At 40.8% G+C, this 116707-nt stretch overlaps 1 protein-coding gene across 3 annotated transcripts; it reads left to right on the forward strand.

Annotated features, from left to right (window-relative positions):
* The first annotated feature begins 7967 nt into the window (after positions 1-7967).
* On the forward strand, positions 7968-116483 carry dnmbp (dynamin binding protein). 3 transcript variants are annotated; one of them, XM_088324201.1, is made up of 17 exons: positions 7968-8236; positions 25079-25233; positions 26768-26890; positions 34981-36897; positions 77075-77289; positions 79213-79312; positions 81902-82049; positions 84729-84746; positions 86284-86483; positions 88151-88281; positions 88357-88461; positions 91173-91301; positions 92652-92987; positions 95039-95236; positions 100064-100262; positions 105194-105663; positions 115413-116483. In XM_088324201.1, exons 2-17 carry the CDS (start codon positions 25089-25091, stop codon positions 115596-115598), a joined length of 4620 nt encoding a protein of 1539 aa, XP_088180327.1. In that variant the 5' UTR covers positions 7968-8236; positions 25079-25088; the 3' UTR covers positions 115599-116483. The 3 variants fall into 3 exon arrangements, with proteins under 3 accessions (XP_088180327.1, XP_088180328.1, XP_088180329.1); XM_088324202.1 differs by lacking the exon at positions 84729-84746; XM_088324203.1 differs by lacking the exons at positions 7968-8236; positions 25079-25233; positions 26768-26890; positions 34981-36897 and adding an exon at positions 49762-51567.
* Positions 116484-116707: the final 224 nt, after the last annotated feature.

Below are 116707 nucleotides of genomic sequence, written 5' to 3' on the forward strand. Positions count from 1 at the left end.
CAAGCACCACAACAATGACGTCATCTTGAAACAAGATCGGCGAAAACTCGAACCGCGAGACCAAGAAAACAATGGCGGATCTGCCTGAGGAAAAGTTTGGAGTGCGGTAAATCTTTGTTAAAAAAAAGTACCGTATTTTCCGCACTATAGGGCGCACCGGGTTAAAGGGCGCACCCCGAAAAAATAGTTTTTGGTCCTATATCTTCCATAGATAAGGCGCACCGGATTATAAGGCGCTACAATGGGAACGTCGAAAAAACAGTCAGATGATTAAAATTCTCAAAGCTTGCAAAGACGCAAATACGTGTCGAGAACACGTGCGGATGCGGTGTCCGTACTATGTCACTTAAATGCGTCATTTCAAATATCATTCGGAAGGTTAAAGTCTTGGAATTCAAGATATGCCAACCATTCCTTAGTTTCTGTTTTCTTTTTCGCTCGCAACTTTACTGTGCATATGACAATAAACACTTGGAATTGAGTTGAATTCACTCAACTCGTCACAGCAACATCAAGATCGTTCTAAAACAAGATACCGGGAAAATATAAAGCCGCATAGCTCACCTAAGTTCTCACGTTCAATAATGATACGCAGTCATGGTCTTACAACCGTGAGTGTAGGAAATCCAGGAGAGTCAAATATTTACAAATACAGACTAATGAAACATGTTTCTTTATGGCGAAGTTTAGCAAGCTTGCTATTCAGTCATCTTTTTCGGCCAATTGCAGGGTTTGTTTGGCCCTCTAGCCTATCCGAGGCTCCGAATAACTTTAGCCAATAGCGATCGATTCAAATAATGATTGACACATTGGTTAGCCAATGAAACGCCGGTAAATAAATCCCAGCATACACTGCAGACTACTCCACGTTTGGGGGGAAATCGAGTCGGCGGCTGCTTGCCTTAGTTGCAAGACTTTGCCACTTAATATTGATCCATATATAAGGCGCACTGTATTATAAGGCGCATGGTCAGCTTTTGAAAAAAATTAAGACTTTTAGGTGCGCCTTATAGTGCGGAAAATACGGTAATAATGACAATTTTGTGTCCAAAAAGTTGCGTCCCGGGGACACACGTTGATTCGAGACGATGCGTCCCCAGCAAAAATGATGCGTCTAGGACGCGGGCAAACACTGAAACCCTGTTTCTCCTTTCCCCCACTGGAAAGTCTAGTCACAGCATCTCCACAACAGGATGATTGTGTCCTCCTACAGTGCATAAAATGACAAGAGCAAATATTCAAAAGACAACAATGGCCCTCCAAAGCGCTGTTGAATGAAAGTGGTCGATGCCAGTAGAGACACAAAGCAGCGTTTTATGTAGACCAACCACTCTGGAGTATTCTCATTGCAATGTGTGATTGTTACGCTAGTGAACAAAGAGTGGCATTACATTTGCCCTAATGTACACTGTTGGGCATCTCCCACACTTTTCACGAGCACGTCTTTTGACTGCCATGAACCAGAACAGGATCAGGACCAATGTTCCCTGGAATTTTCCTTACGGGTCTGAGCGTTCACACAAAGTGGGTGAGCAACGCTTGAAACAACAGTGAGCAACGGCAATCCCAAGTGTGGCAACTAATCCATTATCAAACATGTCCAAAACTTGACATTTTGCTGAGTTTCCGGCAATGCAAAATGATTTTTCTCTTTTGAATGAATTGACTCATGTACGATGGCCTACAAACGTCATTTGTTTTTATAATTCTTTCACAAGATTTCCATTTCTTTTTATTTCCTGATAGATTTTGTCACATAATATTAACATTTTTGGGGGCTTATTGAGTCGGTCACAAAATACAGAACTGTACTTAATCACATTTTGAGTGAAAGTACAATGTTGGCAACAAGATTCACTTGATATCATTGGAAATTATTTGAATGCAACACAAACTTTTTCTTCTTTTTTCCGTGGTTTTTTTTCAATTTTTTTTTTAATTCCTTTAAAAAAAATCTCATCGTGTTTATTTTTTCTAAGATGTTACTTTTTTCTTTTTGTTCTCTATTTAATTTTATCCTACATTTCTTTCTTATCTTTTTTCTGGCTTTTTTTCTAAAAAAATTGTCTTTTTTTTCTTCCTTTTGTTTCTTTTTTTCTCAGCTTTTCACTACTTTTTCATTTTGGTATTTTTTTCTTTTTTGTTCTACTCCCCCCTTCCTTTAAGTCATTTTGTGCATCAATTTACATCATATTTGGTCATGTTGGGATTAAAGAAGTAAAAACAATCTGAAAAGCCGTTGAGGACCCGAAAGAGCCGGTTCCTTTTAGTGAGCCGAGGAAGCCGGTTCTCGACAAACTTTACTCAACTTCGTTCTACTTCGACTCGACTTCAAAATAGCGCATTTAGGACACAACGTCAGGGGAACCCGTGTGTTTTTACCCTCATGCACTGTAACTTTGACCTAATTCGCTTCTTAATTAGTAATTTTGAGCCCTGATTTTTGTGCGCTGGTTAGATTTTCTTGTGCGCTGAGAATGAGCGGGCAGTGCGCGATTGCACACGCGCGCAGATTAGGGGGGGGACACTGATCAGGACCCAAATGCGTGACGTTACTGACACAAGCCTTTTATTTTACGGGACATGGGGAGTCATGCACAAGAGGCAGCAGTCTGGCATGGAATGACAGGAAGCCAGAGGCCGACGAGATCGATAACAATTGCCCGAGTTGTTATCGGACGGATGGGGTCGATACCGGACAGGACGGGACAGATAGGATAGATAATGAAACAGGATATCGAAAATAAACAGCAAAAACTAGATGGGAACGAAAACTGTAGAAAATAATAAACAGGACAAAACTAGACGGAAACAAAACTGGAAACCGAAATTAAACATGACAAAAATAAACGGGAACAACACCGGACAGGAAATACCAACAGGCAACAGGACGGAGTCAGAACCCACGTCTTGCGGGGCAGAGGTTCGTTGACAGACTGACAAACAAAGAGTGAGAGCACTGAGCTTAAAAAGACGGAAAGACAATCTGTCAATGAGCTGCAACTGGCTCCACACGTATTCTTCAAATACTTTCTTATACACTGCTGTCAAAAGCGTGCACACGTACTGCTCCAATGTTTGCAGGTCAAACACGCTCACATACACTATTATAGTGACAGGACGGGACAGACAGGATAGAGAATGAAACAGGATATTGGAAATAAACAGGACAAACTAGAAGGGAACGAAAACTGGAGAAAATAAAGAAAAGAAAAAACTAGACGGAAACAAAACTGGAAACCGATATTAAAACAGGACAAAATAAACGGGAACAATACCGGACAGGAAATACCAACAGGTAACAGGACCGGGTCAGAACCCACGTCTTGCGGGGCAGAGGTTCGTTGACGGACTGACAAAGGAAGAGTGAGAGCATGGGCGGGGCCAACTGGGCGCCATGGCAAACGTGACATTACCAGAAGAACACTATTTAAAAAAATAAAATGTATTTTTGTCCAGAAAAGTAAAGAAAATAATCCATGAATTTAAATGTGGACTATTTATTGCGGAAAGGCCAGACAGGATCAGGCTACACAATAAAAGGCTGGATAAATTCAGTATTATTTTGTATTGTATTTCTCTATCCATTATTGAAAAGTGTTACTTGTACACATTTGTGAAGGGAAAGGCGGTAAATATATTTTTGTGCTGATTTTGCATGACAGCTTCCTCTTATGATGTCTCGTATGTGCAAAAACAATTGCAGGAAACTGAACCTAATCTCAAGTGTGAACAGGGAAAAGGAAGGGATTGAAATGACTCTGAAATGAATGAGTGGAATAACACAAAGCTATACACAGGGTTGGGTAGGGTTACTTTTACTGGATTACTTTCAATGACTTTTGGATTATTCCAATACCAAATATGCTAATAAAAGACAAAAGAAACTAAATATGAATCGAATGACTCAATTTTGTGCAGGCTTGGGGAGTAACGGAATACACGGAACGGCAAAAATGATGTTGGCAAGCTGTTTGGATTGATTTTCATTTTGTTTTTGTCACATTTTGTGTTAATTTTGCCGGAGATCAAAGCCAGGAGAGAAAGCTTACCACGTGTTGTGAGTCATCATTTTATTCGTATTGAGTTTCTTTTTCTCCTTTCATACTTCATAGTAGTTAGTGTCTTTGTTGGAGGCACCTGGCTTTGGCAACATCAAGTGGACATATTTCAACCTTTAGCTTGTTTTTCTCTTGCGCTTCTCTGAGTGTTGTCTCGCGGGCCGGATTCAATCCCTTAGCGGGCCTGATCTGGCCCGCGGGCCGCCTGTTTGACACCCGTGGCTTAGGAAGTAGCACTGCTGGTGAATGAAACGTTTTAACTAATTTTATTGAAACGATTACATTTGTTAAAGTAACCCTACCCAACCCTGGTTGGTGAACAGTGTTGGGCGCCAAAACTGGAAACAAAATACTTAGTTTGTAGGTAGTTCATTTAAAAAGTACTTTATTGACCACCTGGATTACTTAGTAACCAATTCCAGGGTTCATACACCTTGTTTATAGCCAAGTTTTAATATTTTTCCCAAAAGAAATCCAGTGTGATCGTGAAAAATCAAGCAAAAAAATCGAGGGTAACATTTGGTTATGTTTTGGTCACTTTGAGTCTCCATAGTTTGTATTCTTCCTTGTGCATTTAGCACTCGTTTTGGGTTGAAAAGCAGCCTACATAGATAGAATAGAATATACCTTTATTGTAATTGTTACCAGAATTGGGTAGGGTTACTTGAACTGGATTACTTTCAATGACTTTTGGATTACTCCGATACCAAATATGCTAATAAAAGACAAAAGGAACTAAATAGGAATACAATTACTAAATTCTGTGCAAGCTTGGGGAGTAACGGAATACACAGAACGGCAAAAATTATGTTGGATTTATTTTCATTTTGTTTCTGTCCGATTTTGTTCGTTTTGCCGGAGATCAAAGAGATCAAAGCCAGGAGAGAAAGCTTACCATGTGTTGTGAGTCATCATTTGATTGCGGGCCCGATCAAGACGGACAGGTTTGATATCAAAACAGGATATCAAAATTAAACAGGACAAACTAGACGGGAATGAACTGGAAGCTGGAAACCGATATCAAACAACGGGACAGACAGGTAGGATATCAAAACAGGGTATTGATCTTAAACAGGACAAACTAGACGGGAACGAAACTGGAAACCAATATTAAACAATGGGAAAGACAGGATTGATATCAAAACAGGATATCGAAATTAAACAGGACAAACTAGACGGGAACGGAACTGGAAACCGATATTAAACAACAAGACAGGATTGATATCAAAACAAGATATCGAAATTAAACAGGACGAACTAGACGGGAACGAAACTGGAAACCAATATCAAACAATGGGAAAGACAGGATTGATATCAAAACAGGATATCGAAATCAAACAGGACAAACTATGCGGGAACAAAACTGGAAACCGATATTAAACAACAAGACAGACAGGATTGATATTAAAACAAGATATCGAAATTAAACAGGACAAACTAGACGAGAACGAAACTGGAAACCAATATCAAACAATGGGAAAGACAGGATTGATATCAAAACAGGATATCGAAATCCAACAGGACAAACTAGACGGGAACAAAACTGGGAACCGATATTAAACAACGGGACAGATGGGGTCGATACCGGACAGGACGGGACAGAGAGGAATGATATCAAAACAGGATATCGAAATTAAACAGGACAAACTAGACGAGAACGAAAACTGGAGATAATAATAAACAGGACAAAAATAGACGGGAACGATACCGGACAGGAAAGGCAGGTAGCAAACCGGACAGAGTCAAGACCCACGTCTTGCAGGAAATGACAGGAAGCCGGAGGCCGAAGGGATTGATACCAATTGCCTGAGCAGATATTGAACAAATGGAACGGACAGGATTGATATCAAAAGAGGATATCGAAAAAAACGGACTAACTAGACGGGAACGAAACTGGAAACCGAAATTAAACAACGAGGCAGACAGGATTGATATCAAAACAAGATATCAAAATTAAACAGGACAAACTAGATGGGAACGAAACTGGAAACTGATATTAAGCAGGACAAAATAAACAGGAACAATACCGGACAGGAAATACCAGGCAGGAAACAGGACCCAGTCAAAATCTACGTCTTGTGGGGCAGAGGTTCGCTGACGATTGACAAAGGAAGAGTGAGAGCACTGAGCTTAAATAGAAGGAAAGCTATTTTATTTGAAATAAAAACGATTGGTTTCAAATTTGGTAGGCACTCAAAATAAGGAGCAAAAACATAGATGGATATCAACAAGCCGCAGCTGGCGCCACACGGGCAGGGCCAATTGGGCGCCATGACAACCGTGACAAAAGGGAGCTGAAATAATTGTCCACCATCTTGCTGTATGGCTACGCAAAATGGTCACTTTGTATTATTCCTTGTTGACCCTCATTTGCACTACAATGAGGGTCCACAACCTGTGGCTCTGGAGCCACTTGTGGCTCTTTAGCACTGTTCTGGTAGCTACCTGGAGCTGTTGGAATTTTTGGGGGGAAAATGGAAACAAATAGAGGGGCTTATATGTATGTTTTTGGTCATTTTGTGGTTTTCAGTACGATAATTAGGACAAATTCTTCAAGTTTTTAAAAGCTTTAAACATATACGAAATAAATAAATACATAAATGTGAAATGACTCACTTTTAACAGGTTTATTCTATGTATAATATTGTTTTGGTCCAGACATAGTTGTGTTTTTGTTTTCTCGGTTCATTGTGGCTCTTTCAGCATTTTTGATTGACGATCCCTGCTCGACACCATACAGCGACATCTAGTGGTGAAATAACACGCTTTCCCTGTAAGGAAAATTACACATGTAGACCACTAGGTGGCAATGCATTGTCTAATGTGAAAAACATTACCAAATGAGCCCAGCCTATCAGCAAGATGCCAGAAAAACTGACTACTAGGTATGGATTCAAATTTTTCTATGAAAATCTATAAAAATAACATTGGTATGAAACCTCATGTACTTTTACCTAGTATTCAAATTATATTATGTATATAAGTCAGAAGTATATATATCCTACATCAATTTATAGATATTATCGTTCATAAAATTAAAATTTATAAATCGAATTCAGAATATTTCAAATGGGTAAAAAAATGTTAGCCGCTTATACTGAATAAAGGTTTTTTTGTTTGCACCACTAGGAACCACTAAATATTACACACTGTCCCTTTAAAGAAATAAGATAATTAAGGTCTGGAACTGCTCTGGTGCAGTTTTAGAAAAAAATTATACTGTATATATAAGTCAGAAGTATATATATCCTACATCAATTCATAGATATTATTGTTCATAAAATTAAAATTTATAAATCGAATTCAGAATATTTCAAATGGATAAAAAATGTTAGCCGCTTATACTGAATAAAGTTTTTTTTTTTACACCACTAAATATTACACACTGTCCCTTTAAGAAATAAGATAATTAAGGTCTGGAACTGCTATGGTGCAGTTTTAGAAAAAAAAATATATATATAAGTCAGAAGTATATATACCCTACATCAATTTATAGATATTATCGTTCATAAAATTAAAAATTATAAATCGAATTCAGAATATTTCAAATGGATATAAAATGTTAGCCGCTTATTAGCATTAGCATTGTTTAGCATTAAAAAATGTTATAATATGTATTTTTTTTTTTAAACTCACCCTGCATAGTTTAATCTTACTCCATGAACGTAAACATCGTCTTTATAAATAAAACAAAATTAGATTCTAAACTCTTCATAAAAAGGATACCTTTCAAACGGCGTTCTTTTAAAACGAGTGGTTTGACGCTTTCCGACAGGCATCACGTCGGACAGCTACGCTAAACTGCGTGGAAAAGTCCACTTTCCCTTTCTTTTCAGTCAGGCATCAACGCGAGCCACCTAAGGCGAGGCATTAGGAAAAAGTGGGTGGTCTGCGTTTGGAAGTGAAGGGAGGCATGGAGGAGAGCAGCCACGCTCAAAGACAAGCTCGTCTTGCAGAAAGACAAGCTCCTCTGACGTGCTATCACATGACAGCTGATCGAAAAGGAACAACCCCTCCGAAAGCTTAGCGAAACCCCTTGCTTTATGAGGATTTTATTACCGCTACGCGATGTGCTGTGGCTAAAGTTGCGCCTGGAGAGTGCCAACACATCATCTTGCAGCCGAGGAAAAGTTCCTTTTTTGGGGGGAATCTAGAAAAGAAATTGCTTCGATTAGGTAAGATTTCTTTTCCGTTATTCGATCAAAATGTGACGTGCATGCCCCTATGGTTCGTACAATTAACACACGCTGCCACGCTGATTATTTTAGAAATTTTTTGTTTATACACACTTTCTCTATTGTATTGTATTTATTTATTCAGCCAGTATAAACCATAAACATAATATATACAAGAAATCATTTGACACGTGAACACTCAATAATGATCAAATAATAGATTTAAAGGAATAAAAAGAATATAGTAAAAAAGATATTGTAGTGTATAATCAGGGTTGGGTAGGGTTACTTTAACTGGATTACTTTCAATTACTTTTGGATTACTCCAACACCAAATATAATAATAATAATAATAATTTCCTTTGTATTGTCATTCTTTGTAACAATGTACACAGAACGAAATGTCGATACACCTGACCCGTTGTAGCGAGCCGATGCAGCCAACAGAGGGCGCCGCCATTTTACCAATGTTATAAGTCTTAGGTATGACTAAAAGACAAAAGAAACTAAATATGAATAAAATGACTTAATTTTGTGCAGGCTCGGGGCGTAACGGAATGCATGGAACGGCAAAAATGATGTTGGCAAGCTGTTTTGATTGGTTTTCATTTTGTTTCTGTCGCATTTGATGTTCGTTTTGCCGGAGATCAAAGACATCAAAGCCAGGAGAGAAAGCTTACCACGTGTTGTGAGTCATCATTTGATTGCGGGCCCGATCAAGACGGACAGGATTGAACAATGGGAAAGACAGATTTGATATCAAAACAGGATATCGAAATCAAACAGGACAAACTATACGGGAACAAAACTGGAAACCGATATTAAACAATGGGAAGACAGGATTGATATCAAAACAGGATATCGAAATCAAACAGGTCAAACTAGACGGGAACGAAACTGGGAACCGATATTAAACACTGGGACAAATGGGGTCGATACCGGACAGGACGGGACAGATAGGGTTGATATCAAAACAGGATATCGAAATTAAACAGGACAAACTAGACAAGAACGAAAACTGGCGATAATAATAAACAGGACAAAAATAGACGGGAACGATACCGGACAGGAAACGCAGGCAGCAAACCGGACAGAATTTTATTGTGCAGGGAAACGGGGCTCTTTACTGTGCATATGACAATAAACACTTTGAATTGAATTTGGTTTAAAAATCACAGAAACATCAAGATCGTTCTAAAACAAGAAACCGGGAAAATATAAAGCCGCATAGCTCACCTAAGTTCTCTTGCAGCCATCACGTTCAATAATGATACGTAACCATGGTCTTCTTACAACCGTGAGTGTAGTAAATCCAGGAGAGTCAAATATTTACAAATATAGACTAGTAAAAAATGTTTTCTCTATGCCGTAGTGCAACCCAACCAACGCGTGATTCACATTCATCTTTTTCGGCCAATTGCAGGCTTTGTTTCGCCCCTTTAGCCTATGCGAGCCTGTGAATGATAAAAAGGATCCGCCCCCTTTACCTCCGATTAACTTTAGCCAATAGTGACTGATTCGAATGATGATTGACACATTGGTTAGGAAATGAAACGCCGGTATGTCAATCCCAGCATACACCGCGTACTACTTTACCTTCGGGGGAAAATCGAGTCGGCGGCTGCTTGCCTTAGTTGCGAGACTTTGCGACTTAATATTGATCCATACATAAGGCGCGCTGCTTTTGAAAAAAATAAAGGCTTTTAGTGCAAAAAATACGGTAACTGAACTGAGCTACTAATGACTTATTATTCCTTAAGCTGTCTCTCACTTGGTACTATACTTGGGGCATGAAGCTCTCACAGTCCGATAACTGCTCCAAAATGACAAGAAATATATATTTTTCTTCAAAAGTTATTGTGCGCACAATTGCCCTTTTACCTGTGAGGTTCAGGGTTTAAAACTCTAAACCAGTGTCTGAAACTCAGGACAAAAAGTTAGTGGACACCAGGGCAGACAACTCTGAAAAGCTGCCTGCTACAAGCCACGTGTACTCCTCTTTCCACGATGCTCTTAATGTACGTTTACGTTTTGTAGCGTCATAAATTATGTTAGCTTCTTTTGAATATTTCTTCTAGGCTGAGGTTTTGGCTCGATTCCGAACCACTTCTTCATTTTTCTTGTGTTCTCTGCGCGTCTACTTAAGAAAATGATCTTATAACGCTCGGGAAAGACCGGAAGTTATTCGACGCAGGCTTCTGATTGGCTGTCGAGTATGCAAATCGCCAAACGAATTGAAATTTCCAAACCGAACGAAGATTTCGAAATCGGAATAAAGCAAACGTTTGATTTGAGAAATAATCCTTCGTTTTTTTTCTTTTTTTTTTGAAAAAGTGGTCGGCCACCCGGGCGGAGACTCTTTGTAAGTTGTACGCCGGGCAGACGTTTTTTCAAACACCGGCTAAACCTAACTCTTGTTTATACGGTTTAGTTCTGTGGAGTTGTCAGCCTGCAGTATTTAGTGCCAGGTTTAAATTATTCAACCACACCAACCAACTCGAGATGCATGAAATTAAAGTTCTTTTCTATGGGCTTTACACGTTTCTATAAATCCTGCGTCAACCTGTCATTACTTGCAGTTGGACAAGGTAATCAAAGGCTATAAATGGATATTTTGTGGGGATTGAAAGCATTCGAACTTCTTGCTTTCTTTTTAGACAGGCTGACTTTTGAGGAGGACGTAAAACAGTTACCGTAAATTCCGGACTATAGAGCGCTCCTGATTATAAGCCGCACCCACCACATTTTAAGAGGATAACCGCTTTTTTACTTACACAAGCCGCACCTGTATATAAGCCGCATACGCCCACATTACAACATGTAACACAAAAATTAACCCAAACCCGACTTTGAGTCCCGCGATTGTAACTGAATATAAAGTACACAGTCCAAAATCCACAGCCGTAAAAATGAACGGAAAATGATACAGGTAGTTAAGGTTTGATGCAGACCGGCAGAGTCCGGGTCCCGTTGAAAATAATCCAAGGGAAAAAAAATGTATATTTCCAAAGATAAGGGTTGGAAAAATATATATCCACTATTGTCCGCTGCGTCCACAAACACGTCTCACCTTTACTGCACTTCCCGTCAGACCCCGTTGTTTTCGCCCCTTCTTTTTGATTCGCCTGTGGAAAACACATCAGAATAAGTCTAAAATAAATACATTACAAAAATATACAGTTGCAAATACATATTTTACATGGTTACACATATTTACTAAGAAAGACGGTACATCGAGAGAGTTTTCAAAGCTTTAATAACAATATTATAACTTTCATCCCAAACCGTGCCTGTGAAGGGTAGCAAAACGCTACTAGCAACACGCTCGCAACACAGTAAACATACCGAACATGTAGAAATCACGGTAAACCGTCCCCATCTTCCTCCTTATAACTGACGTCATCAAAGTCGTCTTCCTTCAGTATGGGAAAGAGACTTTGTCATATAGACGTCGTCCCACGCTCCCTTATTCATAAACACGCTAGCAACACGCTCGCAAAGTAAAGTTTACGTGCAGTAGCTCGGTTTCCTTCTTTATCGGACTGCTCGATTGCGTTTAGCTTGAAAGCTGCGTCATGTGCCTTTCTTTTTGCAATTTGCATGATGAGTTTACGCTAATTTAATTTGTGCACAAGCTAAGAAGTTGCAGTCTTCCTCGGCGCATATATTCCAGCGGTCTAAATCTTACCTTTTGTACTCGAGCGCTGATGCCGGCCGTTAGAAAAATGACATAAATTGGCCGCATCACTGAATAAGCCGCAGGGTTGAACGTTTAGGAAAAAAGTAGGGGCTTATAGTCCGGAATTTACGGTATGTCAAGACTGCATTCCCTAATGTGATTCATGTGTTTGGGAAAAGGTCTTCTTCCTTGCTGTTGGTGGAGCTGGTTTCTAGGTTCAACTTCAATAATTTCACGTTTACAGCAGCACGGCGGCGCAGTGGTTAGCGCGTGTGCAGCACAGTTGTAAGGTCTTGGGAACCTCCTGTGTCGGTTCAAATCCAGCTACTGGACTTCCTGTGCGGAGTTTGTATGTTCTCCCCGTGCTTGCGTGGGTTTCCTCCGGGCATTCCGGTTTCCTCACACTTTCCAAAGACAGTGGCAGTGGTTAGCACGTGTGCGGCACAGTTCTGAGGTCATGGGTTCAAATCCAGCTACCGGACTTCCTGTGGGGAGTTTGTATGTTCTCCCCGTACTTGCGTGGGTTTGCTCCGGGCACTCTGGTTTCCTCCCACATTCCAAAAACATGCATTTCAGGTGAATTGGCCGGTCCAAATTGTCCCTAGGTGTGAATCAGCCGTCAGTTGTTTACCAACTGTAAGCAAGCTTGTCAGAGTTTGCATGTTCTCCCCGTGCTTGCGTGGGTTTCCTCCGGGCACTCCGGTTTCCTCCCACATTCCAAAAACATGCATTTTAGGTGGATTGGCCGGTCCAAATTGTCCCTAGGTGTGAATGAGCGAGCGAGTTGTCTGTCCCTGTGTGCCCTGCGATTGGCTGGCAACCAGTTCAGGGTGTCCCCTGCCCACTGCTTGGTGATTCTGGGATGGGCTCCAGCACCCCCGTAACCCTACTGAGGATAAGCGGTGCAGCTAATGAGATGAGATGAGCAATTTGCTTGCTAGGTGGTCAAGCCTTTTACTGCCTTCAGAATTTTGGAAAACGTCACTATATGGACTAGTTTTACTGACTTATTGCAATTTAAGTCTTCAATTGTAGTCTATTAATTGTGGTAATAGTTTTTTACAAGTCGTTTGAAAATACGCCACGATTTAACAGGCGGGCAGCACAGCGGCGCAGTGGTTAGCGCGTGTGCGGCACAGTTTTTTATTTTTTATTTTTTATTTTTATTTTTTATTTGTATTCTTTTATTTTATTATTATTTTTCTTTTAGACCCGTGAACGTGGAACCGCCAAGTAGCGAGGTCCCACTGTATTGCACATCTCTATGTGGCGTTCCAAAGTCAAGTGATTTCATCCCGATTTTGGTCCATAGAAAGCCGAAGACACTTCATGCAGAAGTTTGATAAGAAACCATTTCAACTGATAAATAAAAACGCTGACTTTGATTGGGTGAGCAGTACAGGTGGGCGGATCCCTGCACACAACGCAAGGCACTTCCTTCTCTCGCTCAGTGCAGTCTACACCGAAAGGGAATAGGACGATATGCTTATTGTTTGCAGTCATTTGTGACATTTTTACAAAAGAACTTTGCATGCACATTGTTTTGAAACCGTTATTAAGGACAAATTTCATGGAAAAAAAATGGCCTCAACACTCTTAACTGAAGGTGGAAGACAAAATGTAAAGGGCATATTTACATCGATTTGGGACACGGGATTTGGCATTATTATTATTATTTCATACATTTGATGAAATCATCAAATGACACACAGTGAAATCAAATGTGCTCAAGAATTAGCTTTTGTCTAGAGAGCGTGTTTGGCAGTTTTTTCAATTTTGTCTGAAAATATAGGATGTGGCTCTCTCAATTTCTTTTTAAAACATTTTTTGCTTTTATGGGTCTTTGGGTCAAAAAGGTTCCTAACCCCTGCTATAGCATATGAATAACCTAGATTTTATGTTGACAATATCCGTGTATTATTTGCCCTCATGTCGGTTTTAGATCAGGGGATGGTGTGATAATAGTCAGTGGTTTGCAATCATCTGTGGTCTGAGCAGCCCTTTGAGACTCTTTGTGATCAAGGGCGTCACAAATAAACATGACTTGACTTGAGGTTTTTGAGTTTTTACTTGCCCTCATGTAGGTTTTAGATCAGGGGATGGTGTCATAATAGTCAGTGGTTTGCAATAATCTGTGCAGCCCTTTGAGACTCTTTGTGATCAAGGGCGTCACAAATAAACATGACTTGACTTGAGGTTTTTGAGTTTTTCCTTGTCCTCATGTAGGTTTTAGACCAGGGGACGGTGTCATAATAGTCTGTGGTTTGTAATTATCTGGTCTGTGCAGCCCTTTGAGACTCCTTATGATTAGGGATCACAAATAAACATGACTTGAGGTTTTTGAGCTTTTCCTTGCCCTCATGTAGGTTTTAGATCAGGGGATGGTGTCATAATAGTCAGTGGTTTGCAATCATCTGTGGTCTGAGCAGCCCTTTGAGACTCTTTGTGATTAAGGGCGTCACAAATAAACATGACTTGACTTTAGGTTTTTGAGTTTTTCCTTGCCCTCATGTAGGTTTTAGATCAGGGGATGGTGTCATAATAGTCAGTGGTTTGCAATAATCTGTGCAGCCCTTTGAGACTCTTTGTGTAAGGGCGTCACACATAAACATGACTTGACTTGTCTTGACTTGGCATACATAAATTACAGATGTATTTTTGAGAGTGCAAAATACATGATTCACACCAGATTTTTAATGGTAATGGAAAAAAAACGGCTTTGAACGTCCTTGTGCTCGAATTTGGTCACGGACAAAGTTTACAAGCCCTGCAAAACAGAACTAAGCTGCGATCTATTTTCTCCTCCCGGCTGCATCGATTCTCCGCCCGTCTTCCTATGATCACCCCCGCCCACCCGACGCGAAGATGAGTTGCATAATAGCTCATATGCAAAGCATTAGGGCCTCCGCCATGTTTTATCGGGGGGCCACTTCTCCAGGAAGGCCCCGTTTCTGAGGCAATGGAAGCCCAAACATCCGAGCGCTTCTCCTGTTTATGCAAATTAGTCCTTCCCCTTCAATGTGCATGTCGTTTATATGCAACACGTGCTGGGGAGAAGAAGAGGAGGAGGGCAGTGTTCTGGCTTGCCCGCGTCCCTGCGTCCTAGACGCATCATTTTTGCTGGGGACGCATCGTGTCAAATCAACGTGCGTCCCTGGGACGCAACCTTTTTGACACGAAATTGTCATTATTACCCGATTACTTTTTTTTTTTTTAAAAAGATTTACCGCACTCCAAACCTTTCGTCAGGCAGATCCGCCATTGTTGTTTTGGTCTCGCGCTGATCTCTGCAAACGAGATCTCGTTGCTTCGAGATGGCGTCATGGTTGTGGTGCTTGTCGTCGAGGGAAGGTGAAAATCAACACAAAATTAGTAATTTCTTCGGTCACCGTAATAAGTTGAAACATAATGCAGAAAGTGATAACAACGGCATTGATTCTGGATTGAAAAAACTGCGGAGAAATTCTTCAGAAGATTGCGGAGGCAAGGAAAACACGCGTGTTAAAGTGAACGATTCGACGAAAGAAAATAAAAGAATACTAGCAAGAAAAGGACTTTTCTGCCAAAATGGACTTAATTATATTCCTGGTGATGCTATGAGGAGGATGATAATGGATTAGACCATGAGAAAGCATTACAACGGTGGCGGGACAGCAAACCACAAAGAATATATGAACTGCAAATTCAGAAGTGATAACTTATAGCTTTGTATTCCCAATTAACTGTGACGATTAAAACTACATCAATATATAGATTAATATTTCAGCAATATTATTTTGTATAGTGTACAATATTGTGAACTGAAAAATCTGAAGTGATAATTGATTTGTATTACCAATAAACTGTGATGATTAAAACTGAATGAAAATATAAATTAATATAATTATTTCAGCGATATTATTTTGTATAATGTACAATATTGTGAACTGAAAAATCTGAAGTGATAATTGATTTGTATTACCAATAAACTGTGTTGCATAAAACTGAATGAATATATGGATTTATATTATATATTTGTCGGAGATTTACAATTTCAACCTGGATAAGACTAAATTTTGGGGAGCCATAGATCTCTGTTGGGACCCATAGATTTTTGAGATGCGAGTCCCCGGGACCCATCGCTTTTCACAGCTCAAATGAACACTGGGAGGGTCTTGCAAGATTCTGGCAGTCTCCCGTGGAATGCGATGACGTTTCTTCAACTGTTTGACGGAGCTCTGTGTAAAAAGTCGTTTCTTTCCGTGGGGCGCACCCAGAATTTCCTCCTACGTCCTTGGAGTCTCCCTGACGCGTCCTTTAGCTGTTATTTCCAACTGAATGATTCATCATGGTGGGAGAAAAGTTGCTTTTTGGGCTGGCACTCATGATTATTTTGGTCATCAGATAAACCATCCATCCATGGAACCATTATCTGCACCGCTTATCCTCAGTAGGGTCGCGGGGGTGCTGGAGCCCATTCCATCTATCTTCGATCACTCGCTCATTCCCACCTAGGGACAATTTGGACCGGCCAATCCACCTGACATGCATGTTTTTGGAATGTGGGAGGAAACCCACGCCAGCACGGGGAGAACATGCAAACTCCACACAGGAGGTTCGATCTCGTGGCCTCAGAACTGTGCCGCACACGCGCTAACCACTGCGCCTGTGCATCAGATAAACCTTTTTTTTTTAATTTGAGCTTGTATTCTAAAATAGATTTTTTGGGGGGGAATGAGCTTTGCAGAAATCTTAAATTATATTTTGAGTTTGGACCAAGAAAATAAGATATAAGGATCAGCATTCTCCAATGAAATTAGCAGCATGCCTCTACTCGTCTAAGTCAAAGATCAGGATTTGCAGAATTTAATTCTAAAAATATGAATAAAATGAAATAAATGAAATAAAATAAAATAAATGAAACAAAAAAATAAATACAATTTAAAAAAATAAAATAAAAATAAAATAAGGATGAAAAAATTAAACAAAATAGATAAAATAGACAAAAAATATATATATATATATATATATATATATATACCACAGCCATGAAATGAATGAAATAAAATGAAATTAATGAACTAAATGAACCAAATACAATTTAAAAATAAAATAAAAATGAAATAAAAATAAAAAAATCAAACGAATTAAAATAGATAAAATAGACAAAAAAAAAAAAAAATAAAAAATAAAAAAAAAATATATATATATATACCACAGCTATATATACCACAGCCATGAAATAAATGAAATAAAAGAAATAAAAAAATAAAAAAAAATAAAAATAAATACAATTTAAAAAATAAAATAAAATGAAAATAAAAAAACTAAACGAATTAAAATAGATGAAATAGATAAAATAGACAAAAAAAAAAAAAATATATATATATATATATATATATATATATATATATATATATATACCACAGCTATATATACCACAGCCATGAAATAAATGAAATAAAATAAAATAAATGAAATAAAAAAATAAATACAATTTAAAAAACAAAATAAAAATAAAATAAGAATAAAAAAATCAAACGAATTAAAATAGATAAAATAGACAAAATAGATATATATATATACCACAGCCATGAAATAAATGAAAAAAAATGAAATAAATGAAATAAATGAAATAAATGAAATAAATGAAATAAATGAAATAAATGAAATAAATAAAATAAAATAAAATAAAAAATAAATACAATTTAAAAAATAAAATAAAATAAAAATTAAAAAAAGAGACGAATTAAAATAGATAAAATAGACAAAATAGATAAAATATAAAAATAATAAAAATAAAAGATTGAATTTAAAAAAAAGGTATCAGTTTGTTGCCTGTGTGGTAAGCTGTATGGAAGAGTCTTGATCAAGAGAGTGAGAGGAAGATCGGATGAGGTGGTGACGGAGGAGCAGAGTGGTTTCAGGAAAGGAAGAGGTGTTTGCAGTACGACCGGTGCGCGAGAAATACTTTACAAAAAGTGTTGTACGGTGCAGAGACTCGGAACCTGAACGCAGATTTGAGAAGGAAATTCAATGTTTTTGAGCAGAAGCGTTTGAGGAGTATGTTAGGAGTGACGAGATCGGATAGATTGAGAAACGAAATTGTGAGAGACAGAACTGGAGTAGTAGTGGAACTGAGGGTGCGGATAAGAGAGTACTCGGTTGGTTGGGACACATGGAGAGGATGGATGAAGAGCTGATGTTGAAGAAGATCTACAGAGCAGGAGTCAATGGAAGGAGACCGAGAAGAAGGGCGCCATTGATGTGGATGGATGGTGTTATGAGTGCTCTGCAGGAAAGAGATGGAAATCTAGTGGAAGCTCGAGCTCTTGTCGGTGATAGAAAGGATAGTGGGATGTTTGGACGTGTTGAGATGATCCTGCCCTTCTTTTGTTGCTTTCATATCCAGAATGATCCAACGCCGTCCGACTGTTTGGGTACTGTGTTTTTGGCTGACTCGGGAGTTTGAATGAGAGAGCAGTCAAAAACCGGGACCAAAACATATCCAGCCCTCTCCAGAAGCGTCCCCGTTGGTGCACAAAATCTGAGATGAATTGTCTGCATTGTTACCTACATATAATGGTCATCACTCCTTAAAGTGACCGTGTGTATTCTTTGACTGCTAGATGTTGTTCTATGGCTTAGTGCGGGGGTGTCAAACTTATTTAAGCTCGGGGGCCACGCGATAGAACAAACATTCTTTCAGGGGGCGGTTTAGTAGATTAGAGAGAAAGAAAGAAAAAGAGAGAAAGATAGGGAGAGAAAGGTAAAGAGGGTGGGATAAAGAAAGACAGAGAGATAGAGGGAGAGAGAGAGAGAGCATGAGAAGCAAGAGATAAAAACAGAAAGTGAGAGAGGGGGAAAGAAAGAGAAAGAATGAAATCCAAAGAGAAATGGAAAGAGAGAAAAAGAGGAGAGAATAGAGAAAGAGGAAGACAGAAGGGGGAAAGCATAAGAGAAAGAGAGTAAAGGAAAAATGAAGAGAGCGCAAAAGAAAGTAAAAAGACAGAGAGAGAATGAGACAAAAAAGAACAAAGAAAGAGAAAAAGAGACAGAGGGAGTGAAAGAGAGAGATAAAGAAATATGGAGAGAAAGAGAGACACAGAGAGAAAGAGAGGGAGAGAGAGAGAGCATGAGAAACAATAGATAAAAACAGAAATAGTGAGAGAGGGGGGGAAAGAAAGAAAAATAATGAAATCCAAATAGAAAGAGAGAAAAAGAGGAGAGAAGAGAGAAAGGGGAAAGACAGAGGAGGAAAGCAAGAGAGAGAGAAAAAGAGAGTAAAGGAATAAAGAAGAGAGAGCAAAAGAAGGTAAAAAGACAGAGAGGAAGAGACAAAAAGGAACAAAGAAAGAGAAAAAGAGACAGGGGGAGTGAAAGAGAGAGTGAGAGAAATGGAGGAAGAGAGGGAGATCGAGAGAGCATGAGAAACAAGAGATAAAAACAGAAATAGTGAGAGAGGGGGGAGAGAAAGAAAGAATGAAATCCAAAGAGAAATAGAAAGATAGAAAAAGAGGAGAGAAGAGAGAAAGGGGAAAGACACAAGGGGAAAGGAAGAGAGAAAGAGAAAAAGAGTAAAGGAAAAAATAGCAAAAGAAGGTAAAAAGACATGGAGAGAAAGAGACAAAAATGAGACAGAGGGAGTGAAAGAGATAGAGGGAGAGAAAAATTGAGGAAGAGAGAGAGAAAGAGATTAGTGAGAGAGAAAAATACAAGTGCAGTGTTTGTGAGAGGCACCTGGCTTTGGCAACATCAAATGGACCTATTTCAACCTACAGCTCTCTTTCTCTTGCGCTTCTCTGAGCGTTGTCTCGCGGGCCGGATCCCATCCCCTAGCAGGCCTGATCCGGCCCGCGGGCCGCCTATTTGACACCAGTGGCTTAGTGCAACCGTAAACAAGTGCTAAAAAGCGGCCGGCTGTTACCCATTTTGATGAGCCTCCCTTACGTTCATTTTCCTCACATTTGTTTTTTATTTTTTTATTTAAACTATACGGGCACAGTTCTGAAGTCATGAGATTGAACCTTCCTGTGTGGAGTTTGCATGTTCTCCCCGTGCTTGCGTGGGTTTCCTCCGGGCACTCCGGTTTCCTCCCACATTCCAAAAACATGTCAGGTTCATTTGCCAGTCCAAATTGTCCCTAGTTGGGAGTGAGTGAGCGAGTTGTCTGTCCTTGTGTCCCCTGCAGGATTGGGTAAGGTTACTTTAACTTGATTACTTTCAATGACTTTTGGATTACTCCAATTCCAATTATGACCAACCCTGCTCACGTCACTGTGCTAGTTTTGAAATGTTTCCTCCAAGGATTTTAAAAGGTGCGAAGTTCATCCCGTTATCAGGTCCTTGGTGGGGACACGCCCGTTATATAGACTAACTTTCGATGTTCATAACAAAGTCATCGTGCCAAGTTTGCTGGATTGTCTTGTCTTTTTTTTTTTTGCCTTGAAATCCAAACATAGTGGTCCAATGCTGTTATTTTCCTTACGGGTCCGAGCGTTCACACAAAGTGGGTGAGCAGTGCTTGAAACGACAGTGAGCAACGGTAATCCCAAGTGTGGCAACTAAGTCATTGTCAATCATGTCCAAAACTTGACATCAAGTTACATTTTTCTGAGTTTCCGGCAATGCAAAATGATTTTTATCTTTTGAATCAATTGACTCATGTACGATTGCCTACAAATGTTGTTTTTTCTTACAATTCTTTCACAAGATTTCCATTTCTTTTTATTTCCTGATAGATTTTGTCGCATAATATTAACATTTTTGGTTGTAAGATACAGAACTGTACTTAATCCCATTTTTGAGTGGAAGTACAATGTTGGCAACAAGATTGACTTGATATAATTGGAAATGATTTGAATGCAACACAAACTTTTTCTTCTTTTTTCCGTGGTTTTTTTTCTACTTTAAAAAAAAAAAATCCTTTAAAAAAATGTGTTTATTTTTTCCGAGCTGTTACTTTTTTCTTTTTGTACTCTATTTCCTTTTTCTTCTTTGTTTCTTTCTTTTCTTTTTCTTATTTGATTTTTTTCCTTCTTTTTTCTCTTACTTTTGTTTCTTTTGTTCTTCTAAGATTTTCACTACTTTTTAATTTTGGTATTTTTTTCTTTTTTGTTCTATTCCCCCCTTCCTTTAAGTCCTTTTGTGCATCATCTTACATCATATTTGGTCATGTTGGGTTTAAAGAAGCAAAAACAACCTGAAGAGTCGCTTAGGACCCAAAAGAGCCGGTTCCTTTGAGTGAGCCGAGCCGAAGAAGCCGGTTCTCGACAAACACTACTAACTTTACTCAACTTCGTTCTACATCGACTCGACTTCAAAATACCGCATTTAGGACACAACCTCAGGGGAACCCGTGTATTTTGACCTTCATGCACTGTAACTTTGGCTTAAATCGCTTCTTAATTAGTAATTTTGAGCCCTCATTTCATGTTGGGATGAAAGAAGCAAAAACAACCTGAAAAGCCGTTTAGGACCCGAAAGAGCCGGTTCCTTTTCGTGAGCCGAGGAAGCCGGTTCTCAAAAAACTCACACACGCAGCTTAGAGGGAACATTGCGCTGGCTGGCTAGATTTTCTAGTGCACGTGTGCAGCTTAGAGGGAACGCTGGTTGTAACCCTGCTTTAAAAACTGCTAACCAGGACTCCGAATGTCTGGCAAGGTAAGCGCGTCGCCATGGCGCCCGACCCGTTGCCGTCATGTTTTTTTTTTTTCGGCCCGTGCGTTAAAAAACGTCACCAGGCAACGGCGAGACACACAAGCTCCGCCCATAAATAACAATAAGGAGCTTGTCCGGCCGCATGCAGATCGGCGGATTAGCCGACAGAAGGCGGCTGCAGCAAAACTGATTTGTGTCGGGGACCGGTGTTCATTTTACCTGTGAAAAGTGATGGGTCCCGGGGACTCGCATGCTCAAAAATCTATGGGTCCCAACCAGTGTTCCCTCTAAGCTGCGCACAAGAAAAATCTTGCCAGCTCACAAAAATCAGGGCTCGAAATTGCTAATAAAGAAGCCAATTAAGTCAAAGTTACAGTGCATGAAGGTGAAAATACACGTGTACCCCTGACGCTGTGTCCTAAATGCGGTATTTTGAAGTCTAATCGAAGTAGAACGAAGTTGAGTAAAGTTAGTAGAGTTTGTCGAGAACCGGCTTATTTGGCTCGGCTCACTAAAAGGATTCGGCTCTTTCGGGCCCTAAACGGCTCTTCAGGTTGTTTTTGCTTCTTTAATCCCAACATGACCAAATATGATGTAAAATTGTGCACAAAATGACTTTAAGGAAGGGGAGAATAGAACAGAAAAGAAAAAAAAATACCAAAATGAAAAAGTAGTGAAAAGCTGAGAAAAAAAGAAACAAAAGGAAGAGAATAAAAGAAGGAAAAGTCTAGAAAAAAGAAAAAGAAATGTAAGAAAAAAGTAACCGCTCGGAAAAAATAAACAGAGATTTTTTTTAAAGGAATTTGATAAAAATAGAAAAAAACAGGGAAAAATAAGAAAAGGTTTGTGTTGCATTCAAATCATTTCCAATGGTATCAAGTCAATCTTGTTGCCAACATTGTACTTCAACAAAAAAATGTGATTAAGTACAGTTCTGTATTTTAAGACCGACTCAATAAGCCCCCAAAAATGTTAATATTATGCGACAAAATATATCAGGAAATAAAAAGAAATGGAAATCTTGTGGAAGAATTGTAAAAACAAATGACGTTTGTAGGCCATCGTACATGAGTCAATTCATTCAAAAGAGAAAAATCATTTTGCATTGCCGGAAACTCCGCAAAATGTAACGTGATGTCAAGTTTTGGACACGTTTGACAATGACTTAGTTGCCACACTTGGGATTGCCGTTGCTCACTGTCGTTTCAAGCGTCGCTCACCGACTTTGTGTGAACGCTCAGACCCGTAAGGAAAATTACAGGGAACATTGCTCCCAGCAGATATCTATGGGTCCCCAAAATTGAGTGTTATGGAGGTTTCCCCCTTTTTAAGTAGCCACTAGGGGGCATCTAAAACAAGTTTTGAGTTCTCGCCGCGTTAAAATATTCTTTGTTGTCTTAAAACCTCCACCCGAACAAAACTGTTTTCACTTTACCTGCTCACATCTGGTTCTATTTTCGAAGCACCGCCAGGAGAACCCGATCCCCCAGTGAGGTTAGCACTTATTGGATCCTGAAGGCTTTTCCCTCTCCATTCTCTCTACTCCATTACTGCTAACAGAGGCTTCATTGATTCCACGGGAAGCTCTTCTCTCATTTCCCATTAGAGATTTCCACCTGGATTTAAACAGTGGCTCTGATGCCATTTGCCAGCTACCATAATTCCTGGACTATAGGCGCACCTAAAAACCCCAAAGTGGCCAGAAATTGGCCTTATAACCCGGTGCGAATTTATTATTATTATTTTATTATATTTTATATTTTGCCGATTAAACAGTGGCTCTGATGCCATTTGCCAGCTACCATAATTCCTGGACTATAGGCGCACCTAAAAACCCCAAAGTGGCCAGAAATTGGCCTTATAACCCGGTGCGAATTTATTATTATTATTTTATTATATTTTGCCGATTAAACAGTGGCTCTGATGCCATTTGCCAGCTCGTCTTTTACCATAATTTCTGGACTATAAGGCGCACCTAAAAAACCCAAAGTTACCAGAAATTGGCCTTATAACCCGGTGCGAATTTATTATTATTATTTTATAATATTTCATATTTTGCCAATCTGATAAGTAATATCGGCTCGATAACTACAATTTATAAAAGTTTAAATTTTCTTTCTTTCCTGATGTGAAGTGTGCGCCGCAAACCCCATCATTTTTTGATGATCGCCTCGGTCCAATCTTTTCGCTTTTTTGGATTTGACTAAGGCAGCACGGCGGCGCAGTGGTTAGCGCGTGTGCGGCACAGTTCTGAGGTCGTGGGAACCTCCTGCGTGGGTTCAAATCCAGCTACCGGCCTTCCTGTGCGGAGTTTGTATGTTCTCCCCGTGCTTGCGTGGGTTTCCTCCCACATCCCAAAAACATGCATTTCAGGTGAATTGGCCGGTTCAAATTGTCCCTAGGTGTGACTGAGCGAGTGAGTTGTCTGTCCCCTTGTGCCCTGCAATTGGCTGGCAATCAGTTCAGGGTGTCCCCTGCCCACTGCCCAGAGATAGCTGGGATGGGCTCCAGTGCCCCCGCGACCCTACTGAGGATAAGCGGTAGCGCTAATGGATGGATGGATGTATTTGACCACAACTCTCTTCTTCTTCTTTGATCAGTTGTGTCTGCCGGGATGCTTTCATTCTTTTATTTGCGATCACAAATGATTTTTCTCCGATTCTGGCACCCAAACACGAAAAATGGACGACCTTTCAACATCCAACTAGCAGCAAACACAATTTTATTTTCCTCGGTTTTCTGACCAGCGCAGTGTGTTGTTTTGCTTTCATTTTCGGCTGTAACGTCACGGATATTACAATCTACGTGAAAGCCATCTATTTTCCCACCCTAGCCTTTTGCTGTTGTGGATTAACTGCAAGTCAGCTTGATAACAAACATCTGGATGTTATGAAACAATGTTGATACAAGAAATACCAAGATGTTGACTGAGCCGAGTCGGGGCGGGAAATGTTGCTGAACGTATGCTGAATAAAGGGCGTTCCCTTTCCGCCATATCTCGTCTCTGCGTATATTTTGGGGCGACGCCCAATGATGTCCTCTCCAAAATTGCCTCCAGGCTCAGCTGGATAAGTTGCAATTCGTACTAACAAAATAAGGGGCTATACCGCAGGACACCACCAGGCTGTACTTGCCCAGGACACACCACAGGAAATGGTGCCCCGAGAATCCAAGTGGTCAAGGAAACCAACCAACCATACATATTAAGCCATGAATCCCTCATCATATGTCATCCGTACCACTGGTGGTTTCCTGGTAAAATGTCGGTGCCCACATTACCGTGAACCGGGTTTGATTCCCGTTCCAAACAGTGTATTGCAACTTTAATCAGCGATACTCGCTAATCCTATGTACCTTAGAAAGTTTTGGGGACTGCGCCTTATATCCAGTGTTCCTTATAAAGCGGAAAATTGGCTATATTCCTATTTGTGCTCCATTGTTTTTCTCAATTCCGTCTCGAGGATCGCATTTCTGCACGCGGATGTTCTTCAAAATAGCCCCACGAGTTCCTTCCTGTCTTGCAGGCTATGAGTAATGGAAGCCGGGTCGCTGGTTCGCGCCGTCTTCGAATTCCTCCCGAGCGTTTCCGAGGAGCTTCCCCTTTTCGCCGGAGATGTCATTGAAGTACTCGGCGTGGTGGATGAGTTCTGGTTGCTGGGCAACAAAGATGGCGTCACCGGTAAGGTTGCCGTCAACCAGGGGTGGGCAAACTACCGCCCGCGGGCCAGAGGGGTCCCGCAAGTTTTTTTTACATCCGACCCGCTAAACGAAAATGGTCAAAATACCGTATAATGATAATCTATGGTAAATAGTCTGCATTCATATAGCGCTTTTCAAGTCATTGAAGAGCTCCCAAAGCGCTTTACAATGTGCTTCACACTTACCCACCCGCACACACACTCACACACCAATAGGGAATCAGCCTCCAAACGTTTTGAGGATAATCAAGATGCTAAATGGTAAATGGTCTGCATTTCTATAGCGCTTTTCAAGTCAATGAAGAGCTCCCAAAGCGCTTTACAATGTACTTCACACTTACCCATTCACACACACACACACTCACACACCAATAGGGAGTCAGCCTCCAAACGTTTTGAGGATAATCAAGATGCTAAATGCAGAATGGTCTGCATTTCTATAGCGCTTTTCAAGTCACTGAAGAGCTCCCAAAGCGCTTTACAATGTACTTCACACTTACCCATCCGCACCCACACTCACACACCAATAGCGGCGACAGCCCTACCTGGGTAACGCGGGCATTACTACAGGTTCCTTAGCCCAATCCTTTAACCCAAAGCGTAGCGGGACTCACTAAGAGTTGCCCTAGGCTACAGGTGCCAAACAGGTGGCTCGCGGGCCAGATCAGGGTCGCTTAGGGATTGAATCTGGCCCGCGAGACAACACGCAGAGAAGCGCAAGAGAAAAACAAGCTGCAGGTTGAAATATGTCAACTTGATGTTGCCAAAGCCAGGTGCTTCAAACAAAGACACTCTACTTGTATTTATTTCTCTCTCTCTCTTTGTTTCTCTTTCGCTTTCTCTCTCTCTCTTTCTTTCTCTTTCTCTTTCTCTTTCTCTTTCTCTTTTTCTTTCTCTTTCTCTTTCTCTCTCTCTTTCTTGCTCTCTTTCTCTCTCTTCCACCCCTTTCTCTCTCTTCCACCTCTTTCTCCCACTCTCTGTCTCTTTCACTCTCTGTGTCTCTTTTTCTCTTCCTTTGTTGCTCTTTGTCTTTCTCTCTCTGTATTTTAATCCCTTTTGCTCTAACTTTCTCTTTTCCTTTTCTCTCTTCTCTCTTCATACCCTTCTCGCTTTCTTTTCTCTTTTCTCTCCTTCTGTCTTTTATATTTCTCTTTGGATTTCTTTCTTCCGCTCCCTTTCTTTCCCCCCTCTCTCACGACTTTTTATCTTTTGTTTCTCAAGCTCTCTCCCTCTTTTTCTTTCTTTGTCCCGCCCTCTCTCCTTTTCCCTCCCTCTTTCTTTTATTTCTTTCTCTCTCTTTTTCTTTCTCTTGAATCTACTCGTCCGGCCCCCGACAGAATGTCTGTTCTATGGTGTGGCCCCCCGAGTTCAAATGAGTTTGACACCCCTGCCCTAGGCGGAGCTTCTAGCTTTTCAAGGGCAGGGGGATTTTTCGACGTGAACTAGCTTAAAATAGAAGGAGAATGACTAAAGATCACGAAGACTGAGGAAGCTAGGTTTTCCCCCTGTTTCCAGGTCAGTTTCCGAGCTCCTTCGTGGAAGAAGTTCTCATCCCCAGGTCCAAACCAGGAGACCAACTCTTGGTGTGCGTCAACGATTTCAGCTCCGGGAAAGCGGGCTGTCTTCCCCTCATGAAAGGTAGGAAATGGGATTATTTCAGGAAATTGTTTTATGGTGTGCTTGAAACAACAGTGAGCAACGGCAATCCCAAGTGTGGCAACTAAGTCATTAGCAAAAATGTCCAAAACGTGACATTTTGCTGAGTTTCCGGCAATGCAAAATGATTTTTCTCTTTTGAATGAATTGACTCATGTACGATGGCCTACAAATGTCGTTTGTTCTTACAATTCTTTCACAAGATATCCATTTCTTTTGATTTCCTCATATATTTTGTCGCATAATATTAACATTTCTGGGGGCTTATTGAGTCGGTTGCACGATACAGAACTGTACTTAATCACATTTTTTTTAGTGGAAGTACAATGTTGGCAACAAGATTGACTTGATACCATTGGAAATGATTTGAATGCAACACAAACTTTTTTATCCAGCTCCAGACTTCCTGTGCGGAGTTTGTATGTTCTCCCCGTGCTTGCGTGGGTTTCCTCCGGGCACTCCGGTTTCCTCCCACGTTCCAAAAACATGCATTTCAGGTGACTCGGCCGGTCAAAATTGTCCCTAGGTGGGAATGAGCGAATGAGTTGTCTGTCCCCGTGTGCCCTGCGATTGGCTGGCAACCAGTTCAGGGTGTCCCCTGCCCACTGCCCGATGATTGCTGGGATGGGCTCCAGCCCCCCCGCGACCCTAATGAGGATAAGCGGTGCAGCTGATGAGATGAGACAAACTTTTTCTTCTTTTTCCCTGTTTTTTTTCCCATGTTTTTAAAATTCCTTTAAACAAAATCTCATTGTGTTTATTTTTTCCGAGCTGTTACTTTTTTCTTTTTGTCCTCTATTTACTTTTTTTCCTTTGTTTCTTTCTTTTCTTTTTTACTGGATTTTTTTTCTGAATTTTTCCTTTTTGCTCTTCTTTTTGTTTCTTTTTTTTCTCAGCTTTTCACTACTTTTTCATTTTGGTATTTTTCTGGCTCTTTCCCCCCTTCCTTTAAGTCATTTTGTGCATCATTTTACATCGGCCGGAGGTCGGTGGTTCGCGCCCCGGCCGAGTCATTCCTAAGACTTAAAAAGTGGTCGGCGGCGCCCTCTGTTGGCTGCGGCTGCATCGGCTCGCTACAACGGGTCAGGTGCAATCGACATTTCGTTCTGTGTACATTGTTACACAGAATGACAATACAAGGAAATTATTATTATTATTATTATTATTATCATATTTGCTCATGTTGGGATGAAAAAAGCAAAAACAACCCGAAGAGCCGTTTAGCACCCAAAAGAGCCGGTTCCTTTTAGTGAGCCGAGCCGAAGAAGCCGGTTCTCGAAAAACTGCCGGCTAGATTTTCTTGTGCGCTGAGAATGTACGGGCAGTGCAACGATTGCGCACGCGCGCAGTTTAGAGGGAACATTGACTAGTCCCGTGGTGCATGACTCTCCACAGAATGTGCTGCATCGAAATTAGTCATTTTGATATGAGGCTTATTTTTAGTTTCTTTTTTCTCAGCTTTACACTACTTTTTCATTTTGGTATTTTTTTTCTTTTTTGTTCTATTCCCCTCTTTTTATTCTGGAATTCGTCTTTTGTACCTCATTGCGACAATATTATGGCCACGTTTTCTATGATTTCACGTTTTAATATCACAGTAAATGGAAAGAGGAACTTCTTAAGACTACTTCCCCAAACTCCCCACTAGATGGCCCCAAATGCTAAACTGACAACAGTAGTGAGCCCAAAGAACTCATCTTTTTTGTGTGTGTTTATATTCTTTGGAATAGTTCTATTTCTGTCATTTATTTATTGAATGTTTTGGCCAGGGGTCGCCATATTGGAATACAAACAAAACACAATTCATTCGTCTGAAGCTGCTAAATATTAAAATTCCTATATAAGCCTCGTATTGAATGCAACACATACTGTATGTGTATTAGCGACTGTATATAAGCCTCCAATCAAAATGACTAACTTTGATGCAGCACATTCTGGACTACCAATGTTCCCTCTAAGCTGCTCGCATGCGCAATCGCGAACTGCCCACACATTCTCGGCGCACAAGAAAATCTATCCAGCGCAGTTTTTCGAGAACCGGCTTCTTCGGCTCGGCTCACTAAAAGGAACCGACTCTTTCGGGTCCTAAACGGCTCTTTAGGTTGTTTATGCTTCTTTCATCCCAACATGACCAAATATCATGTAAAATGATGCACAAAATGACTTAAAGGAAGGGGGGAATAGATCAAAAAAGAAAAAAAATACCAAAATGGAAAAAGGAGTGAAAAGCTGAGAAAAAAAAAGAAACAAAGGGAAGAGAAAAAAGAAGGAAAAATTCAGAAAAAAGCCAGAAAAAAAAAAAGGAAAAAAAGTAACAGCTCGGAAAAAATAAACACAATGAGATTTTTTTTAAAGGAATTAAAAAAATGGAAAAAACAGGGAAAAAGAAGAAAAAGTTTGTGTTGCATTCAAATAATTTCCAATTATACCGAGTCAATCTTGTTGCCAACATTGTACTTGCCACTAAAAAATTTGGATTAAATACAGTTGTGTATCGTGCAACCGACTAATTCTTTTGAATTACCGGAAACTCAGCAAAATCTTTACAATGTGGTGGGTGCGGCTTATAATCAGGTGCGCTCTATAGTCCGGAATTTACGGTAGTTGCCACACTTGGGATTATGGTTGCTCACTGTTGTTTCAAGCGTTGCTCATTGACTTAGTGTGAACACTCAGACCCGTAAGGAAAATTACAGGGAACATTGGGGACTACTCCGTTTTAGAGTACTTCAAGTTTAATTTCATGACATCATTCGAAAATTAAAGTATGTTTCAATACTTTGATCAAATTCAACAAATGCCAAAAAAAGTGGGGTAAACCGCTATTAAGATCTTATTGTATTAGTGACCTAGAAAAATAAGTTTTGTACCGTAAATTCCGGACTATAGAGCGCACCTGATTATAAGCCGCACCCACCACATTTTAAGAGGTAAACCGATTTTGTACATACACAAGCCGCACCTGTATATAAACCGCATGCGCCCACATTTAAACATGTAGCACAAAATTAACCCAAACCCGACATCAAGTCCAGCGATTGAAACTAATTGTCCTTCATTAAAGTCCGCAGTCCAAAAATCACAGCCGGCAAAATGAACGGAAAATGATACCGGTACTTAATGTTTGATGCAGACCTGCAGAGTCCGGGTCCCGTTGAAAGTAATCCAAGGAAAAAAGTGTATATTTCCAAAGGTAAGGGTTTTTACCCCCTCTTCTTTCCTTGTCTGTCCCTCACCTTTAGCGGTTCCCACTCAAACTCGGCACCCCGCGTTTGTTCCGCCCCTCCTTTTTCGTTCACACGTGCAAAACATATCAGAATAAGTGTCTAAAATAAATACATTACAAAAAAATACAGTTGCAAATACATATTATACATGGGTTACACATATTTACAAAGAAAGACGGTACACCGAGAGAGTTTTCAAAGCTTTAATAATAATAATAATGTAGCTTTGACAGGGCAGTTAATGGTAGCAACACTCGAGCGCCGCTAGCGGCCGCTAGGAAAATGACATAAATTGGCCGCATCACTGAATAAGCCGCAGGGTTGAAAGTTAGGGAAAAAAGTAGCGGCTTATAGTCCGGAATTTACGGTATTTTGTTCTCCAAAATGAGATTTCCTGTATAATAAAAAGTCATCCTCACACAGTGCCTGTCTGTGGCACGTTTAGAGCCAGTAGGAATTTCCACGCTCCTCTTGTCCCAGTTTTACCCTCGGACACAATGGGAGGCGGAGTTGGCAGGACCTTCGGAATGTGGCCCCCGTAACTTCTCGCTGTAAATCAACAATGAAGTGGATAAATAGGCTTTGTAAATGAAATTTGTGTTTTTCTGATACCAAGTAATCGAGTAAAAGTTACTTTACTGTTTTAGCTGTTTCTAAATATTATTTCTCGCGAGTAAAAATGTAAATGTTTCATAAAGAATCTTGGTTTTACTTGATGCCATTGACAGATCCAGGCTTTTAATTACCGTAAATTCTGGACTATAAGCCGCTACTTTTTTCCCAAACGTTCAACCCTGCGGCTTATTCAGTGATGCGGCCGATTTATGTCATTTTTATAAAGAGGAAAATGAAGACGGTTTACCGTGATTTCTACTTGTACGGTATGTTTTTTTAACAGACCCGTTAACTGTTGTGCGAGCGTGTTGCTAATAGCGTGTTGCTACCTGTCACAGTCACGGTTTGGGATGAAAGTTATAATATTATTATTAAAGCTTTGAAAACTCTCTCGGCGTACCGTCTTTCTTTGTAAACATGTGTAACCATGTATAATATGTATTTGCAACTGTATATTTTTGTAACATTTTTTTTCCTTGGATTACTTTCAACGGGACCCGGACTCTGCCGGTCTGCATCAGACCTTAAGTACCGGTATCATTTTCCGTTCATTGTGCCGGCTGTGGTTTTTGGACTGTGTACTTTATATTCAGTTACAATCGCGGGACTCAAAGTCGGGTTTGGGTTACTTTTGTGATTGAGTTACATGTTGTAATGTGGGCGCATGCGGCTTATATACAGGTGCGGCTCGTGTATGTACAAAATCGGTTTTCCCCCTAAAATGTGGTGTGTGCGGCTTATAATCAGGTGCGCTCTATAGTCCGGAATTTAAGGTAAATGAGTCATTACAGCAGGGGTTTCAAACTCGATTTACCTGGGAGCCGTCCAAGCTAGGGTCCGGATGAGGTTAGGGCCCAATCGGGTCTTTCACCAGAAAACCTCTAAAATGAAATTTGGCTCTAATGGACTTTTAACAAAAAATGCTAATTCTAAAAAAAAAAAAAATAATCTAAAATTAATATGAAAATCAATCGTAATGAACCCAGAATTTGGCTGGGTAGTACCTGACCACTAGATGTCACTGTATTGTGTAGTGCATCGAAAAAAGTGCTAAAAAGCACAAGGAAGAACAACGGAGACTCCAAGTGACTACAAAACACCATTTTCTTTCTATTATTTTCAAAAAGAAAGAAGATATACAAGAAAAATAATGAGGAAAAGAAGGATGAGGAGACAGGAAAATAGACGTAAAAAAAGGAAAGTGTGGAAAAAAAATAAAACGGTTCTGGGTTTTGTATTGGTACTTTTTTAGCAGTACGATTGCATACAATTAGCCCATCTTATGGAAATTAAATGCATACAATGATTATTCCTTCAATTACCGTAAACTCCGGACTATAGAGCGCACCTGATTATAAGCCGCACCCACCACATTTTGAGAGGATGACCGCTTTTGCACCTACATAAGCCGCACATGTACATAAGCCGCATGCGCCCACATTAATAGAAAGCAACACAATCCCAAAATTAACCCTAACCCGATCCACGACTGTAACTGATTATAAAGTATACAGTCCAAAAACCACAGCCGGCCAAATGAACGGAAAATGATACCGGTACTTGACGTTTGATACAGACCTGCAGAGTCCGGGTCCTGTTGAAAATAATCCAAGGAAAAAAAAGTATATTTCCAAAGGTAAGGGTGGGAAAAATATATATCCACTATTGTCCGCTGCGTCCACAAACACGTCTCACCTTTACTCCACTTCCCATCAGCCCCCGTTTTTGATTCACCCGTGGATAACCAGAATAAGTTTCTAAAATAAATACATTACAAAAATATACATTGCAAATACATATTATACATGGTGACACATATTTACAAAGAAAGACGGTACACCGAGAGAGTTTTTTAAAACTTTCATAATAATATTATAACTTTGATCTCAAACTGTGCCTGTGAAGGGTAGCAAAACGCTACTAGGAACACGCTCGCAACACAGCAAACGAGTCTGTTAAAAAAATTATGCGGTACTTGTAGAAATCGCGATAAACCATCCTCATCTTCCTCCTTATAACTGACGTCGTCAAAGTCGTCTTCCTTCAGTATGGGAAAGAGACTTTGTCATATAGACGTCGTCCCACGCTCCCTTATTCAGAAACACGCTAGCAACACACTTGCATTTAGCTCGAAAGCTACGTCATGTGCCTTTTTAATTGCAATTTGCATGGTGAGGATATGTCTACGCTAATTTAATCTGTGCACAAGCTAAGAAGTTGCAGTCTTCCTCGGCGCATATATTCCACCGGTCTAAATTTTACCTTTGGTACTCGAGCGCCGCTGGCGGCTGTTAGAAAAATGACATAAATTGGCCGCATCACTGAATAAGCCGCAGGGTTGAACGTTTGGGAAAAAAGTAGGGGCTTATAGTCCGGAATTTACGGTAATCTATTTATTTTACCACTGGAAGACTCTTTATACTACACGGTCCTTTCAAAATGTCTCCCTGCGGGCTGCGATTGGCCCCTGGGCCGCAAGTTCGAGACCCCTTGTATTACATGGTTCGTACGGGTGCTTGAAATCCTCGAAGACGCTTGAATTGTAAAGATTTGTTCTAAAGGTTAGGAAAGTGCTTCAAATTTGGGTGAAGTTCTCGTAAATGCTTAAAATTGTTACCATGTTTTCTCAACAAGTCTGCTGAAAAACGACGCTGGCACGGCTCTCTGGTGTCCTCACTTGCAATTTTTCCCTCGTTATTAACGTCAGCTGACTTTAGTTTATATGGCATTGTCCTATTGAAGCTTCAACACCCCGTAAGACAGGGGTGTCAAACTCATTTTAATTCGGGGGCCACACGATAGAACAAACATTCTGTCGGGGGCCGGACGAGTAGATTCAAGAGAAAGAGAGATAAAGAAAGAAGAGAAAGAGGGAGGCAAAAGGAGAGAGGGCGGGACAAAAAGAAAAACAGAGAGGGAGAGAGCGTGAGAAACAATGGAGATAAAAAGTCATGAGAGAGGGGGACAAGAAAGGGAGAGGAAGAAAGAAATCCAGAGAGAAATAGAAAGACAGAGGGAGGGAAAAGAGAAAATAAAGGGCAAAGGGTAGGAAGAGAGAAAGAGAAAAGAGAGAAAAGGAAAAAAGGAAGTTAGAGTAAAAGAAGTTAAGAAGAGACAGAGAGAGAAAGAAACAAAGTGCAACAAAGGAAGAGAGACAAAGAGAATGAAAGAGACAGAGACAGAGAGTGGGAGAAAAGGGGTAGAAAAGAGAGAGGGAGAGAGAGAGAGAGATGTAGAGACAGATGCAGAGAGTGAAAGAGATGCGGAGAGAGGTAAACAGAGAGACAAGGCAGAAATGTAGAGAGAGAGAGACGGAGAAAGACAGAGATGTAGAGACAGATGCAGAGAGAGAGAGAGATGTAGAGACAGATGCAGAGAGAGAGAGAGAGATGTAGAGACGGATGCAGAGAGAGAGAGAGAGATGTAGCGACAGATGCAGAGAGAGAGAGAGATGTAGAGACAGATGCAGAGAGAGAGAGAGAGAGAGCTCTAGAGACAGATGCAGAGAGAGAGAGAGAGATGTGAAGATAGATGCAGAGAGAGAGAGAGAGAGAGGAGACAAGAGAGAGAGGAGACAAGAGAGAGAGAGAGAGAGAGGAGACAAGAGAGAGAGAGAGAGAAGACAAGAGAGAGAGAGGAGACAAAAAGAAAGAGAGAGAGGAGAAAGAGAGAGAGAGGAGACAAGAGAGAAAGAGAGAGAGGAGACAAGAGAGAAAGAGAGAGAGAGAGGAGACAAGAGAGAAAGAGAAAGAGAGAGGAGACAAGAGAGAGAGAGAGAGAGAGAGAATAAATAAATAAATAAATACAGTTTCTTTGTTCGAAGCACCTGGCTTTGGCAACATTAAGTTGACATATTTCAACCTGCAGCTTGTTTTTCTCTTGCGCTTCTCTGAGTGTTGTCTCGCGGGCCGGACTCAATCCATTAGCGGGCCTGATTTGGCCCGCGGGCCGCCTGTTTGACACCTGTGCCCTAAGTGGATTATATAGGATATTATTATATATTATTGATGATATTTTACATTTATATTCAAGTGTGTTTTTAGTGATCAGGAACATTTGTTTTCTAGCTTTTTAGGGTTAACTTTTAAGATTTTGGGAGGCTGGGAACCAATTAGTTGTATTTACATTATTTTCTATGAGGTCAATTTACTCAAGATACAAGCAATTCCAGATACAAGACTCTGGATTAGAAAGTGCTTAAGTTTTGCCATTTTTTTGGTGTTTCGACAGGCGATGTGGTGGTAGGAGAGAGGGGGGAGTCCATGGACCTCGGGGAATCCTGGCTTGGCGGCTGGAACGCCCGAGGAATTCGGGGGGTCTTCCCCAGGTCCTGCGTGAAGGAACTGAACTTATCAAGCCGGTCCCGTCAGCTTTCCGAGCGCTCCGCCCTGGCTCAGGCCTCAGAGCTCCCGGCGCATGGTCTGGGCCAGGCCCGGGCTCTCATGAGTCTTCACGCCCAGCTCAACGAGGAGCTGGACTTCCGCCAGGGGGACTTGATCGTCATCACCGGGCTGCCCGAGCCGGGCTGGTTCGAGGGCGAACTGAACGGCCGCAGGGGCATCTTCCCGGAGGGGTTTGTGGAGCTCCTGAATCCTTTACGATCCCCTCAGGAGGATTCGACAAAGGAAGATGGGGCGGAGACGGAGTCAGTCCAAGAAGATGAAGAAAGGGTGGAAGGGGCTGCGTATGGTGTGGCGGTCTATGAATTCCGAGCCATTGAGCCTGGAGAGTTGGACTTTGATGTGGGCGACCGGATACGTATCTTAAACACATTGGAGGACGGTTGGCTGGAGGGGGAACTGAAAGGACGGCGTGGAATCTTCCCGTATCGGTTTGTCAAGATGGAAGACGATGGCGCGGAAACGCGAGGGGAGGGAAATCGCAATGAACCAGATGCACAACACACCACCAGTCCTTTGTTTTCCAACGGGAAAGATCATGTAACTTCTTACGAAGATCGGACAGTATGGGATTTGGACTACTTTGAGAGAAATGAGGACCGTAAAAGTAAGATGAACATGGATCAGAACGGAATCGAGATTGACTCCGAAAGACCTCCTGGTTCAGGACATCAAAAACCTGAAAGACCCAGATCAATGCCACCTGTTCGACCTAGACTCCCTCCTCCGAGACCAAGCCTACCGGCACGTAGCCAAATCAACCGTAGCGATGCAAAATTGACCAACCACACGAACGGGATCAACCGACCTCAACAAAAGTTATCTCATAGCTTAACTCTTCCAAGCACTCGTTCTGGTTGGTCAAACGACCCTCAAAGCTGCCAGTGGCCCTCAGGGAATTGCGTCCAAGCGTTGTTAAACCTGGTGGAGAACCACAAAAGCAAGCTGAGCGTCGGTGACGCTGAGAGCCTTTCGCATGGTCCCCAGCAGAACCCGCGCTCCGGCTCCAACGGCTTCATTCCGTCGTCCTTCACTTTGGACGCTTTGCTGACCTCAGCTGGCGATTTAGAGGCCAAACTGTCCCAACAGCTGTGGGAATTTGAGAAGAGCCTCACAGGCAGCGACAACAGCCCTTTGGCGGAGCCGAACCGGCAACCTCACTCCAGACACTTTTCCATCTTGGGCTTCAAGGACGAGAAGGACATCATCCGAGGGTCCTCGCATTCTCTGGGGTTCAACTCGGCTCCTTCCTCTTTGGAAAGACGCAGAACCCTTCGTCCTCCGCCCCCTCGGCCGCAAGTCGCTCGTCCCGCGGACAGACCGGCCCGCCCGGCTTTACGTCCACCTCCACCGACTCCGAGGCCGACGCCAAACCCTTCTCACGACGACAACCCGATTTTCTTTGCCCCCGATGAACCGATCGTCAACCTTTCTGACCACGAGCAAACAATCGAAGGGCAAGAAGATCCCTTCGGCCTGGCGAGCACCCAGGACCCTGACCTCCAATTCCAGCCGGAATCCAAGAAGGATCCTGAGACGGAGCTGGACCGAGAAGAGAATTACCAGCTGTTGCTACGTCTCCAAGAGGTGGAGAGCGCCATGGACGCGTATGCTCGCACCGCCGAGGAGCTCCGAGCCATGCTTGAAGAAGAAGAGGACGAGACGGCTCGCGTGCAGGTCATGGAGAACCTGGAGTTCTGTAATTACACGTTGGAGACTCTGGCCTTGGAGCAGCAGCAACTGCTAGGTAAGTAAGATTTTGAATGTTCTCATTATACATCATATTTCGGAATGATTCGCTCGCAAAAGTTTGTGGTGACCAAAAAACCAATAGGTCATCTTCGGGTACCATGTTCAAAAAACTTTTCGAGGTAGGGCTTGTGGGAGTCGGTATTTGGCTAGTCTCGGAGCCTGGCCGATTCTTTCTTGATTCGATGTACCATTTTGTATTTGTATCCGTGGAGCCGTGATGATGGATAGATACTTTACTTTGTTTTGAAATATATTATATATATATACCGGAGCCATATCCCCCTAGTGGGAGGTAGCTAGAGTCATTTCTGACTCTTTTTGGGAAATTGATTAACAGGAGGGGATTCCCAGCCCCATCGCTCAACCCAACTGAGGTGTTGGGAGTCATTAGGTGAGCAAACCCCCCAATTCCAACCCCTAATGCTGAACGCCAAGCAGGGAGGCAACTGGTACGAATGTTTAGGTCTTAGGTATGACTCGGCCGAGGATTGAACCACAACCTCCCAGTCTCAGGGCAGGCGCCATACCCCCAAGCCACCGAGCTGGTTTTGAAAAATAAAATCATAAAATAAAAGATATAGAATACAAAAATACCCAATATAACGTGTTGATATAGAGTATTTAAATAGTGCTACGGAAAATACACGGTAACATGCAAATGTGGGGTTAAATGTGGGCTTTTACTCCCCCGGGTGGAGTTAAAGAGCCTCAGGTCATTAGCAAGAAATGATCTCCTCAGTCTGTCCGTGGAACAAGACTGTGACAGCAGTCTGTCGCTGAAGCTGCTCTTCTGTTTGGAGATGATGCTGTGTAGTGGATGTGATGGATCGTCCATAATTGACCGCAGCTTGTTCAGTGCCAGTCTCTCCGCCACAGTTGTCAGTCTGTCCGTCTCTCTGCCCACAACAGAGCTCGCGTTCCTCACCAGTTTATTAAGACGAGAGGCATCCTTCTTCTTAGCGCTGCCTCATAGAAGAGGGCGCTTGCCACAACAGTCTCATGGAGCATTTGTAGGAGCTTTTTGCAGATGTTGAAGGACGCCAGCCTTCTGAGGAAGTACAGTCGGCTTTGTCAAGTCAAGTTTATTTATGACGCCCTTAATCACAAAAATGTCTCAAAGGACTGCACAGGATTACAATGACACAATGACCTGATCTTAAACCAACATGCGGGCAAGGAACAACTCAAAACCTCAGCGTGAGGAAAAAGAGAAACCCCGAGAAGGGACCCCAGAAGTGTCATCCCCCTCTCAGGATGACCAGGGTGAATTACATTTAGCATTACAGTACTCAAACATAGTAAACACTAGGTAACTAGTTGAAAATTTGTCCGGAAAGTCCATGACAGCAGCGAAGCTCCCAGCCTGTAAACTAGTCCAGAAAGTCTTAGATGGCCACGACGCAGCTTCCCATCTCTGCCAGCTGGTCCATGCAGGCGTTCACATGCTTCAGGTCAAACGCTGACTCATCTCAAATCGTCCTTCTCCTTCGTATCACCACCAGGCAGGCAGTCAAAAAAAGACAGGACAATACAGAATATGAGGTGGGCATCAATCATAAGCTTTGGAATAGAAGTGTGTCTTAAGCCTTGTCCTTTAGTTTTCGGGTTGGCAGTCCATGAGGCAGCTCCACGTGTTGTCACCTAGGTACCAAATTCACATAGTGTGAGTCTGGGCCCCTGTTGCCCAACTCCCCTCATCTCTACTCACTGTATAAGTGGACTAAAAACAGATACTGGAAGACTCGCATGAGGTTTGTTAAGAGCAGAACATGACCCGTATCGGCAAGGGACCCAAAGTGTGGTTGTGGGGGACCATAACGCGGCCCCTGGCATTTCTCTTTGGACCCTCATCCAGCGGATTGGAAGGTAGGAAGTATTTTAGACAATCAGTTTTTGATAGTTACTGCTATTGAGCCTCCTATGGTGCATTATTAGAACACGGCTTTCCAAACATATACAGTGTTCATTTGAGCTGTGAAAAGTGATGGGTCATAAATCTCTGGGTCCCAACAGAGATCTATGGCTCCCCAAAATTGAGTGTTTTCGAGGTTGAAATCGTAAATCGGCGACAAATATATCATATAAATCTATATATTCATTCAGTTTTAATCATCAAATTCTTAATTCCTTTTCTCCTTTTCATTTTCATTTTCCTCATGTTGAGGTTTTTTGAGTTTTTCCTTGCCCTCATGTTGGTTCCAGATCAGGGGATGGTGTCATAATAGTCTGAAAAAATAGTCTGTGTAATAACCTGTGAAGCCCTTTGAGACTCTTTGTGATTAAGGGCGTCACAAATAAAAATGACTCGACTTGACCTGACTTAACTTCTTTATACAACATAATTCGTTATATCAATCATCAAAGCAAGTGAGCCGTTTGAGAGCCGGCTCTTTTTAATGAGTTGAGCCAAAAAAGCCGGTTCTCTAAAGAAAGACGGACTTCCTTTCACTACACAACGAGATCTCGTTGGCCGAGTTTGGCGTGCGGACAAAAACTCGAACCTGGATAAGTAAACTAACAAAAATTATGAAAGGAACGTTGTGTTGTAAAATGATTTTTCAATTTCTATGACTTCATCAATCTCTGACCGATATATGCAACGTGTCAGTCGGAAAATCCAGATTTCTGCGACTATTGTGTTGTGGTCAGGGTTGGGTAGGGTTACTTTAACTGGATTACTTTCAATTACTTTTGGATTACTCCAATGCCAAATATGCTAATCAAAGACAAAAGAAACTACCGTAGATTCCGGACTATAGAGCGCACCTGATTATAAGCCGCACCCACCACATTTAAAAATGTAACACAAACACAAAATTAACCCAAACCCGACTTCAAGTCCCGCGATTAAAACTAAATGTCTTTCATTAAAGTCCACAGTCCAAAAATCACAGCCGGGAAAATGATACCGGTACTTAAGGTTTGATGCAGACCTGCAGAGTCCGGGTCCCGTTGAAAGTAATCCAAGGAAAAAAGTGTATATTTTCAAAGGGTGGGAAAAATATATCAGATGAACACATTTACTCACGCAACTCCTTTTTCTTTCACCAACTTTTTACCCCCTCTTCTTTCCTTGTCTGTCCCTCACCTTTAGCGGTCCCCACTTAAACTCGGCACACCGCGTTTGTTCCGCCCCTCATTTTTCGTTCACCCGTTCAAAACATATCAGAATGAGTGTCTAAAATAAATACAAATAAATACATGACAAAAATATACAGTTGCAAATACATATTATACACGGGTTACACATATTTATAAAGAAAGACGGTACACCCAGAGAGTTTTCAAAGCTTTAATAATAATAATATAGCTTTGACAGGGCAGTTAATGGTAGCAACACGCGAGCGCTGCTAGCGGCCGTTAGAAAAATGACATAAATTGGCCGCATCACTGAATAAGCCGCAGGGTTGATAGTCAGGGAAAAAAGTAGCGGCTTATAGTCCGGAATTTACGGTAAATCTGAATGAAATGATGACTCACAACACGTGGTAAGCTTTCTCTCCTGGCTTTGATCTCCGGCAAAATTAACATAAATTGCAACAAAAACCAAATGAAAATGAATCCAAACAGCTTGCCAACATCATTTTTGCTGTTCCGTGTATTCCATTACTCCCCAAGTCTGCACAAAATTTTGTCATTTGATTCCTATTTAGTTTCTTTTGTCTTTTATTAGCATATTAGATATTGGAGTAATCCAAAAGTCATTGAAAGTAATCCAGTTCAAGTAACCCTACCCAACCACAACTTGTGGTTGATTGATTTAAAGCATAACTGAGTTGAAGCCGTACCAGGGAACGAGTGGGTGGGGTTGCCCAATTTCCTCCCACATTCTAAAAACATGTATTTTTACGTGTTTTTTGTTTTTTTTGTTCACTGAATGAAACGGTTTTTGTACCACGAGCAAGCAGGCACTAAACAGACATTGAGAATTAGATTTAGCTAAAATGTTATAGCAGGGGTGTCAAACTCATTTTAACTAGGGGGCCACACGATAGGCCCCCGACAGAATGTTTGTTCTGACTAGTAGATTCAAGAGAAAGAAAAAGAGAGATAAATAAGAGAAAGAGGGAGGGAAAAGGAGAGAGGGCAAGACAAAGAAAGAAATAGAGAGGGAGGGAGAGAGCGTGAGAAACAAAAGAGATAAAAAGTCGTGAGAGAGAGGAAAAAGAAAGGAAGAGGAGGAAAGCAATCCAAAGAGAAATAGAAAGACAGAAGGAGAGAAAAGAGAAAAGAAAGCGCGAAAGGTAAGAAGAGAGAAAAAGAGAGAAAAGGAAAAAAGGAAGTTAGAGCAAAGTAAATTAAAAACACAGAGAGAAAGAAACAAAGAGCAACAAAGGGAGAGAGAGAGAGAGAGAGAGAGAGAGAGAGAGAGAGAGAGAGAGAGAGAGAGAGAGAGAGAGAGAGAGAGAGAGAGAGAGAGAGAGAGAGAGAGAGAGAGAGAGAGAGAGAGAGAGAGAGAGAGAGAGAGAGAGAGAGAGAGAGCGCATGAACAGTTTCTTTGTTCGAGGCAGCTGGCTTTGGCAACATCAAGTTGACATATTTCAACCTGCAACTTGTTTTTTTCTTGTGCTTCTCTAAGTGTTGTCTCGCGGTCCGGATTCAATCCCTTAGCGGGCCTGATTTGGCCCGCGGGCCGCCTGTTTAACACCTGTGTGTTATAGGATATGAAATGAGTTTATGGAGCATACTTGTCCCTTTTTTAAATCAACAAAACTTTTCAAAGATATATTAGACACTGTACCTTTAAGAATGATAATTGCATCGTTCAGATCTGTCATAGCACGCTAGGTAATTAAAAGTGAGATTGAGAAACATTTCGCAGGATGCATTTCATTCTTGGGTTTGGCATTGACGAGTGAGGATATAAGGAAAACAAAGAAGATGTTTGTACTGTCCTTGTTGTATAGGCTTTGTTTTCCTCTGGAGGGGGGGTGTATGAGGTGGTGAGGGACAGACGGAGATGGCCGGATCCAACTAGATGTTTGATCTAACTGTACACACGGTCCAGTGTTGTTTCCTCTAATTGCTCAGTCCACGTATTGAATGGATTTGGGAAGTACAGTCCTTAAACATGCCCGATTAAAGTCGCCGGCGACGATAAAAGCTCCCTTGGGGTGTGCAAGCTGCTGTTTATTGATAGCAGGTAGGAAGATAGGAGATTTAGCGCTATGCTAATGTTAGCATCTGGTGGAATGTAAACAGCAAGCACAATGACCACAGTTAGCTCTCTCGCTAGATAGAAGGGTCTACACGATACTGCTAGAAACTCGATATCGAGTGAGCGGTGTGTGTCAATGATTCGGCTGTTATTTTAGCGCATAGAGATTACGATAACGCAAACGTACGATTAGCCTGGGTTAGCTTTATGTTTACGTTGAACATTCAAGGTAAACGTTTAGGGTGTTGGAACGGAGCCCAACATTGAGGGTGTTGGATCGCAGCCCCCTTTCCAATGAACCGCTCACCACTTGTTGCGGAGACCCGGGTGCAAAATGACTTGTAAACGACCTGATTTTTTTATTTTTACACGTTTATGTTAGCGTAATCTTTCGTACGATTAGCCTGGGTTAGCTTTATGTGTACGTTGAACATTCAAGAAAAACATTCAGGGTGTTGGAACGGATTAAAACGATATACATTATTTTTAATGGGAAAAATGATTTCAGTGATCGAACAAATCGGTTTTCGAACAGGGTTCTGGAACCGATTATGGTCGAAATGAGCCATTCTGGACTGCTACTGTTCAATGCTATTCCTTAATACCAGGAATCCGCCCACAGGCGAGAACCTGTTAAAGTGTCATCATAGTTTCCATTCCTCGTTCTTCTCACACCTTCCTGCAAAACAATATCCTCCGATATCGACTCCCCACATCCGCTTTGTTAAAACGCGCATATAACGTTTCACTTTTCGGACTCGGTTCACAGCAAAGCAAATGTCATTCACACAAACACTGTGTTTTGGCGTGCTTCGGCAGGGAGTGGAGCATTCCACATTTTCAAGCGCTAAAAGCAACTTATTGTTTGGTTGAAGTTACTCCACCACTCACAGCCAGTGTTCCCTCTAAGCTGCACGAGTGCCCAATTGCGCACTGCTCGCACATTCTCAGCACACAAGAAAATTTAGCCGGCGCACAAAAATCAGGGCTCGAAATGACTCATTAAGAAGCCAATTAAGTCAAAGTTACAGTGCATGAAGGTCAAAATACACGGGTTCCCCTGATGTTGTGTCCTAAATGCGGTATTTTTGAAGTCGAGTAAAGTTAGTAGAATTTGTCCAGAACCGGCTTCTTCGGCTCGGCTCACTAAAAGGAACCGGCTCTTTCGGGTCCTAAACGGCTCTTCGGGTTGTTTTTTTCTTCTTTAATCCCAACATGACCAAATATGATGTAAAATTCTGCACAAAATGACTTAAAGGAATGGGGGAATAGAACCAAAAAAAAATTTAAAAAAAAAATTAAAAAGTAGTGAAAAGCTGAGGAAAAAAAGAAACAAAAGGAAGAAAAAAAAAGAAGGAAAAATTTAGAAAAAAAGCCAGAAAAAGGAAAAGAAAGAAATGTAGGAAAAAAGTACATAGAGAACAAAAAGAATAATGCAACCGCTCGGAAAAAATAAACACAATGGGATTTTGTTTAAAGGAATTTAAAAAAGAGTAGAAAAAAAAAAGAAGAAAAAGTTTGTGTTGCATTCAAATCATTTCCAATGATATCAAGTGAATCTTGTTGCCAACATTTTACTTCCACTCAAAAATGTGATTAAGTACAGTTCTGTATCGTACAACCGACTCAATAAGCCCCCAAAAATGTTAACATGTGACAAAATATATCAGGAAATAAAGAATTATGCTTGAAGCTGCCTCAATGATGCTAGCTGCTACTATTCAGTAGCCTATAGTTTCTATTTTAGCAAAAGTAGGCCTAAAACTTAATAGCAGTTTTGTATATATATATATTTTTTAATAGAATTGGTTTGAAATACAATAAAGCACACATATCTATTAATCATAAACAACACTTTCTACAAGAAGTATTGTACGGTAAAAACAAAAACAAAACAATTCCTGGGATACGATACAGTAATGTATCAAGATTATCTCAGAGGCTGTAGAAAAACACAGATCTTGCCCCCTTGCCTTCATTTTGATCAGGTTTGTAAAAACAAATGACGTTTGTAGGCCATCGTACATGAGTCCATTCATTCAAAAGAGAAAAATAATTTTGCATTGCTGGAAACTCAGCAAAATGTAACTTGATGTCAAGTTTTGGACATGTTTGACAATGACTTAGTTGCCACGCTTGGGATTGCCGTTGCTCACTGTTGTTTCAAGCGCTCAGACCCGTAAGGAAAGTTCCAGGGAACATTGCTCACCGCAGTGTGTTTTTTCCAATATTTTGCAGCTCGGTTGTGAAATGGGACGACTGTAAACGGGCCCAGTTCTGCAAAGGTCTTTGTTCTCTTTAACGTATGTCGAAGTCCCATGACCTTAACCCTGGTTGCATTCTTGAAACCGCCCCCTCCCGGCTTTCCATAACTCTGTCGTATTTAAGTCTTTTGGCAACTCGGGCGAGCTGAAAACGCGGGACAGCGGACAGTGTGATACACGAGCTAATTACACGGGCATCGCTACTTCTTTTTATCACGCAATCTGTAACACATGAATTTGCATAAGTTGACACGCCCGTAGGAATGCTGTGAGTTTCGGTTGTGATTTGGATCTTAGACTGATAGTTGGAACTGTCTTGCCCATTAAAGGAAGGGTGTTTATCACAGGTTTTATATTCTGTGAAAATGGATGCTCTGGGGAGAGTGATGAGCATTAAGAGTGTGGTTGTTAAGAGGGGACTGTATGAGAGTGTGATTGTGCCGACTGTGTTGTATGGTGCAGAGATTTGGAGCCTAAATGCAGATTTAAGAAGGAAATTGAATGTTTTTGAGATGAAGTGTTTGAGGAGTATGTTAGGAGCAATGTTCCCTGTAATTTTCCGTACGGGTCTGAGCGTTCACACAAAGTGGGTGAGCAACGCTTGAAACGACAGTGAGCAACGGCAATCCCAAGTGTGGCAACTAAATCATTATCAAACATGTCCAAAACATGACATGAAGTTACATTTTGCTGAGTTTCCGGCAAGCAAAATTATTTTTCTCTTTTGAATGAATTGACTCATGTACGATTGCCTACAAACGTCATTTGTTTTTTCAATTCTTTCACAGGATCTCCATTTCTTTTTTTTCCTGATATATTTTGTCGCATAATATTAACATTTTAGGTTGTAAGATACAGAACTGTACTTAATGACATTTTTTAGTGGAAGTACAATGTTCACTTGATATCATTGGAAATGATTTGAATGCAACACAAACTTTTTCTTCTTTTTTCTGTGTTTTTTTTCCTACCTTTTTTTAAATTCCCTTTAAAAAAATCACATTGTGTTTATTTTTTCCGAGCTGTTACTTTTTTCTTATTCTTCTCTATTTACTTTTTTTCCTTTGTTTCTTTCTTCTTTTTTTCTGACTTTTTTCTAAATGTTTCCTTCTTTTTTTCTCTTTTGTTTTTTTTTCCCTCAGCTTTATACTACTTTTTCATTTTGGTATTTTTTTCTTTTATGTTCTATTCCCCCCTTCCTTTAAGTCATTTTGTGCATCATTTTACATGATATTTGGTCATGTTGGGATGAGAGAAGCAAAAACAACCCGAAGAGCCGTTTAGGACCCGAAAGAGCCGGTTCTTTTTAGTGAGCCGAGCCGAAGAAGCCGGTTCCCCGACAAACTCTACTAACTTTACTCAACTTCGTTCTCCTTCGACTCGACTTCAAATTACCACATTTAGGACACAACGTCAGGGGAACCCGTGTATTTTGACCTTCATGCACTGTAACTTTGACTTGAGTCGCTTCTTAATTAGTAATTTTGAGCCCTGATTTTTGTGAGCCGGCTAGATTTTCTTGTGCGCTGAGAATGTGCGCACGTGCGCGATTGCGCACGCGTGCAGCTTAGAGGGAACACTGGTTAGGAGTGACAAGATTGGATAGATTGAGAAATGAAATTGTGAGAAACAGAACAGGGATAGTAGTGGAACTGAGCAAGCGTGTGGATAAGAGGGTACTCGGTTGGTTTGGACACAGGATGGATGAGGAGCGAATGTTGAAGAAGATCTACAGAGCAGAAGTCAATGGTAGGAGACCAAGAGGAAGGCGGCCATTGACGTGGATGGATGGTGTTATGGGTTCACTGCAGGAAAGAGGTCGAAATCTAGTGGAAGCTCGAGCTCTTGTTGGTGATAGGAACGAGTGGAGAGGTGTTTTGAAAGGATAGTGGGATGTTTGGACGCGTTCTAAGGGATGGGCAGGGCACCCTGTATGATACGGCAGGGGTAAACCAGTGAAAGCTGTCGGGCCCTGCTGTTGAACAAAAGAGTGTGTTGTGTCACCATGACCCGAGTGCAGGGTTGGGTAGGGTTACTTGAACTGGATTACTTTTAATGACTTTTGGATTACTCCAATACCAAATATCCTAATAAAAGACTGTTAAAGTCAATCATTATTAAGACTATTTCGTGGCCATATTTACACAAATAAAATACATATATATTGTTAAAATCTAATCATACCCAAGAGCAGATTTTACTCACGTCCTCCATGTGATGTTGATACAAGGGAAAGAGACCCCGCCCACAACGTGGGCGTGATTTATTATACTTCAGGGAGAAACAGCACACATGAGCACTTTCACAATAAAAGAATATAAGATTGATAAACGTACAAGAGATGCAATTAGACTGATTATTGAAACGTTACTTCGTGTGTGTGTGTGTGTGTGTGTGTGTGTGTGTGTGTGTGTGTGTGTGTGTGTGTGTGTGTGTGTGTGTGTGTGTGTGTGTGTGTGTGTGTGAAAGATTTTTATATTTTGGAATATAAAAACAAGTTATATTCACACAGTGAATTCTGAGAAATATTACAACCAAAACGACCAACCTATCAAAGACGAGAGAAACTAAATATGAATAAAATTACAAAATTTTGTGCAGGCTTGGGGAGTAACGGGTCACCCCTCTTGTTTTCCTTATAAAATGTGGAACTGGAGTGCCACGTCCAATTTCGTTGTCACAATATATCCCATGTTGTAACAATGACAATAAAGGTCTATTCTATTCTATTCTTGAGGGATATTACCAAGGTAGATAGATAGAAAATGCCACGGTGACTTTTGGTGTCATGGCGATAGAAAACGTACTACCGTATTTTCCGCACTATAAGGCGCACCTAAAAGTCTTAATTTTTTTCAAAAGCTGACCATGCGCCTTATAATACAGTGCGCCTTATTTATGGATCAATATTAAGTCGCAAAGTCTTGCAACTAAAGCAAGCAGCCGCCGACTCGATTTTCCCCCAAACGCCAAATAGTCCGCGGTGTATGCTGGGATTTATTTACCGGCGTTTCATTGGCTAACCAATGTGTCAATCATCAGTTGAATCGATCACTATTGGCTAAAGTTATTCGGAGGTCAAGGGGCGGATCCTTTTTATCATTTACAGGCTGGCATTGGCTTAAACGGCAAAACAAAGCCTGCAATTGGCCGAAAAAGATGAATGCGTATAGCACGTGGCTGACGGCATACAGAAAGCATTTTTTTACTATTTTGTATTTGTAAATATTTTATTCTCCTGGATTTACTAAATTTATGGATATTAGAGGACATTGGCTGTGCATTATTATGAACACAACGACTTCGGTGAGCTACTCTGGCTATATATATTATCCCTGTATCATGTTTCAGACTGAACTCAATGTTTCAGTGATAAGCGGTGCAGATAATGGATGGAATGGAGTGTTTATTTTTATATTAAACTCAATTCCAAGTGTTTATTGTCATATATACAGTAAAGTTGCGAGCGAAAAAGAAAATAGAAACTAAGGAATGGTTGGCATTTCTTGAATCCCAAGACTTGAACCTTCCGAATGATGGAACGATGCATTTGAGTGACATCGTACGGACACCGCATCCGCACGTGTTCTCGACACGTATTTGCGTCTTTGCAAGCTTTGGGAATGTTAAGGGGGTAATCAGTTGGACTGAACCATCTGACTGTTTTGTCCACGTTCCCATTGTAGCGCCTTATCATCCGGTGTGTCTTATGTATGTCAAATATAGGACCAAAAACTATTTTTTCAGGGTGCGCCCTATAACCCGGTGCACCTTATAGTGCGGAAAATACGGTACTTTTAAAATGTATTTAAATTGCTGGGAAATTGACACGTCCCACGGGGACGCCTTTAATTCCCATCTATTTGAGTTAAACCAGTCCTGGAGTGCACGTCTCTTTCAAAGATGAGATTGAGAGCACACGGGGAGGTACGTATAATACCCAAGCTCTATGAATAGGCTTCAGTTTGGTCCCACACATAAAAGTTGGAGGTCGCCCCCGAGAATGTGGACAATTGTCTACAATAGCTCATTGTGAGCCCTTGATGTGGGCCATGAGCAATGTTCCCTGTCATTTTCCTTACGGGTCTGAGCGTTCACACAAAGTCGGTGAGCGACGCTTGAAACAACAGTGAGCAACGGCAATCCCAAGTGTGGCAACTAAATCATGATCAAACATGTCCAAAACTTGACATTTTGCTAAGTTTCAGGCAATGCAAAATGATTTTTCTCTTTTGAAGGAATTGACGAATGTACGATGGCCTACAAATGTCGTTTCTTCTTACAATTCTTTCACAAGATATCCATTTCTTTTTATTTCCTGATATATTTTGTCGCATAATATCAACATTTTCGGGGGGCTTATTTCGTCGGTTGCAAGATACAGAACTGTATTTAATGACATTTTTTTAGTGGAAGTACAATGTTGGCCACAAGATTCACTTCATATAATTGGAAATTATCTGAATGCAACACAAACTTTTTCTTCTTTTTCCCTGTCTTTTTTCTATTTTCTTTTTAATTCCTTTAAAAAATATAATTGTGTTTATTTTTTCCTAGCTGTTTCTTTTTGTTCAATATTTACTTTTTTCTTTTGTTTCTTTCTTTTCTTTTTTTCTGGCTTTTTTCTGAATTTTTCCTTCTTTTTTTCTCTTCGATTTGTTTCTTTTTTCTCAGCTTTTCACTCCTTTTTCATTTTGGTATTTTTTTCTTTTTTGTTCTATTTCCCCCTTCTTTTAAGTCATTTTGTGCATAATTTTACTTAATATTTGGTCATGTTGGGATTAAAGAAGCAAAAACAACCTGAAGAGTTGTTTAGGACCCGAAAGAGCCGATTCCTTTTTAGTGAGCCGAGCCGAAGAAGCCGGTTCTCGACATACTCTACTAACTTTACTCAACTTCGTTCGACTTCAAAATACGGCATTTAGGACACAACGTCAAGGGAACCCGTGTATTTTGACCTTCATGCACTGTAACTTTGACCTAAGTCCCTTCTTAATAAGTCATTTTGAGCCCTCATGTTTGTGCGCTGGCTAGATTTGTGCGCAGCTTAGAGGGAACACTGGCCACGAGGTCCCTACTTTTTGTTTATAGTAACTACTCTCCACACGGGTTCAGGGCTTTGCTGCAAGTTCTACTAGATACAACGTCGAAGACCAAATGGACAGGAAATTGCACAACAAAGCTAACAGGGTGGAATGAGGATCGGAGGAAGGTATTCGGTTTTACGCAGTAATACTGTGGAATTTTCTCCTCATCAAAGTAGTGTCCTCAGGAACAATGTTTTCCTGTAGTAGCAGATCGAAACGATGGGAGTGGCTACTGGGATAATCCTCCACTCATGTGATTCGGCTGAATCATTAACCCGACCCGGCCCCTCCCATGGTCCCTCCTCCCTCTGCCTCTAACAATTCGCTTAGATGACAGAAGGGTGGGGGTGATTCAGTTTCGCCGAGTACTGGGAGGTGCTGAGGCCGTGCAGGGGAGACCGAAAAAACAAGTTGGAGACAGTCGCTCCACAAAATGCCGGGCAGGTGGAGTTTCCTACGGCGCTTTGTAAAGGAATGCCAGACTCCGGAGCCGGGGATTACGCATCATTTTCGACAGATCGGCCGCGGGAGGCTGATTTAATCATCGAGGAGCATGAAGAGTCCAGTGGTTTACGGAAACCCTGTCACGTTTGCTCCCGTGGACTGGAACTTTGCTCCCCAGGCGCCGGTAAGAAGGGGCAAGAGCGTGGAAGAGCTGGGCGATGCCGGCTGGGCTAAGGAACGAGAGAGAGTCGCACATCTTCAATATTTACAGCAACTTCACCAACTTCAGCTTCAGCAGCAACAAGGTGTATACCCTGGTTATGGAGTACCTCTTCCCGGCCAGCTGCAGCAATTGCCGGGTAACCCGGTTCCAGTTCCGGGTTGCCCGTTGCCGATGATGCCTGTGCTGGGACCCCCGATAGCCGTAGGGTCGGCGGAGCCTCCCCCTGCGCATGCGGCCGCTTCTTGGCCTGTTCAATGGGATACCCAAGGCCACGGCAATCCAACGGACTGGGATTATAACCAACAGCAACAGAAATCTCCAGGAAGGAATGTTTACTACCATCCAGGGTCACAGGACGGTCATCTTGATGTGAGGATATCTGAATGGAAGGGCAAACATTGCTTCTACCAAGGCCCGGAGGATTACGACCAAGCGTCTCAGGAAAGGGACAGACGTTGCCGTGAAGGCTATGCCAAGCTGGATAAGGACGAAAGACGTGACAATGGTGACAAATCTCGTAGCTATGAGTATCGGGAAAAACACCGGTACAGAGACGATGACCAAAGACAAAACGACCGCTACGAATACTACGGGGAGAGGCGATATCGCCAACGAGACAAGGAACCAGACAGGTACGATGATTACTACTACGAAGACGCTGGCAGAGACAACTCGCGTAAACATAACACTGAACGGGACAGGTCCAGGTACAAAGACTATGACGACTACTGCGACGATCCTCGCAGAGATGAACCTCGAGACCGTTATTATGACACTAAAGGGAGTAAACGCTCAAGAGACAAAGACCCGTATGGAGAGGAAGACTACTATAGGGAGAGAAAATACAAGGAGAAGTACTACGACCGGCGTTTGGAGGATGAATATGACCGCGAAGAACATTGTTCCAGGAACCTGGAGGCCCATACCAGAAGACGTGACGAAAAGTACGCCGATAGAGGCCGGTATGACTCTGAATTGGAGGAACGTGGAAGTGATAAGCAAAGGGACCGCTACTATAGGTACAAAGATGGATTTGAAGACAGGAGAGAAGAACATTCCGAACACAGACGAAGGGACTTTGAGCGTCAGGACTCCTACGGGCACAACAGGACAGAACCCTATGACTTGAAAGATGACCGCCCCTACCACAGACCGAGAGAGAAATTCAGGGATTTGCGTTCCTTATCGGTGGACTCCCACGAAGAGGAATATCCCAAGAAACCGCGAAAGACTCATTGCGAGGAGTGGGTGGAAGAGCAGAACAAGAAGTTGGCCCTCAGGAAGATGCGCTCTTTTGAGGACCCCGTGGTATACGACCGCGGCCAAGAGCAGGAAAAAGGATACGACTCCGGCGCGGGGAACGGGGGACCTAAACGTGGACGGAAGCCTGTTTATGTGGGTTCCTTAGATCGTAACAGCTTCTACAGGAAGACGGCTCCGAGTTCCTTGAGAAGGTCACCCTTTGCCACCAACGGGAAGCCAAACAAAGGTAAATAAACTTGATATTGCGGGACAGAATGTCATGTGTCGTTCGAATGTTTAAACCAATCAGTGCATACCCACGAAACGATTGAATGAAGGCAGCGCCCCAGACTGATAAGAGATAAACCATTCGTTAAAGGTTCTAGAGCACAGGTGTCAAAGAGGCGGCCCGCGGGCCAGATGAGCCCCGCTAAGGGATTGAATCTGGCCCGCGAGACAACAGAGAAGCGCAAGAGAAAAACAAGCTGCAGGTTGAAATAGGTCAACTTGATGTAGCCAAAGCCAGCTGCCTCGCTCAAAGACACTGTACTTGTATTTCTCAATCTCTCTCTCTCTCTCTCTCTTTTCTTTCTTTATTTCCTTCTTTCTTTCCTTCTCTCTTTGCTTCTCTCTTTGCTTCACTCTTTGCTTCTCTCTTTCTTTCTTTCTTTCTTTTCTTCTCTCTTTCTTTTTTTCTTTCCTTCTCTCTTTCTTTCTTTCTTTATTTATTTTCCACCCCTTTTCTCCCACTCTGTCTCTTTCTCTCTCTGTGTCTTTTCAACTTCTTTTGCTCTAACTTCCTTTTCTCTCTTTTCTCTTTGTCTCTCTCTCTCTTTCAATGTTTTTCTCTCTCTATCTCTCTCTCTCTCTCTCTGTCTCTCTTTGTTTCTCTTTCTGTCTCCTTCCCTCTCTCTTTCTCTCTTTTTCTCTCTCTTTCTTTCTCTTTCTCTCCTTCTGTCTTTCTTTCTTTCTTTTCCACCCCTTTTCTCCCACTCTCTCTCTTTCACTCTCTGTGTCTCTTTTTTTTTTTCTTCCTTTATTGCTCTTTGTCTCTTTCTCTCTGTGTCTTTTTAACTTCTTTTGCTCTAACTTCCTTTTTCCCTTTTCTCTCTTCTCTTTCTCTTCCTACCCTTCGCGCCTTCTTTTCTCTTTTCTCCCCTTCTGTCTTTCTATTTCTCTTTGGATTTCTTTTTTCCTCTCCCTTTCTTTTCCCCCTCTCTCACGACTTTTTATCTCTTTTGTTTCTCACGCTGTCTCTCCCTCTCTCTCTCTTTTTCTTTCTTTGTCCTGCTCTCCCTCTTTCTCTTATTTCTTCATCTCTCTTTTTCTTTCTCTTAAATCTACTCGTCCGGCCCCCGACAGAATGTTTGTTGTATGGTGTGGCCTTCGAGTTCAAATGAGTTTGAGACCCCTGTTCTAGATAGAAGGGGAAGAAGTCGATCCCCATGTGACTTTCAGTCAGTGTCTGATGTTTCAAAAGTAGCCAGATTATCATGGTCCACATCGAGGGAAGTATGTTTGTGTGCACATAAACATCAGCCGTCCCACAGGAAGAGAGTATTTTCTTTGGTCTGCGGACCGGAGAAACTCGTTTTGCTGCTACTTAGCCTTGATAAGTGTCATTGTGCTCGAGGTATTTTGACGAAGAAGTCTTCGTATGTCACAAGCAGGGTTGGGTAGGGTTACTTTGACTTGGATTACTTTCAATGACTTTTGGATTACTCCAATACCAAATATGCTCATAAAAGACTAAAGAAACTAAACATGAATACAATTATGACTCACAACACGTGGTAAGCTCTCTCTCCTGGCTTTGATCTCTTGGATCTCCGGCAAAACGAACATCAAATGCCACAGAAACAAAATAAAAAGAAATCCAAACAGCTTGCCAACATCATTTTTGCCGTTCCATGTATTCCAAGCCTGCACAAAATGGAGTCATTTTATTCCTATTTAGTTTCTTTTGTCCTTTATTAGCATATTTGGTATCGGAGTAATCCAAAAGTCATTGAAAGTAATCCAGTTCAAGTAACCCTACCCAACCCTGGTAACAATGACAATAAAGGTATATTCTATTCTATCTATGTAGGCTGCTTTTCAACCAAAAACGAGTGCTAAATGCACAAGGAAGAATACAAACTAAGGGGACTCCAAGTGACCAAAACATAACCAAATGTTACCCTCAATGTTTTTGCCTGGTTTTTCACGATCACACTGGATTTCTTCTGGGAAAAAAATGTAAAACTTCTATGAACCCTGGAATTGGTTTCTAAGTAAATCTAGGTGGTCAATAAAGTACTTTTTAAATGAAGTACCTACAAACTAAGTATTTTGTTTCCAGTTTTTGCGCCCAACACTGTTCACCAAGTTGGTACTAACAATGACAATAAAGGTATATTCTATTTTATCTATGTAGGCTGATTTTCAACCAAAAACGAGTGCTAAATGCGCAAGGAAGAATACAAACTATGGAGACTCAAAGTGACCAAAATAAATGTTACCCTCATTTGTTTGCCTGGTTTTTCACGATCACACTGGATTTCTTCTGGAAAAAAAATTAAAACTTGGCTATAAACAAGGTGTTAAACCCTGGAATTGGTTACTAAGTAATCCAGGTGGTAAATAAAGTACTTTTTAAAAGAAGTACCTACAAACTAAGTATTTTGTTTCCAGTTTTTGCGCCCAACACTGTTCACCAAACAATGACAATAAAGGTATATTCTATTCTCTCTTTGTAGGCTGCTTTTCAACCAAAAACGAGTGCTAAATGCACAAGGAAGAATACAAACTATGGAGACTCAAAGTGACCAAAACATAACCAAATGTTATTTTAATAGGATTACTTTCAATGACTTTTGGATTACTTAATACCAAATATGCTAATAAAAGACAAGAAACTAAGGAAGGGGTAAGAAACTAAATATGAAACAAATGATGACTCACAACACGTGGTAAGCTTTCTCTCCTGGCTTTGATCTCCGGAAAAATTAACATAAATTGCAACAAAAACCAAATCAGCTTGCCAACATTATTTTTGCCGTTCCATGTATTCCGTTACTCCCCAAGCCTGCACAAAATGGAGTCATTTTATTCCTATTTCGTTTCTTTTGTCTTTTATTAGCATATTTGGTATTAGAGTAATCCAAAAGTAATCCAGTTAAAGTAACCCTACCCAACCCTGGTAACAAGTCTGGTCAGTTTCAGCAGAACAAAAACAGCTTTTCCGGTTTTTCTCTTCGCAAACTACCGCCACAAATTTGGCCTTTTTGTTGATTCCAATGCAATGTCAAAAACACAAAAGTACAGAAGAAAACTTTTTTTATACAACTCTTTGAGTTGCATTCAAAGGAGTATACAAAAGTACTTTTTTTTTTTAAGTAGAAAGCACAAAAGTACCAACTTGAAAATGTATGTCATAACAAAAGTTTCTCAACTTTATCATTATTACTACTATTTCAATTCATTTATTGATTCCATTTTGAATATTGAATATAGAATAGAATATACCGCTATGGTCATTGTTACAAAATGGGTTAACATATTGTGACAACAAAATTGGGCATGACTCTCCAGTTTCACACCCTCACAGTGAGGTGCATACTTTATACACTTAAGGTATATTCTAATGCGATGCTGGCCAAAATCTTGAAACATTGTAAGCAACCGGGATCGAACCCGGTTCGCAGAGGTGAGGCAACCGACACTTAACCGCTCGATCATCGTTGACACAGATGACATACAGTACGAAAAGCCATTAGATCTGATCTCATTATCACACTGTTTTTAGTCAGGGTGTCAGAAAGTCAAGTCATTTTTATTTGTGACGCCCTAAATCACGAAGAGTCTCAAAGGGCTTCACAGATTATTACACTATATTACACAGACCTGGAAATCACATCTAAGGTTAACTGGGAGCCAATGCAGGTTAGCCAAAATCGGTGTGATCGTACTTTTTTGTCCTAGTTAAAAGCCTCGCTGCGGCATTTTGTACCAGCTGAAGAGACTTGATTCTAGACTTCGGGAGACCAGAGAGTAGTGCATTACAGTAATCGAGACGGGAGGTAACAAACGCATGAATTATAATTTCCGCATCCGACTGAGACAGTATCGAACGGATTTTAGCAATGTTACGAAGATGGAAGAAAGCGGTTCTAGTCATTTTCTTTACATGCATTTCAAAGGATAGATCAGGGTCAAATAGGACACCTCAATTTTGAACTGAGTCACTCTGTGTGATGTGACATTTGTCAATGTTCTCAGCAGTTTTTGAGAATAAGTCACGGCATTTAGAAACACTGATTTGCATAGTGCATTCTCTCCACTTCTTCACCTGTGCGTCCATAACGTTGCGGTTTACTTGGTGTACGTCTATAAAAGAGCTTGGAGAGTATTTTGTTAAAATACTTTGTTTTCTCCATTTGCTATTTTGTTAAAACTAGTGTGACAATGAAATATAATCGAATGCCTTTTTATATGTCATCTGTAACACTGGTTGTCTAGTGTTAAATGTAAACACTTTTCACCCTCACGCAATTTAGGTCAGCCATATTTATGGACCGAACAATCATTGTACAACTAGGCAGTAGCTCAGGAGGAAGACCGCTTGTCTTGGGGCCGAGAGGTTGCAGGTTCGATCCCCGAGTTGAATGTCCAAGTCTCCTTGTGCAATACAGAACCCCTAATGTAGGCGCCGCTATCCGTGTGTGAGTGTGTTTGTGAAGGGGTAAGTGTGAAGCACACTGTAAAGCTCTTTGGGAGGTCTTCATTGACTTGAAAAGCGCTATAGAAATGCAGACCATTTAGCATTTAGCATCTTGATTATCCTCAAAACGTTTGGAGGCTGACTCCCTATTGGTGTGTGAGTGTGTGTGTGAATGGGTAAGTGTGAAGCACATTGTAAAGCGCTTTGGGAGGTCTTCATTGACTTGAAGAGCGTTAAAGAAATGCAGACATTTACCATTTAGCATCTTGATTATCCTCAAAATGTTTGGAGGCTGACTTCCTATTGGTGTGTGAGTGTGTGTGTGTGTGTGAAGGGGTAAGTGTGAAGCACACTGTAAAGCTCTTTGGGAGGTCTTCATTGACTTAAAAGCGCTATAGAAATGCAGTCCATTTACCATTTAGCATCTTGATTATCCTCAAAACGCTTGGAGGCTGACTCCCTATCGGTGTGTGAGTGTTTGTGTGTGTGAATGGGTAAGTGTGAAGCACACTGTAAAGCTCTTTGGGAAGTCTTCAGTGCTTTATGATTTCACACCATTTCCTATTTAGCAATCTTATCCTGTATATAAGCCTCATTGGATTATAAGGCGCACGCTCACATTTCTAGCCAATTCGGAGTTTTTAGTTGCATCTTCTAGTCCAGAAAATTCGTTTACAGGATATTGCGTGTGTTTTTGCTTACTATTCGAGTCGATGCTGTTTCTTCAACGAATGAAGTTGTTTTCACCACTAGGTAGCGCTAAATAATGAGCATTTTCCCTTCAAAAGTATTTTGTTTGAAAGTTCTCCAACATCTGAGCTCTGTCTCGAATGTATTGTCTGAGAAGAAGCAGGTGGCCCTTGGCGACCCCCTCCCCCAGTCACTTCCACACACGGTCCGGGGCGGGGGCCCGGCTATTAATCCGCTAGCGTCAGCATGGCGGGGGTCTGTCTGGTGCCAGGCACCGGCTAGCGTTGCTACTGACTCCTAAGTCCAGACACTAAAGGCGACAGTGCCGTGAAGGAGTAGTTGCCCCCTCCCTGATTTTTGTTTTTTGCATGTTTAGCACTCAGAAAGGTTTCAGATCTTTAAACCGATTTTAAATTCCAACAGAGAAAACAAAGAAATACAAAATGCAGTTAGGAAATGTTGATGCTATTTATTCAGTAATTGGTAAATGGTCTGCATTTCTATAGCGCTTTTCAAGTCAATGAAGACCTCCAAAAGCGCTTTACAATGTGCTTCACACTTACCTATTCACACACACACTCACACACCAATAGGGAGTCAGCCTCCAAACGTTTTGAGGATAATCAAGATGCTAAATGGTAAATGGACTGTTTCTGTAGTGCTTTTCAAGTCAATAAAGACCTCCCAAAGCGCTTTACAATGTGCTTTACACTTACCCATTCACACACTTACTCATACACCAATAGGGAATCAGCCTCCAAACGTTTTGAGGATAATCAAGATGCTAAATGGGAAATGGACTGAATTTCTGTAGCGCTTTTCAAGTCAATAAAGACCTCCCAAAGAGCTTTACAATGTGCTTTACACTTACCTATTCACACACTTACTCATACACCAATAGGGAATCAGCCTCCAAACGTTTTGAGGATAATCAAGATGCTAAATGGTAAATGGACTGAATTTCTATAGCGCTTTTCGAGTCAATGAAGACCTCCCAAAGTGCTTTACAATGTGCTTCACACTTACCCATTCACACACACACTCACACACCAATAGGGAGTCAGCATCCAAACGTTTTGAGGATAATCAAGATGCTAAATGGTAAATGGTTTGCATTTATATAGCGTTTTTCAAGTCAATGAAAACCTTCCTAAGTGCTTTACAATGTGTTTCACACTTACCCGTTCACACACGCACTCACACACCAATAGGGAGTCAGCCATGCAAGGCGCCTACCTGCTTGGGGGCATTAGGGATTCAGTGTCTTGCCCTCCTCTTTGTCTCTTTCTGTGTGTCTTTTTACCTTCTTTTGCTCTCCCTTCCTTTTTTCCTTTTCTCTTTTCGCTCTTTCTTTCCTTATCCCCTTCTCTCTTTCTCTTCTTCTCTTTTCTCTCCTCTATATCTATTTCTCTTTGGATTTCTTTCTTTCTCTCTATCTACCTGCTTATTGGGGGCATTAGGGATTCAGTGTTTTGCCCAAGGACACTTCGACATATAACACGGAGGAGCTGGGATTCGAACCCGTGACCTCCCAAGACGAGCGCTCTACCTCCTGAGCTAATGCCGCCCTATATTAAGACACACAAAAAAATCAAACCCAATCTCAATTGCCCCCTGAACCTGATAGCACGTTGAGCCACAGGAAGGAGGAATTTTGTCCCATTCTTCTTTGCAGAATGCTTTCAAATCTGCCATATTGGAAGGTTTTCTAGCATGAACTGCCCGTTGAAGGTCACACCACAGCATTTCCATTGGATTTAAAACTGGATTTGGACTTGGCCACTACAGAACCTTCATGTGGATTTGGTTTTTGATCCATTGTGGATTTGCACTTAGTTGTTTTTTGGATCGTGGTCCTGCCTCACGATCGAAGGGCGCTTGAGTTTGATGTTAACTGATAGCCGTGCGTCCTCCTTCGGAGTCTCCTGATAAACTCGAATTGTTAATTATTCCAACTACAGCAAGTTGTCCTGTTCCTGAGGCAGCAAACTAGCCCCAGACCATCATACTGCCACCACCATGCTTTACGTTTGGCATCACGTTCTTTTGGTCAAATACGTTAGATGTAACGGGCTGCACACCTTCCAAAAAGTTCCATTTTTGACTCATCAGTCCATAGAATGTTTATCCGAAAGTCTTGAGGATAATCAAGATGCTTTTTGGAAATTGTGAGAACTCAAGGTTTCTTCATTTTGATGCAGAAAGTTTGAGTTTTTCATTGCCCTTATATAGGTTTTAGATCAAAGGATCGTGTAATTCTAGTGACTTCTAGTGATTTAGTGCTCTACAAATAAACATGACTTAACTGAGACCTCCAAGGCCTGCAGTTCCTTCGATGTTCTTCGAGGTTCTTTCGTAACGTCCTGGATGACCTGAAATCACACTCCTGAAGTCATCTTAGATGGACTACCACTCCTGGGAGGATTTGCCACTCTTCCCTGTTTTCTCCATTTGTGGATAATGGCTCTGACAGTGGTGTGTACCTGTCCCGTTTAGTGGCCCTAGAGCATTGGGTGTCAAACAGGCGGCCTGTGGGCCAGATCAGGCCAGCTAAGGGATTGGATCCGGCCCGCGAGACAACGCTCTGAGAAGCGCAAGAGAAAAACGAACTGCAGGTTGAAATATGTCGACTTGATGTTGCCAAAGCCAGGTGCCTCTCACAAAGACGCTGTACTTGTATTTCTTTCTCTCTCTTTCTCTCTCCCTCTCTCTTTCTCTCTCTCCCCCCCACTCTCTTCCTCCATTTTTCTCTCACTTGCTGTCTCTCTTTTTCTTTATCTTTGTTTCTCTTTGTCTCTTTCTCTCTCTGTGTTTTTTACCTTATTTTGATCTCTCTTCCTTTTTTCCTTTTTTCTGTCTTTTCTATCTATTTCTCTCTTGCTTTCCCTTCTCTCTTTTTCTCCTCTTTTTATCTCCTTTTCTATTTCTATACTTCTATTTTTCTTTGGTTTTCTTTCTTTCTCTCTCTCTCTCTCCCCCCACTCTCTTCCTCCATTTTTCTCTCACTCGCAGTCTCTCTCTCTTTTACTTTTTCTTTGTTTCTCTTTGTCTCTTTCTCTCTCTGTGTTTTTTACCTTCTTTTGATCTCTCTTCCTTTTTTCCTTTTTTCTGTCTTTTCTATCTATTTCTCTCTTGCTTTCCCCTTCTCTCTTTTTCTCCTTCTCTTTTTATCTTCTTTTCTATTTCTATACTTCTATTTCTCTTTGGTTTTCTTTCTTTCTCTCTCTTTCTCCCTCTCTTACTACTTCTCTTTTTATCTCTTTTGTCTCTCACGTTCTCTATCTCTTTCTCTATCTCTCTCTCTCTTTCTTTATCCCACTCTCTCTTTTTTCTCTCTTTTGCTTTCTCTTATTTCTTTCTCTCTCTTTTTCTTTCTCTCTAATCGACTCATCCGGCCCCCGAGAGACTGTTTGTTCTATCGTGTGGCCCAGATTTTGTAGCCGACTTCACTTTGTCTCATAGATTTAATTCAAGTATTTTCACGATTTAACACCAGGGGTGGCAATTGATTTTGTGTGTGGCCTGTGGAATTGAACTTATATACCGTATTTTCCGCACTATAGGGCGCACCGGGTTATCGGGCGCACCCCCAAAAAATAGTTTTTGGTCCTATATCTTCCATAGATAAGGCGCACCGGATTATAAGGCGCTACAACGGGAATGTCGACAAAACAGTCGGATTGTTCAGTCCAACTTATTACCCCCTTAAGATTCCCAAAGCTAGCAAAGAAGCAAATACGTGTCTCAGACATATACGGAAACAGTGTCTGTACGATGTCACTCAAATGCATCGTTCCATCATTCGGAAGGTTCAAGTCTTGGGATTCAAGAAATGCCAACCATTCCTTAGTTTCTATTTTCTTTTTCGCTCGCAACTTTACTGTGCATATGACAATAAACACTTGGAATTGAGTTGAATTTAAAAAAGACCCATGCCAGAAACATCTAGATCACTCTGAAACAAGATACTGGGAAAATATATAGCCGGAGTAGCTCACCGAAGTCGTTGCGTTCAATAATAATGTGCAACCATGGTCCTCTTATATCTGTGAGTGTAGTAAATCCAGGAGAGTCAAATATTTACAAATACAGACTAATGAAACATGTTTCTTTATGGCGTAGTTTAGCAAGCCTGCTATTCAGTCATCTTTTTCGGCCAATTGCAGGGTTTGTTTTGGCCCTCTAGCCTATCCGAGGCTCCGAATAACTTTAGCCAATAGCGATCGATTTAACGGATGACTGGCACATCTTTTTCGGCCAATTGCAGGGTTTGTTTCGGCCCTCTAGCCAATCCGAGGCTCCGAATAACTTCAGCCAATAGCGATCGATTCAAATGATGATTGACACATTGGTTAGCCAATGAAACGCCGGTATATAAATCCCAGCATACACCGCGGACTACTCCACATTCGGGGGAAAATCGAGTCGGCGGCTGTTGCGAGACCTTGCGATTTAATATTGAGCCATATATAAGGCGCACTGTATTATAAGGCGCACGGTCAGCTTTTGAAAAAAATTAAGACTTTTAGGTGCGCCTTATAGTGCGGAAAATACGGTATATATTTTTTTTTCAAGGAGGGTAATTACTCTTTTTGTGCCTTAATAAATCAAATTTGCAAACTTTATTTTGTCTCTGCTGGTTTTTAAAATCGGTGTGACTTTTTTAAAGTGATAAATATGCAATAAACACAGCAAATGTTTTTTCGGGGCACTGCATGTGTGTATGCGCAAGTGAGGCCATTTTTCAAGACTCCCTTGCACGCTTACTGGCTAGTCATCCTTTAATCCTGTTAAAGTGTTTCAGCCCTGTCAGGAGTTTGTATTTGATTGCCATAGGGTTTAAAGTGCATTGACCAAGTTGGATAGCACTCGTCTGACCTCGTTTCGGTGCAAATTCGGTTCCGAATTGGGACTCAACTCTTTTAAATGCATCCTTTTTTGAACTTTATTGCAGATTTTCGGTTGGTTGGTTGGATCCCTTAAGCCAGGGGTGTCCAACTCATTTGAACTCGGGGGCCACACCATAGAACAAACATTCTCTCGGGGGCCGGACTAGTAGATTAAAGAGAAAGAAATAAGAGAAATAAAGAAATAAGAGAAAGAGGGAGGGAAAAGGAGAGAGGGCGGGACAAAGAAAGAAAAAGAGAGAGGGAGAGAGCGTGAGAAACAAAAGAGATAAAAAGAGAAGTCATGAGAGGGGGGAAAAAGGGAGAGGAAGAAAGGAATCCAAAGAGAAATAGAAAGACAGAAGGAGAGAAAAGAGAAAAGAAGGCGCAAAGGGTAGGAAGAGAAAGAGAGAAAAGGGAAAAAGGAAGTTAGAGCAAAAGAGGTTAAAAGACACAGAGAGAAAGAGACAAAGAGCAACAAAGAGAAAAAGAGAGACACAGAGAGTGAAAGAGACAGAGAGTGGGGAAAAAAGGGTGGAAAAGAAAAAGAAAGAAAGAGAGAGAAGGAAAGAAAGAAAGAGAGAGAGAAGGAAAGAAAGAAAGAGAGAGAAGGAAAGAAAGAAAGAGAGAGAAGTAAAGGAAAAAAGAAAGAGAGAAGGAAAGAGAGAAAGAAAGAGAAAGAAAGAAAAAAAAGAGAGAGAGAAAGAGAAATACAAGTACAGTGTCTTTGTGCGAGGCAGCTGGCTTTGGCTACATCAAGTGGACCTATTTCAACCTGCAGCTTGTTTTTCTCTTGCGCTTCTCTGAGTGGTGTCTCGCGGGCCGGATTCAACCCACTGGCGGGCCTGATGTGGCCCGCGGGCCGCCTCTTTGACACCTGTGCCTTAAGCAGACAGGTGATAGGGGCACCATTTCCTGTGTCTTGGGCAAGTGCAGCCTGATGGCGCCCATCCCTCCAGGTTCAATACAAATGCAGTATCGAAAACCAATTAGGATTCATGCTTGGTCAATGGAGGCAAAAATTAATAAATAAACCTCTGTACATTTTTAAGGGCAGGTTCGAATCAAGAAAACCTATTTTAATTCATATAAACCACCTTTGTATTGTTATGTATGTATATAATTTCTTCCTAGTGCCATGAGGCTCTTTAATTCCACCCGGGGGAGGAAAAGCCCACATCAAACCCCACCCCTTCATTTGCGTATTACCCTATTTTTATGACAGTGTGTATTTTCCGTAGCACTATTTAAATACTCCATAGCAAAACGTTATGTTGGCTATTTTTGTATTCTATCTTTATTTTATTATTTTATTTTTCAACACAAGGATACTGCTGGAAGTGAGAATTTCCCTACGGGGACGAATAAAGTATCTATCTATCCACTATCTAGACATCTCTCTAGACATCTACCTATCTATCTCTATCTAGACATCTATTTATCCATCTAGACATCTATCTATCTAGACATCTATCTAGACATCTATTTATCTATCTAGACATCTATCTCTATCTAGACATCTATCTATCTAGACATCTATCTATCTAGACATCTATCTATCTAGACATCTAGACATCTATTTACCTATCTAGACATCTATTTATCTAGACATATATCTAGACATCAAGACGTCTATCCATCTATCTATCTATCTAGACATCTATCTATCTAGTAATCTATCTAGACATCTATCTATCTCTATCTAGACATCTATCTATCTAGACATCTATTTAGACATCTAGACATTATCTAGACATCTATTTATCTATCTAGACATATATCTAGACATCTATCAAGACGTCTATCCACCTATCTAGACATCTATCTATCTATCTATCTAGACATCTATCTAGACATCTATCTATCTAGACATCTATTTAGACATATAGACATCTAGACATCTATCTAGACATCTATCTAGACATCTATCAAGACGTCTATCTACCTATCTAGACAACTATCTATCTATCTAGATATCTATCTATCTAGACATCTATTTAGACATATAGACATCTATCTAGACATCTATCTAGACATATATCGAGATATCTGTCAAGATGTCTATCTATCTATCTAGACATCTATCTAGACATCTATCTACCTAGCTAGACATCTATTTAGACATATAGACATCTAGACATCTATCTAGACATCTATCTAGACATCTATCTATCTATCTAGACATCTATCTAGACATCTATCAAGACGTCTATCTACCTATCCAGACATCTATCTATCTAGACATCTATCTATCTATCTAGACATCTATTTAGACATATAGACATCTAGACATCTATTGTCAAGTCAAGTCAAGTCATTTTTATTTGTATAGCCCTAAATCACGAAGAGTCTCAAAGGGCTTCACAGATTGTTACACTATATTACACAAACTATTTTCAACCGACAAGAGGAGTAGGTTATTCGTATGCAATGGAGTAGAAGTGAGTTTTAAGTTTAGATTTAAACATTTCCACTGAGGTTGCAGATCGAATCTCAGGGGGAAGAGCATTCCACAGCACCGGTGCCCGGATGGAGAACGCTCTCGAACCAGCAGAAGACTTCTTTGCTCTCGGGATCACCAGAAGACCAGCACTCTCAGATCGTAGGCTTCGGACCGGGACATAGGGGCAAATCAGATCTGAAAGATAAGAGGGAGCAAGTCCATGTATGATTTTGTACAATACTAAGAGAACTTTGAAGTCACATCTTTGGCTAACTGGGAGCCAATGCAGGTTAGCCAAAATCGGTGTTATGTGATCGTACTTTTTTGTCCTAGTTAAAAGCCTCGCTGCGGCATTTTGTACTAGCTGAAGAGACTTGATTCTGGACTTCGGGAGACCGGAGAGTAGTGCATTGCAGTAATCGAGACGGGAGGTAACAAATGCATGAATTATTGTTTCCGCATCAGACTGAGACAGTATTGAACGGATTTTAGCAATGTTGCGAAGATGGAAGAAGGCAGTTCTAGTAATTTGCTTTACATGCATCTCAAAGGATAGATCAGGGTCAAATATGACACCTACATTTTTAACTGAGTCACTCTGTGTGATGTGACATTTGTCAATGTTCACAGCAGTTTTTGCGAATAAGTCCCGGCATTTAGAAGGACCAATGACTAACATTTCGGTCTTTTCAGAGTTAAGACGCAAGAAATTGAGTGACATCCACTCTTTTATCTCAGTGAGACAGGCCTCCAAATTTCCACAGTTTAGTGTGGAAGATTCCTCCAACGGAAGATATAGTTGAGCGTCGTCTGCATAGCAATGGAAGCTGATATTGTACTTGCGAATAATATCACCTAACGGAAGCATGTAAATGTTGAAAAGTAGGGGGCCGAGCACTGAACCCTGCGGAACACCGCAGGTAACATTAAAGGGCTCAGATGTCGTTTCACCATATTTAACACAGTGTGTCCTATCTGAGAGGTAGGATTTGAACCACGAGAGGACAGCTCCTGAGAGACCAATCCATTTTTCCAACCGTTCTAGTAGGATATTGTGGCGCACTGTGTCAAAAGCAGCACTAAGATCCAGCAGCAGCAAAAGTGATGAAGCGCCAGAATCCATTGACATTAGGAGATCATTTGTTACCTTGATCAGAGCTGTCTCAGTAGAGTGGTTAGCCCTGAATCCAGATTGCATGGATTCAAAAAGGTTATTCTCCGATATGAAAGCATTCAGCTGATGTGCCACTACTCTTTCGAGTACTTTAGAGAGGAAAGGTAGGTTTGACACAGGTCTGTAATTACTTAATATTTCTGGATCAAGGTTGGGTCGTTTCAGTGTGGGTTTAATAACGGCGGACTTAAAAGCTGCTGGAACTACACCTGAGGAGAGTGATGTATTTATAATATTTAGAACTGAAGGCCCAAGGACGCTAAAAAGACTTTTAATAAGTGAACCTGGGAGAGGGTCGAACTGGCAAGTTGTCGGTTTGGCCGCATTCACCACTTGTTTGAGATCATCAAGTGACAGTTCACTAAAACCGGCCATTTTCCCAGGGCAGCCACCCTGTCGTGCATCTGTAAATTTCAGTCCTTTAATACGTGTGGTACTAACAATATCTTTTGCAATTTCTTCCTGTATGCATTGAATCTTCTTAGTGAAGAAGACCATTAACTCCTGAGCAGAGTGTGTCGAACTGTCTGCGATAGCCTGTTGCCTTGTAAGCGATGCTACAGTGTCAAAAAGGGCTTTGGGGTTGTTCTTTTGGGACGCAATCACCTTCGAAAGGTAGGCCGATTTTGCAGAGGCAAGGGCCGCTTTATACTTTAACAAGCTGTCACACCAGGTTTGATGGAAAACCTCAAGCTTGGTAGCGCGCCATTTTCTCTCCCATTTCCTGCATTCTTTTTTAAGGGCTCTAGTTTCATCAGTAAACCAAGGTGTGCGTCTTTTAGGACGTGATTTTAGTTTTATGGGCGCTATTGAATCCAGCACACTAGTCAGGGTGGTATTGAACTCATTCATGAGTGAGTCAATCGAGCCATTGTATTTAGGAAAGGACGCAACTGCTCCAGGAAGGAGTTCAAAGAGCTCAGAAACTGTGCCAGTGCTTATATTGCGTCCGCTAGATCCCTCAGCTTTATTAACTTTACATTTAGTTAGCACCTCAAATGTCACTAAATAATGATCAGAGATAACAGTAGTACACGGTAGCACCATAATGTTTGAGGTTAAAACTCCTCGAGTCAGAATCAAGTCTAGCGTGTTCCCATTTTTATGGGTTGGCAAGTCAACCAGTTGAGTAAAACCAAATGCATCAATTAGAGAACTAAACGCAATAGTAAGTGAACTGTGTGGGGAGTTCATATGAATGTTAAAGTCTCCCATAATTATAATTTTGTCTGCATAGGTTACTAGTTCAGACAAAAGTTCAGCAAATTCGTCTAAGAAAGTTGTGTATGGCCCAGGTGCACGATAGATAGTTATTACATCAATTGACAATTGAGGGGACCGCATCACAAGAGCCTCAAACGTTTTGTAATTATTAGAGGTACGTGTATTAAATTTGAGCGATTTTTCAGAGATTAGCGCAACACCACCACCTCTTTTCAGCGTGCGTGCTATATGACTACTCTCGTAGTCTGGGGGAGAGGCATAATTTAGCGCTAAGTGCTCATCCGGGCGTAACCACGTTTCACAAAGACCCATACAGTTAAGTTTATAATCACGAATAATGTTATCTACAAGTAAAGCTTTAGGGGCGAGGGATCTAACATTCAAAAGACCAAATTTTAGCTTTGCTGAATCATTTGACTTAGCTGAACTCTTTGTAGTCTTTGTCGAGATCTTCAAAAGCTCCCGGCGTTGTGGCCGTTCGTGAGCGCTGAGTTTAAAGCTTCGGTTGTCCGGCGAGGAATGAATGGTGGAATTAGTTACATCCTCGCGTCCATCCTCGCGTCCATCTTGCTGCTTGGACTTCACACGTTTCACACATCTACCTGCACGGCAACCACGCTTCTTTGTCCTTTCTTTACGGCGCCGTCGGCGATGTTTATTAAGAGGAATAGTTGTCCACAAGGATGCCGGGTCTCTTTGAAGTTCGCTCGGTATATCATGGGCGGTATAAAAAGTGCCCGAAAAATCGAAATTTAGACGCCCACCCAACCGAATAAGTTCGTCCCTACTGTAAGTGTTTTTGGCCACACATGTGTCCAAAAGTGAAAGCAAAAAAGACAAGAGAACGGCAATAAATAGAAGATTAGCTGGAGAGCTAGCCGCGAGCATGTATCCATGCGCAGCCGCCATCTTGATTTTTCATATTTAGACATATAGACATCTAGACATCTATCTAGACATCTATCTAGACATCTATCTAGACATATATCGAGATATCTGTCAAGATGTCTATCTATCTATCTAGACATCTATCTAGACATCTATCTACCTAGCTAGACATCTATTTAGACATATAGACATCTAGACATCTATCTCGACATCTATCTAGACATCTATCTATCTATTTCTATCTATCTAGACATCTATCTGGACATCTATCTAGACATCTATCTATCTATTTCTATCTATCTAGACATCTATCTATCTATCTATATATTTCTATCTCTATCTATCTAGACATCTATCTAGGCATCTATCTATCCCTATCTTGACATCTAGCTAGACATCTATCTCTATCTATCTAGACATCTATCTCTATCTATCTAGACATCTATCTCTATCTATCTAGACATCTATCTATCTTTCTCTATCTAGACATCTTTCTCTATCTAGACATCTATCTAGACATCTATCTATCTATGTTTTTCTCTTGCGCTTCTCTGAATGTTGTCTAGCGGGCCAGATTCAATCCCCTAGCGGGCCTGATCTGGCCCGCGGGCCGCCTTTTTGACACCTTTGGTTTAGGCTGTAATTTCTTAAAAACAAGCATGGGTTGTGGGGATTATTTCTATCCTTTGCACACAAACCAATCCGTATTCGAACACGGAAATGGTCAGGGAGACTTGACTGTCTAGCCATTATGCCGTGTTGCCATGATCACGCGGCATATGCTGTGTAGTTTGCCCGGTCTAATCCGTTAACAATCAGCGTCGCCGGCGGGTGCTTCGGAAAAACTCGGGAGGGGGAAGTAAGCCGGGGTTAATTAACTCTTTCAGTGGCAGACTCAAACGGGAAGAGCCGGTGCTAGCTTAAATTGTTGCGATATTTTGCTCTGTTGCCGTCTTTTTTAAGCTAAGAGCTACTTTTTGCTACTGATTAGCGCAAACGATATCCAGTTTAATATGAATTTTTTCAAAGTAGCTTGATAGTTAGCAAGAAAAGTAACCAGGTAAACAACTAAAAGGGAGCTAGGTCGGCTAGCTAAAGGGGTCAAAAGCTAACTCAAAGGCTAGATGGAAAGCTAACAAAAAAGCAATCGAAATAGAAAGCCAAAATGTAGCTTGATAACTAGCAAAAAGACAAAATGTTAGCTGAATAGCCTCCGAAAGTAATAAAGAAAAACCAACTAGCTCTATAGCATGTTATATAGCACAGGTGTCAAACAGGCGGCCCGCGGGCCATATCAGGCCCGCTAAGGGATTGAATCCGGCCCGTGAGACAACACTCAGAGAAGCGCAAGAGAAAAACAAGATGCAGGTTGAAATATGTCCACTTGATGTTGCCAAAGCCAGGTGCCTCAAACAAAGACACTGTACTTGTATTTCTCTTTCTCTTTCTTTCTTTTTCTCTTTCCTTCTCTCTTTCTCTCTTTCTTTCTTTCTCTCTTTCTCTTGTTTTCTTTCTCTTTCTTTCTCTCTCTTTCTTTCTGTCTTTCTCTCTTTCTCTCTTTTTCTCTTTCTCTTTCTTTCTCTCTTTCTTTCTTTCTCTCTTTTGTTTTCTTTATCTTTCTTTCTCTCTTTCTTTCTTTCTTTCTCTCTCTTTCTTTCTCTCTTTCTTTTCCACCCCTTTTCTTCCACTCTGTCTCTCTCTTTCACTCTCTGTCTCTCTTTTTCTCTTTCTTTGTTTCTTTCTCTCTGTGTCTTTTTAACTTCTTTTGCTCTAACTTCTTTTTTTTCCTTTTCTCTCTTTTCTCTTTCCCTCATCATACCTTTTGCGCTTTCTTTTCTCTTTTCTCTCCTTCTGTCTTTCTACTTCTCTTTGGATTTCTTTCTTCTTCTCCCTTTCTTTTCCCCGTCTCTCACGACTTTTTATCTTTTGTTTCTCACGCTCTTTCTCTTTTTTTCTTATTCCCGCCCTCTCTCCCTTTCCCTCCCTATTTCTCTTATCCCTCTTTTTCTTTCTCTTTAATCTACTCGTCTGGCCCCCGACAGAATGTTTATTCTATCGTGTGGCCCCCGAGTTCAAATGAGTTTGACACCCCTGCTATATAGCTAAAAATGTAGAAAGATGGCTAGCTAGCTAAAAAGTTAGACAGCTAGCTTAAAAAACTAGCTTTTTTTTTTGCTTATTTGCTTTATAAAACCTATTAAGTTGGAATTTGAGTCAGTTGTATTCCCTATAAAGTAAATACAAAGAAAGACGAATACAATCAATTGTTTAATACGTGAATATATTCTCATCCTATTCTCTTAACTGCTTCAAAATAATTCTCAATGCTTCATTTTTGGTCCATGACGCCTAGGCACTGGAATTATGATTTTTTAAAATAACAATTTATCATGCCAATCATTTCACAGATAAGTCTCACCGGAGTATAAATCGCACCCTGGGCCAAACTATCAAAAAAACGTTGACTTATAGGCTGGAAAATACAGAAAATACACTATAATACAGCATAAAATATTATAGTGAGTATAATACAAAGATACCTTTTTGCATTTCTTGAAAAACCGATTCAACGACGTCTGCTTTTGACAATATGTCGGATATCTTTGTTCAATTCTTGTGAAATGTTATAATAATCGATTCACAATTTCACACTTAAGGTTTAGTGTGGGAATGACGTAACAATCTGTTCATAATTTCACGCACCAAAGTATCAAAAATTGCAACTCATAGTCTGGTAACTTACGGTAATCGGCCCTATTAAAATAATTCAATTTCAAATATAAGATGTTAAAATCACAATCTAAGCTAGCATACCCTCAGCCAAACTATCAAAAAAACTGTGACTAATAGCCTGGAAAGTACAGCAATCGGGATTTTTCACACTGAAATCTTTCCCAGAGGCTTGATACCTAACAATGGGCTGCACCAAACCTTTTTCAACTTGATTTTTATCTTTTGGCACTCCGATGTTTTTAAATAAATCACGAAATAACAAATACAAAAATTAAATTACTGTACAAAAACCCCAAAAAATGTGAGGCACATCATGTAAAAAACAAATGATAGCGAGTATAATACAAATATACCTTTTCGCATTTCTTGAAAAACCGATTCAATGACGTCTGCTTTTGACAATCCGTCGGATATCTTTGTTCAATTCTGGTAACTTACGGTAATCAGCCCTATTAAAATAATTGTTTCAAATATAATATGTTAAAATCACAATTCTAAGCTAGCATACCCTCAGCCAAACTATCAAAAAAAACTGTGACTTACAGCCTGGAAAATACAGTAATGGTGATTTTTCGCACTGAAATCTTTCCCAGAGGCTTGATACCTGACAATGCAATCAGCGCCACCAGTGGGTGGGAGAAGTAAATGGAAGTTAATTAAGCCAGCAAATCTTGAGAACATATTTTGAGTCATGGAACAAAACGGTTCCAAAGTCTTATGCTGGTCGGCAATGTTGTCGGTCCAAAAGTCGGCGTGAGTCACGGCACGTGAGACGCCATTTCAAGCTGTGAGAGTTATGAAGAACTCAACTCTGATTTTTTTCCTTCTTTTTTCTCTTCCTTTTGTTTCTTTTTTTCTCAGCTTTTCACTACTTTTTCATTTTTTGATTTTTTTTCTTTTTTGTTCCATTCCCCCCCTTCCTTTAAGTCATTTTGTGCATAATTTTACATCATATTTGGTCATGTTGGGATGACAGAAGCAAAAACAACCCAAAGAGCCGTTTAGGACCCGAAAGAGCCGGTTCCTTTTAGTGAGCCGAGCCGAAGAAGCCGGTTCTCGAAAAACTCTACTGACTTTACTCGACATTGACTTCAAAATACCGCATTTCGGACACAACGTCGGGGGAACCCGTGTATTTTGACCTTCATGCACTGTAACTTTGACTTAATTGGCTTCTTAATTAGCAATTTCGAGCCCTGATTTTTGTGAGCCGGCTCGATTTTCTTGTGCGCAGAAAAGCTTAGAGGGAACATTGGATACAAATACTCTAATGTCTTTTACTTTTGCTGCTGTTTGTGTACGCATGGACCCTTTAAGAAAGGATGCGTGGCGACGGATGCGGAGGTTTTGTGCTTTGAAGTCGGTGCGAGTGACGACCAACAGTAGCTGTTCTGTGAATATCATTAACGTGATTTGTGAGAAATACCTTAGAATAGGACAATATCACAACTTTGAAGACTAACAACCCATTTTTTGACCCCGACTATGCGTCCAAGGGTTACTTATCCAGTTTTTGTTCATTTTACCTGTCGTTTTTCCTAACCCTCGGTAGCGCTAACCATTGTTAGCAGGTTCATGTTGACCAACAAAACAAAAAAAGTAGATACTTTATTCATCCCTGTACAGTCTAACCTTCTAATGTACCGTATTTTTTGCACTATAAGGCGCACCTAAAAGCCTTTATTTTTTTCAAAAGCTGACCATGCGCCTTATAATACAGTGCGCCTTATATATGGATCAACATTAAGTGGCAAAGTCTTCCAACTAACGACTCGATTTTCCCCCGAACGCCAAGTAGTCTGCGGTGTATGCTGGGATTTATATGCCGGCGTTTCATTGGCTAACCAATGTGTCAATCATCATTTGAATGGATCACTATTGGCTAAAGTTATTCGGAGGTCAAGGGGCGGATCCTTTTTATCATTTACAGGCTGGCATTGGCTGAAGCGGCAAAACAAAGCCTGCAATTGGCCGAAAAAGATGAATGCGTATAGCACATGGCTGACGGCATACAGAAAGCATTTTTTTACTATTTTGTATATGTAAATATTTTATTCTCCTGGATTTACAAAACTCACGGATATAAGAGGACCATGGCTGCACATTATTATTGAACACAACGACTTCGGTGAGCTACTCCGGCTATATATTTTCCCTGTGTCTTGTTTCAGACTGAACTCGATGTTTCTGTGATAAGCGGTGCAGATAATGGATGGAATGGAGTGGAGTGTCTATTTTTAAATTCAACTCAATTCCAAGTGTTTATTGTCATATGCACAGTAAAGTTGCGAGTGAAAAAGAAAATAGAAACTAAGGAATGGTTGGCATTTCTTGAATCCCAAGACTTGAACCTTCCGAATGATGGAACGATGCATTTGAGTGACATCGTACGGACAGCACATCCGCACGTGTCTACGACACGTATTTGCTTCTTTGCTAGCTTTGGGAATGTTAAGGGGTTAATCAGTTGGACTGAACCATCTAACTGTTTTGTCCACGTTCCCATTGTAGCGCCTTATAATCCGGTGTGCCTTATGTATGTCAAAAATAGGACCAAAAACTATTTTTTCGGGGTGCGCCCTATAACCCGGTGCGCCTTATAGTGCGAAAAATACGGTACCTTAAAGAAAAACAGTCAGTGAATCTCTCTACTGCATCAAACTGAGTACATGTACTTACTTTGTAGTTAATTTTATAATATCCTTTATAGTCGAATGTATAAAATCCTTCAATAGATAGATCCTTTATTCATCCCCGTAGGGAAATTCACACTTCCAGCAGTATCCTTGTGTAAAAAATAAGATAAAAGATGTAGAATACAAAAATACCCAATATAACGTTTTGGGTGTGCTTCTTTTTCAAAATGGCGATTCTGAATGGTTTAGTAGCATCTCACAGTTCCAGCGTTCGGCGCGTTAGCTTGTTCTGTGCGTGAAGGATAAGCGGCGCTAACGTTATTAGCGTCCCGAGCATCTGTTCCTGCGGTCAAGACGCTTACTTTTTAATGCAGGACTGCAAAATCTTCAGGTGGAGTTTGCACATACTTACTGGTTGTCTTTGATTGCCATCACTTGAAGCTAACTCGTTTTCGGTGGACTCTCTATGACCCACTTTTGACTATGACTAATAGGGTTGGTACGGGGGCTTGTATTCCTTGGATTTGAATGTCGTGGTTTTAAGGATTGGGTGAAGTGTTTGTAAATGCTTGACATTGTTGCCGTGTTTCATAATGACACGGAAAATCTGATCTCCTTGGCGTTGCATTTCTTCTCTCCTGAAGAACAGCAGCTGCGCACTAGAAAATGCGTATTAGCGCGAGGATTATACTCCCATTTACAGACTGTAAAACGCTGATTGGCTACCTGTCTCTTTTTAACCCCCCGTCTTCCTGTCACCCGTTGTCAGTCCATCTGCAAACCTCAGCTCATGCTAGGCAAGCCTTTTCGACCCTGACTCTCTCCTGTCCTGATTGCCGTTTGATTCCTGAAATACCACTTCCGCGTCTGAGTAACCCGCTCCCCATGATCTACGGATCGTGTAGACCACAGGTGTCAAACAGGCGGCCCGCGGGCCCGATCAGGCCCACTAAGGGATTGAATCCGGCCCGCAAACAACACTCAGAGAAGCGCAAGAGAAAAACAAGTGGCAGGTTGAAATATATCAACTTAATGTTGCCAAAGCCAGGTGCCTCGGACAAAGACACTGTACTTGTATTTCTCTCTCTCTCTCTCTTTCTTTTCCACCCCTTTTCTCCCACTCTGTCTGTCTCTTCCACTCTCTGTGTCTCTCTTTTTCTCTTCCCTTGTTGCTCTTTGTCTCTTTCTCTCTCTGTGTCTTTTAACCTCTTTTGCTCTAACTTCTTTTTTTCCCTTTCTCTCTTTTCTCTTTCTCTCTTCCTACCCTTCGCGCTTTCTTTTCCCTTTTCTCTCCTTCTGTCTTTCTATTTCTCTTTGGATTTCTTTCTTCCTGTCCCTTTCTTTTCCCCCTCTCTCTCATGACTTTTTATCTTTTGTTTCTCACGCTCTCTCCCTCTCTCTTTTTTTTTCTTATTCCCGCCCTCTCTCCTTTCCCCTCCTCTTTCTCTTATTTCTTTATCTCTCTTTTTCTTTCTCTTGAATCTACTCGTCCGGCCTCCGACAGAATTTTTGTTCTATCGTGTGGCTCTAGAGTTAAAATAAGTTTGACACCCTGGGTGTAGACTATCCTTTTCCTTCTTCTTAATAAAACTGACCTGGTCCTGTCCTCGTTCTGGTCCTGACAAAAAATGGTTTGCTCTCGTTCTTATTTAAACGCACTTTTCAAATGTCGAAAAATTCTAAACCTATGTGAAAAATTCAATGCCTGAACCTAAAAGCAAGTCAGGCCACATTTGACAGTGATAACAGAGATCAAATCCTTCTGATTATCGGTAACGAGTCTTTCACAATGCTGTGGAGGAATTTTGGCCCATTCCTCTTTGCAAAAGTGTTTTAAATCAGCCATATTGGAGTTTCCTAGTATGAACTGCCTGTTCAAGGTCGCTCCATGGAATCTTAATTGGATTTCAGATTGGAGTTTGACTTGGCCACTCCAGAAACCTTCATTTTGTTTTGTTTTTGAGCCGGTATACTCCTGTTCTAAAACTCAAATGTCTTTAGCAGATATACTTGTGGCTCTGCAAAAATCATGATTCACACCATATGTTGTCTTGTATTGATACTGGAAAAATTGTCAAATTGGGTTTGATCGTCTTGTAAAAGTGCTTGAATTTATCCGGGTTTATGAAGCCCAGATCCATTCTCCCTGTTGGCGCTCCATGACCAAAGATCTATTTTCGTGCCATCGGTTCGGTTGTACTATCTCTTCTCCCGCCTGGCTCCTGAATGTCCCCTCCAGCCACCAAATCTCCGCCAGCTGTCACAGGACATTGTCCACATACAAAGAGCCAAAGTCCACTTTGCATTTGGTCTCATTGATAAAAAGCAGCGACGCGTAAACCGGGCTCTCCCTGTGGGCCTTGGCACCCTGAGAAAACGTGGCCCCCATGGATTGATATCGGACGCCTCTGTCGACCAAAACGGGGGCGATAGTGTTAAGGTTTTAGTGTAGTAGACGCTTTCATAAAGGAGAGAATACATCAATGGATTTTGAACGTGCAAAGAGAACTTCCTAAAAGGTGTGTGGGTCAAAGAGCAGCAGCATGATTGTCGACGGTGGGGCCCCTGGATCGAGTTTTTGAGTGAGATTGGGCCAAATCAAGTTTTGTACTCCAAAATCAATGAATCAATGATTTTCCTAGATGTGAAGTAGAGATAGATATAGAAATAGATAAATAGATAGAGAAGTAGATAGATAAATAGATATAGGAAGAGAACGAGAGAGATGGATGTAGATAGAGCTAGAGATAGAGAGAGATAGAGATATTGAGATAGAGGGATAGCGATGGAGAGATAGAGATGGAGATAGATAGAGGGATAGAGATAGAGATACATAGAGAGATAAAGGTAGAGAGATAGGGGTAGGTATAGATTTAGAGATAGAGGTATATATAGAAATAGATAAAGAGAGATAGATAGAGATGGAAAGAGAGAGATAGAGGTAGGTATAGATATAGAGATAGAGGTATATATAGAAATAGATAAAGAGAGATAGATAGGGATGGAAAGAGAGAGATAGAGGTAGGTATAGATATAGAGATAGAGGTATATATATAGATATAGAGATAGAGATAGAGGTATATATAAATATAGAGAGATAAAAATAGAGAGATAGATAGAGATAGAGATATAGAGATAGATAGATAGATAGATAGAGGTGGAGATGGATGGATATAGAGATAGATAGTTAGATAGAGATAGAGATAGCGGTAGAGAGAGAGATGGAGATAGCTATAGAGAGATAGAGATAGATAGATATAGAAGTAGATAGATAAATAGATATAGATAGATAGATGTAGATAGAGCCAGGGATAGAGATAGAGGGATAAAGATAGGTAGAGATAGAGAGGTAGAGATATTGAGATAGATAGAGGGATAGAGATGGAGAGATGGAGATAGATAGAGGGCTAGAGATAGAGATACATAGAGAAATAAAGGTAAAGAGATAGAGGTAGGTATAGATATAGAGATAGATATAGAGGTATATATAGATATAGATATAGAGAGATAGAGGTAGGTATAGATATAGAGATAGAGGTATATATAGACATAGAGAGATAGAGGTTGATATAGATATAGAGATAGATATAGAGAGATAAAGTAGAGAGATAGATAGATGGAGAGATAGATAGATAGAGATATAGATGGATATAGAGATAGAGAGAGATAGAGGAATAGAGATAGCGGTAGAGATGGAGATGGAGATAGATAGAGAGAGATAGAGATAGATAGATAGATATTTTATTCATCCCCGTAGGGAAATTCACACTTCCAGCAATATCCTTGTGTTGAAGAATGAAATAATAAAACAAAAGATAAAGAATACAAAAATATCCAATATAACGTGTTGATATAGAGTGTTTAAATAGTGCTACGGAAAATACACACTGTCATAAAAATAGGGTCATATGCAAATGTGGGGTGGGGTTTGATGTGGGCTTTTACTCCCCCGGGTGGAGTTAAAGAGCCTCATGGCATGAGGAAGAAATGATCTCCTCAGTCTGTCCCTGGAACAAGACTGTGTAAATACCTTTTAAAACAATTCAATACAAAAAAAGACTTTTAAAAGGAATATGAAAATGTGCTAACCACTGCACTACGAAAACAGTGCCCCCTATAGGTTAAAAAGAACACTTCACCCCTAACTATCATGTAAATTATTCATAGGTAGGAAATATGGTCGATTTTCAGAAATAAGCAGGACCAGCAATCCTGATACCAGATCTGAAACATGCACGGTGTCAGTTATATTAGTAAAAACAATTTTTAGAAATCATTTCTTTTCTGCCCAGTTCTTTTTTTGACCAGCGAATCAAAAGGTTTGGCTCAGGATCAAGGCCTTCCTAAAATTCCAACCCGTCCCCTTTGTTCTCCTCAGAGATGACCCAACTGTCGTCGCAGCCGCCATCTTCCGACCCCTCGGGCGACGCGGGAGACCCCTCAGGCCCCTCGGACCCCTCGGGCGACCCCGAGCTGAGGATGCTGGAAAAGCGCTCCAAGGTGATCGAGGAGCTCCTGCAAACGGAGAAGGACTACATCAAGGACCTCCAGATGTGCGTGGCTGAGATCGTCCAACCTCTCCGGAAGAAGCAGGTGAGAAGAATGAGTTAGGAACTGAGAGGCCTTGCGAAAGTATTGCCCCCGCAAGAACTTTGACATTAGCATTTGTCCGTTAGCATCAACTCGTTAGCATATACCCATTAGCATGACCTTTATCTTCTTTGTTCCTTCATATTGTGTAAATTATAACCTTATCTTCTTTGTTCCTTTATCTTCTTTGCTTTCTTTTATCCTCACTGTTAAATGTGAAACTGGAGTGCCGCGTCCAATTTCGTTGTCACAATATGTTCAACTCATTTTGTAAAAATGCCTTTTATTTAGCTCCATCTAGCTTGGATTTAAGTCCCTGTTGAAGAAAAGCTTCCCAGAGAACGATATTTCCACCACCAAGTTTGACAGTGGGGTTCATTTTTGACATATTGCCATGTTTCAGGCTTCAAGTGATTAGATTTAAAAAAATCAAAATATTTTCCAGTAATCAACAGCATGTGAGACATAAACGTGAAAGGAATCTAATATTCTATTGCGCTAACAAATAAAAAGCTTGAAAAGTAGGGTTTTCGCATATATTGGTGCCCCATTCTCAGGTCTCTCGCAGATTTCGAGCGATTTGCTGCCAGAATCGCCTTTTATTTAGCTCCAACCAGCTTGGATTTAAGTCCCTGTTGAAGAAAAGCTTCCCAGAGCACGATGTTGCCACCACCATGTTTGACAGTGGGGTTCATTTTTGACATACTGCCATGTTTCAGGCTTCAAGTGATTAGATAAAAAAACGAATCCAAATATTTTCCAGTATCAACAGCCTGTGAGACATAAACGTGAAAATAATCCAATATTTATATTGCGCTAACAAATAAAAAGCTTGAAAAGTAGGGTTTGCACATATATTGGTGCCCCATTCTCGGGTCTCTCGCAGATTTCGAGCGATTTGCTGCCAGAATCGCCCTTTATTTAGCTCCACCCAGCTTGGATTTAAGTCCCCGTTGAAGAAAAGCATCCCAGAGCACGATGTTTCCACCACCATGCTTGACAGTGGGGTTCATTTTTTCAGGGAGATGTGCAGTGTTACTCTCGTTCCAACTGTAACCCTTTACATTGAGCCCAAAAAGTGTCTCCCATGTGGTGTTCTGAAAAAAAAAATATTAAAACTGTATCAAATTACCAAATTATTCGAATGAGTTATCTGACTCCATTAACCAAGCATAACCTTCATTCTCCAACAATGCATGCTCTTTTCTTAATGGAAAAAATATTGGCAAGAGACCGGCATTTCCACAAAGGGCAGATTTATTTTCTTAAAGTACTTAACTAAGTGAATTCCATCGAATTAGCCAAACGATTGTCTAATTAGTCTTCGTTGAGCCTCCCTCTCACGATCGATCTCCCATCTCTTCTCTGGAGTTCCCCTCACAAGCCTGGGTGTTGGCTCCTTCCCCATGGGTGGGCCAGGAACTCCCCACGTGAATTCCACCTAGTCGCCACCTCGTCACGGGGCGTGCTGACTCCTCCCATGGGGCAGGTCAGGTGCCAGCTTCACCACCTCCTCGCCGAAAGGCGCCGCCACTTCTAAGGAAAATTCATATCAGCAAAGCGCTTCTCAAAACAAGGCCTATGTCCTTCGTCAGCACCCCGTTATCAAAATTCCGGGGTAACTTAAGCCTCCTCTGTGAAAAATCTTGCATTCAATAACTGTAACTTGTATAAAATTGTATAAAATCCCTTATAGTCAAATAAATAAAATATAAAATCCTTCAGTGGCTACTTGCAAACGTCAAATTCGCCTTTTTTTAGGATATTTCTTCAGAAAGGGCTTTCTTGTAGCTGTCTTTAGCTGCCGGTTACTCAATGTGATCGCAGACCTCTTGGTTACGCCTCTGATTAGTTTTTCTCTGTGAGGGACAGACAGGTCCTGGACCGTTTGCCGAGGTTTTATGCCGTCTCTGTTTTGATTTGAAGGTGAAGAACATCGACTTCGACGGACTTTTTGGCAACATCAACTCCGTGATCGATCTGTCCCGACTATTGTTCGAAGCGCTCCAGGAAACCGACTCTATAGGTGAGTTAAAGCTCCGTTTTCTTTTGAAGGGACAGTGTGAATTTTTTTTGATAAATGTACATTTTTTTTTCATGATATATAACTTGAGGCTGTTAGGAATTTAATACTAAAATTGTATCGTTTACCAAATTGTTCGAATGAGTTATCTGACTCCGTTAACCAAACACAACATACATTCGCCTAACAATGCGCGCTCATTTCTTGATGGGAAAAAAATGAAATGATCTGCATTTCTATAGCGCTTTTCAAGTCAATGACTTCCCAAAGCGCTTTACAATGTGCTCCACATTTCCCAATAGCGGCCTTGCAGCCATGTAAGGCGCTAACCTGCTTATTGGGGGTATTAGGGGTTCAGTGTCTTACCCGAGGACACTTCGACATGTAACACGGACGAGCCGGGATTCGAACTGGGATCCCTTGATCCCAAGACGAGCGCTCTACCTCCTGAGCTACTGCCGCCCCAAAGATGGACAAGAGACCGGCATTTCCACACAGGGGTAGATTTACTTTCTTAACCAATTTAACTAAGTGAACTCCATCGAATTAGCCGAATTAGTGTCGCTTGAGTCTGTCAGGCCTCCTCTCTCGATCTCCTACGTTCTCTCTCTCGGCCCACGTTTTTTCCGCAAGCTGGTGTCCCGGCTCCTCCCATGGGCGTGCCAGGAAAGCCCCCACGTGGGGTCTACAACCTCGCCTCGATGTCTGGAGAAACTCAAAACAGCAGTGTTTATCGAAAAGCAGTGTTTATCGAAACAATGCCTGCCGTCCTTCGTCGGAGTCCTGTTATCAAAATTCCTCAGCCAAAACATTCCGCATTTGGAACAGCGTGACCTGAAGCCCACTCAGTGAAAATTTTCATTCCACTCGATAAATGTCACTTGTATTTAATCGTATAAAATCCTTTATAGTAAAATGTATAAAATCCTTTAAGACGCATCTAGGTGATGACATAATAGTCTGCCATTTTGTACCTGAAAAAAAACGAAAATTTCGTGGAAAAAAACAAAAATGGTGCTTTATTTAGACTTTGAGTCTTTTTAGTTTGTATTCTTATGACTTTTAGCACTTGTTTCTGGTTACACTGCACAATACAGAGGCGTCTCGTAGTCTAATATTACGCACTGTCCCTTTAACTTTCAAGAGAAAGAATAACAGTTTTAATGACAAAGAGTGGGATCAAGAACGACAGAGAAAGAGAGTAAAGGAGAGAAAGTAAATGAGAAGAAGTGATGAAAAGAGTGAGAGAAAGATAAAAAGAATGAGAGCAAAGGAGAGAGAGAGAAAGACAAAGAGATAAAGGGGGAGAAAGAATAACCTTGTTAAAGACAAAGAGAGATCAAGAAGGACAGAAAGTAAAGGAGAAAAAGTGATGGAAAGAAAGAAGATAAAGAGAAAAAATTGGAGCAGGGGAGAGAGAAAATAGCAGTGTTAAAGACAAAGAGATCAAGACAGGAAGTGAAAGAGAGAAAGTAAAGGAGAAAAAGTGATGGAAAGATAAAAGAGAAAGAGAAAGAATGAGAGCAAGGGGGAGAGAGAAAAGAGAAAGAATAGCAGTGTTAAAGAAAAAGAGGGATCAAGAAAGACAAAGAGTGAAAGAGAAAAAGTAAAGCAGAAAAAGTGATGGAAAGAGAAAAGATAAAGAGAAAGAATGAGAGCAAGAGAGAGAAAAAAAGAGAAAGTAGAGAAACGTTAAAGACAAAAAAAGATCAAGAAAGACAGCGAGAGAGTGAAAGAGAGAAAGTAAAGGAGAAAAAGTGATGGAAAGATAAAAAAGAGAAAGAATGAGAGCAAGGGGAGAGAGAAAAGAGAAAGAATAGCAGTGTTAAAGAAAAAGAGGGATCAAGAAAGACAGAGAGTGAAAGAGAAAAAGTAAAGGAGGAAAAGTGATGGAAAGCGATAAGATAAAGAGAAAGAATGAGAGCAAGGGGAAGAGAGAAAGAGAAAGAATAGCTGTTAAAGAAAAAGAGAGATCAAGAAAGACAGAGTGAAAGAGAGAAAGTAAAGAAGGAAAAGTGATGGAAAGAGATAAGATAAAGAATGAGAGCAAGGGAGAGAGAATGAAGAAAGAGAGAAAGAATAGCAGCGTAAAGACAAGGAGAGATAAAAAAAAGACAGAACGTGAAAGAGAGAAAGTAAAGCAGAAAAAGTGATGGAAAGAGAAAAGATAACGAGAAAGAATGAGAGCAAGGGAGAGAGAAAGAAGAAAGAGAGAAAGAATAGCAGCGTAAAGACAAGGAGAGATAAAAAAGACAGAGCGTGAAAGAGAGAAAGTAAAGGAGAAAAAGTGATGGAAAGAGATAAGATAAAGAGAAAGAATGAGAGCAAAGGAGAGAGAGAAAGAAGAAAGAGAGAAAGAATAGCAGCGTAAAGACAAGGAGAGATAAAAAAAAGACAGAGCGTGAAAGAGAGAAAGTAAAGCAGAAAAAGTGATGGAAAGATAAAAGAGAAAGAAAAAGAGAAAGAATAGTAGTGTTAAAGACAGAAAAAGATCACATCTTTAGTTTGTATTCCGTCTTGTGCTTTTTAGCACTCGTTTTTTGCGTGTCCCTCTGACTCCGGCCGCCATCTTTGTTTTGGCCTCCCCTCCAGGAAAAGTCTTCCTGGATTTTAAGGGCGAGCTGGAGTCGGTCTACAACGTCTACTGTCAGAATCACGAAGAATCCATCTCGCTGCTGGAAAACTACGAGAAGGACGAAGCCATTCAGGGACACGTGCTGGAGTGCCTGGAGAGGCTGAGGTGAGGACTGAGAAGCACGGGAGAAAAACAAAACCCTTAGCTGGTGACTTGCTCAACAAATGGAACGGAATTGCTTTTTCTCTTTCTTTTTCGCGTTGACTTTCTCTCCTTCTCTCTTTTTCTGTCTTTCTCTCTCTCTCTCCCTTGCTTTCAATTTTTTTATCGTTCTCTCTTTCTGTCACTGTTTCTCGTTTATTTTCTCTTCTTCCCTCTCTTTCCGTCTTTCTTGATCTCTCTCTGTCTTTGACACTGTTTTTCTTTCTCCCTCTTTATCTCTTTATCTTTCTCTCTCCCTTGCTTTCATTCTTTTTATCGTTCTCTCTTTCTGTCACTGTTTCTCGTTTATTTTCTCTTCTTCCCTCTCTTTCTGTCTTTCTTGATCTCTCTCTGTCTTTGACACTGTTTTTCTTTCTCCCTCTTTATCTCTTTATCTTTCTCTCTCCCTTGCTTTCATTCTTTTTATCGTTCTCTCTTTCTGTCACTGTTTCTCGTTTATTTTCTCTTCTTCCCTCTCTTTCTGTCTTTTTTGATCTCTCTCTGTCTTTGACACTGTTTTTCTTTCTCCCTCTTTATCTCTTTATCTTTCTCTCTCCCTTGCCTTCATTCTTTTTATCGTTCTCTCTTTCTGTCACTGTTTCTCGTTTATTTTCTCTTCCTCCCTCTCTTTCTGTCTTTCTTGATATCTGTCTTTAACACTGTTATTCTTTCTATCTCATTTTATCTTTCTCTCTCTCTCCCTTGCTCTCATTCTTGTTATCTTACTCTCTCTCTCTTTCCGTCACTTTCTCATTCATTTTCTCTCCTTCACTCTCTGTCTTTCTTGATCTCTCTTTTTGTCTTTTACACTGTTATTCTTTCTCTTTTATTCTTTCTCTCTCTCCCTTGCTCTCATTCTTTCTCTTCATCTTATCTCTTTCTATCATTTATTCTCCTTTACATTCTCTTTCACTCTGTCTTTCTTGATCTCTTTGTCTTTAACACTGTTATTCTTTCTCTCTCTATCTTTCTCTCTCCCCCTTGCGCTCATTCTTTTATCTTTCTCTTTCATCACTTTCTCATTTACTTTCTCTCCTTCACTCTTTCTGTCTTTGTTGATCTCTCTCTTTGTCTTTAACACTGTCATTCTTTCTCTCTTTTTATCTTTTTCTCTTTTCATCACCTTCTCTCTTTCACTCTCTCCTTCACTCTTTTTCTTTCTTTCTTGATCTCTCTCTCTCTTTGACTTCAACACTGTTATTCTTTCTCTTTTTTTCTTTCTCTCTCTCTCTCCCTTTCTTCTGTACAAAAGTGTCTCAACAACAAACCTTAATTATTTCTAAACCTTTCCTTCGCAAAGTACAGCCAAAACAGTTTGACCGGTCGAACAGAAATAGCATTCTTCCCACTACAGGGTACAAACTGTTCAATAGGCTAATGCTACGTTAGCAATGTGAGCACTATACTTTGCGCTCATTAGATTTGGGAACGAAGTTATTCCCAAGGATTGCGTACTCGAGTCTATGACGGTTCCTCCTTACCGGCTCACGATTGTCAATACATGCTGAATCAAAAGTAGGGCAGGTGAGGAATCTGCCCTACCTTGTTATACTTGTTCCCCTTGCCGTGAGTCAGAACTTCCTGTTCCAAAATATTCTTCGAAATCTAGCCAGCTCACAAAAATCAGGGTTTAAAATTACTCATTAAGAAGTGACTTAAGTCAAAGTTACAGTGCATGAAGGTCAAAATACACGGGTTTCCCCAACGCTCTGTTCTAAATGCGGTATTTTGAAGTCGAGTCGAAGTAGAACGAAGTCGAGTAAAGTCAGTAGAGTTTGTCGAGAACCGGCTTCTTCGGCTCGGCTCACTCAAAGGAACCGGCTCTTTCCGGGTCCTAAACGGCTCTTCGGGTTGTTTTTGCTTCTGTAATCCCAACATGAAATCAGGGCTCAAAATGACTAATTAAGAAGCGATTTAAGCCAAAGTTACAGTGCATGAAGGAAAAAATACACGGGTTCCCCCGACGTTGTGTCTTAAATGCGGTATTTTGAAGTCGAGTCGAAGTCGAGTAAAGTTAGTAGAGTTTGTCGAGAACCGGCTCCTTCGGCTCGGCTCACTAAAAAGAACCGGCTTTTTCGGGTCCTAAACGGCTCTTCGGGTTGTTTTTACTTCTTTAATCCCAACATGACCAAATATGATGTAAAATGATGCACAAAATGACTTAAAGGAAGGGGGGAATAGAACAAAAAAGAAAAAAAATACCAAAATGAAAAAGTAGTGAAAAGCTGAGGAAAAAAAGAAACAAAAGGAAGAGAAAAAAGAAGGAAAAATGTAGGAAAAAAAAGCCAGAAAAAGGAAAAGAAAGAAATGTAGGAAAAAAAGTAAATAGAGATCAAAAAGAAAAAAGCAACAGCTTCGGAAAAAAAAAAACACAATGAGATTTTTTTTAATAATTTCGCATTGCTAGAAACTCAGCAAAATGTAACGTGATGTCAAGTTTTGGACATGTTTGATAATGGATTAGTTGCCACACTTGGGATTGCCGTTGCTCACTGTTGTTTCAAGCGTCGCTCACCCACTTTGTGTGAACGCTCAGACCTGTAGAAAAAACTGCGATTATATTCAGATCTGAATGTATGCTAATGGAGAATATTCATAGGCTGATGATTTCTATTATCTCTTCTTGCTCCTTCCAATCCACAGGGCCATATATCGAGAGTGGTAAGTCTCCTCAAAGAGCGTGTCAATCATCCTGATTGCTAACACCCTTTGATCAACGTGTGTGTCTTTGAGTTTGTGTGTTTTTGGTTTGTTTTTGGTTTGTTTTTGTGCCCGTTTGCGCTCTATTGCATGACTGAGATTGCTGGGCAGTGATCTGGGGAGACTAACGCCACCGTGTGGACTAAAGCGGAAAAACAATAACAAACTCCAATGCTTTTGTTTGCCAGCTGAGCTATGGTGTTGGTGACAGGGTTGGGTAGGATTACTTGAACTGGATTACTTTCAATGACTTTTGGATTACTCCGATACCAAATATGCTCATAAAAGACAAAAGAGACTAAATGTGAATAAAATGACTAAATTTTGTGCAGGCTTGGGGAGTAACGGAATACACGGAACGGCAAAAATGAGGTTGGATTGATTTCCATTTTGTTTCTGTCGCATTCAAAGAGATCAAAGCCAGGGGAGAAAGCTTACCACGTGTTGTGAGTCATCATTTGCAGATTTGGTATCGGAGTCATCCAAAAGTCATTGAAAGTAATCCAGTTCAAGTAACCCTAACCAACCCTGGTTGGTGAACAGTGTTGGGCGTAAAAACTGGAAACAAAATACCTAGTTTGTAGGTAGTTCATTTAAAAAGTACTTTATTGACCACCTAGATTACTTCGTAACCGATTCCAGGGTTCGTACACCTTGTTTATAGCCATGTTTTAATTTTTTCCCCAGAAGAAATCCAGTGTGATCGTGAAAAACCAGGCAAAAAAATTGAGGGTAACATTTGGTTATGTTTTGGTCACTTTGAGTCTCCATAGTTTGTATTCTTCCTTGCGCATTTAGCACTCATTTTTGGTTGAAAAGCAGCCTACATAGATAGAGTAGAATAGAATAGAATATACATTTATTGTCATTGTTAGTACCAACTTGGTGAACAGTGTTGGGCGCAAAAAACTGGAAAAAAAATACTTAGTTTGTAGGTACTTCATTTAAAAAGTACTTTTTTGACCAGAGGGTAAATTTTGGTCACTTTGAGTCCCCATAGTTTGTATTCTTCCTTGTGCATTTAGCACTCGTTTTTGGTTGAAAAGCAGCCTACATAGATAGAATAGAGTATACCTTTATTGTCATTGTTACAACATGGGTTGAACATATTGTGACAACAAAATTGGACGTGGCACTCCAGGTTCACATTTGACATTGAGGATAAAAGAAAACAAAGAAGTTAAAGGGAAAAAAAGAAGATGTTTGTATTGTCCTTGTTGTTTAGTGGTCAAATATTACACACTGTACATTTAATTGAAGCAAAAGTACTCGGACAATCAATGATTGATAATGCATTACAGTACTTGTTACCGAAAAAATGAAATGCTTTCCTTTGCACTGTGCTAGTCCCAACACTGTGAATCCTATTTGTGCTTGCTCGGTGACTCTTCTGGTGCCGTCGCCTTTTGATAATGTCATCGTGCGCCGTCCGGCCTGTGACGCATTCCCGGGCGACCGTTGCATTTCGCGCCAACCGCGTCTGTTCTTTTGCCCACAGGGGTAAAACCAACTACATCAATCTGGGTTCTTTCCTCATCAAGCCGGTGCAGCGGGTCATGCGCTACCCTCTGCTGCTCGCCGAACTGCTGGGGGCCACGCCCGAGGGCCACCACGACCGGCCCCAGCTCGCCCGGGCCCACCAGGCCGTCAAGGAGATCAACGTGAACATCAACGAGTACAAGAGACGCAAAGACCTAGGTGAGGAGCAATGTCCAATCTCATTGTATATAATGTTTTCATAACAAGTAGTGGACTTAAATAGAAATCCGTAATAGAGTGAATTTAATAAAACTAGATAATGTTCGGAAATAAACTATTAAAATATATCGTTTACCAAAGTGTTCAAATTAGTTATCTGACTCCATTAACCAAACATAGCCTTCATTCACCTTACAATGCATGCTTGTTTCTTTTTGTGAAAAGACGGACATTTCCACACGGGGGAAGATTTATTTTCTTAAATAATTCAACTAAATGAACTCCCATCGAATTAGTGTCTCTCTCGATCTTCCCACATCTTTTCACAAGCTGGCGTGCCGGCTCCTCCCATGGGCGTGCCGACTCCTCCCACGGGCGCGCCAGGTGCCAGCTTCACCACCTCCTCGCCGAAGGGCGTCACAATTTTTGTCCTTGTGCGACTGGCCTTCTCCCGTCAGCACTCACAGGAATTCTGTTATCAAAATACGTCTGATGCATTCCAGACGGTCTAACCTTTTAATGTACCTTGAAGAAAAACAGTCAGTGAATCTCTACTGCATCAAACGGAGTACATGTTCTTACTTTGTAGTTAATTTTATAATATCCTTTATAGTTAAATGTATAAAATCCTTCAATAGATAGATCCTTTATTCATTAATTCACACTTCCAGCAGTATCCTTGTGTTGAAATATAGAATAATAAAATAAAAGATATCGAATACAAAAATACCCAATAGAACGTGTTGATATATAGTATATAAATAGTAAATAATAATAATAATAATAATAATTTCCTTGTATTGTCATTCTGTGTAACAATGTACACAGAACGAAATGTCGATTGCACCTGACCCGTTGTAGCGAGCCGATGCAGCCGCAGCCAACAGAGGGCGCCGCCGACCACTTTTTAAGTCTTAGGAATGACTCGGCCGGGACGCGAACCACCGACCTCCCAGTCTCACTGTCATAAAAATAGGGTAATATACAAATGTAGGGGTGGGGTTTCATGTGGGCTTTTACTCCCCCGGGTGGGGTTAAAGAGCCTCATGACATGAGGTAGTTTAGAATGATAAAATAAAAGATATCGAATACAAAAATACCCAATAGAACGTGTTGATATATAGTATTTAAATGGTAAATACACACTGTCATAAAAATAGGGTAATATACAAATGTAGGGGTGGGGTTTCATGTGGGCTTTTACTCCCCCGGGTGGAGTTAAAGAGCCTCATGACATGAGGAAGAAACTACAGCAAAGTAGAAAGACATTTTCAGTTTGTAGTTTTAAATGTTCCCTGTACTATGACCATTGCATGTGTTTGATTAAAAATCAGGGCTCCAGACTTCCTGTGCGGAGTTTGTATGTTCTCCCCGTGCTGGCGTGGGTTTCCTCCGGGCACTCCGGTTTCCTCCCACATTCCAAAAACATGCATTTCAGGTGAATTGGCCGCTCCAAATTGTCCCCAGGTGTGAATGAGCGAGTGAGTTGTCTGTCCCCGTGTGCCCTGCGATTGGCTGGCAACCAGTTCAGGGTGTCCCCTGCCCACTGCCCGATGATTGCTGGGATGGGCTCCAGCACCCCCGCGACCCTACTGAGGATAAGCGGTGCAGCTGATGAGATGAGATTAAAAATCAGGGAAAAATTGTTTGTTTTTGTCTCCCTCTAGTGGTGAAATACAGAAAGAGCGACGAGGACACCTTCATCGATAAAATCTCGAAATTGAGCATGCATTCCATCATCAAGAAATCCAATCGGGTCAGCAGTCACATCAAACACCTGACGGGAATTTCACCTCAGGTAAAAACAGGCTTCCCCGCAGGTGTCCCGGCGAGGACGGGGACAAAATCTCAACTTCACCGTGTCTCCCGGCAGATTAAAGACGAGGCGTTCGACGAGGCCGAGAAGAAGTTCCGGCTGCAGGAGAGGCTCATCAAATCCTTCGTCCGGGATATTTCCTTGTACCTGCAGCACATCAGGGTACTTAGACTTTGTCTTTCAGGAGGAGCCATGTGGTTTTGGTTCTCCAAGGTCCGTGGGAGTTGGCCCGTTCCATCTACATGTCTTTTGTGGACTTTGGACATTGGACTGTCTTCCTTGGGGGGAACCGTGGGTGGCCAGCGCACAAAAATCAGGGCTCAAAATGACTAATTAAGAAGCCAATTAAGTCAAAGTTACAGTGCATGAAGGTCAAAATACACGGGTTCCCCCGACGTTGGGTCCTAAATGCGGTATTTTGAAGTCGAGTCGAAGTCGAACGAAGTTGAGTCAAGTTAGTAGAGTTTGTCGAGAACCGGCTTCTTCGGCTCGGCTCACTAAAATGAAATAATCTGCAATTTTATAGCGCTTTTCAAGTCAATGACTTCCCAAAGCGCTTTACAACGTGCTCCACATTTCCCGATAGCGGCCTTGCAGCCATGTAAGGTGCTAACCTGCTTATTGGGGGTATTAGGGGTTCAGTGTCTTACCCAAGGAGACTACGACATGTAATACGGACGAGCCGGGATTCGAACTGGGATCCCTTGATCCTCAAGACGAGCGCTCTACCTCCCGAGCTACTGCCTAAAAGGAACCGGCTCTTCGGGTTGTTTTCGCTTCAAAATACAGGACGTTGTTGCGGTATTTTAAAGTCGAGTCGAACGAAGTTAAGTAAAGTCAGTAGAGTTTGTCGAGAACCGGCTTCTTCGGCTCGGCTCACTAAAAGAAACCGGCTCTTTCGGGTCCTAAACGGCTCTTCGGGTTGTTTTTGCTTCTTTCATCCCAACATGACCAAATATGATGTAAAATTATGCACAACATAACTTAAAGGAAGGGGGAATAGAACAAAAAAAGAAAAAAAATACCAAAATGAAAAAGGAGTGAAAAGCTGAGAATAAAAAGAAACAAAAGGAAGAGAAAAAAAAGAAGGAAAAATTTAGAAGAAAAGAAAAGAAAGAAATGTAGGAAAAAAGTAAATAGAGAACAAAAAGAAAAAAGTAACAGCTAGGAAAATCAGCATGGACAAAATTTGGAAGTTGTTAGGGGAAAAAAAAAACACGTTAAAAATCTAGCGTTTACCAAATGATTCGAATGAGTTATCTGACTCCATTAACCAAACATAACCTTCGTTCTCCCAACAATGCATGCTCTTTTCTGCCAGAATCGCCCTTTATTTAGCTCCATCCAGCATGGATTTAAGTCCAAAAAGGATCCCAAAGCACGATGTTGCCACCACCATGCTTGACAGTGGGGTTCATTTTTTCAGGGAGATGTGCAGTGTTACTCTCATTCCAAATGTAACCCTTTACATTGAGCCCAAAAAGTGTCTCCCATGTGGTTTTCTGAAAAAAAAAAATATTAAAACTGTATCAAATTACCAAATTATTCGAATGAGTTATCTGACTCCACTAACCAAACATAACCTTCATTCCCCAACAATGCATGCTCTTTTCTTAATAGAAAAAATATTGGAAAGAGACCGGCATTTCCACACAGGGGCAGATTTATTTTCTTAAGGTATTTAACTAAGTGAATTCCACTGAATTTAGCCGAACTATTGTCGAATTAGTCTTCGTCGAGCCTCCCTCTCACGATCTCTTCTCTGAAGTTTTGTCTTCTGAAGTTCTTTTCACAAGCTGGGGTGTTGGCTCCTCCCCAATGGGTGGGCCAGGAACTCCCCACGTGGCAGACTCCAGACCTCCACCTTGTTCTCCATACATCGCCTACCACCTGCGTCAAAAACTCTGTTATCAACAGAACTAAACAAAACATTCGCATGCAAAATCCCTTATAGTCAAATAAATGAAATATACAGTCTTTCAAGGTGCAGCTGTGGCTTCTACCAGCCCACGCCTTTTTTTCCGCAAGCCGGTGCCCCGGCTCCTCCCATGGGCAGGCCAGAGACTCCCCACGCGGACTCCGTCAGAGTCCGGTTTGGGGGCCCTCAATATTACATCTCTGCTGTTTGCAGGTGATGTGGTGATGTTGGGTTCTCAAGTTGTGTTCTTTAGCTCTCACTGGAGCAGTTGGGATGAAGATGAGACCATGGTTCTTAGCCTGGCATCCCTTCTCCTGGTTGGGGACGAGGTTCCTGCCCCGGGTGGAGAAGTTCAAGTAGCTCGGGGTCTTGTTCACAAGTGAGGGTAGAGTCGAACGGCAGCATCTGCCGATAGGCGAGGGCAAAGTTCTCTATTTACCAGTCGATCTACGTTCCTACCCTCACCTCTGGTCATGAACTGTGGTCCATGAACTGTGGTCCATGAGTTCTGGTCATGAACTGTGGTCCATGACCAAAGAACCTGGATACAAGTGGCCGAAATTAGTTTTCTCCTCAGGGTGGCCGGGCTCTCCTTTAGGGTGAGAAGTTTGGTCATCCAAGAGGGACTCTGTAAAACCACTTTGAGAAGATCCAACTCAGGTATCTGATAAGGATGCCACCATAATGCCTCCTTTGGATGAGTTTTGGGCATTCCCCACTGGCAGGAGGACCTGGGGACCACCCAGGACACGCTGGAGAGACTATGTCTCCAGGCTGGCCTGGGAAGCCTAAGGATCCTGCTGGATGACGTGGCTGGGAATAGGGAGGTCTGGGCTTCCCTGCTGAGGCTGGTGCCCCCCACAACCTCAACCTGGATGAACGGAAGATGTAGATGGATGAGTTTGGATAAATCCTCTTCTGTCTGTGTCCTGATGTTCTTGCATTGTGTGTTCAGGAATCTGCATCTGTGAAGGTGCTGGCGGCCATCAGCTTCTGCGACATTTACACGGACCGAAGTATGCCAGATCCGGAGCGTTTCCAGAGGGCCCATCGCTGCATCAGCGACCAGGAGTTCACCCAATTTGTAAGTGGAGTTCAGACAGTCTTCGTATATATTCATTCCGTTTGAATCATCACAGTTTATTGGTAATGCAAATCAGTTATCACTTCAGATTATTCAGTTCATATATTCTCACTCTCTCTCTCTTTCTCTTTTTCCACCCCTTTTCTCTCTCTCTCTCTCTCTCTCTCTCTCTTCCACCCGTTTTCTCTCTCTCTCTTTTCCACCCCTCCTTTTCTCTCTCTCTCTTTTTTCCACCCCTTTTCTCTCTCTCTCTTTTTTCCACCCCTTTTCTCTCTCACTCTCTCATTCTCTTTTTTCACCCCTTTTCTCTCTCTCTCTCTCTCTTTTCCACCCCTTTTCTCTCTCGCTCTCTCTCTCTGTCTTTTTTCCACCCCTTTTCTCTCTCTTTTTTCCACCCCTTTTCTTTCTCTCTCTCTCTCTTTTTTCCACCCCTTTTCTCTCTCTGTCTCTCTCTTTTCCACCCGTTTTCTCTCTCTCTCTCTCTCTCTCTTCCACCTGTTTTCTCTCTCTCTTTTTTCCACCCCCCCTTTTCTCTCTCTCTCTTTTTTCCACCCCTTTTCTCTCTCTCTCTTTTTTCACCCCTTTTCTCTCTCACTCTCTCATTCTCTTTTTTCACCCCTTTTCTCTCTCTCTCTCTCTCTTTTCCACCCCTTTTCTCTCTCGCTCTCTCTCTCTGTCTTTTTTCCACCCCTTTTCTCTCTCTTTTTTCCACCCCTTTTCTTTCTCTCTCTCTCTCTTTTTTCCACCCCTTTTCTCTCTCTGTCTCTCTCTTTTCCACCCGTTTTCTCTCTCTCTCTCTCTCTCTCTTCCACCCGTTTTCTCTCTCTCTTTTCCACCCCTCCTTTTCTCTCTCTCTCTTTTTTCCACCCCTTTTCTCTCTCTCTCTCTCTCTTTTCCACCCCTTTTCTCTCCTTCTGTCTTTCTTTCCCCCTCTCTCATGACTTCTCTCTCTCTGTCTCGCTCTCTCTCTCTTCCACTCTCTGTCTCTGTCTCTATCACTCTCTGTGTCTTATTAACTTATTTTGCTCTAATTTCATTTCATTCCTTTTCTCTCTTCCTACCCTTCGCGCTTTCTTTTTTCTTTTCTCTCCTTCTGTCTTTCTATTTCTCTTTGGATTTCTTTCTTCCTCTCCCTTTCTTTTCCCCCTCTCTCACGACTTTTTATTTCTTTTGTTCCTCACGCTCTCTCCCTCTCTTATTTCTTTCTCTTTCTTTTTCTTTCTCTTTAATCTACTCGTCCGGTTCAAATGACTTTGACACCCCTGGCTTAGAGGGAACATTGAAACGATTTCTAAAACCGGGACATTTATTTGAAGGCCCTTCTCCTTTTTTTTTTTCTCCCCGGAACAGAAGGAACGCACGGAATCTCTGGTCATCCACCCTCTGAGCCAGCTGCTCCTCATGTTCTCCGGTCCCCACAAGCTGGTCCAGAAGCGTTTCGACAAGCTCCTGGACTACGACAACTGCAAGGAACGCGCCGAGCGGCTGAAGGAGCGACGGGTTCAGGAGGAACTGCAGGTGGCCAGGAGCAACTACGAGGCCCTCAACGCTCAACTCCTGGACGAGCTCCCCAAGTTCCACGGCGCCGCCGAGGAACTCTTCCTGGGCTGCGTCCGGGCTTTCGCCGGGGCGCAGAAGGACTTTGTGAAGACCACGCTGGGGCAGATCAAGCCTCTCCTTCAAGCGGTGAGTACACCCGGACCACGGGACAGGCCCGAGAGACGTGGCTTGGAGAAGCGCAAGAGAAAAAGGAGCTGCGGGTTGGAATATGTCCGCTTGATGTCGCCAAAGCCAGGTGCTTTAGACAAAGACACTTTTCTCTCTTTTTCTCTTTCTTTGTCTTTCTATCTCTGTCTCTTTACCTTCTTTTACTCTCTCTTGCCTTCCCCTTCTCTCGTTCTATTTCTCTTAGGATTTCTTTCTCTCTCACTATTTCTATTTTTATGTCTTTCTCTTTCCCCCTCTTTCATTATTTCTATTATTATGTCTTTCTCCTTGGATTTATTTCTCTTTCCCGCTCTCTCACTAGTTCTATTTTTATCTCTTCATCCCCCTCTCTCACTATTTCTATTTCAATGTCTTTCTCTTCCACCCCCTCTCTCACTATTTCTATTTTTCTCTTTCCCCCTCTCTCACTATTTCTATTTTTATGTCTTTCTCTTTTCTCCTCTCTCACTATTTCTATTTTAATGTCTTTCTCTTTCCCCCTCTTTCACTATTTCTATTATGTCTTTCTCATTGGATTCATTTCTCTTTCCCGCTCTCTCGCTATTTCTATTTTTATCTCTTTATCTCTCATTCCCCCCTCTCTCACTATTTCTATTTTTTACGTCTTTCTCTTTGGATTTATTTCTCTTTCCCGCTCTTTACTATTTCGATTTTTATCTCTCCCCCTCTTGCACTATTTCTGTTCTTATGTCTTTCTCTTTGGATTTATTTCTCTTTCCCGCTCTTTACTATTTTTATTTTATCTCTCCCCCTCTCTGACTATTTCTATTTTTATGTCTTTCTCTTTCCCCCTCTTTTACTATTTCTATTTTTATGTCTTTCTCTTTGGGTTTATCTCTCTCTTTTCCCCTCTCTCTTGCTCTTTCACCTCTTCTCTCACTCTCTGTCTCTCTTTTTCTCTTTCTGTGTCTTTTTACCTTCTCTTACTCTCTCTTGCTTTCCCCTTCTCTCGTTCTATTTTTCTTAGGATTTCTTTCTCTCTCTTTCCCCCTCTCTCACTATTTCTATTTTTATGGCTTTCTCTTTGGATTTATTTCTCTTTCCCGCTCTCTCGCTATTTCTATTTTTATGTCTTTCTCTTTCCCCCTCTCTCACTATTTCTATTTTTATGTCTTTCTCTTTGGATTTCTTTCTTTCTCTTTCCCTCTCTCACCATTTTTTTATCTATTTTTATTTCTCTTTGAATTTCTATTATTGTCTCTCTCTTTTTCTCTTCCTTTGTTGCTCTTTCTCTCTCTGTGCCTTTTAACCTCTTTTGCTCGAACATCCTTTTTTCCTTTTCTCTCTTTTCTCTTCATACCCTTTGCGCTTTTTCACTTTTCTCTCCTTCTGTCTTTCTATTTCTCTTTGGATTTCTTTCTTCCTCTCCCTTTTCATTTCCCCCTCTCTCACGACTTTTTCTCCTTTTCTCTCTTTGTCTGAGCCTCTTTCTCCTATTTCTTTATCTCTCTTTTTTTTCTTTCTCTTTCGTCTACTAGTCCGGCCCTTGAGTTAAAAGGAGTCTGTCGCCCCCGACCTAGACGGTTTTGACGTATTGCCGGATTTTGGGTTTCAAAAACTCCAATTAGGTTCTGAGATTTAACTGCTCGAGACACAATCGAGGAAAGAAACCAACTGTTCTCCCGTTCTTCCTTACAAAACAGATCAAGTTCTTTAAGGTTTGATGGCGCGCATCATTTTTAGATCTTTCCACCAACCCTCTCTAGGATCGAAGTTTTCACTTTGGCTCTTGGTTGCTTCTCAGATTAGTTTCTCCTTTTTCAGGTTAAACGTTTAGAGGGATGGCCAGGTCTTGGTTCATAGTGCTCCGGGAGTTGTGTAAATATTGCAAAAGTAGCCATTTAGGTCGACATTGGATCATTTAGAAGTCATCAGGGAACTTCTAGAGTGAGTGGGCTGAGCTGAGAGAACAGGAGGCTACTATTTTTGAAAACTCCCGGAGAAAAATGCAACTTGTTGTGTGTAGAACTGGTCTCAAAGCAGCTTTTTTTTCTGTATTTTGTTCCCAGTTTTCTCGCAAGGTCGTCACGGACGGCAACTTGGTCTCCCGGTTCCAAGAAGAACACGGTCGCGTTCTTCAGCTTCTGCAGAGCTTCAGCTTCTGCCCCGAAAACCTGCCGGCGGCCGCCAACTCCGCCGCGGCGACTCTTTCTGCCAACAAGAAAACCATGGAGAAACAGAATTCCAAGAAGCAAGTCCAAGGACCTGTGAGTACACGAATCTAGTGTTTGTTCTAGGGCTTTTTTTCATTTTATTTTAAGTTATTCAAATATTGAAGTTCCGGACAAACAGAAAAAATATTCTATGGGGCGACAGTGGCTCAGGAGGTAGAGCGCTCGTCTTGGGATCAAGAGATCGCAGTTCGAATCCCGGCTCCTCTGTGTTACATGTCGAAGTGTCCTTGGGTAGGACACTGAACCCCTAATACCCCCAATAAGCAGGTTAGCGCCTTACATGGCTGCACGGCCGGTATTGGGAAATGTGAAGCACACTGTAAAGCGCTATATAAATGCAGATCCTTTCATTTCATTTCAAAACAAAGAAAAATACATAGAAATGTATACTATACAAGATCCTTTTTTTCTAAATTAACAGCGCCCTCTGTTGGACTAAAGTGCGACAATAAACAACGAAATTGAATGCACTTTAGTTTGCATTTAACCAACGTACCGATGAGGAAATTCGTTGCCAACGCTTTTAAATCATCGATTGGTTGTTGCAGCCCTAGTTTGGAGAATTCTATTGAGTTAAGGCTTTTCGCTTCAGTTGAAATGAAAATATTCAGCTCAGCGATTACAGAATACGTTATCAGTTTTGGGGTTAAGAAAGGCTAAAAAGCCAAAGTTATTCTCATAAAAGTGACTTGAATAGGAATGATTTTTTATGGCATCGATAACTTCAAAGTTGGTAAATATTTACCTATGTTTGAGTATTTTTTTTTCATTTTTCTTAAATAAGCAAGTTATTTGACATAAGAAATACAGAGGCAGACAATTCTACTTGTGTCAAGATAGATAGATGCATATAAAGATATAGATAGATAAATACCATAACTATAGGGATATTGATAGATACTATAGATAGATATAGGTACTATAGATACCCTAGATAGATAGATACCATAGTTGGATATAGATACTACAGATATACTGTAGGTACCATAGATAGATAGATATACAGATACCATAGATATACTATATATATATATATATATATATATATATATATATATATATATATATATAGATACCATAGGTAGATAGGAAGATAGATATACTATATATATATATATATATATATATATATATATACCATAGAGATAGATATATCTATCTATATGTATATATAGATATATCTTAGTTATAGATAGATACCATAGATATAAATACCATAGGCAGATAGAAAACCATAGATACCACAGATATAAATACCATAGGTAGATAGGCAGATAGAAAACCATAGATACTATAGATATAGATACCATAGATAGATATAGATACTATAGATATAGATAGATAGGCAGATATAGATACGATAGCTATAGATACCATAGATAGGCTATATCTCTCTCTCTATATATATATATATATATATATATATATATATATACTGGACTGTCTCAGAAAATTAGAATATTGTGATAAAGTTCTTTATTTTCTGTAATGCAATTAAAAAAACAAAAATGTCATACATTCTGGATTCATTACACATCAGCTGAACTATTTCAAGCCTTTTATTATTTGAATATTGCTGAATTTGGCTTACAGCTTAAGAAAACTCAAAAATCCTATCTCAAAATATTAGAATATCATGAAAAAGTATACAAGTAGGCTATTCAACTAATCACCTGAATCATCTAATTAACTCGAAACACCTTGCGAGGGTTTCCTGAGCCTTAAAAACACTCAGCTTGGTTCAGTAAACTAAATCACTGCTGATCTGACTGCTGTCCAGAGGACCATCATTGATACCCTCCATCAGGAGGGTAAGACACAAAAAGAAATTTCTCAAAGAGCAGGCTGTTCACAGAGTGCAGTTTCAAAGCATATCCACAAAAAGTCTGTTGGAAGGGAAAACGCTGCACAACCAAGAGAGATGACCGCAGCCTTAACAAAATTGTGAAGAAGAGCCGCTTCCAGAATTTGGGGGAGCTTCAAAGACAGTGGGCTGAAGCTGGAGTCCAGGTATCAAAAGCCACAGTTCACAGACGTGTCCGGGAAATGGGCTACAATAGCCGTATTCCCATGGTCAAGCCACTTCTGAACTCAAGACAACGGAAGAAGCGTCTGACTTGGGCTATGGAGAAAAAGCACTGGACAGTTGCAGAGTGCTCCAAAGTCCTCTTTTCAGACGAAAGCAAGTTTTGCATTTCATTTGGAAGTCAAGGTGCCAGAGTCTGGAGAAAGGCTGGAGAAGAGCAAAATCCAAGTTGCTTGAAATCCAGTGTGAAGTTCCCACAGTCAGCAATGGTTTGGGGAGCCATGTCAGCTGCTGGTGTTGGTCCACTGTGTTTCATCAAGTCCAGAGTAAATGCAATTGTGTACCAAGAGATTTTAGAGCACTTCATGCTTCCATCTACTGAAAAGCTCTATGGAGATGAGTATTTCATTTTCCAGCATGATCTGGCACCTGCCCACAGTGCCAAAACCACCAGTAACTGGTGCACTGACCATGGCATCACTGTCCTTGATTGGCCTGCTAATTCCCTTGACCTGAACCCCATCGAGAATTTGTGGGGTATAGTTAAGAAGAAGATGAAAGACACCAGACCTACAAATGCAAATGAGCTGAAGGCCGCTATCGAAGCATCCTGGGCATCAATAACACCTCAGCAATGCCACAGGCTGATTGCCTCCATGCCACGCCGGATTGATGCAGTAATCCGTGCAAAAGGATTCCCAACCAAGTACTGAGTGCATCAATGGACATTTTCAAATGTTTGATTTAGTTTTGCTGTTATAAAAGTATTTTTTTACTTGGTCTGAGGAAGTATTCTAATATTTTGAGATAGGATTTTTGAGTTTTCTTAAGCTGTAGGCCAAATTCAGCAATATTCAAATAATAAAAGGCTTGAAATAGTTCAGTTGATGTGTAATGAATCCAGAATGTATGACATTTTTGTTTTTTTAATTGCATTACAGAAAATAAAGAACTTTATCACAATATTCTAATTTTCTGAGACAGTCCAGTATATATAGATATACTATAGATAGATAGAGATAGATATATCTATCTCTATCTATCTATAGATATATCTATAGATAGATATATCTATCTATATCTATAGATAGATATATCTATCTATAGATATAGATAGATATATCTATAGATATAGATATATCTTAGTTATAGATAGATACCATAGATATAAATACCATAGGTAGATAGGCAGATAGAAAACCATAGATACTATAGATATAGATAGATACCATAGAGAGATAGGCAGATATACCATAGATATAGATAGATGGATACAAATACTATAGATATAGATACCATAGATAGGCAGATATAGATTTTAAAACCTTATAAAATACAAGGATCATATTTACAATCACTTCAAAAAATACCACATAATTAGTTAAAAAACTAGCCAAATTGTGTGACCTGGGAGATAATCGGTCTAATTTCCCCCCCAAAAATTGTTTTTACTCAAATAAATTCCTAAAATAACCCGAACATTTCATTGGAAGAAAATGCGTTATTATCGTTTCAAAAAAACCTCAATAAAGCATTTATTTTTTTTTACATTCAAAGGTTATTAAAAATGAGTTCCTATATATTGAAAAACGCTTTTATTAATATTAAATCTATTCTTTGCTTTCATCATTTTTGCTCTGGTGTCAAACATGCTGCCCGCCAACGGATTGCTGAGAGAAGCACAAGAGAAAAAAAGTTGAAAAAACAAGCTTGACTTTTACATATGTCAGATATGTGCATTCATTTTGCCAAAGAACTGGAGCTGTATTTCTTTCTATGTCTCTCTTACCTCATTCTTTCTCTTTTTTCCTCTCCCTCTTAATTTATTTGTCTTTCTCTGAGGCTCTGGTGAAATTTAAGGCCAGGAAGATATAAGCGGTTCTGCAAAATCCTAATGCCCATGCCAAAATATTGAACTTCAGGAACTTTAACTTCAGGGTGTACTCACTTTTGTGAACAGGAGTTTAGCAACTAATGGATATATTTTGCATTTATGAGGGGAATGATGCATTTAGAGTGCTATAAAAGCTTAATACAGACTACTAAAGTTTTTCTTCCAATCAAACATTCTAAAGACATTTTGGTCGAATTTCGTGGTGCCTGAACCAGCGTCTTCTCCCCAGGCCAATTGCGTCTCTCGAGAAAAAGGGTAGAGAGACACAGAGAGAGAGAGAGAGACACAAAGAGAGAGAGGGATAGATAGAGAGATAGAGACAGATAGAAGGGGAGAAAGAGGAGAGAGAGAGAAAGGACAGAAAAAGGAAGAGAGATCAAAAGAAGGTAAGAATAGAGAAAGAGACAAAGTGAGTGAAAGAGAGAGAGAGAGATAGAAAGTAAGAGAAAAAGGGAGGAAGAGAGAGAGAAAGACAGAAATAACGAAAGAAAGAAAAAAGGGAAAGATGGAGGGAAAGAAAGAAAGGAAGAGTGAAAGACAGAGACCAAAAGGGAAAGATGGGGAGAAAGAAAGAAGATAACACGTAAGAGAAAAAGGGAGGAAGAGCGAGCGAGAGAGAGGGGGGGTGCGATAAGGACTATTTCAATTCATCTTTAAATGAAAGTTGAAAAGATTGAAGCGGTTCTGCAAAATCATAATGCCCATGCAAAATATTGAACTTCAAGAAGTTTAACTTCAGGGTGTACTCACTTTTGTGAACAGTAGTTTAGCAACTAATGGCTATATTTTGAGTTTTTGAGGGGAATGATGCATTTAGAGTGCTATAAAAGCTTAATACAGACTACTTTTCATCCTGTCAAAGCGATTTTTCTTCCAATCAAACATTCTAAAGACATTTTGGTGGAATTTCGTGGTGCCTGAACCGGCGTCTTCTCCCCAGGCCAATTGCGTCTCGCAGACGGACGAGCACCGAGCGGGCTTGATGTCGCGTTTCGGTCCCGGCAAACTCTTCCGGGCCGAGAGGAACTTTAACGCGGCCCAAGATTTGGACGTGTCCATCCAGGAAGGAGACCTGGTGGGCATCATCAAGCAGCAAGACCCCATGGGCAGCAACAATCGCTGGCTGATTGATAACGGAGGTGGGTCAACACATTTCTTAAGTCATCCGGAAGGTCGGAACGGAATCTCTCAGGTAGTCTGACTTCAGGACCCAACAAGCCGCCATCCAAATTCTACAAAAACATCTCATCTCATTAGCCGTACCGCTTATCCTCATTAGGGTCGCGGGGGGACTGGAGCCCATCCCAGCCATCTCCGGGCAGTGGGCAGGGGACACCCTGAACTGGTTGCCAGCCAATCGCAGGGCTGAATGAAAATATAGTGAAGTTTAAATTTGAGATGGCGGAACACAGAGACCCCTCGGTTTTAGCAGTAAACGGGGATTACACTTTTTGGCAAGCTGAAACACCAAAAAAATGAATTTTCTATTGAAAATAATAAAAAGTGAATTCTAAATGAGAAATGTTCTGCCAATAGAAAAATCATTCATTTTGGTAGGCTAAAATAAGCAAAACGATATACTGTAGGGAGAGAGCGTGAGAAACAAAAGATAAAAAGTTGTGAGAGAGGGGGAAAAGAAAGGGAGAGGAAGAAAGAAATCCAAAGAGAAATAGAAAGACAGGAGGAGAGAAAAGAAAGTGTGAAGGGTAGAAAGAGAAAAGAGAAAGGAAAAAAAAGAAGTTAGAGACAAAGAGCATAGAGCATTAAAGGAAGAGAAAAAGAGAGAGGTAGAGAGAGAGAGAGAGAGAGAAATAAATAAATACAAGAACAGTGTCTTTGTTTGAGGCACCTGGCTTTGGCAACATCGAGTTGACATATTTCAACCAGCAGCTTGTTTTTCTCTTGCGCTTCTCTGAGTGTGGTCTCGTGGGCCTAACCTGGCCCACGGGCCGCCTGTTTGACAACTGTGCCTTAAAGGGACAGTGTGTATGAGTTGACCACTCTGTCACTGTATCGTGTTGTCACCCCGTAAACAACCGCTAAAAAGCCCGAGGAAGAATGCAAACTACAGAGACCCAAAGGCACCAATTTACTTCTCTTTTCCCTAGCCTTTTTGAGCTTTTCGGGTACCCGTAGCAGTAAGATGGCAGACAATTATGTCAGGTGAGCCTCATGTTGTATCAAATCAATATTCATGTCTTGACATAGGAATATTTCAATTCATCTTTAAATGATAGATCATGTATCATGTAGAGAGAGAGAAAACAAAACAGTTAACAAGTTGTGAGAGAGGGGGAAAGAAATCCAAAGAGAAATAGAAAGACAGAAGGGGAGAAAAGAGGAAAGAAAGCGCGAAGGGTAGGAAGAGAGAAAAGGACAGAGAGAGAGAGAGAGAGACAGGGTGAAAAAGAAAGAGAAAAGGAGTGGAAAAGAGAGAAAAGGGGTGGGAGAGAGAGAGAGAGAAAAGGGGTGGAAAAAAGAGTGAGAGAGAGAGAGAGAGAAAAGGGGTGGAAAAGAGAGAGAGAGAAAAGAGGGAGAGAGAGAGAGAAAAGGGGTGGAAAAAAGAGCGAGAGAGAGAAAAGGGGTGGAAAAAAAGAGAGAGAGAGAAAAGGCATGGAAAAGAGAGAGAGAGAGAAAATGAGGGATAAGAGCGAGAGAGAGAAAAGGGGTGGAAAAAAAGAGAGAGAGAGAAAAGGCATGGAAAAGAGAGAGAGAGAGAAAATGAGGGATAAGAGCGAGAGAGAGAGAGAAAAGGGGTGGAAAAAAGAGCGAGAGAGAAAAAGAGAGAGAAAAGGGGTGGAAAAAGAGAAAGAGAGAGAGAAAAGGGGTGGAAAAGAGAGAGAGAGAGATAAGGGGTGGAAAAGAGAGAGAGAGAGAGAGAGAAAAGGGGTGGAGAGAGAGAAAAGGGGTAGAAAAAAGAGAGAGAGAAAAGGGGTGGAAAAAAGAGAGAGAAAAGGGATGGAAGAGAGAGAGAGAGAGAGAAAAGGGGTCAATAGGACTATTTCAATTCATCTGTAAATGATAGTTCATGTATTTTGGCTTCTTAACCAATAAAGGGACAGTGTGTATTATTGAACGCCTCTTAAAAGGTAAAAAAGAAAATTGATTCATAGGGTAATAAATATAATATGGGTTGAGATAAATCATATGAAGATGTATTTAAAAAAAAAACGTCTTATGTCAAGACATGAATATTAATTTGATATGACATGAGTCTCACCTGAGGAGCTGACATAATCTTCCGCCATCTTGCTGCTGCAGGTACCTAAAAAAAACTCAAAAAGAGCCTCCTAGTGGTGGAAAAATAAAAAACATTGGTATGATAGCCCTACTTTGAGGTGTCCACCAACTTGCTGCTACGCTGTGCTCAATGCCACTACTAATTGTTTGCATTAAACAACAGTGCCACCTGGTGGCCAAATATCACACAATAGGGCTTTACAAATTGATTATTATTTTACTTTTTCTTTTTTTTAATACAAGTGGAAAAGGTTTTTGGGTAGCTGTAGCAGCAAGATGGTGGACAATTATGTCAGCTCCCATTAGTTAAGGTTGCTTTTCTATAAAGTTAATGCTAATGTCTAATGAGTAAAAAATACATGTTTATATGATAGTTTATGTATTTTTGCTTAGTGTTGGGGTTTTTTACTACCAGGGGGTGCTAAATCGTATACTCTCCATCTAAGAATTAGTTAAGTTGTAGAAAATGCTAATGCTACAATGATTTGAAAAACTTCCATTTATAATATAGTTCATGTTTTTGTTCAGTATTTTAATCTATAGTTACCTTTTTACTACTGTAAAGTGTTTTTCATGCTGGTTTAAGATCAGGTCATTGTAATCCTGTGCAGTCCTTTGAGACAATTTCGTGATTAAGGGCGTCATAAATAAATGTGACTTGACTTCATGTTTGAGCATATTACTCCTGTATTGGCCAACTTGCACTGGCTCCCGGTCCACTTTCAACTGGTGGGTCAGGACCCAAAAGTAAATCACAGACCTGTTCAGTGAGTTGTGGACCTTTTGCGATGGAAAACAAAACAGGGTCAATTACACAGTGGATGATAGTTATACCTCGCTTGATTTGCTTCTTCCTGTTCGATGGTGTTTGAGGGACCACATCTCATTTTATTGTATTTGAGTTGGTTTTATTTCCCTTTTCTGCCCATTTTATTATGGGTCCCAAGAAAGTTGGTGATGAGGGGAAAGAAAAGTGAAATACTGATTCCGAAATAGGAAAATGTTGAGTGTCAGCTTGAAGGTACAGATAATGGTTAAATAACGTTAGTTTTAGTTTATTTACCAGTGTATTGATGTTGACTATCTTCACAATTAACATTTCATAAAATGGGTACGAATTTCTCTCAGTATGTGACTATTTTAAATCAGTTACATATGCAATGTAGGATTGAAAAAAATGTGTATCTGTCTTTACGTCTCTCTACCGCTACCTCTCTTTCTACCTCTCTACACCTCTATCTCTCTCTATCTACCCCTCTACCCCTCTACCTCTAAACCTCTATACCTATACCTCTCTCTACACCTCTACATCTACCTCTCTCTCTACACCTTTACCTCTCTCTCTCTCTACACCTTTACCCCTCTCTCTCTCTACCTCTACACCTCTATACCTATACATATACCTCTCTCTCCATCTACACCTCTACCTGTCTCTCTCTACACCTCTACCTCCCTCTCTCTAAACCCCCATCTCTCTCTCTACACCTCTACCGCTCTCTTTCTCTACACCACTATCTCTCTCTCTACACCTGTACCTCCCTCTACCTCTATACCTATACCTCTCTCTACACCTCTACCTCTCTACACCTTTACCTCTCTCTCTACACCTTTACCTCTCGCTCTCTCTACACCTCTATAGCTATACCTCTCTCTCTACACCCCTACCTGTCTCTCTCTACACCTCTACCTCCCTCTCTCTACACCTCTACCTCTCTACCGCTCTCTCTTTCTCTACACCTCTACCTCTCTATCTTTACCTCTCTCTCTCTCTCTACACCTCTACCTCCCGCTCTATACCTATACATATATCTCTCTCTCTACAATTCTACCTCTCTCTCTACAATTCTACCTCTCTCTCTCTACACCTCTACCCCCCTCTCTATACCTATACATATATCTCTCTCTCTCTACACCTCTATCTCTCTTTCTACACCTGTACCTCCCTCTACCTCTACCTCTAAACCTCTATACCTATACCTCTCTCTCTCTCTCTACACCTTTACCTCTCTCTACACCTCTATAGCTATGCCTCTACCTCCCTCTCTATACCTATACATATATCTGTCTCTAAACCCCCATCTCTCTCTCTCTACACTTATCTCTTTCTCTACACCTGTACCTCCCTCTACCTCTACCACTATACCTATACCTCTCTCTACCCCACTACCTCTCTCTCTCTCTCTACACCTTGACCTCTCTATCTCTACAACTCTATAGCTATACCTCTCTCTCTACCTCTCTCTACACCTCTACCTCTCTCTCTCTCTACACCTCTCTCTTTCTCTACACCTGTACCTCCATCTACCTCTAAACCTCTATACCTATACCTCTCTCTACACCTCGACCTCTACCTCTCTCTCTACACATCTACCTCTCTCTACTGCTCTCTCCACCTCTACCGCTCTCTCACTCTCTCTACACCTCTATCTCTCTCTACACCTCTACCTCTACCCCCATACCTCTCTCTCTACACCTCTCTCTCTCTCTCTACACTTCTACCTCTCTCTCTACTGCTCTCTCCACCTCTACACCTCTATCTCTCTCTCTCTCTACACATCTACCTCTCTCACTCTACACCTTTACCTCCCTCTCTCTCTCTCTACACCTCTACCTCTAAACCTCTATACCTATACCTCTCTCTCCACCTCTACCTCTCTCTCTACACCTCTACCTCTCTACACCTCTCTCTCTCGAATTAAACTGCACCTTCCGTTTTATACATTTGGGGTGGGACGGTGTGTCCTCTAGTCAGACTGTTGAGAATCACATTGCTGGATAAGACACACTTTCTCTTGAAAACCCTAACCTTCTCCGTCGCGTCCCTCCGCAGTCACCAAGGGTTTCGTGTACAGCTCCTTCCTGAAGCCCTACAACCCGCGCAGGAGCCAATCGGACGTCTCCATCGAGAGCCAATCGTCCAACGAGTCGGGCTACGGCGGCTCCTCTCCCGTTTTCTCGCGCCAGAACAGCAACAGCACGCTCACCTTCAACCAGGAAACGGCAGCCGTCGGCTACTCCGCCGCGCCAGGCCACTCGCCCCTCGCCCGGGAATCTTCGGACCGCAAGGACGAGAATCCGCCGGGGAGGGGTCACGGGACAGATCGAGCTTCCCGCCCCCGGAAAAGAGAACCGTACGACCGTCCCGGCGAACGGTCCGAGACGGAATCGTATTCCTCGGAGAGGAAGAATCCGCCGCGACCGGACGGCGATAAAGTGCCCGATACTTGGCGGAACGGGGGACGCGAGAAGTCAACCTACTCTGTGGACGAGGACAGCGAGCCCGAATCGGACAGACATCAGGTGAGCAGAGTTCGTACGGGTGCTTGAAATCTGAATTTTGGGCATCGTGCTTGTAAATGCTTGAAATCGTTGCCTTGTTTCTCACTAAGTTTGCTTAAAGAAGACGCCAACACTACTCCCCAGTGATTTCGCTATTGCTATTTTGTGATTACTAGCAGTTGGTATTGGTTTATGGCGTTATCGCCCCCTATGGGAAAGGTGCATACTACGTCTAAACAGGGATTAGACATTTATTATAGGTAAATCTATAAATAGTGTCTCCTGGTGGTACAAAAAAACTTATGTCCAAGAAAAAAAATACCTAAACTATCATTTTTTTACATTGTGAAATCCATACTTAGTAGTCGCTGGCATCAAGCTGCTACGCTGTGCTCATTCGTCACTATTGTCCTTTGCATTAGACAATAGTGCCCTCTTGTGGTCAAATATTACACACTGGGGCCTTAACAGTACTGGAGAAATTTGCTTAGAACGGGGGTGTCAAACTCATTTGAACACGGGGAGCTGGACTAGTAGATTAAAGAAAAAGAAAAAGAGATAAAGAAATAAGAGAAAGAGAGAGGGAGGGGAGCGTGAGAAACACAAGATAAAAAGTTGTGAGACAGGGGGGAAGAAAGGGAGAGGAAGAGAAAAGATAGAAAAGGAAATTAGAGTCAAAGAGGTTAAAAGACTCAGAGAGAGAAAGAGAAAGGGAGACAGAGAGAGAGAGAAATCCAAAGAGAAATAGAAAGACAGAAGGAGAGAACAGAAAGCGCAAAGGGTAGGAAGAGAAAAGGAAAAAAGAAGTTAGAGAAAAAGAGACACAGAGAGAGACAGAGTGGGAGAAAAAGGGGGAAAAGAGAGAGAGAGAGAAATAAATACAAGTACAGCATCTTTGTCCGAGGCACCTGGCTTTGGCAACATCAAGTGGACCTATTTCAACCTGCAGCTTGTTTTTCTCTTGCGCTTCTCTGAGTGTTGTCTCGCGGGCCGGATTCAATCCCTTAGCGGGCCTGATCTGCCCCGCGGGCCGCCTGTGGCTTAGAATGTCTATAAATTTGGCCATGAAATTTAAGTTCTTGATTTATTAACTTAAGTCTTTATCATTGATATTGTTAAAGGAAAATCGTGTCATGTGACCACTAGATTACAGTGTATTGGCTAATGCAAACAGAAACCAGTGCCACAGAGCCAGGGTTGGGTAGGGTTACTTGAACTGGATTACTTTCAATTACTTTTGGATTACTCCAATACCAAATATGCTCATAAAAGACAAAAGAAACGAAATAGGAAAAAAATGACTGAATTTTGTGCAGGCTTGGGGAGTAACGGAATACACGGAACGGCAAAAAACGACGTTGGCAAACTGTTTGGATTGATTTTAATTTTGTTTCTGTGGCATTTGATGTTCGAGAGAGCAATCAAAGCCAGGAGAGAAAGCTTACCACGTGTTGTGAGTCATCGTTTTATTCATATTTAGTTTCTTTTGTCTTTTATTAGCATATTAGATATTGGAGTAATCCAAAAGTCATTGAAAGTAATCCAGTTCAAGTAACCCTACCCAACGAAATTGGACGTGGCACTCCAGTTTCACATTTAACAGTGAGGATAAAAGAAAACAAAGAAGATAAAGGAACAAATAGAACAGAATAGAATATACCTCTATTGTCATTGTGACGAAATGGGTTGAACATATTGTGACAACCAGGGTTGGGTAGGGTTACTTTAACTGGATTACTTTCAATGACTTTTGGATTACTCCTATGCCAAATATGCTAAGAAAAGACAAAAGAAACTAAATAGGAATAAAATGAGTAAATTTTGTGCAGGCTTGAGGAGTAACGGAATACACGGAACGGCAAAAATGATGTCGGCAAGCTGTTTGGATTTATTTATTTTGTTTCTGTGGCATTTGATGTTCGTTTTGCCGGAGATCGAAGGGATCAAAGCCAGGAGAGAAAGCTTACCACGTGTTGTGAGTCATCATTTGATTCCTATTTAGTTTCTTTTGTCTTTTCTTAGCATATTTGGTATTGGAGTCATCCAAAAGTCATTGAAAGTAATCCAGTTCAAGTAACCCTACCCAACCATGCACAGAGCAGAGCATAGCGTAGCAGCAAATTGCCAGACGTGGCAACCTTTGGTAAGGATTTCACTACGTAATAGAAATTTCTTGACCTAGAATTATAAAAAAAACATAGTATTAAAGTTCATGCTTTTTGGACCACTAGGAGCCACTACATTTTACACACTGTCCCCTTTAAAGGTTCATTGTTTAATATTTGACCTCTAGAGGGCACTGTATTGTCTAATGCAAACAGAAAATAGTGCCAAGTTGCCAGACCAAAATGGCAGTGACTTCACTATGTAAAAAAAAAAATGCATTTCCACACCCTACAATTTAAAAAATATATATTAATATTGGTGTATTTTTGCTTATTATTCGAATTAAGGTTTTTTTTTGTACCACTAGGAGGCCCAAATATTAAACTGTCCCTTTAAAAAAATATTGATAAATATTTATTATAAACAGGGTTGGGTAGGGGAACTTGATTAATTTCAATGACTTTTGGATGACTCCAATAGCAAATATGCTAAGAAAAGACAAAAGAAACTAAATAGGAATCACATGATGACTCACAACACACGGTAAGCCTTCTCTCCTGGCTTTGATCTCCGGCAAAACGAACATAAAATGCGACAGAAACAAAATGAAAATAAATCCTAACAGCTCGCTAACATCATTTTTTGCCGTTCCGTGTGTTCCGTTACTCCCCAAGCCTGCACAAAATTGAATCTTTTTATTCATATTTAGTTTCTTTTGTCCTTTATTCGCATATTTGCTATCGGAGTAATCCAAAAGTCATTGAAAGTAATCCCGTTCAAGTAACCCTACCCAACCCTGGTTGTCACAATATGTTCAACCCATTTCGTCACAATGACAACAAAGGTATATTCTATTCTGTTCTATTTGTTCCTTTATCTTCTTTGTTTTCTTTTATCCTCACTGTTAAATGTGAAACTGGAGTGCCACGTCCAATTTCGTTGGGTAGGGTTACTTGAACGGGATTATTTTCAATGACTTTTGAATGACTGCAATACCAAATATGCTAATAAAAGACACAAGAAACTAAATAGGAATCAAATGATGACTCACAACACGCGGTAAGCTTTCTCTCCTGGCTTTGATCTCTTTGTCCTCCGGCAAAAGGAACATCAAATGCCACAGAAACAAAATGAAAAGAAATCCTAACAGCTTGCCAACATAATTTTTGCCGTTCCTATTCATATTTACTGTATTTTCCGCACTATAAGGCGCACCTAAAAGCCTTTATTTTTTTCAAAAGCTGACCATGCGCCTTATTTATGGATCAATTTTAAAATTGCAAAGTTTTCCAACTAACTTGCAGCCGCCGACTAGATTTTCCCCCGAACACCAAGTAGTACGCGGTGGATGGTGGGATTTATTTACCGGCGTTTCATTGGCTAACCAATGTGTCAATCATCAGTTGAATCGATCGCTATTGGCTAAAGTTATTCGGAGGTCAAGAGGCGGATCCTTCTTATCATTTACAGACAGCCATTGGCTCAAACGGTAAACAAAGCCTGCAATTGGCCGAAAAAGATGTGTCAATCATCAGTTGAATCGATCACTGTTGGCTAAAGTTATTCGGAGGTCAAGAGGCGGATCCTTTTTATAATGTACAGGCTGCCATTGGCTTAAACAGCGAAACAAAGCCTGCAATTGGCCGAAAAAGATGAATGCGTATAGCATGTGGCCGATGGCATAGAGAAAGCATTTTTTTCTATTCTGTATTTGTAAATATTGTATTCTCCTGGATTTACTACCCTCACGGATATAAGAGGACATTGGCTGCACATTATTATGAACACAATGACTTCGGTGAGCTATTCCCGGTTTTATATTGTCTTGTTTCAGACTGAACTCGATGTTTCTGTGATAAGCGGTGCAGATAATGAATGGAATGGAGTGTCTTTTTTTTAAATTCAACTCAATTCCAAGTGTTTATTGTCATATGCACAGTAAAGTAGCGAGCGAAAATAGAAACTAAGGAATGGTTGGCATTTCTTGAATCCCAAGACTTTAACCTTCCGAATGATATTTGGAACGATGCATTTGAGTGACATCTTACGGACACCGCATTCGCACGTGTTCTCGACACGTATTTGCGTCTTTGCAAGCTTTGGGAATGTTAAGGGGGTAAGAAGTTGGACTGAACCATCTGACTGTTTTGTCCACGTTCCCATTGTAGTGCCTTATAATCCGGTGCGTCTTATATATGTCAAAAATAGGACCAAAAACTATTTTTTCGGGGTGCGCCCTATAACCCGGTGCGCCTTATAGTGCGGAAAATACGGTAGTTTCTTTTGTCTTTTATTAGCATATTTGGTATTGGAGTAATCCAAAAGTCATTGAAAGTAATCCAGTTCAAGTAACCCTACCCAACCCTGATTATAAACCATTCTAAAATTTTCAGAGCCAAGACTTAAAAAGAGCTACATTACCAGTGTGTGTAATTATATATATATATATATATAGATAGATATAGAGATATAGATAGAGATTTCTAGATCTAGAAAAATCCAGTGTGAATATCTATTTTGCAGGTCCACCGATTTACTGTGATTTACATATGTGATTTTTAGATTTTGAGTAAATCTTTAATATTTATGTGGGTCTAAAAAAAAAAACCTGGAAAAAAATGAAATTTTCAGTTGCAGGAAGTTCTTCCAGTTACAATTTACCACCAGGAAACAATAACTCTATTCTTTTGGATGGCCCATAATAAATGCCTAATCCCTAGATCTAGAGATCTATCCATCTATATCTATATAGAGATGGAGATCTAGAGAGCTGGATACATATATTATAAAACATAAAATCACCTTATTAGATTAAATAAGGAAAGTCTTACTGGCAAAGCAAGTTGATGTATTTTTTTCATTTTATGTGAAGAGAAAACAATGCCAAATGAGCACAGTGTAGCAGCAAGATGCCTGATAAACATAGACGCGCCTACTAGGTATGAATAAAAAATATTTTTACAACTCAACAATCATGGCATTATAATTTTTTTTGCCCATTACTGAAATCAATGCTATTTTGTTCCACTAGGAGGCTCTACATATTACCGTATTTTCCGCACTATAAGGCGCACCGGGTTATAGGGCGCACCCCGAAAAAATGGTTTTTGGTCCTATATTTGACATACATAAGGCGCACCGGATTATAAGGCGCTACAATGGGAACGTGGACAAAACAGTTAGATGGTTCAGTCCAACTGATTACCCCCTTAACATTCCCAAAGCTTGCAAAGACGCAAATACGTGTCGAGAACACGTGCGGATGCGGTGTCCGTACGATGTCACTCAAATGCATCGTTCCATCATTCGGAAGGTTAAAGTCTTGGGATTCAAGAAATGCCAACCATTCCTTAGTTTCTATTTTCTTTTTCGCCCGCAACTTTACTGTGCATATGACAATAAACACTTGGAATTGAGTTGAATTTCAAAATAGACACTCCATTCCATCCATTATCTGCACCGCTTATCACAGAAACATCGAGTTCAGTCTGAAACAAGACACAGGGAAAATATATAGCCGGAGTAGCTCACCGAAGTCGTTGTGTTCAATAATGATGTGCAGCCATGGTCCTCTTATATCCGTGAGTGTAGTAAATCCAGGAGAGTAAAATATTTACAACTACAGAATAGTAAAAAATGCTTTCTGTATGCCGTCAACCACGTGCTATACGCATTCATCTTTTTCGGCCAATTGCAGGCTTTGTTTTGCCGCTTCAGCCAATGCCAGCCTGTAAATGATAAAAAGGATCCGCCCCTTGACCTCCGAATAACTTTAGCCAATAGTGATCGATTCAAATGATGATTGACACATTGGTTAGCCAATGAAACGCCGGTAAATAAATCCCAGCATACACCGCGGACTACTCCACGTTCGGGGGAAAATCGAGTCGGCGGCTGCTTGCTTTAGTTGCAAGACTTTGCAATTTAATATTGATCCATATATAAGGCGCACTGTATTATAAGGCGCATGGTCAACTTTTGAAAAAAATAAAGGCTTTTAGGTGCGCCTTATAGTGCGGAAAATACGGTACACACTGTCCCCTTAAAAAGTTCATTGTTTAATATTTGACCTCTTGAGGGCGCTGTATTGCGTGTCTCGTCTCCATATGCAATGAGAAAGTCCGAGAAAGGTAGGAAAGCGAAAGTGAAAGATTGTGAAACGTTCAAATCGACACGAAAGATAAATATTGGCAAAGAGGTGAGAAAACTGTTTGTCCGAAAGGGACATAGTCCGGCTAACATTTGAGGACGCCCTCTTTGACACTTTCAGGCTGTGCAATCTTACATAAACTATTTCAAGTAAAGTGTTCATCTGTGAGGCCCTTCATCACAAAGAGTCTTAAAGCGCTGCAGACCACCGATTATTGCAAACCGCAGACTATTATGACACCATCCCCCGATCTAAAACCGACATGAGGGCAAGGAAAAACTCAAAAACCTCAACATGAGGAAAATGAAGAAACCTTGAGAAGGGACAGTCTCAAAGGGCTGCACAGACCACAGACTATTGCAAAACAAAGACTATTCTGACACCATCCCCTGATCTAAAACCTACATGAGGGCAAGGAAAAGCTCAAAAACCTCATGTCTTGTTTATTTGTGATCCCTAATCACCAGGAGTCTCAAAGGGCTGCACAGACTGATTATTACAAACCACAACATGAGGAAAATGAAGAAACCTTGAGAAGGGACAGTCTCAAAGGGCTGCACAGACCACAGACTATTGCAAAACAAAGACTATTATGACAGCATCCCCTGATCTAAAACCTACATGAGGGTAAGGAAAAACTCAAAAACCTCAACATGAGGAAAATGAAGAAACCTTGAGAAGGGACAGTCTCAAAGAGTTGCACAAACCACAGATTATTGCAAACCATCACCTGATCTAAAACCTACATGAGGGCAAGGAAAAAACTCAAAAACCTCAACATGAGGAAAATGAAGACACCTTGAGAAGGGACAGCCTCAAAGGGCTGCACAGACCGCAGACTATTGCAAAACAAAGACTATTCTGACACCATCCCCTGATCTAAAACCTACATGAGGGCAAGGAAAAGCTCAAAAACCTCATGTCTTGTTTATTTGTGATCCCTAATCACCAGGAGTCTCAAAGGGCTGCACAGACTGATTATTACAAACCACAGACTAATATGACAGCATCCCCTGATCTAAAACCTACAGGAGGGCAAGGAAAAACTCAAAAACCTCAACATGAGGAAAATGAAGAAACCTTGAGAAGGGACAATCTCAAAGAGTTGCACAAACCACCGATTATTGCAAACCATCACCTGATCTAAAACCTTCATGAGGGCAAGGAAAAAACTCAAAAACCTCAACATGAGGAAAATGAAGAAACTTTGAGAAGGGACAGTCTCAAAGGGCTGCACAGACCACAGACTATTGCAAAACAAAGACTAGTATGACACCATCCCCTGATCTAAAACCTACATGAGGGCAAGGAAAAACAAAAACCTCAACATGAGGAAAATGAAGAAACCTTGAGAAGGGACAATCTCAAAGAGTTGCACAAACCACCGATTATTGCAAACCATCACCTGATCTAAAACCTTCATGAGGGCAAGGAAAAAACTCAAAAACCTCAACATGAGGAAAATGAAGAAACTTTGAGAAGGGACAGTCTCAAAGGGCTGCACAGACCACAGACTATTGCAAAACAAAGACTAGTATGACACCATCCCCTGATCTAAAACCTACATGAGGGCAAGGAAAAACAAAAACCTCAACATGAGGAAAATGAAGAAACCTTGAGAAGGGACAGTCTCAAAGGGCTGCATAGACCACAGATTATTGCAAACCACAGATTATTATGACACCATCCCCTGATCTAAAAGCGACATGAGGGCAAGGAAAAACTCATAAATCTCAAGTCATGTTTATTTGTGATCCCTAATCACCAGGAGTCTCAAAGGGCTGCACAGACCAGATTATTACAAACCACAGACTATTATGACAGCATCCCCTGATCTAAAACCTACATGAGGGCAAGGAAAAGCTCAAAAATCTCAAGTCATGTTTATTTGTGATCCCTAATAACCAGGAGTCTCAAAGGGCTGCACAGACCAGATTATTAGTCAAGTCAAGTCAAGTCATCTATATTTGTATAGCCCTAAATCACGAAGCATCCCCTGATCTAAAACCTACATAAGGGCAAGGAAAAACTCAAACCTCAACCTGAAGAAAATGAAGAAACGCATATATACACCAAATCAATAATGACATATCCAGTAAATTGCATTGAATTCAACATAAAGGGACAGTGTGTATAAATCAATGGCTTATTTTTTTTTTACCGCTATTGCTCAAAATGGACAATGTGTAATATTTAGTGCCTCCTAGTGGTACAAAAACTAAAATAAAAACATCTAATTGAATGCTAGGCTAGTAAATATGAACCACTGGCACCTATTTACTACGTAAAGCTCCAACACCGGAATTCCGGATTCTCAGAGGACACGTCACAAGTATCGATAAAGTTGGAGAAAATCAACAATAATTTTTTTGAAATAACGTTCCGTTTTTCTGTTTACTTCATACATAGTTACAATTAAAAACATTTGAGAGTTAAATTTAGGCCATAGTTTGCAGTTATCAAATTTAGGTTTTGTTTTTTTAAATTTAGGAACGCTGAAGTTGTTTTTTGAGGTGAAATATCCTAAAGGAACAGTGCGTATTAGTTGCTCGCTATACGCCACTGTGTGGAGTAGAATGAAAAACTACGGAGACTCGAGGTGACCAAATGCAAGGTTAATCAGAACACCGCTTAGAACAATGTAAAGACTGCATACATTGTGATCACGTGAAGAAAACACGTACATTTTAATATATGGTTTTCGCTAAATGCATTTTCAAATATATTGTACCTGAAAACTTGAACCACCTTGACTAATTTAAAACATCTATATCTAGATATATATAGATAGAGCTAGAAATATATATATATATATATATATATATATATATATAGATTGATAATCTGTATCTCTATGTATATCTATATATCTCTGTCTCTATCCATCTCTTTATCGCTGTATCTCTCTATATTTCTTTATCTATCTATAACTATCTGTATATCTATCTATATCTCTTTATCTGTAGCTCTATCCATGTATCTAGCTGTATATCTATATCTCTGTATCTCTATGTATATCTATCTCTGTCTCTATCCATCTATAACTCTATCCATGTATCTCTATCTGTATAAATATCTGTATATATATATTTATCCATCTATCTCTATATCTATATCTCTTTATCTGTAGCTCTATCCATGTATCTATCTGTATATCTATCTCTTTATCTGTAGCTCTATCCATGTATCTAGCTGTATATCTATCTGTATCTCTATGTATATCTATTTCTGTATCTCTATCCATCTCTTTGTCTGTATCGCTGTATCTCTATATTTCTTTATCTATCTATAACTCTATCCATGTATCTCTATCTGTATAAATATCTGTATATTTATCTGTATCTTTATATCCATCTGTATCTATCTCTCTGTATCTCTATCTATATCTATCTCTCTGTATCTCTATATCTCTCTGTATCTCTATCTATCTCTCTGTTTCTCTATATCTATCTGCATCTCTATATTTATTTACATATATTTTAATATTAAAACAATTTCCTTTTTTCACCCCCAGATCTACTTCGCCCTGTACTCTTTCAGCGCCCGCTGCGCCAACGAACTGAGCATTTCGGCCAATCAGCGCCTCCGAATCCTGGAGTTCCAGGACATGAACGGAAACGGCGAATGGTGGCTGGGAGAGGCCGGCGGCCGACGAGGATACGTGCCTTCCAATTACATACGCAAATCCGAGTACACCTGAACGCCGACGTTTACGTTTTTTTTGTGATTCAAAGTACTTGGAAATGCTTCTTAAAAGGGACACACGTGGCCCGAGGACCATAGTCTGCTCGCTGCCTTCTTTTGTTTTTTTTAATTTGATGACCGTTTTGCACTTTGAGCACCGTTTATTGACTTTTTGTGGCCTACCTTTTTTGTGAACACGGAGTGACACTGTGAAATAAAGACGAACAAACGTAATACAAAAAAAAAAAAATAAAGATGAATGTGTACATACTGTATGTAATACTGTACATGGAATATTTGCGTGTGCTTACTGGTTTTCGAATAAAACACAAAAGTATTATCTTGAATTTGTTGCATTTTGGCTTGAAAATATATCTTGTATTAATTAGTAACTCTTACAAAGTATTTTTTTTTTTAAAACAACAATATTGATTTTAGGCAATTTGTTTATTTTTAATCTACCACTTTTCTGAATAAGCCTTCTGGGACAGTTTTTTTTTTAAAATCTTTATTGAATATGTTCATAGGACAACATTTTCCTATTTTTAGTTTTTAACATTTGTTCTTGTTTTTGAGAAAGTTACTCACCGGCGATGCAATAATTTAAAGTTTAGATTTTTTTTAAAAAGCAACACAAGTGCCTCTATTTCTAAACATGTTTTGATTTAGCGCCTCCTAGTTGTAAAAAAAAAACACTAAAATAATGATATCAAATTGAATGTTAAGCAAAAATACATGAACTATCCCACGAAAGTGTATTTATTTGACATAACAGGAGCCTCATCGAAGGAGCTGACCTAATTGTCTGGCATCTTGCTGCTACGGGTACCCTGAAAGACCAAACACCTTGTTAAAACTGGGCAAAAATGAGAAAAATAATAAAGCGGTTTGATCACTTTGAGTCTCCGTAGTTTTTATTATTCCCTGTGCTTTTTTAGTTTTGCGCAGAACAGCGACACCTAATGGTCAAATACTACCTAGTGTCCCTTAAAATAATAAAGTAATTTTATCTTTTTCTTAAGGACAGGAACTAAATATAACATCTATTCTATTTTTCCCAAACAATGGACAGAAAGGCGAGACGAAAACACGAGATGATATATTCTTAATCCTCTGCAAAGAGAA

The sequence above is a fragment of the Urocampus carinirostris genome, chromosome 19 (assembly GCF_059441175.1).
Source record: "Urocampus carinirostris isolate Australia breed hairy pipefish chromosome 19, RoL_Ucar_1.0, whole genome shotgun sequence".
Lineage (NCBI taxonomy): Eukaryota > Metazoa > Chordata > Actinopteri > Syngnathiformes > Syngnathidae > Urocampus > Urocampus carinirostris.

Coding starts and splice junctions, on each gene's coding strand:
- dnmbp (XM_088324201.1), top strand. CDS start 25,089: ATGGAAGCCGGGTCGCTGGTTCGCGCCGTCTTCGAATTCCTCCCGAGC. Junction 36,898..77,074: donor GGAGCAGCAGCAACTGCTAG/GTAAGTAAGATT, acceptor TGTTCTCCTCAG/AGATGACCCAACTGTCGTCG. Junction 88,282..88,356: donor TGACGGGAATTTCACCTCAG/GTAAAAACAGGC, acceptor GTCTCCCGGCAG/ATTAAAGACGAGGCGTTCGA.